The sequence below is a fragment of the Mugil cephalus genome, chromosome 16, assembly GCF_022458985.1.
Source record: "Mugil cephalus isolate CIBA_MC_2020 chromosome 16, CIBA_Mcephalus_1.1, whole genome shotgun sequence".
Lineage (NCBI taxonomy): Eukaryota > Metazoa > Chordata > Actinopteri > Mugiliformes > Mugilidae > Mugil > Mugil cephalus.
The window spans coordinates 22,498,327-22,629,922 of record NC_061785.1 but is presented as its reverse complement, the minus strand read 5'-3'; the positions used below and the strand labels follow the sequence as shown (position 1 = coordinate 22,629,922).

The following is a 131,596-nucleotide window of genomic DNA, read 5'->3' as shown; positions in this document are numbered from 1 at the left end:
TGGTCATTAATGAATGCATCAGCTATGGTGTTGAATGTTAAAGTGGTGTCAAGCGCCTGTCTTTTAGACCGTTTTGAATTTTTATTGGATCACCACTGGCAACAGCACTAACTTAGTATTTGTGAGAGGAGGCTGTTTCCACCAGGAAAAGCAGATGTAGGGAGGCTTATTTTTACGTTCCAAACACAGTAGCAGTGTAGTTAGGTTAGTGACAGGCATTGTGGCAGGTCTCCTACACTGGCTTATCATTTGGTCTGAATTCATTTGTCCACGGACTTTTGACCAGTGATGGTAATAATTGTGACAGAGGCGGCTCTTGGCATAGGCCATATAGACGGTTGCCTATGGTGCCACCTGCTGGAGGGGGAGCTGCTTCAAAAATAATTATTAAAGCAATAAATGAAATAAGGTAGGTAATAGCAATAATTTGCAGTACCAACTATCGTCCTTTCTTTATGATCTGTATTAAAAATAAAAATATGAAGAAATACAGAACAAATGAGCAGCCACCCACCTGTTTTATTCACTATTTGATTGACCTGGCACTGAGCATTGGGAAGAGGGTACCGTGTACTGCTCATCATGAAAAGGCCGTCCAAGGCTGTCAGATGCGGCTGTCAGAAAGAGAATTAATGAGGAGGGGGAAAAGAAGACCAAGTGTAGAATTATTTCACCTTTTCTAACATGAAAAACAGATATGACTTTTCATTTGTACTAACTAGAGGCTAACTGAGCTGAAATAAAGCAAAATTACAATGTAATAATCCTACTGTGGACACTGTAGCTACGGTGTAACTACATATTTGTAGTATAACCTTTTATTTTAGTAATACATATTCAGAACTAGATAACAACTTACAGTATGTTGATCACATCAAGTCTGTGCTGTTTGGTCTCCATGTATACATACACATCCAGATGCACTGCAGAGAGGAGCCTCTCCAAACTGAAGCTTATCAAAACGTACCTGAGATCCACAATGTCTCAGTGGACTTGCTTTAATAAGCATATATCATGAAGTTTCTAAGCAGGTGTCATTTGATTATACTATAGAGGCCTTTGCAGCAAAGAACTCCAGATGTGTACAATTTCAAATGAAAGCCATCAGAAAGTGAGGATGAATGCAATGCAAAGACAGCGTGGCTGCTCGGTTCGCTTCCCAGAAATTTCATTGATGTGAGCAGTTCTTCAGCTGAAGTAGATTTGTCTATCTAAACCTAAAAAACAATCATATCTCCTTTAGATTTCTAGTCTAGATAGTTCCTGTCTAGAAAGTTCCTCTTCAGAGATTTATTTCTGTTCATTGGAATTTGTTTTTAATGTTGTCACGTGAGAATGCATTTGTTCACCGCCCACTCAGTGTCATGCCAGTTATCACAGTCATATGTTCGTTCAGAATGTTGTCTCTTCAAGGAAGCCTTTTATCAAGCATGGATATGTAAGTTACATTGATGCTAGCCTTAGTTTCCTATCAGCTGACTGAACTGACACCTGGTGTGGTGCTCTGCAGCAGTGGCCGACCTGCAATTCTTCACACCTTGGTTAAGATATTTATAACATCTTGAACCAGTCCTGCCATTCTTCTCTGTCCTTTGCCATCAACTGTAGGTGTTTTCGCTCAGAGAACTGCCACCCATATTTCTGAGCAATCCCTGTACACGTTAGAGATGGTTGAAAACTCCAGTATATCAGCAACTTAAGAGCTTCTCAAAGATCCTTCTCAAAATAATATAAACCACCTTTCTCCTCTATTCAGGTAACTTGAGCCTCAGCAGATCTTGCATGTCTCTTATTTCACAGTATCTGGCATGTTATTATGCATAACATTATGACCAATGACCTAATATTGTGCATGTCTCCCTTGTGCCTCCAAAACAGCTGTGACTCATCAGAGAATGGACATGGACCTGAGGTGTCAGGTAACACAATGTTGTTAGTGGGGGCCTTTGGGTCCTGTGGTTTAGGGGAGGGGCCTCTGTGGATCATCCCACAGACACTTGATCATTTTGGGATCTAGTGAATTTTGAGGCCAGGTCAACACCTGGTGCTGTCCTTCATGTGAGTTGAGTTGTGTTTGAATTGTTCCTAAAGCGTTTTTGTGTGTGTCTGTATCAGGCTGCATCCTGCTGGAGATGGCTGCTGCCAATAAGGGGTATCATTGCTATAATGGGGTGGGGCTATGGCAGGTACAAAAAGTTTATATATATATATTTATATATATAAAAGCGCCATAACTGAAGCAGAGACAGGAGAATGTAGCAACTTCCTCCAAAAAAATCCTCCTTCCTCTTTTTCTTTTGGCATTTCCCTTCAGGGGTCGCCATAGTGAACCATCTGCTGCCGGATGTGCGCCAAGGAAAGCGACTCACCCTTTACTTACTGACATCATCAAGTCAGTGACTGAAATAATAGTAATAATAGTAAGTTTGTGTTGACATTAGCAGAATGGGCAAGTGCTGTGAAGGGGGATTTGGAGGATTTTGTAAAAACAGGCTCGACAGGTTCTGATTAGGTTTGTGAATGAATGCTATTTTTATGGTTGGTAGTAGCGGTCATGCATTTGAGTGAGTGGTTGAGTAAAGAGTTTTTTTTTTAAGTCAAGTCAAGAGGACAATGCATGCGTGCATGTGTGAGTGAGGGTGTGTCGATGTTCAAAGTGTCAGTTAGATAACAAGCGTGTTTAAGTCCCAGTAAAAGAAAACTGGGCCCTCTAATAGCTCGTTACATTACGTGATGAAGCGACATACTGCGACATGCTTTTTATGTTCCCACCCCCTAAACAGAATATAGATTTCTTGTCTCACTTGGCTTGCTCAAAAAAAATAAAAAATAATAATAATCCCTAGCCAATGAGAATACAGGAGCTGTGTAAACACTGCACTGTTTCACACAGGGTCCCACACTAGTTGAGACCTGTCAATGTAAGCCTCCTGTACACAGTAGGCCCCACCCCTATCGCTGCTGAGACAATCTCAAGGCCGCTGTCAGGTTCCCCGAAATTGGCCAAGAGCCTATTCAGTCCCCAGGTGAAATCCCAGAGGCGCCTTGCAATATTAGCAGAAGAGAAGCTAACAGTGCAGCTCACTCCTATAAACATCAATTCACACACACACACACACACACACACACACACACACACACACACACCAGTTGAGTATATTTACAAAAATTGCAAAACTGAGTGTTGAAATTTCAGGGTTAAACATGTTAGAATTGATTTCCACTCTCACAGTGTCATTTTAACACATTCTGATTCAAACAGTGTTCAGTGTTGGAGTTATATGACAGAGTTAGTCAAGCCCCCAGGTAAACTCGTGGATCAACTATTAGACTGCTCTGCTGCGCCGTTCTTCCATGTGTTTCTGCTGGTTTCACCACTGATCTATGGAGAGTTGTGCTAATGGAGAGTTTTACACAGATGGTAAGTGCAAGTCAAACTTACGGGAAGAATAATATTAAATGCAACGCGGTGTATAAAATTAAATATCTACCGAGAATATTTAGGCTACTTTTCTATGCTTTGTTGACGCTGGTACTGAACAGCTAATGTGTGGGATTATAAGGCTAGTTAACAATTAAGCATTAAGAAGCTAAAAAACGGTTTCCTAGGAATACATTTTGTGTTTGTATTTGCAGTTAGTTTCATTCTTGTGACTCTTGGTCCATAGCCTTGGACCAAGAGATGGCCTCCCTGTTGTTACTGTTCTACCTTCTTCCGCCACCACCAGGAAGACCAAAGCATCCAAAACTCAGCGCCTCTGATGCAGTTGAGAGACTTGTAGTCTTTCATAAGGTAATTTAATATTTAGATTTTTTATGATAATTTGTCATGTCACTGTTGTAGCCTCATATGCAAAAAGTGGTTGAAATAAATTACAGTTGAGTTTAGGATGTTTGAATAATCACTTCTGTAATGCTGTTTTCTCTGACTTGCTCCTGTGTCTAATGCTCAGTGTCTTTTTGTTAACCCCAGTCTTGCTGCAGTTTGGAAGAGCATCTTCAGAATCAGCAGAGTCAGCAGCTGTACCTCCTAGACCAGAGGTGTCAAACTCATGTTATTTCAGGGGTCACGTACAGAACCATTTGATCTCAAGGGTGCCAGACCTTCAAATAATGACAACTTCAAATGTTTCCATTTGTTTTAGCACAATGAAGTACATTCTGAAAGTGTTTACATTTAATGACCTGTACTATTACAAAATCTTTTATGAACAACCAGATGTTTCTTAAGAAAAAGAAGTGCAATTTCTCTGTGTCTCAATGTTGTGTTATGGCCACAACTCTTACTAAAATTGTGTGAAACCTAGGGAAAGTAGTTACTTTTATTGGAAAATTTCCAGTTAATATCTTCAATGTAATTTTTGCACTTTGCAAATTCATCCCGCGGGCCAGACCGTATCCTCTAGGGTGAGCCGCTTTTGGCCACGGGCTATAAGTTTGACACCTATGTCCTAGACGTTGGGCGCCTGAAGAGGAAGATCAACAGCTTCTGCATAGCTATGCACAAACGTCTCATCTCCTGCCAGGCCAACCGCTCTCTTGGGGCATTTGATGAGCGTTTTCAAGCTCATTTTGTGTTCAATGTGTCTTATGATGGCTTGTGAATTTATTTTATTATATCTTCATTTATTATGTTCTAATTGAACATAATAATAGACTTGTGAAAAAAGGCTAGCAATAAATTGTTGTTCTTGGAATTAATTCTCTCATAATTTTAATTATTATTGTATTATAAAGTTGTATTCAATTATTATCAACTTTGTGGGAGCTGGTTCAACACTCCAGTTTTTGCTGTGTGCATGGCCACCCTTCTGTTGCATATGTTTGAAATAAAAAAAATAATATTTAAACCTGTGTATTATTTGAAGAGCTTAATATTGAATGCAAAATGATAATATCAATTTATAAACAGCGCTAGACCGAGTTTAATATAGAACACATATGGTAGGTAGGGGGTCCCTACTTAGTGGGGGTTATTGGCCTGAAGTACATTGAAGACCCCTGCTGCGGGTCAACAGCACCAGTGGCAGTTATTGTTGTCGACCCTGGGCACCTACCGATCCAATATAGAAGTCAAGTTTGTGATTTTCATGTTTAATTTGTCAAAGATTTTACATCAGATGCCCTTCCTGACACAACCCTCTCGATTTATCCAGGTACGTGTTGTATCAGACACTGGTACAACACGTACACTGGCTTGTGGCTGGATTTTTTTATATGATATATCCTTTATTGTCCCACAGTGGAGAAATACCTAAGTATACGGTAGAGTCCAAAAGTTTAGGCAGCGGAACAAATAAATAAATTTTGTTCTTGAACAATAATATAAATAACAAGCACAATTGGTATCAAAATATATCACATGTGATTTATCAACAAATTTAGCCATTTTGACCATTTTGACTGATGCATGATCTGACCAGCATGGGCTGTGGAGCTACTATGGCCTATTAAAAGGTTGATGTTGAATGAAACAACGCCATCTACAAAGCTTTATCCACAGAAAATATATTTGTTGGGGTCAAAAAACACGCATAACATGTATCTGACGTGTGAGACGTCACTCAGGAAAATGGCAGTAGAAGTGCAACAGGTGGGTGCTTCTTCACCCAAGCAGATTGTGGTTTCTCCCCAGTGTTGGTCTGTTTAGCTTTCAGTTGAACAGATGAACACAAGACATAGAGCACACTTTACAGTATCTGACATGGTAACAGTTTTGCAGCATTAAGCAGACCTTGTAGGGCACCAAAGACAGAGTAGGCAAAATACATTCATCAGTGCAGTGGGACGTACTTCAAGTTTGCTGAAGTGTCCCAGAGACAAATCTAAGTGTCACAGCAATCACAGAACACACAACAAAGGCTTCTGTTACATTACGCTACATCATACGCTGTAGTTCAGCTCTTGGGGTTCACGTTGAGTGCCGCCATATAACCGTAAATACATTTTTAACTTTTTAAAGTTTTTAAAGTGGGTTGTCAATAAATAGTTGCAATAAATAAAACTAATGGATGCAGGTCACAGCCTTCAAGTCACACTGAGTCCATCCATCCCATTCAGGTATCTACTTTCACACCCTGAAGACAGGCCACTCTGTTTACAGTAGCTCACGTGGTGAAGTCAATCCTCTCCATGACAAACCATGACCACGCACCTTCTGCTGACAAAGGCTGTGAGATGTAATAGAAAGGTCCAGAGCAAATTTATATGTGAACCTAAATGGTTCTCAGATTATTTGGAATCATGATCCCTGAATGTAGAAGATATCCAGCTTTAAAGTAAAGTGTAGAGAAAGGTACCACAATTAATTATTTTGTTCTTTAGATGCTCTACATCTTTGAGTAGATGGGCAGAGAAGTTATCTTGCCCAGAAAAGCTGGTACTTGTCAGGAAATTAATACCTGTTTTTGCTGTATTCGAGTGTATGCTGAGTCTTTGTCTCCAGGATAACGGTAACGCCCAGAAGCTGATCAACATAATGCATTAGAACCATTTCACGTAATACCATTCTTAATAATGCACGCTTACTACTGGTCAATATTATCTCAATTGGTCAGCTGTCTTTGAGGCTCCTCTGTCCATCTCATCATCAGTAGATTTTAAGTGTGCCCTCTTGGTATCCAGTTTGTCTTATCAGTAGTCTTGTCACTCATAATGATGTCTCATTGTCCTCCTCCCCAATCTCCTTCACCATGTTCACATCTTCCTCCACTTTAACAGAACTGGCTTTTCCATTCTCTTTTGGCTCCTCTTCGCCTTCGCCGTTCTCATTGCCACGGTTGAGCATCTCCGTCTCTGCAGCAGTCACAGCCATCTCCATTTTTGCCTCTGGATCTCCCTGTTTCTTGCTAATGAAGAAGAAGTTTCCCAGGGCAATGATGAAGGCTGACAGCGTGACCTCGCAGCCAGCCAACAGGAAGACATACATATACTGCTTAGTGGCATCCAAGAGGAAACCTGGTGGTGAGAACAAGGATGTTAGTTTGACTGAAGTGACACCCTTCACCTCATCACGTTAAACAAGGGACATGTTGTAATACTGTACACAACAGAGGAAACACAGTCAGAGGTTGCAACATGACAGCAATGAATCATTTAAACCAACTGTTCATTTTGGGTTAGGGCACTTTTGTGTCTCTGTCTTTCTTTGTCATTAGCTACCGTATACAGGTGATTTGAGTGGCTATGTACTGTTATATACGATGCTCTCCACGCCATTGTATGAAATATTGAGTAACTTATATATCTTACATATCAGTTTTTATATATTTGTATAGTTTCATACATATTATACACTCATATACTGTCATTAAAAAGTAAGACTGTGGTCATGGATCACTGTGTACATATAATAGCTACCCTGGGACCTTCATTGCAAAAGACAATAAATTGGGAATGAGTTTAAAGTACCTCTTTTTTTGTTTTATAAATTCATCTTTTTTTCAGAATTGGTTAGGACGTAAAATACTGCACAGAGTCAGAAATGTGCCATTTGTTGCTGTAGAGACAGCACAGTCATTTCTTGCATGCTCTGACCTGCTCCAGGAGGTCCCACTAGCACGGCAATGGCTTCCATCAGAAGCACCAGGCCGATGGCGCTGGAGAACTTCTCTGTCCCTACGATCGCCATGAGGACCTCAAACTGGAGTGCTCCCACCATGCCATATGACAGACCGAAGAAGATACAGAAGATCACCAGACCTGTGTAAGTGTTTGCCTGAGACAGAAGAAAAATCACAAGATATATTTAAGAGTGGTTAAACAGGCCTTTCGAGTGGATATACACAAATCAGGCCTATCATACATCCATAGAACTACAGTCATCTGTCTGATTTATATTAGGGAACATACACCACTTTAGTACATTTGTGAGGCAACTACAAATCCTTCATAAAGGGGTAAGTGTCCGAATCATTCAAACAGTACACATTCCTCTCTAATTCTTATAAAATCGAACCCATTGCCACATGGTTACCTGTGATCCTACGAGATCGGTGACCCCATTGAAGATCATAGCAAAGCTGAACAGGTAGACTGATCTGGGCCGTACCCATTTCGTGCCTGCTACGAGTCCTGCCGCAGGCCGGGCAAACATATCGACAAATCCCAGAATGGTGAGCAGCAGAGCTGACTTGGTGTCCTCATTCCCCAGAATTTTAGCATAGTTGACCACAAACACAGGGGGCACAAACAAGCCCAGCACCATGACAGATGCTGCAATGGTATAGATGAGAAAACCTCTGTCCTTAAATACACTGAAGTCTAATAGTTTCTTCTTTGCTTGGGGCTTTTCTTCGACCACAGGAGCTTTTTCCTCCTCACCCTGGAGCTTCTTGGGAGGCAACAGGGGCCTCATGAGGGCACCACAGGCACAGCAGTTGAGCAGCATTCCTCCCAATATGAGGAACCCACCCCTCCAGCCATAGTGGCCCTGGAGAAACTGACCCAGTGGGGAGAGAGCGCACAGAGCCACGGGGCTGCCTGCTGCCGCCAGGCCGTTGGCTAGAGGACGTTTCTCACTGAAGTACCGATTCAGCATTATCAAAGATGGCTGGAAGTTCAATGCCAGACCAAGACCTGGGAGAGGAGGAGGAGACAGAAACACAATGCCAAAGCACTGTTAAACACTCACACTGACACACATAAACTTTATAACCACTCCTGGCTGAGATGGTTCTCATCTGAAACTCACATGAATAGGGCATGCCTGCAGCAACTGAATACCGTTATTTTATGTTTGATTGTGCCCCACCCATTACATAGCCCATAGGCAAATGTCTTGGCAATGATGTATAAAGCTGTCTTTAAGGCAAACAGTGGTAACTTTAATTTAGTAAAAATAAAGAAAAATCCTGGAAGGGGTTGGTGTGTCCAAACTTCTAAGAGGTACATTTGATATAGCTTATGTTATCTCACTTGGGAGGGGTCCATACCATTTGTTCACTTCATGACCAGAACCGCAAAGGATTCACTGCAAGATTCAAAACTTTGGTAACCCGAGACAGTAGGCTGCCATAGGGGCGGCTGTGGCTCAGTAAGTAGAACTGGTTGACCACAAACTAGAAAGTTAGCTGATGATCACTGACACATGGACCACTGAACCCTGCATAAATGTGTGTGTGTTTGTGTGAATGAGTGGCACTACATAAATACAACCTACAATCCTTACATGTGATTGCATATGTATACAGGGGCTTATCCTCATATGGTTGTAGCAAATGACCTTATCTGAACCCAGTTAAGTTGTAGATCACCTGCAGAAGACCAGACTAATGGCAGTGACCCCACTACAAAAACAACCCCTGATGGTGTTTGCAGTTAAGGCATGCTATCAACAGTGAATGTCTGAATACTTTTACCAGTTGTGTGTTTGTTCAATTAATTGTGGACTCCTAAATGCATTTCATAGGTTCTATCAGTTCTTTTTATGTTAAAATATCACATATTAAAGCTTCAATTATTTTATACAGTTTGAAATTGAGTGCACGCAAAATGTACAGATATTTAAAGTCTGGAATGGAGGTTTGGACTCTACCTGTGATAACTCCAGTGCAGATGTAGATGTGTAGGATACTTGTGGCAAAGGAAGCCAGAATCATCCCCAGGGAGGCAAAGAGCCCTCCAACCATCATCACAGGTCGACAGCCAAACCTGTTCACCAACACACTGCACAGGGGGCCTAAGAAAACATGGCTCATCAGTGAAAATACAAAATGTTTTAACAGTTTAATCCCTACATTATGAGTGTTATTCTACCTGTGCCATACAGCATGGCAAGCAGTATTGAAGAGATCCAGGCAGTGTCGCTGTAGCCAACATTGAACTCTCGGATCAGCTCCTTGAAGAAAACACTGACGGCCTTGGGAAAAGCGTAGGAGAAGCCCGTGATGACGAAGCACCCGGCCAACACCGCCCAACCCCAGCCGCCGTCTGGAGCCTTTACTCCAGTAGGCCCGTCGTCAACCACTGCTCCTCCCATTATACTCTCTGAGTGTCAGTCACTATAACACAGGTAAAAAAAAAATAACATCATTATTAGCAGCATGATACATATTTTATACCATACCCATGTCCTCAAGCACTCCATGCTTACAATAAACCAAGGCAGCCAAAAAAATACGATCACATTTGTACAAATACACAGATCAGCAACAATATTATGACTGCTTACAGGGGAAGTACTGTAAATAACAGGATCCAGCCTGACACACACACACATATACACACACACACACACGCTTTAGGAACAACGCAAAGAAACATGAAGAACAGCACAAGGTGTTGACCTGGCCTCCAAATTCACTAGATCCCAAAATGATCAAGTATCTGTGGGATGATCCACAGAGACCCCTCCCCTCAACCCAAAGACCCCCACTAACAACATTTTGTTACCAGACACCACAGGACACCCTCAGAAGGCCCATGTCTATTCTCTAGCTGTTTTGAAGACACAATGGAGACGTACACAATATTTAGCCAATGTTCAGCCTAATTAGTGTTTGTGTGTGCAGAAGCAGAAGTAAACGTACATAGGTTATAGAGTCCACTAAAAAATAAAATAAATCATATTCATTTGTTTATAATACATTCATCAGGGCAGGGCAATGCATTCTTTACTGGTCATCTTATTGTAGTATACTGTTGGCACTGGTTACTGTCGAAAATCAATGAGTTTGGTCAGACACCTTATTTACAGTACATCTTGCCTATTCAAAGACTGTGTGTGGGACATGGGCTGAATTACTGTTGACAACTCGTCAGTCCAGACTACACAAACATGGTGTATGTACTGTGTGTACATACAGACATATCCTTTTGTTCCTTTCACAGCTCGTAACCTCTGTGGTGCACCCTTACAGTACCACACTCTGACACACTGTCACGTAGTATTTCTACATTTCTGCTTTTACCATTTAGATATTCTAGCTTTGTGTAGCAATATGGCCTTTGATTCTTGTATGTGTTTAATATTAGTCGGAGAAAGATGGTTATTCAACTGGATGGCCATTTTGGAAGGAGTAGTATAGGCAGCCAAGTATTTGCAGTTGTTCAGTGACTAATTCAGTATAAAGTATGGAAAATAAACATTTAATGATTTGGCTGTTTGTGTAGTTTTTACACTTCTGCAGCTGTCTAGTAGTGGTACAGTTTATCTCTGCAGAACCTTTCCTTGTCACAAGAGGGAGCTCTCTGGTCAGGGTTTTTGAGCCACTACAGAAATTTACACAGAATTTTATCTTCAGCTTGATAAAGTAACTCGGCATTTCACTTCAGGAGGGTTATAACAAACTTTATTAAATCTAAAGGATGGACAAGGATAAAGTGTATACGTTTAATTCAACCTGGAACTGAGGTCGAGTTTAAAGGGTCATACTCAAGAAACACTATGGCTCTGGGAACAAGTGGAACAGATGTGAAAGCAACAAAATAAAAAAATACAAAACTGAACAATTACATACTCTTCGCAGCAACTATATTCATCTCATTTCATAATGGTGTAACTCCCAACTGGCTCTAGATCAACATTTAAGCATTTTATAGCCTCTGGCCCTAAACAACCACTCAAAGAACCATTTGTGTTCAAAAAGCAGAGGGGGTGGGAAATTGCATGAGATATTTGTAAAGTGCAAGACCGAGCATAGCTTTCATAAAAAGAAAAAAAAAGAAGTTACCCACAAGATATAAAGTATATATATAAAGATTCCTCGGAGTTTGACAGTCACCTGCCATCCTGCACATTTCCCTGGTTTACATCCTCACCCACACCTTTCACTTTTCCCTCTGTTAGATTACTAGTAATGCTTTGCCGACATTGTGTTTCAGGCATTTCCTCGTATTTCCTGTGTTCCTGTTCCCCGCATGTTTTTGTCCTGTCTCTACCTGCCTTCTGGAGTGAATGCCTAAAAGTTGCCAGTAGGCTTGTCCACTGAACACTGATTTGCTAAATCACATTAAATTCAACCCGAATGCGCTTGTGGTCTGAAATCTATGTTTAATGGAGTATACAACCAAAAGAAGAGGTGCTGCTATGTAAAACTAAACCAGTGTATAAACAGAATCCCCCTCCCACAGCAGCCCCCACACGATAAACACCATCAAACGTGGCCCACTTTGACCCATGCAACATTCTGTCAGGAGTCCCAAGCATCAGCACCAATACTAAAATAAGACCCTTACATTCCACATGCACACACAGGGATAGTTTTATAAGCCCTGATATGAAGATGAAAGGAACTTGGCTGTTATCCTGCATTGTGTATGTGTGTGTGAGAGACAGACCTAGTAAAACTGAAGAAGTAATCTACTCCTGCCTGAATATGTCATCATCTAATGGACAGGACCACACTAACATGTTTTTCAGTAGTTACTGTAACTTTGGTTTGGTGTTGTCTTCTTGAACCTGACAGGCCTTACAAGTGTGTAAGATCCCTCGGATGATGCCCTGAGGTCTCAGTGAACAAGAAACAGGGAGAAGTGACCTATAGCATGAGCTCTGTGGGAGAAAATAAATGTAAAATGCACTTCCAATGAAGCACAGGAGACACTTTTCCCCTAAGATGCCCTTACGGTGTAATCAACTGAACACCCTGATAGAAAATCCTGTATCATTTACACAGGCTGACGATTAGTAACAGAAACCATCTTGAAAAACTGTTTTCAAATCATTGCATCAGCTGGCTTTTTTTCCCCCCAGTCAGTATGACTAGTCTGCCTGTCTCTGAGTCACAGCTGCCTCTGACAAGGTGTTTGAATTCAACATTATTAAAGGTGCTTTTGATGAGTGGAGGTTGTGAATAGCTTGACTTACCACCTTCAGAAGATGAGCTAAAGGGATAGATGTAATATTTTGCAACATCCAAATTTCCCCGAGGCAGAGGCATGCCTTTTAAAACCTCCAGCGGCTGATGTTATAGGGAAGTTATAGGGATAGAAACGAGCTGTGAACACAACAGTAACACTGCGTGTTAGGGCATAGCTCCATGGTGTGGTGTTTCCCCCCACCTGATGTAGGATTTATTTGCGTTCAGAAAACACCTGGCTGTTAGATCTCTCGGTTTGAATGCTGCTCATAACCACACTGTGATTGTTTTGTAACTTTTTATTAGTCTATTATGTTATTGTTCCGCAGTGTGTACATAATTGGAGACCCACTGTGTAGGAAGTGTACGCATTCAACATATATAATGGTTGTTGTTTTTTTGCTGTTGTCCCTATTGTAATTAAGTTCAGAGTATCGTGTTACAATAAATGCCTACATAAAGGCATATGTCAGGGTACACGGCGACGCAGAGTTACGCTGATGCTCTGTCTCAGGATGCCACCGAGCGCACGTAGGCGCTCCAGCTTCCTCTGCGTCACACAGTCGAGCGCCAGTCAACAACTACATGGCGTCACACCGCCGTGGCTGTCAGATTCCCTCACACAATCCCGGAACACAGCGGTGAGCGCTCTGAGCGGCCAATTCCGCCGTAAGCTCCATTTTTGTTTACTTGTATAAGTTAATTGCTTTCCGTTTGAGTCAGGATGACGAGAGACTATTTGAGGGAACCGTTTCGTAACCATCTTACTGTGCAGCATCGAAAAGTTGATTATACTATGCTCCAAACTCAAATTGTACTAAGCATTTACTCCAACCTGGCAAACTCAGATAAAGTAGTCTGTTCTTTATTCTCAGTACCCACTTAACGGCCCCGACCCACAGAGTAAGTGAGTCAGACAGATGTGTGCCACAGTGAGGACAAACCCAGGTGGCGTACGTGAGGACCGGGGCGTCGATCTCTAATGTGCATCCCCGCATGGCAGATGTCTGAAGAGGACCAGCTGGACCGACACCGGTGACACCTTACTCTCACTAATACCCACGAAGTCTTAACCATCTTTCACACAATTACATTTTACACATCATATAACAATTTTCACCCATCCCTTTTACGCGTCCGCCCCATCTAACGCCAACCTGTTACTTCTGTACAAGGCTATGGAATATCACAAAATACATTCAAAGAGGAAGGCAACGTAGACACACACAGAACCCAGTGGGTAGAAATAAGCAAAACCAAATTCATTCTTTACCTGTCGGGATGCTGTCGCCTTCCTCCAAAGAGCGCTTCTTCGTACACGTCGAGAGCGCGCATCCGCGGCTTGTCTTAAATAAACGGCGGCGCGCAGACAGGAAACCCGTGCCATGGGTTTGCCAAACCCCGGCCACACCCCCGTATGAATGAAATAAGACGTCCTCATAATGGCATTTGTGCCGATTTTTCTCCGTGTTTCGCCACTAAAGTCTATAAAACTGCTCATATCAAACATATGAAGAGGAACAAGAACTATTCAAAGTCAACATTAGACCGGAGAAAATAAAAAAAGAATCATGTGTTATCAAGATGAAATCAAAAAAACTGGGAAATTTACGGTTTCATTTATTTTTGGCATATTTATTCATATTTAAACTGCTATGTCTGAAATGTCAATAGCAGTGCGATCGGCTACCGTAATCAAGGTAGAATGGGCGCAACATTCTGACTTCCCCTCCGGCTACCTTTGTAGAAGTCTGTAATAGCGTTCTTTTCTTATTCATAAAACGCTTAAATTGGGGACATTTTCTGGGACCGCTTCAGCAGCTCAGCCAAAACGGGGACTGTCCCCAGATATCATGGACGCCTGGTCACCCTACTCTACTATAAGCTTGGCACAAGGACATGCTATTTTACTTTCAATTTGGGGAAGTTTAGGACTTGTTAGTGTGGTATGATCAGGAACCATTCCTTATCTTTGTAGGCAGCCCGGGACCGATTTGACAGACGTACGATTTCCATGGAAACCACATTCCCATCGCAGTGTACCAAGCGAGGGAGTCAACAGTGAATGTTTTCACGAGTTGAGCGTTAAATGGTTACGTGTCCCGTTTGCAAAGCTGCTGTTTTATGGTAAGTTAACTAAGTTCATTGACGTCTATTTAAGTACTCGCGTTACTCTCGTTCTGGCGTAAATGAAAAACGGGAACACACTTTCAAGTCCACGAAGCGCAGATCATTCAACGAATGTCTCAAGGAAGACGTGATTGAAGGTTTGATTAAGTATGGCTGCGGTTGGTGTTAGGTTTAGACACCAGGTGTACGGGTTAGGGGTTGTTTACTGACGAGGTTTAATCATTACCAAGCCAGTGGCACGATGGTTAATAATACTTTGCACTGAATATTGGGGTTTTTGCTTGGTGCACGAATCGAATCACGTGGAATAAGAAGGCCTCGTGTGGTCAAAAAGGTTAGACAGGTCTTAGGCTGGAACAGAGAGAAATATACCAGTCAACAGACAAGTTCATATTATCCTTTATTTTTCAAAGTACATTCTATCTTATGATAACATAAACATACTATATTTTGCCAAGCTATTAATCCGAGGGCCCTATAAGGTGTAGCACAGAAATAACGTATTCATATAGGAAGTAAATGAACTATTAGAATGTGTATTGTGCATTGACTACATGATGATCTACTGTATGTTGTGGCTCCTAGGTGTTCTGTCGTTCCACCATGCATTCAGATGGGGACAGCGGACTGAGAGACCTGGAGGCCAAGCTGGCCAGTAAAGAAAGGGAACTGAAGGAGCTCCAGGCAGTGAAAATTCAACAGCTGGAAAGTTCCCTAAAAAAGACCCAGGAGGAGTGCTCCTCCCTCAGGTACCACGGCCTCCTCAGTATATGCACTTGCCAATGGATAGGAGATATTGACTTTTTACACATGCACTGCCTTTTATCAATTTGATATCGAACACCTCTCTGGCCATACCTTTTGTTCCAGACATCCCATGAATTCTGCTTATACTGTTGATGGGGTCGTTTATTTACTGTATTATTTTTATGTAAATCGGATTTAGCTCACTCGTTATTCAAGTTTCTAGGAAACCAAAATGATCCTGACACTGGTCTGAACTCTGTTAGGCCCGAGTCTAGTTACAAAAGAATATGTTTCATCACCCATCTATCTAGCCGCACAGTTAGTTATATTTGCACAGGTTTTGAAATGTGTCAGAGATATCAAAACAATGGAGGTCCGTGGGTTATCACAAGTAACCAGGACATCGTATCTAAAAAGACATGTTGCTGTTGAAATGTTTAAATGTCATTTTTAAATCCAACAAACTAAATTCTATCCACTTCTGCTCAGATATCTCGCAGCCTACAAATTAAAGCAAAAGTATTTGACGAGAACAATACCACCCCCAAAAAATGTCATAAGTAAATATGTGACAAAACAATGCGTGTCAAACCATATGTTTAAGAAATGTATGGTCTTCCACATTTAAGGAGTTTAAAAATTTTTCACATTTTTATGTCTCCCTCGTGCCTCTAAAACAGCTGTGACTCATCAGAGAATGGACATGGGAGAATGAACACGGGGCCTTTGGGCTTAGAGGAGGGGTCTCTGTGGATCATCCCAGAGATACTTGATCAGTTACTTGATTTAGTGATCTAGTGAGGTCAACACCTTGTGCTGATGTTTTTTTTTTAGTTGTTCCTAAAGTGTTTTTGTGTGTGTGTCTGTGTCAGGCTGCATCCTGCTGGGGATGTCTGCTGCCATCAAGGTGTGTCATTGCTATGGGGTGGGGGTGTCTGGTCTGGACTAGAGGGGTGCTACATGTCTAAGTGACATCCACACGAATTCTAGGTCCAAATGTTTCCCAGCAGAACATTGAATTATCACAAGATGGTCAATGTTAATATTGTGGCCGATTGGTGTGTGTGTGTGTGTGTTTGTGTTTATATATATATATATACACACACATATTGTTTACAAGTATATACATCTATTCAGGAGTGTTTCCAATCAATATAATGAGACGTGGTTATTGTTCAGTGCCATGTTTTGTTTTGAATACCGAACATCCATGGTGTGACAACAGAGTGACAAGGACAAAGGCACTGCTCTTCAAAAAAGAACATTTCTGCTCTTCCATAGTTTACTAAACATCACGTGTTTCATTCTACAAAAGACTGGTTAAAGTTGAACAAAATGAGTGTTTTAGAATGGCCAAGTCAAAGTCCTGACCTTAATCCAACAGAAATGTTGTGAAGGACCTGAAGCAAGTAGTTCATGTGAGGAAACCTGCCAACATCTCAAAACTAAAGCTGTTCTGTCCTAAGCCACCGTAGAGACTGAGCTGCAGTTACCGGCAAGGTTGTTTTGTTGTTTTTGCACAAAAGGATCACATCACATACTGAAAACAAAGGTTCACATACTTCCACAATGCACAGGTTTATACAAATGATTTCTTGACTAGATAAACACAGAAGTAAAATATTTCAATTTTATTTGTTTGATTGGGTTCTCTTCTAATAAAGTCAGGATGAGTGAAAATCTGCTGAGGTTGGGTTTAACTTGCTTTTGAAGCCTGTTTGAAGTGGCTGCTCAAGGGAGCACAGTTTTTTGGAACTGAGTGCTGACTTCATTCTTAAACCCTAGTTTGGCCAACACCAATTTTCAGATGGATGACAATAACAAACTTTTGAGAACACTAATATTAAATGCTTCATTTATCAGAGAACACTACCAGCAGCTGAGAGAGGATTTCCAGTTCAACCTGGCCATCCTGGATGAACGAGACAGAGAGCTGCAAAGATATGATGTTATGACTGCCAGGGCTCTGACCGAGAAACAGCACAGGTACAATCCATCTGACCGAGCATGTACAATAAATACAAAATGTTAAGAATATGCTTTGTGAAATAGTGTATAATATAGAGCAGCAGTAAATATATATTAATTGAAAAAATGGGAATGTGGTCTTGCTCTTATATAGCGCTTTTCTACCTACCCAAAGGTACTCAAAGCGCTTTTACAGTCAGAGACACATCCACCCATTCACTCACACAAGCACACACACATTCACACACCAGCGCCAGTTGCACTGGGAGCAACTTGGGGTTCAGTATCTTGCTCAAGGACACTTCGGCATATGGCACACTCAGGGGATCGTACCGCTAATCCTTCGGTTCATGGACAATCCGCTCTACCTACTGAGCCATAGCCGCCCATGTAAACGGTTGTATCTACATGTGAAAGGCACATCAGATAATGTGCGTACTATGAAAATATACAGAAAGACGAATCCATAGACTTTTTGAGCTTGTTAGGTATATTTTTCAATTTTGAAATTGAATGGTCTATCCCTAGTCTGTCCGTTGTGTCCTTGGTCGAGACGTTTAATCCTCCTTGTATGCTCCTTGGTGTATGACTGGGAGTGAGTGATTTGGTGTTGGTCAGAGAGGCCGCAGGTGCAGATTGGCAGCCATGTTTCAGTCAGTCTGCCCCAGGGCAGCTGTGACTACTGAGGTAGTTTACCACCACCAGGGTTTGACTGTGTGAGTGAATGAATAATGCATACAATTGTAAGCACGATATAAAGACCAATGCATTATTTATTAAAATACTTTGATGAAGAAAAATGTTACACAAGCACACACAATTTACACCAAGCGCAATAAAAAACATACAAGAGTCTTTCCATTGTTATTATTCTTTACCCATCCACCAAGGTTTCTGAAATGAAGGAAAGACACTATTTTAATCACATGTTGACTTTGCCTGAAGAAATCTTAAATGTATTAGATTAAATCAACATGTGCAAGAAAAACAATACTGGCCCAACAAAGACAATTTCTCAATCTGCTCTTATTTCCAGGCAGGCAGAGCTGAGACAGCTCCACATGCAGATCGCCAAGCTGGAGGAGCAGATAGCCAGAGGGGCTAGGGAGAGGCAGGAGGACCTCCAAAAGAATCACCACAATGCTTTTCAGCAGAGGCGTCAGCTGGATGAGCTAAAGAGGTGAGCCAAAAGAATATTTTATCTGCAATCAGACCAGTGAAGTCCATTGCCTTAATGCTCGAGGCCATTAAGTGGAGGCCTTTAAATGAAACGGGACTGATTTATCTGTGAGACTTCCTTGCTGATCGGCCCTTTTTGCCTTCTTTGAGCAAATTTGTTCTAGGAGAATGACCCAAATAAAATAAACACCACTTCGAGGGCAAACTATCTTGAACGACTGAGACAATGAAGTAAAATGTCATTTAAGTATAATGAATAAATTGAACAATTTCCTTTAAAGCTGGAATTCACCATACTTTTGACAAAATGCAAGGGTAACAAGGGACATACTTGGCGTGCTCTTCTAGATGGGAAATGAGAAGAGTATAAAGAGTTAGAAAACACTCAAGCTTGGGGGTTACATGTCCTCAGATCCAACCTATCAAGCACAACAAACTTGTCAACCACTGGATACAGTCAAAGGCCTTTTCAGCACCTGTTGACACCATATCTTCTAGAACGCATGAGCTGTCAGAGATGAGTATAAACTTACCAATAACTGAATGAATGGCTGCCTCTGTTAATGTCATTTTTAATGGATACAATCAAATAGTAAACATTATCCATTTGACTGGAAGCTAACTATTCATCTTTTCCTTAATGAGTTTTAGAAGCGAGAGAATGTGCAGTACATATGAACTGAAGGGAACATGTTCTTATTTATTATTCATTTCTTCTGTACTTTGCTGCTCTGAAGTGTTCTTATTTAGCAAAACCTCCTCCTGCTCCGTTTCCAGCTCCCAGTCATTGTAACTTCCCAAAATAAACCACTTACTGTACAACTGTGGAATAATAGACAGAGTACTTTAAAAAGTCACAGCTGTTGAGCAATACTCAATACCCCCACTGTTAATGATTTCTTGTGAGCATTGTTTATTCTACCAAGACTTGTTGGATTGTTCAACTCAGTGTGTTGTTTCAGCAGTACAAATTATAAACGTTATGTTTAAGGTTGAGGTTGTGTGTTTTAGATCTATGGCTGAAGAAATTCAATCCCAGATGGAGGAGTATGACCGGATGAAATTGGATTTGCAGTGCAGAATAAAAGACTTGGAAAGAGAACTGGCTCAACAGAGACAGGTGAAAAACACACATTTCCATTTCTGTAGGCGGTTCAAAAAGAATATGCAAATCTGACACGGTATAAAACGCAGCAGGTTACTGACACAAATCTATGCAGCAATGAGCTCTACGCTTTGAGTTACAACCCGTCACAGTTGGCTCAATACATTGGGGAGCCATGCAGTCTACACGACTGAAATAACTAATAGAGCAGCCAGACATTCAGCAAGGATCAGAAGCAGACCTTTAGGATGAACCCAGACAAAAGACACAATTTCTGAACGTCAATAGTGACTGTTACACTGAGGTAGCTGATTTATCCCAGCATCAGGTAAGATGAGCAGGTGCTAATACTGAGAGATAAATTGGGTGTTTTTGTAGGCTGGTGGTGGCTCTGGGGAGTGTACTTTCTGTTTACCTGACACTCAGATAACAACATAAAAGATTCATCATCATCCTCTCCTCACTTTATTCAAAAGTACAGTGGAGTACACACCTGTACTAGATTAGTCTAATGAAAATGACTCAGTGTCTCTAAATCCTTTGAACTGCGATGTATTCAAACATTTTTCTCATCTCATTCCAATGTCATGTTGTAGTCCATTGCCACATTGTCCACATGCCAAAACTGTGCCAGTTTACATTTTCACACTTGTTTTCAGTAAATTCAGTCATGGAGTCGTGGTTCATGAACTAAAAAGAAGAAATGAAGCTGTGTTAATGTAAAAAAGTAACATAATGGCACTGGCCACTTTACTTCCCACAAATATTGGCAACGAAAAATAATTTACTAGTGCAATCTAAACAAATGGAGATCCTGTAATACATTTTTGATGATTTCAGCATGGGTAGTTTTGGCAGATCCTTGTGCTTAGTCCTAATATAGTAATACAACTGAAGCTGTCTCAAAGGAATATATGGTATTATACATGTTATCCTTTCTTTTGTTCTCTTTACCTGGATCTCTTTACCAGGATATCTCTCTCAAGTGGCTAATGATGGCACCATTCCCCTGATAGTATCCTTAGGCACTCTAGGTAATGATCTGGCCAATGCAGATGCCTGTAGCATTATTTACCACAGTTGTTGCACAGCTACAGTCATTCCTGGATCCATGTGTATTGAGTTGGCATTGAGTTGTAGACTTTCTTGCTCTGCCTGGTCTTACAGTCTCAGGCGATTGCTTTGTCTACCAGTAGATAGTACTCCTACCAATATTGGAATGAGGAAATCTCTCTCTGTCCTGTATCCCGGCTCCCACTTCTTGTAGCATTTTTTTAATTATATTTATAAGATACTGCGCGTAGTCAAATATTCAGATTTCGTTTTATACTGTAGGACTTAAGTGTTATGGTTGAAGAGTCGGTTGTCTTTAGACAGTTACTCACAATGGTAGACAAGCACCTTGCATGGCAGTACGTAAGCCTCCTTATGTACTGTTTCCCTCCTGCAGGAACACTCGTATCTCTGCAGCACTGAGTATTATTTGAGCAGCAAAGTGATTTCAGTTTGCACTGTAAACTGTGAAATTGTATTTGTTTATACTGTAATGTACCACGCAATACAAAATGCAAGGTAGAGGCTTACATGATGGATAATGTTGTGTTTGGGTAAGGCAACTACAGTAACAATAATTGTAATAGTAGTAAAAAGTGTAAATAAAAAAATACCAATTACTCTCCTATGACTTTTTTTTGGGAAAACAGGAGATGACCTCCGCATTTGACAGTGAACTCATACAACGGGAACATGAATTCAACTTGAAAATGGATGAGATGCATGCGTTGGTGCTGTCTAATGATATCAAGGTGAGTAGAGTGTCTTTTAAATTAGTGTGTGTTTTATTCAAGTAATGAGTCTATTTATTTTGCTAATATTTTCCAGGTTTATGGGGTAAGGGGTAATAAAACTATATTTGTATAGTCCTGTAGTCTGTTCAAAAATCTAAATAATCAAAATAAACGAGCAGATGGTTTTAGCACATGATTTTATGGTTTGCATCTAATGCAACAATGGCTGGTCCTTCATACCTAATGCTGTTATAATTTGCCACTACATGTGTGCTTGTGTCCTTGTCCAGGTGGAGCTGCTGTCTAAAGAGTCTGAAGTTCACTGCCAAGCTCAGCTTCAGGCCACAGAGGCTCTCAATGAATCCAGGGAAGTCTGCAAGCAGATACAGGCTCAACTGCAACACAAAGACCAGGAGATCAAAAACGTCGTTGCTGTCAAGGACGAAAGGTACACTCCTGTAATGACGAGTGTGTAAGTGTTTGTGAATGAGTTTAACATGAGACTATCTTCTGCCCTAGGATAAAAGAGCTGGAGGACGAGCTGAAGCAGATAGAGACCCAACTAAAGGAGGAGAACGATGAGCACATTAAGAAGTGAGTCATTAATCATCATGTGTCAGAGTCAGCTGCTGTCACTGGTACTGTAGGAATATTCAAGTGAAAGAGAGAGAAAGAAAGAAAAATGTACAAATGAGGACTAGTAAGACATGTCAATGACTATCAATGTATAGACTACAGTATGTCATTTTTCTACTGTTTGTAGAGGATGTACATTTACTTTCTATCTTATCTATCGGCAATAGCAAGTTGAGAAAAAGACAAATAAATGGGTGTTGCTGTTTTTATGCATCCATACCAGCAACTGCTGTGTCCAGAGCATTAACCATGCGTAATGTCACCAATACGATTTCTGAAGAGTGGTTTTAAAGCTCAGTGTGAATGGCACCAGCTGCTGCCATCTTAGCAGCGCCTGACTCTGACTAACCTCTGTCTAATACACAAATGGTTGAAGAGGTGATGTGTGAGTGGAAATAAATAAATGCAAGGATGAATAAATTTACAGTGACCAGAATGTTTTACTCAAAACCAATTACCAAACAAAATGTCGTCACAACAGATTGACAACATAAAATATTCATATATTTGCAGAATGTTACACGAAGAGAACAGTTAACCAACACAAGTAATGGTGGTTGAAGGAAATGGAAAAATCATGCAGAGCAGATTCAGGTCCATGATATCAAGTGGGTTTAAACAAAACTAAAAGGCCTTTAATTTAATTAATAGTGGATTTAAGTTTTGCATAAAAGTTCATTGGATTAAATTGTTAAAAAGCTGCATGACAAGGTCTTTCAGTCTTTTAGCTTCCTGGTGCTGATTGTGTGCCAGAGTCTGTCATTGTCTGCCTGATGTCAGTAAAATGTGTTTCTGCATGTTTAAGATTTCCTGCTACGAGTTTTTCTTAAATTTGACTTATGTGACCTATTCATGACAAAGTATATACTTGCCGGTTTACGATACCATTTGAAGAGCTATCCGTGGTTCTGTCCAGTCAGCTCTGCCCTCAGGTTGAGCTGTCTGCTATGAACATGGAGCTGTGGTCTGGCACCTTCTGCTCTCTCACTGTACGTGTTTCTCTCCACCCTTGTAGCTTAAGGAAAAAAACTGTAGACTGTTGGTGACCATTTGTCCAGCAGACTCAAACACTAGGTGCAGTTTGTGGTGGCAGTGCCCATGCAGTCATCCACTTTCCATGGCTAATGTTGTCAGACCAGAGTTGGAAGCAGTCTGTCTGTTATGCCAGTGGATCTTCTGCACACGAGTGCACTCTGGTGCCGTCAACTTTAAAAGTATACCAGAAATCTCCAATTTCCCTCACAGTCGTCATTATTACCAGTTGGGGGCCCTTGATGTTAAAATCCAGCAGAGGCGTGTGCAGTCCTCTCAGTTGCAACTGTTGGCCACCAGTATCCACATGATCTCAACCAGAGAGGAAACATAGTAATGATTTCTTTTAATATGATCTCTGTTTAGCAAAGTGGATATATAAGTATATATACATATCTGTACCTTTTTTTATGCAGGCTTTCTCTTTCTCTCCACATAATCTTACAGGCCAGGCATTCCTCTGATGTGGCATGTTTGTGGGAGCCTTTGTTGGTTTCTGTGACTTGCTTTCACTCACTGAAGGCTGAGTGGGGAAGGCTGAGTGGGGAAGGCTCCCCTCTCTCAGTTCAGCAGCTAAACTCGCAGCAGTAGCAGAATGTCCTATCAGCTTTCACTCTGGTCAGGTCCTATTCTGGTACCAGGCAGTGAAGAAACATTTCTTCTTCCTTGCAAACAGGCTCATTAGGTAGCTGTGGTGCCTAACCTCTTTAGGTTGCATCTTCTATTTTATCTTAAATCATCACCAACAGCCAGTAAGCAGTGGCAGCCAGTGGCAGGTGCTGCTTTGCCTGTGATCTACAAGTTGCTGTTGTTGAGGGGGTGGACAAACACGTTTTTAGCAGGGAATTTTTAATGTGGACATATCTGAGGTTTGGCTCTCCTTTTCAGTCAACCTCAAGTGGCCATTCAAGGAATTGCAGTTGGTGCTACACACTGAGCTTCAAAACCACATTTCCGCATTGACCTCAAATTCAGTTTCCGGAGTATGTTTTCACACATGTAACAGTTTGGACTGTTTCATATTTACTAAAGAGGCATTTGGAAGTGTAACAGTAATAAGAAACTACTTATTTATACTTCTTATATGCCACTAAAGCCTCTGTGCCTCTTTCTATAATCTATTTATACTGATCATAACGTATAATATTTAACCATACGGCTGTTTTGGTCAAGATATGGGGATGTGGTCCGGGCTCTGAAAAAACGTGACGCTCAACTGGAGACTCAGCATCAGAGACACAAAGAGCAGCTGCAGAAGGCTGAGGAACACATTGTTAATCTACGAAGAAATATGGAAGATCAGCAGAAGGCGATGCAACGGAAAGATGAGACAATCCAAAGGTGACACAGATGACACTTCTGATACCCCAGTTATTTTGTCTTTTCATAGGGTACGTTCTTTCCCAGCATGACTTGCAAAGAAAAACTCTATACATTTATACCACAAGAGGGGGGGAGTTTTTAAAACTCCTCTTGTGATCACGGTAGACACACGCAGCATTTGGAGCCATCATAATGCAAATTGTTTGGTCTCAAAGACAAGAGAGTGATGACGCAAAGATGATAAATAAATAAATAATTCTCAGACATGCACATCAAACATTGGCAAACCTGATCAAATCTGTGGAGATGTGTTTCAGTGAAGACTCAATGTGTGGACACGGACAGCAGCAAGGATTATCACTGATGATATAGCCTTTTCTCCAGAGAAGCTGTGTTATATATAAACTGTGTGTGTGTGTGTTTCCAAAGGCTGCACACAGGTGCAGAAGCAATCCGGACTGACTGGGACAAGTTTATCAAACAGGCCTCCAGTGAGATGGTTGTCAAAGATACTGAAATCATCACCCTTCAGGAGCGGGAAACTAAACTCACGACCGAGCTGGAGAGGAGCAGGGAACAGATTGAAAGGTGAGGAGCCAGGAAAATGGGAGGATGTAGGGAGACATTCTGAGGAAAGGCATGGAACGGAGGAGACAAGGTAAAACAATAGTAATGATTTAGTACCAAGAAGAGAATCCTTTAACTGTAAGAGAATATAGAAGTTATAGAAAATACAGTAAGGTGATAAATGGATAAGCAAGATTATAAATATGACCAGTCTGGCCTTTTCTGGGTCGGTCTTATGACTTATTGTCTGTATGTGTTTATTGATAGGTATAAGCAGCAGGTGAGTGCTGGTTTAGAGAGAGAGAGAGCTTTAGAACAAAGAGGAGTCCAAATGGAGCTGGAATGTCAGAGGCGCTGTGAGGACATGAAGGCTGAACACTACCTTGCCAGTGAGCAGCTGATACAAGACCTGACTCAGGCCAGAGACCAGGTGAGCCTCACACATAACATCACCCCTGACACCACGCTCTATATGACATAGAGCATGCACATGACTTCACACACAACTGTTTACTGCTTTGTTTTGTTTTGTTTTGTTTTGTTTCGGGATAAAAATCAGGTTTGTTATATCTGTAGAACTGGTGAATCCAATATTGATGGATGCCTGCAACAAGTTATTTCTGTCTGAAGAGTCTATTTTCTAAGTCTCATTGTGGCTCTTCCATTTTATCCCGTTTATGCGTTGGCACAGTTTAAATGATGATCAAACGCTTGTCTGGCTGTGTCAAGAAAAAACAATATATTCCATGACTTTTTTGGCTCTTTTTTTTCACATTGTTCACATGACTGCACTTCCTCTTTTACAGTAGCTGTACAATCTGTCCCTATGTGTGTGCTACACTTAGTGGCGTGTTTGGTTAAATCTGTGTGATGGTAAGGAAACAGCAGCCTGTACTTGTGTATAGGGCATGATGCCACTTGTTTGAGCAGCGCATTGATCTTTATCAGTGTGCCCAGACAGAAATAGTAAAAGCACCTTCGTTTGTTTCCTGGTTTGAAAGCCCAGGCTGATGGTGCAGTCAATAATGGCACTAACACAGTTTTTCATCTCTGTCAGGCTAAAGCAGAGCTGAAGGAGAAAGAACAAGAACTGCGGGATGTGACTGTCTTACTACGATCTGTTAGAACTGAGAGAGATCAGGCAATACAGGTAAGAGGCCACACACCTTATACTATGCAGACAAGTTGAATGTTCTTCTAACCTTCTAACTAAAAATACACACACAAAAAACAGAATGAAAGTATAACTGTATGATGGCACAACACATGGGGGTATGGATTCTTTGTTTTTGCAACTCCATCTCTGAGTTTCCTGTCAGTGTTACCACACGTGGATGTTCTGAATTTGATGTTAGACAACAGAACAGCAGTGACGGCATCTGCATCTGTAGACCAGCTGGCAAATCTCACACAGTTATTGAGGTTTGTTTCAATGCCTTAAGTCACAATGAGTATTTATGTAACAGACACGCCTGCATAACTAAAGCCAGAAGTGGTCCATATACAGTATCTGGAAAAGGGCATAGTCCGAAACTGAAACCGGAGACTGGAGACTGTTTGTCCGTAAATAACACTGACCATCTTTTACATCCCATAGGATTAATCATTGCTTTGAAAAGTCAATCAAACATGGTGCATCTGCCTGCAAAAAAAAATGCTTAATTCTGTACTTATAGTTCTAAATTCAGAAAGCTCTAAAACACTGACTCCGGTTCAGTCAAGATTACTTCACTATTGATTTACCTGTTTGATAGAAGGGATAATTAATATTATCCCTTATATAGTTAAAACTGTGTTCTCACCAACAAATGTTGTATTACAAAGTTAGTCTCTCAGATGGAGCGTTTTCGAGGATAAAAATAACTTAAGGATTGAAGCTTTTTATAAGAGTTATAGTATACCTGTGGGATGTCACGATCATAATTTATAATTAAGTCTATATAATAATATTAATTACTGTGTGGAAATAGAGATCCTTAAATGACTGTACGGCAAATACAGTAACACACAAACAAGTTCACTTTGATCGCACATAGCGAACGCTACAATAAAATTGAGACAAGATACAAAAGAGAAAAGGTGAATACTATTCACCTTAAATATGTAGTGTTTTAAATCTGTTTGAGGACAGATTCAGGCATATTACAGTAATACAACAAATTGATGTATCGATAAATTGATCATGATTTATTTCTGATACAATTGTTATGTAATTATTTTACAATGTATGAAAGTTACATATCTGAATAGTTATGATGTTTTAGAATCATCCTGGTAGAGAGACAGTTTTAAGGTTCATCTGAATGTGCTGGTCAGCTGCATTTTAAAAAAAAAAAAGAAAAAAAAAAGAAGAACCTTCTTCTGCAGGAGACTGTAACATAAAGCTGATATTAATCAATATTAGAGCCATAGTCATTAAGAAATGACTGGGCTCATCACTCCAGGTTGCTATAAGTGGCCTATTTTGTTTCGCAGACAATTTAAATGAAGTGAAAGCAAACAGCGTGCTGGTCAGGTTACGGAGCATTCCTACAGAGAAGATTTTTTGTTCATCGAATGACACCTACAGAAAGCAAAATGTTCTTTCAGCCGGTGCAGTGCCACTGATATATCCAGCTGTCAAGTAATGTCACTCTAAAATTAAAGAACATACGTTGGACCTCTGAATAATTGATTAAGTCAAAGAATATTTCAAAATGAAATTCACAATGTTCTCACAATGTATTAGCAGAGGTTGTAAATGATCTCTCTTAGGTTTAACCACTGTGACCACACATGCACACACACTCAAGAAGTGAAAGTGTATCAGGAGTTGTCCTGTTTTTGGCCTTTGGCCTTTTCATAGTGTCCTGACAAGCATGCTGACCTTTTAGTCTGGCTCAGTGCCTCCCCTATATGCCACCCCTCTGAAATCCACAGGGAAAACGTACCAACGTCCTGTGACCTCTTAAGCTAAGAACTCGCATCTCCACATTGCAAAACAGGGTATATTTGTTAAAAAAATATTATTTAGTCACATTACAGTAGGTTAAATATTCTAACGTGTTGGGGCAAATGTCCCAACATGTGTCTGTCAAAAATAGACTGAATAGAAATACTTTCCATTTCACAACTTGCTATATGTTAGTGTGAGAGCAGTTCTTAAGAACCTGACAAATTGACAGAGGCATAATATCATATATAGTTAGTTTCACATCTGGCCATGCAAAGAAATGACAAAATACTTGAAAATGAGAATACACTGATTTAGTAATTTTTCATTTATGTGTCATGCGGACTGAACGTAAATCTATTGTTTTTAAATCACTCAAAAAGGATTGTTAACATCCTAGGATGGTCATGATTATTTCTTTCCTTCCTACTATTCACTGCAGTTATCATAGAGAGCAAGTAGATCATTCAGCATAGCAGCCTGTCAGAATGTCACGGTGACAAATGACACCCAGACATATTTCCAGCGCTGAAGCCTGGTGCTGAAGGTTACTATCATGTGTAGTTGCACTTGGTATTTTATCTATTCAAATGTGCTGATGCCTCGATGAAGTAATACAGTGGTATGAAAAAGTGTTGACCCTCTTCCTGACTTCTTATTTCTTAGCATGTTTGTCACACTTATTAATAATATTTCAGATCATCAAATAAATCCAAACCTACATGGCCCTGTGATTACCCCCTAAAACTAATACTTTGTTAGGCGACCCTTGCAATGAGTCTTTTACAGCGCTGTAGAGGAATTTTGGCATCTTTGCAGAATTGTTGTAATTGAGCCGCACTGGAGAGTTTTTGAGCGTGAACCACCTTTTTAAGGTCGTACCACAGCATCTTAGTAGGTTTCAGGTCAAAACTTTGACTAGGTCACTCCAAAACCTTTTTTTTTCTTGCTGGTGTTTTTGGATAACTGTCCTGCTGCAGAACCCAAGTTCACTTCAGCTTGAGATCATGAACAGATGGCTGGACATTCTCCTTCAGGATTTTTTGGTAGACAGCAGAATTCATGGTTCCATTTATCATAACAAGTCTTCCAGGTCCTGAAACAGCAAAACAGCCCCAGACCATCACACTATCACCAGACTGTAATGGGACACACACCTTCAAAAAAGTTCAACTTGTCTCATCAGTCCATAGAGTATTTTCCCAAACGTTTTGGGGATCTTCAAGGTATTTTCTGGCAAAACTGAGACGAGCCTTTATGTTCTTTTCGCTCAGCAGTGGTTTTCATCTTGGATCACCTCCATGCAGGCCATTTTAGCCCAGTCTCTTTCTGAACAGTCTGACCTTAACTGAGGCAAGTGAGGCCTGCAGTTCTTTGGATGTTGTTGTGGGGTCTTTTGTGACCTCTTGGATGAGTCGTTGCTGCTCTTGGGGCAATTTTGGCAAGCTGGCCACTACTAGGACGGTTTACTACTGTTCCATGTTTGCACTATTTGTGGATAATGTCTCTCACTGTGGTTCACTGAAGTCCCAAAGCTTTAGAAATGGATTTAGAACCTTTTTTCAGTCTGATAGATCTCAATGACATTTGTTCTTGAATTGAATTGAGGATATTTTGGTCTACTTCACTTTGTCAGGCAGGTCCTGTTGAAGTGATTTCTTGATGGAGAACAGGTGTGGCAATAATCAGGTCTGGGTGTGGCTGGATAAATTAAACTCAGGTGTGATAAACCACAGTTTAAAAAACTGCCTTTTTTTGTTTACCTTTGTCATCATTGTCTTATATTCAAATTAGTTTGATGATCTGACACATTTAATTGTGGCAAACATGCAAAAAATAAGAAATCAGTATGTGACAACCAGGTACCAGAGAATCAAAACTCATTGAAGAACTTGAAGTTATACATAGGAAATCCTCTAGCAGGCCTACTGTCTATTCCTAACTGTGGTGCTGGTTATTAAGGAAGTTATAATATCTAATCTATCTTGACTTTCATTTACAGCTGAGTACTGCTTTAGTGTCTTATTGCAGGTGTTCAGATAAGAAGCACTCAGCATAGTCATAATCTAGAATGGTATGAATGGCAGCTATCTCCTACAATCCCAATTTCACACAGTGTCTGTGCAGAGTCACATATAGGATTTAATAGCATGAAGTACACTGCTTTTTTCCAGATGAGTGTATCTTTATCAACCCACAGGGCCTCACACCAAAGGTAGATTCTCTGGCATCAGAAGAGATCCATCGTCTGCAGGAACAGAACCACACCCTGCGTGCTGTTGTTTCCCAGATGAGAAAGGAAATGGAGGGTCTCAGCCATAACCAGCTCCATCACCGGACTGGGACACAGGCCTCTTCTGCTCTGGCAGTTCAGCATCCGGGATCATCTCCCACCACCTCAATCACACCTTCAGCTCATGCTCAGATGGCTTCTGAACCACAGGCCCAATGCACTGACATCTCCAAAGTCAGCCCAGAAGGTGTGGTCAGCACTCCGAACACAGCAAAACATTTAGTTGAATGTAATAAGCAAATAAGCAAATGTGGGCCCATTAGTTTATACATTAAGGTAAAGATAGTTTTCTTGGGTAAACAAAACCACCACCAAACATTTCCACTACGTTCTTTGTCACGTAGCTTGGACACATTACTTTGTCAGGAAACCACATAAGCCACACACATTATTTTGTTGGCTGATGCAAATTACTAAACTGATTATTACCATGGAAACATCGATCTGAAGGCGGCATCAATAGTTGCCTTTGTACTTATAAGCCTGTGTGTGTATGTGGGTTAAATCGTTACAGTGTTAAACTACATTAAATAGTTAAATGTAGTTACATCTTATGACAGCATGACTTCTAACAGTGCAGGTCAGTCTAAAAATGAATCTGCTCCAGGCTACACTCCTTTGGAGCAGGAGGTGTCCCTGTTGCGCTGGGACCTTAATGGGTGTCTGGGATCTGTCACAGGACAGCCCAAGCTGGCTCCAGCCTCACACAAAACTGCAGAGGACCTGCCATATACAGACAACTCAAGTTTGGAGAGTCAGGGTCTTAAACAAGGTATTTTGAAGTCACCGTTTGTGTTTGTCTTGTGTTAAATTAAATTAAGTGTTAAGTAAATATTGCGTGGCGTCAAGGGCCTGTGGGGCAGAACATTCCCATCTTTGCCTTTCAATACACCCCTGAAATATACAACATATTCTGTAAATTATACATATGCATACAAACTTTGTTTTAATTTTAGTTTTAACTCATTTTTTCCCTATGGTATGGGTTATGGATCCTCAGGTGGCCTGTGTCAGGAGGTCAACACTTCTGCTTTGATAAAGCAGGTCAGAGGGACACAAACAGAACCTGTTCCTGCCAGCGTCACGGAACAGGTACTAAATAAAACCAATATGACTGAGGCTGGCCTGTCAGTTTAATTCCTACATTCAGATATCATCTGTACTGAAATGACTCATCCCACATTCAGGGGTGTAGCACTGATGAAATCTTTTCTCAACTTCCTGTTCCTCCCATTGCCTTTTTTTTTCTGTTACCAGTTGCTATGGTGGCTGCTCAGGCTGTGACACCTGACCAGTCAAGGCAAACTCTCTTGGTGTAGAGAGCAGTTTTCTTTGCTCTGTTTTTACAGGAAACTTGTAAATATGCACAAACAAATAGCACTTCATCAGCTGTGTCATAAGGAGTTTAAAGCTACTGATATCTTTAGTGCCAACATGTGACTATTGTAACACACAAAATCTCAAAATGTCCAAAAAACTAAGCTGAAACAAAGGCAGCTGGACTTGTTTTTTTTTTTTAATTTTTTTTTTTTAAGATAATACTTTATTGATCACCACTAGGGAAATGTACCATGAACAATGACCTGAATGACTGAGAACCTTCACAGACAAACGTCCAATCTCATCTACCTTCCAGAGTGCACTGGTGCGTCAACTCCTAGAGGAGAACCTCTTTTTGCAGCAGCGGGCCTCAGGTCTGATGTTGGGTGCTGTGCGTGAAAATATCCCTCGTGCTAAAAGTAACGCTCCTCTCCTGCACACAAGGCTGAAGAAGGCTGTGTCCTGTATTGCCCGTTTGAGCAGAGATAAGCAGCAGCTGATAGAGATGTGCAACTGCCTCCGTGCCCAAATCAGTACTGTTGGACCACAGGGTACAGTGACAGATGACACTCACCATTACACACACCACATGAGCGGACAGTGTTATTTAATACTATGTGTAAGTACAGGGGCAAGTTATCAAGCCACGCTTTTATTTGTTTACTGACCATTCTTCTGCTACATAACAAACCAGTGAAACTACACAATATGACGCTGGCTTGAAAGGTTTCATAACATGCAGTCAAATCCATTACTATGTAGGCCTAATCTGTCATCAGTTTCTCATGATGTTGTACCAGAGCTTTGGTGGTTGACATTTGTAGCCATCTGACCTGTCTGCTTTTCACATCACAGCTTTGCCAATAGGCTATTTGCAGTCCCTCCCTTTAGTTAACGAGTTTAGCTCCTCACTTCTCTCATGTTTTGCATCGTGGCTCCTCTCAGTGGGGATGCAGGAGATGTGAGTAAATGGCACTCCCTACATCATTATTAGGTCTTCTGTCAATTGTGTAGAATCATTACATAAAACATTACATAAAAAAATGAATCACTATTATTAATAAATATAGATCCAGGAGCATTCATAGCATCAATAGTGGCAGAGCTTGAAAACTCTGGGTTACCAGAGGATGGGGGAAGACAGGAGGGAGCATAATTGAAAGCACTCACAGTTTGTGTATTTAACAGAACCAGTGGAGCCAGTGAGGGACCCCTCCACAGAGAAACCAGAAGACCAGCATGACCGTCTCTCTGTTCTGGAACAGCTGCAGTACCAGCTTACCACACAGGTATTTACACCAACTCTGAGGTCCAAGTCTCTCACACTGTCCTTTCTCCTTTCAGTCACATCTTCTGTGACACACATCTGGTGCTTCAGGTCATCCAGTATATGTGTGTGTGTGTGTGTGTGTGTGTGTGTGTGTGTGTGTGTGTGTGTGTGTGTGTGTGTGTGTGTGTGTGTGTGTGTGTGTGTGTGTGTGTGTGTGTGTGTGTGTGTGTTCCCTTGATGTTGCCTCTCTGTCAATGACCCATAATGTAAAAAGTGGGGGGGGGGGGGAAATTCAGGTCTTTAATTCAGTTCAGTTTGGACTGTTCATTCAACAGCAGCTTCCATCTTCTAGTGGTTCTAGTGGTCCCAAACAAATTTAATGTTATTAGTCATCATTGACTCCATCAATATTTCTTTATAAATTCCATAATCTAATTTACAAGGCGTGTCTTTCTACAACAAATCAGTTCAGTTTGCCACTGGTTGATCAAGATGAACACAGTGAGGCTTCAGGAACATGTCTGAACAAATGAATTACTGAGAGACTAGTTTTGATGATGAAATTACTAAAAATTATATAACCTGCAGGTGTGTCAAAAGTGAAGGAGTCTTAACTCTTGATGAAGTGATTATATGTCTTACCTCAGGGGCGAACTACCCTTAAGGTCACAGAGGATGAATATGATGTATTTCTCTGTGACACCACCAGAGAGCACAGTGGGTCCACTAATGTATTTGTGCCGTCAGGAGTTGCAGTATGCTCTGAAGCAGAGGGCAGGACCTGTTTCTACACAGCCCGTCCCAGGAACCAGCAACCAAGGCCCTTCCACAAAAGGATCTGTCAACACTCCCCGTGGACACAAAGCCATAAGCAGTTCTGAGGTAACCGCAGAGTGTCAAATATTGCAGTAACTGATAATTGTAAAGTAAATTAATAAAAATGAAAATGTGTAGCAGGTGTTGTGGTGTCTCAGTTTCCAGACCTGTAGTGAGTGAAATGATTGCTTTTTTCTTCTTTAGAGCTCCAGTTACAAAGAGAACACTCGTCCTCTCAGCCAGACACAGACACAACCCCTCTCAGCTCTGTCCCTGCCTCGGCTGTCATCAGAGGAATCACTGCGGTCCTTGAAGGAGCTGTGGGAGATTCTGGACAATGGACTCAGTCAGTCTATTTTCTCAGAAGGTACCTACACCAATACAACTGATACAAGCACACTGAAATCATGGTTCAGCATAATTAACAAATATAAAATACGGAAAAACATTGATTTATTAAAGCGGGTAGCATATGATTTTAAACCAAATAGGTACAATAACGGATAGTGAATGGAGTGATCCAAGGCATAGTCAATACATACAAGGAAACCAAAGTTAGAATAAACCAAAGTTAAGCTTTATAATAATTGATATCAAATAGATACATAAAAGAAAAATCCAAGATAAAAATCACTGATGAAGATTGGTTAAACATGTGGAGAATATGTCACACATCCACTAATTCACAGGTCTGGAGGGAGATCTCTTGGAAAAATCTGATACGGTTTTTATTTCACCCAAGATCAAGAATAAACAATTAAACTAAAATATGCCCTGTTGGAAAAGATGTGGAGTAATCACTCACATGTTTTTTGGAAATGTGATTAAGTAACACAATTTTGGAAAATGTTATATAATTTGCTACTGTAGCTGCTTAGTTATAAGATGCCTATGACTTGTATAGTACTATATCTATGTAACTCATGTGAAGAGAATATACAATATTTTACTACTTTGTTAAGATAAATAATAATAATAAAAATTTCCAATAAAGACTATACTCAATAAAAAGTGGCAAAAAGTTCAAATTTCAATCTATGCTACACACTATGTTCTAGTTGTTTGAAGAGATAGAACCCAAAACATTCACCAGTGTTCCTGCTGTTACTCTAACAAATACTGACACAGTAATGAAATAGTAGTCTGCCTCCAAGACCAGCGGCTCCTAATCTGTTCCAAACCAGTTCCACTTGGCTCTGTCGATATAATGTTACAATGCTAGCCTAACGTTCAGAAAAAGAAAAAGTTCAAATGTGTATGTCAGCTGTTATCACCTTCCACATGTCACACTGCATAAATGACTAGTATTAGTAGTGGGCCACACTCTGCATTAGAAATCTTAGATGATTTCCACTGTCTCTGTGGATGTAGACAGTCACAGATTCTTTACCCAGCCTTTCTTTACATGACCTTACTGTTGTCTAATAGACACTATCTCACTAGTTGAGGACAGTACATCCATAGAATGTCTGTTTATCAAAATATGCAACCTCTCTGTTCAGTAGAAGTCAAGGACAGATAGACAGAAGCGTTCTTACTCAATGTGCGGCTCTGTCAGCTTTCCAGGGGACAGTTTCTCAACCCAGAGCAGCAGCCATATCAGGCCGAGACGGTGTGATCAGCATCACACGTTTTATAATTGTGAAACCAGAAAAACCTGGCACAAGGTTTAAATACACTTGATGACTGATGATAATGGAACTAAATAGGTCAAAGAGTTTATTACAGGTAGAAGCAGCAACGTGACCACTGATTCATTTAAATGTGAGCAAGAGGGTAATGTACAAAAATATGCAGTTAAGAAAAATGTATCTACAGATTTTAGCTTTATCTTTGACTCTGTGTGCATTTCAATTTAAGATTTACTAGCAGCATTTACTATGCTTCACTTTAACTGTTATAAGTAGTGCAAGGAAGCAAATGACCTCCTTTTGTTAACAGGAACTTAAACTGCTTTAACTGTGTATATAGGGAGAAAAGTATGTGACTTTGGATGTTTCAAGTGTACTTGAAGATAAATAGTACTATTATTTAGTTTAGTGACTCCCATTGACATACTTCATGGGTTTTATTCAACTTTTTAGAATACAAAATTGTGACAGCAGTAGTTGTGAAGCACACTGCCCCATAAGTGACTCTTTGAGAATCACACTAGCAATATGCAAGTAAGGGTAATGTTTATTTAAATTGAAATTCAAATGTATTTTTTGCCTCTGATGATCACCCAGTGTAACACCAATTTTCCTCAGACACCCCAAAGTCAGTCACTGAAATTCCACCTCTCTCATGTGTCCTAAAGGTGAAGGTGAGCTCAGCAGGAAGGAGTTGGCTGCGTCTGGTGGTTCAGGAGTCCAGATGATGGTGTGTGGTAGCGGTTTTACTCACAACCAACCATCTACTGAGGTCCAGCAGAGGAGTAACAACTCTAAAACACCATCAAGCTCTACCAAGACCAGCAGACCTGCAGTCCGTGGCAGAATGAACAAGATCAGAAACTACAATGTGAAAGACTGACATAGGACAATCTGACAGTGATACAAAGAGATCATGATCACTCTCATACCTATCTGTGAAAGCAGATTTTTTTTTCAATTCTTCTCAGACTCTGCAGTAGCTTTCACATGTCTACACTAACCCTGATTATGTGATGTCCCTGGAGTTAAATTAAAAAGAGAGAACTTGACAAAGGGACGGTACATTTCACTGGGGTTAAATGAAAATATCACAACTACTCTGCAGTCTCAGTCTCTGATGGTTGATTAGTGCCATTAATTCATTTATTTTAGATTTTCTTGAGATACCACACTGCTGATCTGAAGGATAGCTGGCCCTTCATCTAAAAGAGGCCCAAAGAACTGTTAAATATCTTTACCTTGTCTGTACCAAGTGTCTGGTAAGATGGAGGGTTTGGAGAGATGAATGTCACTTTAAAACATTTTTTCCCCACTTTCATTTTGTATCATTTGAATCCATTTAATATAAAGATGAAGATAAGTGTACATGTTGTCTTTATTTGTAATTACCATAGTTTTTGCCCACTGCTTGGGTGTGTTAATGGTCACCAGTGTTGTTGAGTTTTTATGTTTTGATGAGGTTAGGCTAAATTACTTTACTTGTTGCTGTTGTGTTTAACTTAAGTCTCGATAGTCTTTGTGCTTCCATAGGGACCTGATAATTAGGTTCTTTAGGGACAGACTGGCCCCTGAGAAGCAAAGTAGGATGTCTGGAGCTCTCTGCCACTTAAACACTTATTTATCATGGAGGGTTACCCAAACCCCCTGCACTGACCTCTCGTGCCACACTGCACCCCAACCATGAGTTTGGGTAACTCTTGGGTATCTTGCTGTGACTGAGAGGAGCACCTTGCAGCAGTGTATTGTAGTTCCACGGATGGAGGTAAGCAAGACACCTGTTAGTCTATCTAAATCTGACTATCTTGTGCCTCAGAGTCCACGAGACATAACTGCCACTCTACCACTGTCGACACATGCACGTGACAAGTGTGGCACTGAATCCAAAAATAACCCTTAGGTCAACGCATGTCTGCGACTTTGTTTGTCTAAGACCGTTTCAGAAATCAGGTTTAACAAACTGTGATTGCAAAGCTGGACTCTGAGTTGGTTCAGTCAACTTTGAGTATGCTGATTATAAATTAAGTCATCATCAATGGAGCTTCAATACAGTGATTAAACACAGCTAAACAAACAGTGGATTCCATCAAGTGGCAATCCAACTGTATATTACATCAACTTTTTAAATATGTAATATATGTATAAATAAATGCAGGTGACAGCAAATGAAACAAATAAAACTTCAATTCTGAACAGATGCTTGTAGCATAATTTGTTTCACCTGCATTTAACAGTTAAATGTCAAGATATACCTTCTAACCCTTTGGGTTAGTAACCCTAGTGTCCAAATAAACTGTGTCAAAATAGTCAAGTTTGACAGTCCTGAAGGCTGCTCAGCTGCACCGTAATCATCCTCACTCAGGTAATCTCCAACGTGATATGCTGGCTATGATGAAATGTTCAGTCAATGCAACCAGTCACAGCGTGACAAGTGAATGATCATTGATCATTCCCTTATGTGCCTGGAACTTCACACAGATTTGATTTATTTAAATAGTTATTACCCAAGTAATGTTAAAGTGCAGGGGAAATGTTTGACAGCTTATATGGTGCCACAGTGTTATAAAGGACAATAGTGTGCAAAACTATGACAAGGTTGAGCAATACTTGGCATGTTCTGTGAAGGTGAGATTTTCAGACCGGAGAAAAAAAAACTTATCTCAGTGTGGAACTAAATTCATACTCAGTGACAATGATGGTGTTCTTGATAATTGTGTGCACTGTCTCCCTTGCGGTGTGAGCTCATATTCATTATTTGAGCAACAAGTCACTGTGTAAAGCACAATGCAGCTCAAACTAATCCGAGCAGCAGCGTAGCATCACACATCACAAATTCTAATTAATCTACACCAATGCTGATTCTATCTCATTGTTAAACTAATCATCATGAGACATACTTATTCCCAGTGTGCTTCATGATAATGAGGCGCACTGGTACACCTGTGCTGACAGGCCCACACATCAGGTTTAGCTACAAATACAGCAGCAGTACAGTGGAACCTCTGCAACTGATGCAAGAAACAACAGGTTTTCTGCTAGAATTTAACTACACAGAGACCACCAGGGTAAAGAACTCTGCTCAGAAAGTTAGCTACAGTTGTGAATGCAATCTTGAGTAAAGATAGGGCATCCTGGCAGTTCATGTTTAAAGAACTGACCACAAATGGAAACGTCACGGATTTACATCTGGCTGGGAGCTGTGTTGAAATTAATCCTTGACTCCTCTCTCCGCTCATTTCCTCCTCTTGCTTCTTAAACTATCTGAAAAGATGTAATATATATATATATCTACTATTGCCATCAGAGATGATACTTGCTTACATACACTAATACATAAATCAATAAATGCAATTTATTATGCCATCTTTCTTATTATACAATTCTATTTTTCTTCACTGTGTGACACTCCTCCTATAAAAATGTTGCAGTGCACAATCCTCCAATTTCAGCCAGAGGAACCTGTCTGTCTGTCTGTTCCACTGTTGATCTCAGGTGCAAGGTGTGCTTTCAAAGCCTGTTATCACAATGCTGTTACAGTAGGTCAATAGAGAGGGGGGGCTCTTTCTTTAAACTGTTTCCTCACAACATCATGCCATCTGAAATGATGAACTCTCATAACCCCTGGACGAGCTTTTCCGGGCTGCGTCACCGCTCGGCCCCGCCTTTTAATCACCCTATCTCACAACAGTACCCGCCCACCTGTTGCGATTGGACCAGCCCTCACACCCCCGCACCGTGAATGGTGCATTCACATGTCATCCAGAGTGCTTCCTGGTTTGAGCCCTCGTGTCTCGACGCCGGGCTGTACCTTCACGTTAAAGAAAAGTTACGTAATGTTCAACTTGAACAAGAAAAGCATTCTCAAACTTCTATTTACGTATAAGATCAATAGGCGGACGAGTTTTTATGTATTTATTTATTTTTTTTAAATAAATGTTGTGGTCCTAACATTGAAATGATCAATTAAATTAAGAAATTATTCACATTTCATTTTTAAGAAAACCAAGACATGTTCACTTTTTCGTATTTAGCAAATAACTAAATATTCACAAAATAAAATGTATTTATTGACTCGCTGTCGAGTCAAACTAGGGGCACAAGGTCTTGTTTTTAGCCATGTTAACAATGAAACTCTGTAAGCCAGTCTGGATGGGAATTGGGAACAGATAATTATTCTCCCACAGTTTATTCTCATGACCCTTTGTCGTCGAATAGGTCGTCATTCCAGAAACATAATAGCAACATTATCTATTATGTATCACAGCAGAGTATTAAAAAAACGGAAATCTTTCAGCTGGTGCCGGTGGCTTTTTGTTGAGTCACGCAGGTGCATGGCTTTCAAATATGTCTGTGTTGCTTACTGTATTGTAAGCTGTTAGCCGGCGACTGTCATGTTGTATTCTAGGCGAGACTCAGTTTGAACTGCAGTAACCCCGTTTTAACATTTTATTTTAGTTTTTTATTTTTTTTCCTCGGGGGCGTCCAACGAATTACTCCATCGCTGGCTGCATCACAGAGCCCTGCCTCTTCTCTCATTGGACTGCGCGGCCAAGCGGCTGTCAGCCCATGTGGCGTGGCCAGGCAGAATGTGAGACACTTAAATTCATCAGGGAGGAAAAAAGACTTTCAAAGAAGCACGGAGGGTAACCCTCACAGAAAGGAAAGGAAAAGTCTTCCTCCACCGTGCACCAACCGAAGCTAGATAGGTGAAACCGCTCGAGACAACGCCAGCGTTTTAACAAGTGATTTGAGTTCATCATTTGTTTTGTGGGTGGGGGACATTTGAACGCGACACAGGTAAGCTCTCTAACGGTTCCACCTGATAACATTTAGTCACCGGCTTCATCTCTTCTGCTGAGACAGAACAATGGTGTGCTGTCCCAAATGGAACGCTCGAATATATGCGTCTTTGTATCGACTCGTGACTTAAATTACAAAGAAAACACTGCGACGTGACTTGCCATTCTTGGCTAACACTTCTCCTCTTGAACTTCTCTAGTGGCCGTGTATTCTGCGTACATGCTGTAATGTGTGCAGCTTTTGTTTCCAGTCCAACGCTTAGAAGTGTCGATGGAGCCGCGTTTGTTCTCACGTTTCTGCTTCTATAAAGCGTTGCATTGTGGAATTGGTCGGTTTAAATTGAGAGGGAGAGTTAAAGATGGGGGGGGGGGGGGGGGGTGTTTGCAGACAGTCAGATCGTACATTACCGGTCAGCTACAGTTTTACTGCTCCAAACTCTGGCTCCAGACAGTGTCTAAAACGCCAGCATCAGCTCGGTTGAATGTTGAATGCAGGCTGTCTGAGAGGGAGGAACCAATGCTGCCACTGCAGCGTCATATCAGGAACATTTCCACAAGTTGTCGTGCTTGTCCGTCTGCTCAGATCCCGGCAGTTCATTCATCAGAGGTGCCTTCATTTTCATTCCTGCTGGGATGCTGCAGCAGTCCCCTCTCTGGCACAGTGTCACCAGAGAGATGCTGGTGATTGGCCACCTTTGTCCCCACGGTGCAGGCCTGTACAAAGTGTGCCAGGTTGGCTGGAGGATGAATGACGCTCATTCTTCATCCCATGTTGCAGACTCATCATTTCCTGCACGGATTGGAGGGTGGCTTCTGTTCAGTTCAGTTTTATTTATATGGCGTCAGTAACAATACAAATTGTCTCAAGACGCTTTACAAAACCCAGCCTGAAACCTTGAGCTCACATGGAGGGACTCGTCTACCTAAGGCCAGTCAGGTAGAGGCAGAAAAGAGAGAGAACAGCAGGAGAAACTAGATAAACAGACATCAGTCGTATGCTGAGTTTCCACTATGCCTAGAATGCAATAGGAAAACTGGTAATAGACACGCCTACATTCCAGAAAACCTCTCAAATATTGCTAAAACACTTTCACACTGTTGGTTTTTCCTCATCACCAGCATCACCGGAGATGACACAGAGGGTCATGACCACTTCACTTGAAGTCCATTTCCTCAAAGTGAAGTCTTGCGTGATGAGAATTTAAGGGAATTATGGGATATCGCAAGACGAGACTTCATGAGAGTTACAGCTCATTTGCAAAACACCTTTCAATGGTACAAAGTGTACTTCACCTGAATTTCCTAAATATTGCTTTTATTTTGCGAAAAAACTATGTTGGAAACGCAGCCGTACATATATGTGACTGAAGCAAACATGTAGAATCTGGTGATGATACAAAATGTAGCTGATGATGTTACATGACGGTTTGAGAGTATAAGAGGTGGACAGGTTGGAGAATTGTTCATGGCAGCTGGATGACGATCTGAAATGTCCTCTTGTCTTTGTGACTGACTGGCACAGTGTCTGGCTTCTTGTATGGCTGAGTTAAACATTCAAATATTAATGGTGGCCTGAAGTAGCTGCACTAAATTCCACGATCTAATGTAGTTTGCTCATTTTGACATGTGGTTGAGGAATTTCTCTCTCTCTGTCTGTCTCTGTGTGGTCATCATTCTTTCTTTTCTACCACGGTACCGGCTTTCCTATGGCTGGTCAAAGATGAATGTACAACTGCCAGCTAAATAGAAAGTACTAGTCACCAAACAACGGCCAAAAGAATCACAACTGATGAATCCAGCATTAGCAGAAGACATACAGTAGAAGTATTACAGAACTTGTTTCTATACAAGAAGAAGGAGTCCTGCAGGGGGTCATATGGCAGACGGTGTGATTTCAACATCATGGAGTGCGTCTAGGATTACATGAAGAGGGAGAAAGTTCACAGACAGACTAAATTGGCAGACATGTTGTGGACAGATGCTTGGAAGAACCTATGCAAATGCATCCAGGCCATCTGGTGCTGATTGTACAACTGTAGGTTTGTAAGACAGAATAACTGATCTGAACTCTGCATATGCGCTGAACTGGTTCCTGTAATCTAGGGACAGTTTGTTCCTCTTCCACTCCGTGATGATACTGTAGCCTGCAGAGTAATAATAGAGTTGTCGTCACTGGGTTTCAGCCCTCAGGTCTTTTTAACAAAATGGTGACAAGTCAGTTCTTGTTGTGGTGTTCTGTTGGCTGAGCTGCGCAGGCTATGAGGAGAAGGTGAGGGATGGGTTTAGATGATACCCTTGTTGACATCACTGTGCCTGCTGTCATGAGCAGGGTGTTAGTGTGTGATCTGGGTCAGGTAAGGCTAGTTACTGCACCGGCGGTGCTGCATCAGATCTAATCCGAGGCCAGTGTTTAGTCCAAATCCTTTCAGACAGTGAGCCTCTCAAAGCATGACTGACCAGGTGTTCACCAGTCTGATCCTCCTCACTATTACTTGTTGTGTGGATCTTTCTCTTCATTATACTGTCAAATTCTTCTGATCATCACTGGTGCGTAGTGAGATGTTGCCCCTTCTGAACTAGCATTCAACCAATGAAAAAGCAATTTATTAATTTCTTGATCAACCAAAGCTGATCAGTGATAAAAAATAATAGTTTAAAGATCGATAACTGCTTCTAACTAGTAAGAAAGCAGAGCAGATTGATGGGGTACACTTGTTTTAGTTGGCATGAAGGACTTTGTAATTTGGAAACCTTTTAAAGTAGGGTACTGCCTATAAACAGATGAGGCTTGTGAATACAACATTACTGCTAGATTTTTGTTTTGGAAACAGCTGGCAATTAGATAATCGTAGTAGCATGTGTGGAGAAAGATGAATGGAAAATGCAAAAATCTGCATAAGCTGAACACGCTACCTATGATTTAACCTTCTATTCATCTTTGAAATATTGGATTTTGCTCATCTCTATGAACTGCTTCCCTCTTTAATTACATGACAGCTAGTAACGGTCAACAAATCAGAAGAGCAGACTAAAATCCTCTACTGTTATTTTGGAAAACCTGTTTTTTCGTTTACGTTCTTCTTTTAAATGCCAAGTCATTGTTTGCATCCACTTGCTCCCTTGGTGGAAGTGTCTCTGTGAAGCAGTGCAGAGTTATTTTGCCCGCTCACCTTTCCCCTGGTTGAACAGGGCCGGTATGGAATGAATGTCAGCCGTGATTGCCATATGAACAACAGTGCAGCTGTTCTAGAGGTTAGTGGTAGGGTAACACCTTACTGAATGTCAACAGACGTGGACAGCTGATGTCAAACCAATGCTGTTGTGATGTAAAGATGCGTATGTGACAGCAGTGCATGCCACGTGCAGGTGAGATACTTACTATTGCTAACGTGGGCAGATTATAAAATTAATTTAATGGTTATGACGCGACCTTCTGAGCCCAGTGGTCACAAGGCATAATTTGAGTTGTTAGAGAAGCATGTTATGCCTCTATTTTGGGATAACCTATTCTCATTTGTAATAATTTGATGCTTCTGTTTGTCTAGACCAATTTATCTCTCTTGATATTACAACAACCATCATAGAAATGTGTTTTCTCAGGCAGTGTACTGTGTACTCTCAGTGGAGTTATGGTTTGTGTACAGTAGCTCTGTCCCCAGCTGCTAGCTCATCGGCGTCTGCGCCTGCCGACACAAAAAGGCCTGACCTAGAAAGAGGGAACAAAGACCAAGACAGACACACACATACACAGTACAACATGGATGCGCCCATGGACACGGTAGTCAGTCGGCAGACCCCATTGTCTGCTCTAAGTGCTCTTTCATGCGTAACCACAGGGACTCATTTCCAAAGCTGCCATTCAACAATTACATATGCTCCAATACGGAGGAATTTTAGTGTGAATTAATATTTTTAAATAATTGACACGGGTGCGTCATTGAAGTGTTTTACACGGCAGTGATGAAAAATCAGAAGGCATTCAGTGATTCAGCATATACTCGTCTCTAGATGGCTGTTATTTGTACAGTTTATCAGTGACTGTTGCACTGATGGGATGTGGCAGCACAGCTCTCACTAAACCAGTTATCCGCACAATCAGCTGAGCAGGAAGCCACGTAAGCATTCGGGAATTTGAATTCTGTTTCTACCGGATCTTTCAATTCCAAGAGAAGGTTTTTTTAATGCAGGTCTAGATGGAGATAAAAAAAAAGTAATAAAAAAAACTGTAGTGCGTTGTTGTTATTATTAAAATGAATGTGTTGCAGACAGAAGACAATTGTAGCGATTCATGACTTTACTGGTATTGTTGGGGTTATTATGTCTCAAATTGCAACTAAATTTGATTCCTGCAGGATAGTCAAAGTGTGTCCTTTATCTTTGTAAATGTTTTTTTTGTTGTTTTTTTTTTTTGTTGAAAAAGGAGCCAACAAGCATTGTGGTAATTTCAAATTGGTCCATCAATTAATCCATGATGACCTTTTTTTAAACTTTGAGTGGTGATTGATGAAATAATGTACACTAATACACTATGCTAATATACACATCCATGCCTGGTTGAATGGAGGATTTCCACTTAATTGAATCGACAAATATACTATCGGCCACATACTTTACAATGTGTACAATAATGAGACTTAACATTATGACCCCTTCCTAATGTTGTGCAGGTTTCCCTTGTGCCTCTAAGTCCCGTGGTGTCTGGTAACAGAATACTGTTAGTGGGAGCCTTTGGGTGCAATGGGTTGAGGGAGGGGCCTCTGCAGGTCATCAAAGAGTGTCATTGCTGTGGGGTGGGGGTGGGTGGTACGTGTCCAAATGACAGCCACATGAATACCAGGTCCAAAAGTTTTCCAGCAGAACATTGCGTTGTCACAAGGTTTTCAATGTTAGTTACTTGTCCTGTCAGTGGTTTTAATGTTGTGGCTGATCGGTGTATAATGTGTATTTAAAATAAAGAATGTAAGCCAGTGATGGCTAACACTACCCCTCTCTGTGTTCGCAGTGATTCACCATGGATGAGATAGTCATAACCGGGATATCCGGCCGTTTGCCGGAATCTGACAACCTGGAGGAATTCTGGGAGAACCTCATCAATGGTGTGGACATGGTGACAGAAGACAACCGGCGGTGGACACCAGGTGAAACCTCCCATAAAGCTTTATACCTTTCTGTGCTGTGTGTAACCAATAGAAGGTTGATTATTTGATCTGACGGAATTATTTTTAAATTATCCCATAGCTGTGGTGTCAGCTGTCACAGTTATTGAGGATGAAAATGCAATAATGAATAAAACTTTATGTGATCTTCTTAGACACTGGTCAAATCCTTGACTACTTAGTGTATTTTAGATTGGGATGCATTTTGCTCCCATTTTATTCCCATGATAGATAACCATATGGAGCTTACAGCAAGTCAGAGGGTAGAGAGATAGGGGAGACTGGCAACAACTGCTGTATTCCTGAAAGTAGGTGAAATGAAGACTCTGAATTTGTTCATCCTGAGATTAGGAAAGGTCTGCTTTTCCATTGCAGGAACAGAGGTCACTGTAACCCTTATGCAGATTGGTAGGAGACTCTGTGTCTCTATGTCTAGCTCCCTCCCGCCTCATCTGGCAATCTGAAGCTACGACAGTTTATGTTTTTGTAAATATCAAGTAGAATGTTAAACTCAGTTTAACCTAGATGCACTTTCCACTGTAGATCTGCTTCAGGCTGCAATTCAAATCTGTCCTGTCTCTGTTTCCAGTTTCCATCTGAATACAAGAATTTAAATATATGTCGGATCTACTGTCAGATTCTTAACATGGCTTTGGTCACCATCACATTGGGCAATACACTTGTTGGACATTCTCTAAAAGCAAGACCCTTCGTTATAAACTTTCTGCCAGTGATTTTACACTATTTAACTGAATACAGAATACATTATTCTGTCTTAAGCTCAGTACCTTAACCAACACTGCTGACTCATTTAAACAAGTGGTCCTCTTTATTTAACCAACAGAAACACTTCTCTATTAAAAAAATAATTTTGCCAGTTTAATTTGGTTCGATACTATATACTTTATTCCTTGATTTTAACAAACAACAACAAAAAACTCTAGTACAACATAGGCCTGCTACTTCTGTGTGACTGTGCGTAACATGGCTTTGACACAGTTGTAATGACCCTCCACTGATAAGATAAACCTCTCTTTCTCAATTCATAAGTCTTCGCTATAAGGTTATCTTAGGAAGTCGAGCTGTAAACATTTTGTTATCTCCATCATTTAGTTTATGAGCTAATCTGCTTGTCTGTGTTCTCTTGGTACAGACACATCCAGTGGTGTGTCCCTGGGTGTCTCGTCATTACAGAAAGCTTACCATAGACATCATTTAACACTACGTTGGGAAAACAGTACAATAATCTGCTCTTGCACATATCTGCCTGACCAATGGGCAGCTCCTTCTTGGAACATGGCAGCAAAAAGTTCCGCTGTTCCTTGGAGCCCCTTGAATTGAAACCCCCACTTTATTGCCTGAGTGGCCTTATTCAGGAAGCAGTGTTTCTTTTTGTTCGCTGTGCCTGACTTGACTGCCTAACAGTGGTCCAAGAAATCGGTATCTCTCCACCCTGCTTTTATTTTTTTATTTTGCTGTTGTAATTTCCATTTTCATTCGGTAAAACTTGAGCTTTTCCTCTCTCTGCTGTGCTGTCCCTCTGTTTCAAATCCTTGGTCTCCTCTTTTTCGGCTTTTCCTTTCCTGGAATAAAAGGCCCGTTTGTCAGTGCCTGGCAACCATGTCAACCTTACATTCATGTGCTGAAAGGGTTGGATTGGGCCTGCTGATGCAGAGACCACACACTGCTCATCATGGGAGAATGGGTAGAGTTGGAAGAAAAGAAAGTTTAAAAGAGAAAGTAGCCGAGGGTTCCTGAACTTGGGTAGTCCTTGGAAAATGTGTGAATGAGAATTAACATGTCTTCTTTAAGAGGAATAATGTACATCAAGCTAGTTATGTCCAACTAGAAGTAAAATGGATCTTGCTCAGAGTAACAAGTAGTCGTCTTTTTTTTGCATGTTAAACAAGAAACCAGCTGAAAGTTCCCTTGTCCACAAAATATTAGTGGTAAAATTTTAGTTGGTTGCTCCATTTGAATTCATTATGCTCGGCAAAGATCTGCCATGCCATAGTTTTGACTGGCTTTATGCACTGAAGATTATCAGCGACATAGTCATGTGAGCGCTGTAGATTTAGTTACTGTGACTGGTTGCATTACTATCAACTAACCCTAAGGCACCCCATAATGAAATCCAAATGCTGTGTCATTAGTCTGTCTACCCAGCTTATGTTAAACCTTCAATGCGGAACTGCTGTCTCCCCCTTCTGGTAGTCACAGTAATTACACAACACATCCTGGTGTATTCCTACTAACTTTGGAAAGTCTTCTGTACAGAAATAATAAAAAAAAAAAAAAAAAACCCAACTCCAGGTGAATAATCCTAATAACCCATCACTAATAATCCTAGGGTGCACTAGACTCTTACCTGCAGTATCCTACTCCTTCTCCATGGCTGCTGTTTCTGCCATCTTCAGCTCTGACAACACTTACTTCTGGTTAAAATAAAATGGATCACAACCAGCGAGCAAGCACAGGACTTTCATTACAAAAAATAGGTTTAAAATTCTTGTGCATTCTAGTACAAAATAGAGAAACATTTACCTGGTGCTCATTGGTTTAAACAGAACTATGTTACCTGGCTTTTATTGATATGGAAACGTCCAGCCGCTCTTGGTTTGAAGATTCTATATATACCGTGACATCGACCGTCAAAGAAATCCCTCACCATCTTTATCTCCTAGCTCACCATAACCCTTGTAAATCTCAAGAACTTGTGTTTAATGATATTTTCATGTTTTCATGCTTGGTCAGAACTGACGTCCACGTTTCTCTCTGCATTTCTGAAGTGTGTGTCCACTCTTTTTCAAGGTCTGTATGGGCTCCCAAAGAGAAACGGTAAACTGAAAGACATCAGCCACTTCGATGCGGCCTTCTTTGGAGTCCACCCCAAACAGGCCAATACCATGGACCCCCAGCTCCGTCTCATGCTGGAGATCGCCTATGAGGCTATCATAGATGGAGGTAAGGAAACAGGGTGAAATCTTCTCTTCTAAACCTTTTTTAAAAAAAGGTATCTGAGACCTATCTGAGTGAGGCTGTGTGATGAAATAGTTGATGAGTTTTAAAACAATTTAAAATGCTGTGATCCAGGACTGAATCCAGCCTCGTTGCGTGGCAGTAAGACGGGCGTCTACATCGGGGTGAGTGGCTCGGAGGCTGGCGAGGCGTTCAGCAGAGATCCAGAGGAACTCCTGGGCTACAGCATGACTGGCTGCCAGCGCGCCATGTTGGCCAACAGGCTCTCCTACTTCTTTGACTTCAGCGGTATGTGCATAGTTATGACACATCCCATACTACAGAATGAGTCATCCTGACTCATCTACTTCGATGTTGTTGATGAATCTAATTCATTTATAGATACAGATTTATAGATTCACTTGCTCTAATCCTCCTTCCGTCTTCTCTTCTGCAGGCCCCAGCACTGCCATAGACACAGCCTGCTCTTCCAGCTTGCTGGCTTTAGAAAATGCCTTCCATGCCATTCGCCAGGGCCACTGTGATGCCGCTCTAGTGGGCGGAGTCAACCTGCTACTCAAGCCAAACACCTCAGTGCAGTTCATGAAACTGGGCATGCTCAGTCCTGAGGGCACCTGCAAGTCCTTCGACTCATCAGGTCTCAAAGCATACATACTGATCTTTTGACATTTATTATAGTGAAATAAAAATCAGTATGTAAATTAATATGTGATTAAATAATTTTTTTTTACATTATTATACATTTACGTTATGTAACATTATGTATACATTATTTTTGGACAGGAAATGGATACTGCCGCTCTGAAGCAGCAGTAGCAGTGCTGCTCACCAAGAGATCTATGGCTAAAAGGGTCTATGCAACAGTCCTCAATGCAGGCAACAACACGGATGGATACAAAGAGCAAGGTGAGGATACACACTAAGCCTGAAGGCTCTAAGCTCATGCTGTTTGATGCAAAAGATTTCAGTACCAATAGACTGTCAAACGTGACGAGATGACAACTTGATTGTTTATGTTTTGGTTTAGGTTTTGCTTAAACACAATCTGAAAATTGTCATTGTAGGTGTGTGGAGTTGTTGCCATTTTGTCTGTGTGCCGATTTGGTTACTGTGTCAAGTTGGACACCTTCTTGATCCTATTTTGTTCAGATTTTCTATGAAACAATCATCTAAAATGAGTATTGACATGTGAAAGTCTGTGATGTAAATGTGTGAATGAAGGAGCAGTTGTGATTTTGTTTAACATCACACATTCGTCTTGGTTCCTCAGGTGTAACATTTCCTTCTGGTGACATGCAGCAGAGGCTGGTTCGCTCCCTCTACCAGGAGGCCAACGTAACACCTGAGCAGGTGGAGTACGTCGAAGCACACGGCACGGGAACAAAGGTCAGTGCAGATAGCAGTCTAGTCTCCAGATCAAGTTCACACAAACATCTGATTTATTTATCAATCAGGATAAATGGAATCTAAATGAAATCAAATCTTTTATCTCTGCATGCAGGTTGGGGACCCACAGGAGGTCAATGGTATCGTCAGTGTTTTCTGTGAAGCAAAGAGAGAACCTTTGCTTATTGGCTCCACCAAGTCTAACATGGGCCACCCAGAACCGGCCTCTGGTCTCGCTGCCCTGGCAAAGGTGAGGATAACACAGCCGTTATTCACTGAAGATTAATATTAAGGTCAGACCAAGTGTTTTCTGAACAATAACGGTGGTGTGAGAAACTTCTTGGTTGTAGCCCGCTGTATTTCTGATCTCTGTTTTTCTGTCTTTAGTGTGTCTTTGTAGTGACCCAAAGAACAGTACGACAGGGTAACAATAGAGACTTTCATGTAGTTTCTCCTTGAAGAAAAGTATTGTGTTCATGTGACAACAGTAGCAGGGCTTAAAGTATTCTGGCACCATGTGGGGGGAAAAAAGATCAAAATTAGGAAAAAAAAACCTGTTGATACGTGATGTTGTCAGGTTTGAGCAGTCAGTTGAGTTTGTCTATGGTGTGAGAGTAACACAGCTTTCCCTCTTAACCAAACTAACATCACTAGGCAATCAGAAGTGGTGTGAGTCTTGGAAAACTTGGCTGAGATCCACCTGATGCTGCATAGCAATATACCAAATATATTTTGTGTCCTTTGAGTTAAGTATGAACGGTATGATATCAGAAGTCTGACATTTCCGAGTTGGAATATAGAATTTAATTTCCGAGTTTTCCTAAATGCATCACCCAATTTTTTTTCACCAAAGTCACTGTTGTTGGAAAACTGGAGAGTAAATTTATGAAGCCATGAGAAGATAACTACAGACAAATGACTTAAAAATAAGTGGCTAGTCATTATTTCTCATTTCTTACTCAGACCCTAGATCATAGTTGTATTGTTTTTGTTTGTGATACAGGTGTTGCTGTCTATGGAGAGAGGAGTCTGGGCTCCCAACCTCCACTTCAACAATCCTAACCCTGACATCCCCGCTCTCACCGATGGTCGGGTTCAAGTTGTCGATCGGCCTATTCCCATCCGAGGAGGCATCGTTGGGATCAACTCCTTTGGATTTGGAGGTTCAAATGTTCATGTCATCCTTCGTCCAGCTGACAAGGCAGCTGGCTCCACTTTGCCCCGGACTGTTCCCAGGGTGCTCCAGGCCTGTGGTCGTACGGAGTCTGCGGTGAACGCCATGCTCCAGAAGGGGAAGGAACACTCAACAGACGACCACTTCCTGTCTTTGCTGAATGAAGTTTCAGGAGTCCCTGCTGCCGGCATGCCATACCGAGGTTACTCTCTGATCGGCTCTCAGAGTGATGTCATGGAGGTGCAGCAGGTCCAAGCCAGTGGCAGGCCACTCTGGTACATCTGTTCAGGTGAGTGATCCTGCAGGTAGATGAAACAACGCTTTGTAAACACTGTCATTTGAAAATATTTTGACACATATAAAATATAGAATATATAATAGACTCTAAGTAACTGTTACTGGATTGAGGTGTGTGACTGTAGATTGTATTGACAGGTATGGGAACACAGTGGGCTGGTATGGGCCGCAGTCTCATGCAGCTGCCACACTTCAGAGACTCCATCCTGCGGTCAGACAAAGCCCTGAAGGACACCGGCCTGGTTGTCTCTCGCCTGCTCATGGAGGCTGATGAGAGCACATTTGAGGACACCGTCCATGCCTTTGTTGGACTGGCTGCCATACAGGTAGAGCAGAGAGACTTTTCATGTGCTGCTTTAGAAATGTTGTTTACAGCAGGATTATTGGGATCAGTAATATTTTATATTGATAATTTCATTTTTGAGCACATTAATGTCATGAAGAATAGTTTTCTGTGTTCTCATTAGTTTTCAGTCACTACCCAATAATGACATTTATTAGAAGTAGTATTCAGACTGGAGCCAAGTAAATAGTTGTCAGGTTTATTCTAATTGCTTGCAGAGTTTTGCCCCATTACATGAATAACTGAGCTACCCATACTAAAAGGTAGACAATTTGACATGTGTCCGGATGTTTTGATTCATTCAGGCTAGTTTAAAATTCAGCTGGAGTTGTTGTCAAAGCAATAATTGAGAGTCGACTGCTGTAAAATAAAATATTGTCAATAATGAAATAAGATAAAAGATTAAACACAAATCATCATGTCCATATTTCCTCTCTGTCTTTACAGATAGCTCAGATCGACCTGCTCACCAAGATGGGTCTGCAGCCCGACGGCATCGTAGGACACTCGGTGGGAGAGCTGGCGTGCGGCTACGCTGACGGCTCCCTCAGCCACTCCGAGGCCATCCTCGCTGCCTACTGGAGAGGCCGCTGCATCAAGGAGGCCAACCTCCCCCCAGGAGGCATGGCTGCAGTTGGTAAGAGAGAGTTATCCTTTACGATATTTCATCATCTAATTTAAAAAAAGATTTAGAAGTTAGTGTAGTAGTTTAGTTTAGTTTGAAGTTGAGTTTCTGTCTTGATATTTAATAACTGACATGTCTCACCTTTGTGCTTGCTGTCTGTTCCAGGGTTGACCTGGAAGGAGTGCATTGCTCAGTGTCCTCAAGGAGTGGTTCCAGCTTGCCACAATTCCGAGGACACAGTCACCGTCTCCGGTCCTCAGGTCAAACAATCTATTTGTTACTTGTTTATATATATTCAGAATCAGAATCAACCCGCTGTATAGCTAATTAGCTCATGCTTCTGTTGCATGTAACTTCGTAACTTGTCAAATTACTAAGCCAGTATTAAATCATTGTTTGTAAAGTGTACATGACTCAACATCTTGAGTGAGCTTTAATTTGGTTCACTTAGTGAGGTTTAATTACAGCAACCTTAAAGAAACATTGCAGGTTAACACAGACCAAACTATTCAGAAGTGTCAATATAGAGTCCTACATCCTTGCGTTGTTATGGACAGTGAAGCTGCAGCATAATAAAGATCATTGACCTTTGGAAGTATATTTAAGTTAGCTGCCCTCCACTGGGTCGGCACAGGGATTGAAGTAGAAGAGGAAAATTTAGTTACAGCATTATCAGATGAACACAATGTTTTTTCCTGAAGGCCGTGGTCCATTATGTTTTGTCAATTCAAATGTTATAAAAATAAAAATAAATAATGGGAACAGGAAAGGAAGAAGTAGTAGGCTGGTATATTGGTAACAAGTATAGCAAAGTAATAGAAAAGTGCTAGAATACTTTAAAGTATGTTTAAAAAAAAAAAGCGACAGTGTGAAGTATGTTGACAGATGTGTTGTGTGTGATTCTCCAGGAGGCGATCAGTGCATTTGTGTCTGTGCTGAAAGACCAGGGTGTGTTTGCAAAGGAGGTTCGTAGCGCTGGCGTTGCTTTTCATTCCTACTACATGGCCTCCATCGCTCCAACCCTGCTGGCTGCTCTGAAAAGGGTACGTTGTTGTTTTACTGGGAAACACATTCCCTTTTAAATTGCCCTAATGCAGATCAGTTGTCTGGTTTTGGCATATATTATGAATATTGCTAAATGTAATAAAAACGATATGTCATCTTACGTGTAGGTGATCAAGGAGCCCCGACAGCGCTCATCCCGCTGGGTGAGCACCAGCATCCCTCAATCTGAGTGGGACTCTCCTCTGGCTCTGTACAGCTCAGCTGACTACCACGTCAACAACCTGGTGAGCCCTGTGCTGTTCCAGGAGGCTCTCCAACTGGTGCCTGAAAACGCTGTAGTGGTGGAGATAGCACCCCACGCTCTGCTGCAGGTATGCTCAGCATGTTGTTGATAAACTATTGCAGCTCCTTGACTTCTTTCTGTGTATCAGATTTGAACTGCAGGGGAAATTGAGACACTGTATCATAGGTGAAACACATAACTATTCATGCACTCATTGAATGTGTGCTTGTAAAGCATTAGGATGGAAAGAAACTACGTCCTAATGCAGTTAGCCTAAAACCTCTGATTTTCTCATTTGTTTTCTGTGCAGGCCATCCTGAAACGTAGCCTAAAACACACGTGTTGCATCCTCCCACTGATGAAGAGAGGTCACGCCAACAACCTTGAGTTCTTCCTCTCAAACATTGGCAAAGTCTACATGAACGGGTCAGTAGCTGAGTCACTTGTTTAGTAGCTATCCTGCACCAGTTTTCTGTAGGGGCTTTTCTCTTTTCACCCCTTCCTTGTTAATATAAGAATTCTTTTTACTGCACCTCTTTAGCGTCAACGTGGATAGTAATGGCCTCTGCCCAACTGTGAAGTACCCTGTGCCGGTTGGTACCCCTCAGATCTCCCCCATAGTGCAGTGGGACCATGCCCAGACCTGGGATATCCCCAAGGCAGAAGATTTTCTTTCTGGCTCAGGAGGGTCCAATTCTTCCACCGTCTATAACATCGGTGAGAAATGCACGTCTGGATTGCACTTCTTTCCTCTTTTAATTTTAAAAGAAGACGTTTAACCCTGCTTTCACATTTTATTTGACAGACACAAACCCAGAGTCTGCAGACAACTATCTCATCGGACACTGCATTGACGGACGTGTCCTCTACCCAGCGACGGGTTACCTGGTGCTGGCCTGGCGTACCTTGGTTAGAAGTCTGGGGGTTGTCATGGAAGCCACCCCTATAACGTTTGAGGACGTGACCATCCACAGGGCTACCATCCTGCCCAAGACTGGTGAGAAGATCAGAAGAGCAGTGGGGCTTTGAGAGATCTTTAATGATGGTGCACTGATTTGTTGCTGGTTTTTGCTTTAACTCATCTTCATCTTTTCATTTCTCTCAGGCTCTGTCCAGTTAGAAGTACATCTCATGCCTGCCACCAAGAAGTTTGAGGTGTCAGAGAATGGAAACCTGACTGTCAGTGGTGAGTTGCACAAACAGTGTTCAACATTGGTAAAAAAAAAAAAAATAAAGATCATTCTCTGAGGGGGCTGATACTATGGTCCTAATGAATACAATATCTCCGAAGCACACTGTGGGAAATTCTTCAAATGTGTCACAAACCTCACTTGTCTTCAGAGATGAACTGATGAGAATGTTGTGTTCAAAGTTCTGGAACAATGTAACCCTTCCAAACAACTATTTTAATGATAACCCAAGAAATGTTATGTGTTCATATTACGACACATATCTAAATGGATGCAAAAGATCAAGTGGTTAAAATCTTTTTACATCCAAACATTGGACTTGAAAAGTGCATTTTCTCCACATTAACCTCCAGTATGCCTTTGAGTCTCTGCCTTCTCTCATTCTTGTTATTTGGTTTTCAGGTAAGGTGAGCTTTCTGGAGGATGCGACCCTTGATGCATTCCATAGTCAGATAAGTCGTCTAGCCTCCAATGACAGTGACCCCAAAACGAATCTCAGTACACATGATGTCTACAAAGAGCTGCGACTGCGTGGCTATGATTATAAGAAGGCCTTTCAAGGCATCCTGGAGTCCAACAATGCAGGTAACAGTGACTTCTGTTTCTTGCATTTCTTTGCAGTTTTCAGATCTTGTTTCGATTTTCCACAGACAATATGTTACTGTGTTAAAGGTGCTTTTTTTCCTCTCTCTTCTTTCTACCTACTCTGTTAAGTACTCTGGTACTATACATTGTCTGATCAGCACATGTAATGTGATGTTGTGTTTCCAGGAGACAGTGGGAAGCTGCAGTGGACAGGAAACTGGGTGACCTTCCTGGACACCATGCTGCAGATGATCGTGGTTGGACTGCCTGGTCGAAGCTTGCGTTTGCCAACCAGAATCCGCTCAGTGTGCATTGACCCGGCTGTCCATGTGGAGAAAGTCTGCGAGTACGCTGATGGAAAACAAGGTGAGTGTCGTCTTTGTCCTTTCTCTGACACAGATTATGATACAGCGTTTGGACTGGCTATATGCAAATAATTTCTGTATGCAGATGGAAACACTACTGTTACTATCTGTTACCGTATTTACACAAGGGTACTGATCTGTTGAAGTGTTGAACTCCTCTTAGAACGTTCTCCTCTCATTCGCACAGCCGTGGATGTCCATGTAAACCGCAGCCTTGACAACATTGTTGCTGGTGGAGTCCAGATCTCTGGTCTGCATGCCACAGTGGCCCCCCGTCGTCAGCAGCAGCAGAGCCCCCCCACCCTGGAGGAGTTTGTGTTTGCACCCTACGTGGACACGGAGTGCCTCACAGCCAATGGGAAACTGGCCGAGCAGCTGAGGCTCTGCAGAGGTACAGATAAACCTGTCATCTCTGTCATCATCGACTTTAAATTTGGATCATATTGTTAAATAGTTTACATCACGTAATACACATATTTGCGGTATAAACATCTAATAGTACAGTGATTAAAACATAGCTAGGAAGGTTAGTTAGTCATTAGGCAGTTGTTAATTTCCTTGTAATGTTTTTGATAAGGACAAAATAAATTAACTGTTTAACATATTTTTAGTTTTTTCCTAAGTTAACTTTAAGATATGTTGATTCCACCTTTTCTCCATCGTGTCACATGTGTTGCTGCATCTTTGAATTATATTATTTTAACTTTGGAATCTCCACTTTTTGTAATGGATCTGTCCATTTCCACAGTAGCTGAGAGCAAAACAAGAAATCGTGTCAAATAGCTCTAAAAAAAACTTTAATACATTCAGTAATAGGCATATAGACAGCATTTTCAATAATGCTATAATCATGATAAATGTGTCCCAAAAGAATTTATTAATATTTTAATTACTTAAATTATCTTGTACCAATAATTTTATTATCGTCAGTTTCAGTTTTTCCCCGTTCTCTTTTCATCCAGGTTTAATGCTCAGATTGCAGCGAAAGTTGGCCCCACATGGTGTGAAGCTCTCCATCCCTGGGCTACAAGGGGTGAGCGCTGACCCTCTTCCCAGCGCTGAGCCCTCTGAGCCTGGCCTGGTGAAGCTACTGACCCTGCTTTGTGACCTGGAGCTGAACGGGAACCTTCACTCCGAGTTGGAGCAGGTGGTGGAGAAGGAGCGTGCGTGTCTGCTGCAGGATAGCCTGCTGCAGGGTCTGCTAGAAAACCCGGCCCTCAGACACTGTCTGGACATCACCATGGAAAACAGTACCCCCGGCAAGATCAAAGTGTTTGAGGTAAGATACAAAAAAAGTACATAACATAGGTTAAAGTCATCCCAATGCAAAGTGGCTGAATTATGTGAATTGTTCTTCACCTCTCTGACCCCTCCCAGGCTCTCTCAGACGATGGCCAGCTCTTCTCACGTGTGGTGCCCCTCCTCAACATCCAGCCCATGATGCATGTGGACTACACTGCCACAGCAACCAACCTGGACCTTCTGTCCTCCCACCAGACCACCCTGGAGGAGCTGGGTGTCACTGCGGGTCAGTGGGACCCTCTGATGGGCCCAGCTCCTGGAGGCATGGCATCAGGGGCAGACCTGGTAGTGTGTAACCACACATGGAGTTCTCTGGCGACAGACCCTGCTCTACTGGTGGAAAATCTGGCATCTGGAGCCAAACAACATGGGTTCATTCTCCTCCACACCCTGCTGAAGGGAGAGACTCTGGGGGAGACGGTTGCCTTCCTCTCCAGCACTGCTCAGAACGGCAGCCAGCAACAACTGCTCACACAGGTGAGTGGAAGCAATATTCAGATCACACAGTGGGGAGATTTTCAATTTTGTGCATGCTTAATTGCTTTCATGTCTTATATACCAGACACTGATGTGGACTCCTTACTTAAGATTACTCTGTCAAAATCTATAAATATTTCTTCCTCAAGTTGGTTCAGACACATAATTATTATAAAATGTCTGGTCTTATTTTAGCAAATGAGCTGGTCAGTAAAATCATCTTATTAGTTGAGGGGATGGTTTTCTGATGTTACCTTGTTTTTGTTGTCAGGCTGAGTGGGAGAAGGTGTTCGCTGAGGCCTCCCTCAGCCTGTTGGCTGTCAAGAAGTCCTTCTATGGCTCTGCCCTCTTCCTGTGTCGCCGTCACTCTCCGGGCAAGCAGCCTGTTTTCCTGCCCGTGGACAGCACCGATTATAAGTGGGTGGAAACACTCAAGGTGGGTTTCTCGTCCCGTTTAGTTTTCTTTTTCACATCATAACTTCTACATTGTAATTAAAAACTGTATCCAGTCCCCATTACTCTTTTGGCACTTGATCAGTTTGTCCTGTGACTTGATAGATGTGACAACACTGTGTTATTGTGTGGATGTGTGCAGAAGGAGCTGATGGCAGAATCAGCAGACACCCCGGTGTGGCTGACTGCTTCCAAAGCCCACTGTGGCATTGTGGGAATGGTCAACTGTCTGCGGCAGGAGCCAGGCGGCAACCGAATACGGTGAGACATGTTCTCAGTCACATATATTCCCACTATTGTAGTAGGATTCCTGCGTTCTTAGTGTAACATGTAAAAAAGGTTAGGGGCATGAATAGGTTCCACACAGTGTTCCACAGAGCATCTAACTCATGAGTAAAAGCTAATGTGGCATGTTTGATAGATTTATGATTTTCATGTGTTCTTTCTGGTTTCTGTCACTAGCTGCTTATTTGTGTCCAACCTCAACGAGTCTTCAGCTGCTCCAAGCCTCCAGCCAGGCCATAAGTCCATAAAGTCAGTGATGGAGAAGGATCTGGTTATGAATGTGTTCAGAGACGGATGCTGGGGCACCTTCAGACACCAGCTCATCACTCACGGTAGGAAAATATTACTTATTTTGATACCTGCTAGACTAGACACCCCGCTCAAGTCAGACTACACTACAGTAAATTATTTCCTTGTAAAGAAGTTAATGATGCAGTGGAGTTATAGTTCACATCAGCAAAAGCTTCTTGTGAATAGACAACTAATACGTTTTTTGACGATCATCTTCAATAGGGAGGTTCTCAAAATACTTCCATTGAATCATTCGTCTGTGTTTTGTTGTTGTCAGATCTAAATGAAGAGTTGACAGAGGCTGCCTACGTCAACGTGCTCACCCGAGGTGACCTGTCATCTCTGCGCTGGATTGCTTCTCCACTCCGTCACTTTGTGCCCACCAACCCCAACGTGCAACTGTGCCGTGTCTACTACAGCTCACTCAACTTCAGAGATATCATGCTGGCCACCGGCAAACTGCCACCAGATGCTATTCCAGGTACAGACGCCCAATAAGAAATCTTTTATTTCCTTTAATAGCCTCCCACAGCATCTGGCTTGTGACAGTCTTAGAACATTGAAGCAACTATGGTCATGAGGTCCACATAATAGGATAACTTCTTGATTTTTTTTGTCATACATTAGGGGACCTAGCCCTGCAGCAGTGCATGTTGGGTATGGAGTTTTCTGGTCGGAACCCTGCCGGACAGCGTGTGATGGGGCTGCTCCCTGCTAAAGGCCTGGCGACAACTGTAGATGCTGACAAGCGGTTCCTTTGGGAAGTTCCCCTCAGCTGGTCAGTGTCAGATTTTTTAAATATGCTAGCCTAGCTTAGCTATTAGCCTTATAAGAGTTATATGACTGTAAACTATGACAAACAAAATGCAGTTGTTCTTTCACATTCTCACCACTGAATGTTTGAAACAGTGGACAGAAATCACAAGGAACAACAGGGATTTATCAAGATTTTTTTATAGCTCATGTGTGAGAGAATTAAAACTGTTGTCACAGAATTATTATATCTAAAATCCAACATTGTCCCAAGTTTTATTTCATGGAAATATGATAGAAACTGTAAATACAAATCATGAATAAATCAGGACATTTTTTTCAGTGTGCCTTACTTTATTTTGAATGAATTCATCAGAAATTCCATGAGTAAACATTTTGACCACATTTAAGAAGGTGGTGGGTTTTAGCTTTTGAATGGTCCTTTTCATAGAGAGATTGCACAGAGCAGCACAGTGCCATGTAGAAACCCCCTTCATTCTGCTGCCTTTAGCGTGTACTTTCTGGTGCTGTGAGACTGTGTGTAAGTCTGTCTGTGAAGGTTCTCAGTCATCCAGGTCACAGTAAATCCAAAAGTCCAGTTGCCTTTATTCAACGCCTTTTTGAGCTGTGTGTAAGGGCAGTGAGGACTTGAGCAGTGTGTGTATTCAAGGTGGGAGACATGCTGCTGTGTTTTTGTTGGAAACTGATGCGAGGATAGTATCTCTATGTACACTACATCTGTGTCTAAAGGAGCACATAATGATGCCTGTGTGTGTGTGTGCTTTTGTGCAGGACGCTGGAGCAAGCAGCCTCTGTGCCAGTAGTCTACGCCACAGCCTATTACTCTCTGGTGGTGCGAGGCAGACTCCGCCCCGGAGAGACTGTCCTCATCCACTCGGGGTCAGGAGGGGTCGGCCAGGCTGCCATCGCCATAGCACTCAGCATGAAATGCAGAGTCTTCACTACAGTCGGTTAGTGTTCAACAGTCCTATCCTCTCTGTCACAGTCACAGCTTGATATGTTATGATGTGTAATTTAACATACTTTATTCTCTATGGAAAAGGAATATTCTACCAAATCCAGCACTTTTTAAAATGTTTTTTTTTTCTTAGTAATTATGTCTGTATGAGATTGTATCAGTTACTGAGCCATAATTATTAGACATAAACTTGTGAAAGGCTTTTTAACCCAGACTCTTTTATGTGTGCTGTCACTAGGTTCAGCAGAGAAGCGGGCCTACCTACAGCAGAGGTTCCCTCAGCTGTCAGCAGAGTCTTTTGCCAACTCCAGAGACACTTCTTTTGAACAACACGTTCTGCTCCACACACAGGGCAAAGGTCAGGACCTTCCAACTGTACTCAATACACCGTTCCTCACGCAATTTCTGTGTACTCTGTCTGCATCTGCTTCATATCGCTTGACGGGTTCAGGGAGACCACTTGATGAGTTATTCAAAGATAGACAAAAATATGCTTTCATTATTAAATGGCTAATTTAGTTTAAGATGCACTTTCACATTGAGACCTTGCATTCTTTAAAGAGACCTTCACTTTCAAATGGATTATCCCTGCACCAAGTAGACTATATGTGACATATGTCATGTGTGTGTGTTTCAGGTGTGGATGTGGTGCTAAACTCTCTGGCTGAGGAGAAGCTACAGGCTAGTATTCGCTGCCTAGCCAGACATGGACGATTCCTGGAGATTGGCAAATACGACCTTTCCAACAACTCCCCACTGGGTAGGAACCCTTCTGAATATCAAAATATCATCTTCAGACTTCTGAATATCATAAGAATGTGAATATCCACACAATGCAGTGTAGAGGAAGAGAAATCAGACAAAGCGCTGTCATTAAACCTGGAATGTATTCATTATTCTGACAAGAACACAATACAAACTAAAAGTAACACTGACGTTATGTTGTTGTGGTCAATGCAGGCATGGCTCTGTTCCTGAAGAACGTGGCATTCCACGGTATCCTGCTGGACGCCCTCTTTGAAGAGGGCAACCGGGAGTGGGAGGATGTGTCCCAGCTACTGAAGGAGGGCATTAAGGGAGGTGTAGTTCAGCCTCTCAAGACCACAGTGTTTGAGAGGGACCAAGTGGAGCAGGCATTCAGATACATGGCTCAGGGCAAGCACATCGGCAAGGTCCTCTTACAGGTCAGTTTCGACTTCAGCTTTCAGACTTTGACAGTACTTTAAGGGAACTAGTTTTAAATACTGTAAACTATGACACTATGCTGGTACTTAGCCACTTTTTTTCTCTTCACACAGGTCCGGGATGAGGAAAAGGGTGCAGCTGTCAAGCCTGCTACCCCTTTGTCTCTTACAGCAATCTGTCGTACCTTCTGCCCCTCAACCCACTCCTACATTATCACCGGTGGTCTTGGGGGTTTCGGTCTGGAGCTGGGTCAGTGGCTGATGGAGAGAGGAGCCCGCAAACTGGTGCTGACTTCTAGATCAGGCATTAGGAATGGTAAGGCACAAATAAGAATTAGTCAACATTTTTGAGAGTGCTGTGTCATTTGAGGCATTTCTTTTTCACATTTTTGTATGAGACACCACTATGGTGGGTATTTTGATGTTTTATTTTTACGACAGACTCTTTTTACTTACATCCACAAGACAGTTCATTTCCTTTAGATGTTGAACAGACACAATTATGTCTGAATATCTATCAGGATGGATACATATTGTAAGTAGTTTTAACACGGTTTTACTGTGTTACCGTTACTAGGTTACCAGGCGAAACGGGTGCGTGAATGGCAGAGTCAAGGTGTGGAGGTGGTGGTCTCGACCCGTGATGTCAGCACGCTGGAGGGAGCACAGCGACTCATTGCTGAGGCCAGTGCACTGGGCCCAGTGGGTGGCGTCTTCCACCTGGCCATGGTAACATTTAACATTTATTCCTTGTATAAATAGTCGTCAGACCCATAGAAATGCATAGATTGCTATGACATTTTGTGGAGACATTCATGTTCTTCTGATATTGAACTGACTTTTAGTTTGATATTTTTGGCTATTAATTTTGAACTTACAGAAACATAATGCATCCTTGAGGGTGACTTGGTAAAATAATCCTGACTGTGCAGTCCTGTTTTAATACATAGATGTCAAAGGCTGCTCTTGTTGACCTTATTTCTCCACCTTATTTCTCCAAAACTGTCTCCTTTAAATTCGCAATTTCATTTCTGCTTTAGTCTAAACTTCAGTATTATGTTGGGTGTGTTGTTCTCAGGTGTTGAAAGATGGCATGTTGGAGAATTTGACTCCTCAACTCTTCATTGATGTTAACAAACCTAAATATGATGGCACCATAAACCTGGACAAGTAAGACGCCCATTGACTCCTCATTCTGTTTAAACCGTGCACCTTTAACCAAAAACTGCTGTACCACTCTCTCTGGATCTTGATGCACCTGTTTCCATTCTTCACCCAGAGTAACAAGAAAGCTGTGCCCAGACCTCAGTTACTTCGTGGCCTTCTCCTCGGTCAGCTGTGGCCGTGGCAATGCCGGCCAAAGTAACTACGGTTACGCCAACTCGTCCATGGAGCGCGTGTGTGAAAAGCGGCGCTATGACGGCCTACCAGGACTAGCGGTGAGGGTGGGGTGCCATTGGAGATGTAGGCGTGGTGCTGGAGACCATGGGTGGTAATGACGCAGTCATCGGTGGCACCCTACCACAGCGTATCGCATCCTGCCTGGAGGTGCTCGACACCTTCCTGTGCCGGCAACATCCAGTGATGTCGAGCTTTGTACTGGCCGAGAGGACGGTGGTAAAGAGCGAGGCAGGAAGCCAGAGAGACTTGGTGGAGGCTGTTGCTCATATTCTCGGTAAGACACTGTTCACTGGAAAAAGGAAATGAATCCGTGAGCTGCGGTAGTTAAAAGTGCAGTTGGATTTTTACAACACATTTATCAAGAGATATTATGTCAGTTAAGAGGCTTTTTTTTCACATCTCATTTGTGTTGATTTGAAATGAACATGATGAAGCCAAGCCAACAGAACTCTGCCTCTTCACCCTTAGGTGTGCGGGATGTGAACAGCCTGAACGCTGATGCCTCATTGGCTGACTTGGGCCTGGACTCTTTGATGGGAGTGGAGGTTCGCCAGACTCTGGAGCGTGACTACGACATCGTCATGGCCATGAGGGAGATCCGCCAGCTCACCATTAACAAGCTGCGAGAGCTGGCCAGTAGCAAGTCAAACGGACCAAATGGTATTTCTTTAACGACATATACTTGGATCTAATGTTACAGCACTCATTTGTTATATCTTTGTTAAGTCTTTTACAGCCTGCGCTGAAAAGAAGGAATTTATTTCTCTTTGCTACTTCCAACTATCTAGGATCTCACCATGCTGCAGGGAGGAGGGATGGTGTTCGCTCTGTGTTGGATTCTGATCTGGCCCAACTGTTAGTCGACCCCAGTGATTCCACTGTGACGCCTCTCAACAATGTTCAGAGCCAGGAGAGACCACTGTTCCTCGTACATCCCATTGAGGGCTCCATTGGCGCTTTTAAGATGCTTGCCTCCAAGCTTAGCGTGCCTTGCTATGGCCTGCAGTGCACAAAAGGTATTCTGCATTTATCTGTTTAGGTTCACAAAGCTAAGAAAAGAAGTAACTCCATATATTTCCAGTTTTGTGTTTTCATTGTGTATTCCACGCTCACACTCAGTTTATCCTCTCTCCTCTCTCCAGCTGCTCCTCTGGACAGCATCCAGTCTCTGTCGGCCTACTATGTGAACTGTATCAGACAGGTGCAGCCAGACGGGCCGTATAGAATTGCTGGCTACTCCTTCGGTGCCTGCGTAGCCTTTGAAATGTGCTCTCAGCTGCAGACCCAGAATCGGACTGTGGAGAGCCTGTTTCTGTTTGACGGATCACACTCCTACGTGGCAGCGTATACGCAGGTTAGAGAAGGCACATCACACACACATTCAGTGAAAAGGGAGGCTTCACTTTACTACAATTACTCATATCAACTAATCATATATTTACAATACACAAAAGAAATGAAGAGGTTAACATTTGCTTTTGGTGATGAGGATCATATTGTGTTAACACTGTATTTGGTTTTCAGAGTTACAGGGCCAAGCTGACACCAGGCAAAGAGTCTGAGGCTGAGACTGAAGCCCTATGTGCCTTCATCCAGCAGTTCACCGGCATCGAATACAACAAGGTACACAACCTGTGACACACGAACACAAACAGGTGCTCACCAGAGAGTTCCAGGTTTGATCTGTGGCCTTTGGCCTTAGAAAAGTGTCATAATAAATGAATGAGTCCGTTTTAAGAAGGGCAATACAGCAGACAGTATTATGAGATGACAGACAGTATGTAAGTCTGTGATCTGCTCTTCATGAGTGAATTGAGCCTTTGTAGTCCTTCTGATTGATTTGCTGACAACCATAGCTATTACATTTTGATTTATTCAAGTGTCACTTAAAACAAACCTTTTAATGTAGGTAGGTGAGAGCAGCAAGACACCAGAAATCATACATTAGCAGTGCTGAACTACCAGAGCGAAAAGCGATGATACAATGCAAGATGAGGATGTTATTTATTCCTATAAGCGTATTAGAATATTGTTTTGCTACTAACTCAGCAGTAAACAGGCAGTGTTTCACTCTTTATCAATGGTTACTTCCTTTTATTGTACCCGCACTTTTTTAGGGTATCACAAGTTTTAATGCTATCTTAGTGTTCCCCGTGGGAATGATCTCCATCCCTAACTCTTCTGATTCCTTCCTCTTCTCCTGCAGCTTTTGGAAAGTCTACTCCCACTGTCGGACCTGGAGGCCCGAGTCAACGTGGCGGTGGATCTCATCACCTCCAGTCACAGCAACATCAGCCGAGACTCGCTGCGCTTCGCAGCCACCACCTTCTACTACAAACTGAAGGCCGCTGATGGATATGTGCCTGCCACAAAATACCATGGCAACGTGACGCTACTGCGCGCCAAAACCAACAGCGAGTACGAACAAAACCTGGGAGCTGACTATAAACTCGGCGAGGTAACCAGCATTTGCACTAGCTTCACAAAGTGTTTTTGAAAGTGTGAATCCTTCTTTTTAGTTCTAATTCTAATTATTACTTTTTGAGTATACCAGCCTACATCCAACTGTACTAACTGAAAATAAGTGACTCTCCATTGTCATGCTGAATCATTTCCGTGTGTTTGTTCAGGTCTGTGACGGCAAGGTGTCAGTCCACGTCATCGAGGGAGACCACCGCACTTTCCTACAAGGAGAGGGGGTGGAATCCATCAGCAGCATCATCCACAACTCACTGGCTGAGCCTCGGGTCACAGCAAGAGAGGGTTAAACATGCCCATTCAAGCCACACCCACCCACCTCATACCACCCCACCTCCACCTTTACAATGATTCCACAACATTCCCAGCATGGTCCACTTTCCTCCTATTAGTTCAGTACCTAGAAATTCTTCTTTTTCCTTTTTTTTGTTGTTCTAATGTTCCCAACTTGACTCATGGTGGTTCTCATTTCAGTCGTCAGGTAGTAAACGCCCCTAACCTGTCTGGAATATAACTGGCATCCTCCCATGGGGTGAACAAAACATGCTGCGAGTTTGTACACATTTAGTGAAAAGTTCATTATGTTACAGTTCTAATGTTATTGTGTTTTTCTCTCACAAATCATGAATGACAAATAGCTGTTCATCTACACCAAGTAAATGATGTATTAGACAAAAATATAACAAGAACATTAATGATGAAGTAGTTACACTGTAGCAGCCTCCATGCTCTCTGATGGGGTTTGTAGTTTTACATTAGCGATAGGATGGCTAGCAAATCTGAGATAGGTCAACTCTCTTTGTTACAGCGTTGACACCCTTTAAACTGAAAAGAACATAATGCGCTAAAACGTCTCTTGTTACAAAGTCCATGCAGGAATGTGCAGCCTCTGGTTCCTGATAGGTTACTTTGATTGAACTAGATACTGCCTATGACTTTTTTTAATCTACAACTCATTATTATCATGTGTTGATGGTAGTAGAATGTTCTAGACTTCCTGGTCCACCTGGAGCTCTGACATCAACTGGAAATTAAACTAGCCTAGTGCTGCATGAAAAGCTGGCCCTGGAAATGTGGTGAACAAAGTAACACCAAGTAAGCTGCCTTGTAGCGTTTGTCACATGAAGTAGATGTAGGGTTTCTCTCTCACTGTGTATGCGCACAAACACTGGGGCAAAGCTTCTGCTGACTATTCATTACTGCTAGTGAATAATATATTAATAATGGTTTATCTGTTTGTACTTTCTTTAGTGTTTTTACGTTTGTGTCTTGAACGTAGTGTTTTTTATTTTGTATTTCCATGATGTCATTCCATTGAAACAACCAGCAGCTGTTTAGATTGTTAAACAGTTAACAAACCAAAACTCACTTTAACTATTGAAGAGCTTCAAATCATTGTTATTAATGCTGCAGAAAGAGGAAAAGGATCATTAAGAACAGGAATACTCTACAGTGATGGATTGTGTAAGTGATCTGTGCTAATTTAGAAGACAGATGGTTTTGACAGAATGTGGCGAGTACTTCTAGTTTTATAATGTGTTCCCAAGTTGTTGTTTTGTTTGTTGTTGTTTTATAATTTAATGTGTAAAGAAACCGGTCCTTGTTCTTTCATGGTAATGAACTATAATTATGATTTTTCTATCAACTTGTAGCACTTGAAACATGTTCGTTGTTAAAAATGACTAACACTGTGCAACTTGGGTTGTGTGCAAATGAACTGTATCGCTGTAATGTACTGCCTCTAAAATGTAGTCTTAACTCGCCGTCACCATGGTGACCAAACAGGTTGTTATGTTTATCCTGTCTGTGGAGTACATGTTAGGAAACTAACAGAATAAGTTCACACTTCCAGGACAACTAGAACCTAGATCCAGCTGATGTGTTTATTGGTTGCTGTGCTCCAAAACATAAGTTCTGCTGTGTAAACCAAGGTCAGTTATGTTCTAAGGGCCAAACCTGGTGACACGTTATTCTGATAGAGCCATAGAGAGTACCAAACGCCTCACAGACCTTAAGACACCTTCTGTGTGTGAGTAGTGGGATCCTCCGTGTCTCCTTGGATCTTTGCTGAAACTGTTTCCAGAGAGGCTGTCTCTGACTCCAGGGACCTCACGTGGTTTCATGACCCCCAGCGACTCGTTCAGTCAGGCTGACCTCTGAGACCTCCTATCTGGTCAGTGAAGGGTCCGCCGACTAGAGACCAACGTGGTGAATGATTGCAGTGAGAGGGAGAAGGAAGTGACAGCATATGCTCCTCTTTTTTTTTAAATGTAATATTTCCCGTATGTATTTTATCACTAATAAAAGCCTCTCATTAATGACTTATGACTGTTTTGTCTTTTTCCATAAACCCAGTAAATGAAACATGACGTGAGGATTTCTGTCTGAGCAAAATTAATAAGGGAGCACACAGTTTCTACTGATACATGCAGAGGACAGAATGACACTTAACAATAGTTACATATTAGACTATCTTTTGGGGAGTGGATTGCATGTGAGATTTCTATAAACACATCTTGAGTTGTTACAAGAAAAGAAAAAAAACATAGTTTTACCCTACCAGAAAAGACGTTTTTAACAGGAGAGATTGTTTGGAAGTGTCCTGGCATTCATGTTGATGTTAGCAACACAACACAAGAACATGAAAAGTGTTTGGGCAGAACAAAAGAACCACGTGGCCAATTACAATACAGAAGATCTTTTTTATTTTCATTTCAGAAATACAGAGTATGCGACAAGGGTAAAATACTTAGTTTTTGTGAAATGGTTTTATGGCGAACCAGCGTTAAAACTCTAAGGTCATAGCTACATGTTTCAGTCACAAGAGCGTCCGAAGAATTTAGTTTTATTAATCAACTTCTTAATGAGAAAAGTGATTCTATTTGCAGCACTGTGTCGACCAGCTTCAATCGTACACTGCTACACTTCACTGTGTCACTATGTGATGCTGCAAAGAGTGAGAGGAACACTAGCATAGTGTTTTGACTTGATTAAAGCAGAAAGAAAACGAGCATGTGTGGGTGAAAGGGTTTTCATCCAACATCCTACCAGCTAACCTCAGCACTTCTTTCTATGTCTTTATACATGTGTAGGTGTGGGTGTACATGTATTTACCCACACCAACTGCTCTTTACAAATAAAAGGTCCAAATAAAGTTAAATAAAGCAGTGTCTTTCTCATTTTTTTTCCCACAAGCGTTGGCTAGGGATACGCAGCCAACACACAGAGTATGTTTAGCCTTAATAAAAATGTTCACCGCTCGTGAACAAGCATTTGTGCACGAAAACAAACCGCTGGAGGACTGACAGACAAAGAAACGAAACGTTTGAATACGCCGACCCTGATATTATCAGGGCCCCTAGAAGAAGGACGTGTCTGAGGAGAAGGCCCCCGCCAGTCTGAACTCATCTCTCATCAACACGCAGAAGAGCCGCTGAGGCAGAGCTTTGGAATACGGCGCCGGCCGCGGGACACACGTCCGCAGCAGGATCTCCCGGCCCGCCGGGGGCGGGAAGTCGGGTACTTTGCTGCTCGATCCAGTCGGCTTCCTGTCAAACACCAGCTCATCGTCCACTGGAGCCAGGAGGGCAGCCTGAGGGTGGAGACAAGATGACACGTTACTAACAAGATATAGATTCTGATCAAGATCTGCTGTGTAACGTAAAAAACTGTAACCTGATGCACCAGCTATAAATGGAAAAGACACATTGTTCTTTTAAATAATACATTTAAATAACTTTTTATAAAATATACCAAATAAATGTTTTTCTTTAAGTGTCATCCGAAGAAATAAGAAACAAACAGTTTTAGCTTTGGCTGAGCTTCCCATGCCCTCATGCGTAGTTTACGTTTGACTAGTGCAGCAGGATTCAGAATTATACCAATACTCCATCCTGGAGTGATCCTGAGACTGAGAAAAAGGGATTTACTGGAGACACAGGGTCATACAGGGTGAGTGTGGTTATATGGATACTAGACTCACTCTAAGGAGACATCCTACGACGTCCACAAGCAACTAATGGAGAACAGAATTTCTAGCCTGACAATGCTGCAGTAACACCAGTGGCTCTAGTCTAGGCTCGAGTGTGCTAGACAGACGAGTAGGATCTTCCCTGCTGCTGCAGACATCTCTATATGTCCCCTTTATTACTGATTCTCAAGACCAGAGGCCAATTACAACAGTTTTTATGTTCCAACAATGCAGGACTATAAGACAGGCACAGCAATCAACCACAACATTATGAACACTAACAAATAAAGTATGTTGTTGACGTGGTACCTGTTGGAAGGTGAGTAATGGGCAAGAATAAGGATTAGACAGACTCTGATAATGGTCAAATTGTGATGACTAGACAGCTGGGTCAGAGCGTCTCTTCTTTGGTGTTCTTGTTCTGCAGTGGTAAGTACTTGGATCCAAGAAAGGAAAGTGGTCAACCACTTAATGGATCACTGATGCAAGTAGGAAGCAAGGGCAGTGTGATGTTTTGGGCAAGACCCTGGGATCTGCCATTTAAGTGGACGGTACTCTGACATGACCAACTACCTTCGGCATTGTTACAGACCATGGACGCCCTTTTATGGTAACGGTATTCCCTGATGGCCACTTTCAGAGGGATAAACCTGTTCTGCCACAAAAGCATCAGTGATTCAGGAATGGTTTGAAGAGAGTGAAAATGAATTTAAGGTGGAGACTTGGCCTTTAAAGTCCACAGATCTAAATCCAATTCAGCACCTGCGGGATGTCCTGGATGGTCAATGGAGACACTAGCTTCCAAATCTGATGTAAACATTTCGGTGCCAGATTCCACAGCCTCGTACCTCGAAGATTCAGGCGACAAAATGGGGACCTTCACAATATTAGGCAGGTCATGATGTTATGGCTGATGTAGGAGAGGCAATTCAGAGCCACTGGACAACCCAGACTGCACGTTTTTCAGACAGTGGGAGATGTCTGGAGCGGTCACAGAAAAGAACAGTCTACCGAGAGCAGAGCTAGCAAACAGGTTCAACCCTGAACCTTCTCAGTGCGACTCCAGACATACCGTACATCTAACGTTCTCTGGATCCACTCAGATCAGGTCACTTTGGTAAATTCCTTTATACAAGTCTGCTTTGGGTAATTTAAAATGTATTTGAGACTAGATGTTTAATTTCAAATTGTCAATCATATTCAATCATACTATATAATCATTTATTAACCTGCCATTTCTCTACATAGGTGAACCAAAAGAAGATCAGGACCAAGGTCACATTGATGAAATTAAATACATAGAAACTAAGAATAAAATTTCATTGAATCATGTTTCTATGCCATGGACATGTAATTTACATGTAAACACATACTGCACATACAAAGAACCCGCAAATACATGACTGCAGTAAAGATAGGGTAAAATAGACAAAACACACAGTGTCTAAGTCAGACTAAAGCTAAGGAAGACGCTGTTCCTCCGTCACTACTAAAAGAGAAAGGAAAAATGCTTCTACTCGCGTCCTGGATTAATGTATCCATCTGTGGTAGGTTTGAGTTCACCAAAACACACAGGCTATCTAACTATAGCTCACTATGTGCATCACAGAGGAAATAAGGCTAAAACTACCACACACAATATTTCGTAGTGCAAACCTCCATGTCACCAAAAATCCCATGCTGTCAAAGCAGGTCACAGCAGAGAATTGTGGGACAAAATGGAGACACAATATAAAACACTCCAGTGTAGTTGACTGTAAAGAGACATTTTGTGCTTCATGAAGCTTTTTTTTGTACTTTTAGTGTTGTCATCTGTGGAGCTCTGGAATGAAATGTGGTTGACTGTGTGTGAAAATGAGTGATGATCGATGGACTCGCAAGTTACTTGAGATTTTTGGAGTAAATATAAGTGGCTAGTTCAGATCTTTACTGGGACACGGACTAAAACGAGGCTGTCAAAATAATAGAAACATGTGTTGTTACAACACATTTCACACATTAGTCTTACAAACCTCAGCTTCTACGATACAAACACGGTTAAATCAACAGTTCTGTCAGTTCTTTGAAACCAACTCACTAGTGTACCTAATGAACTGGCAAGTGACTGTATTTGCTGTATATATGTGCATTCAATGAACAGTAGTGTTCCTAAGCCCTGAGTTCAATATTGTTCATTTAATGCTTTCATATTGTCTATATGAACTTTAAAATTACATGAACTCTGTGAGATTTCAAATATGTTCCATAAAGATGGGATAAATGACAAACAATTTTCACATTGGCTCAACAAAGCAGAACGAGTGATTTGTTCAATCTCTCCTTGATGCTAAAAAAACAGTTTATCCAACTACACTGTATTTATTTATTTGTACCACTGTCACAATGTAATTGTTGCTCATTTTAATTTTAAGAGGTCTTCATTCAGTGAGACTACCTAAATGAAATGTACCAGCAACTGTAATCTTTTTATTATGGTACATATATATATATTCGCGTTTATGTGTGTGTGTGGGTATGAATTTGTTTTTCACTGAGGGGAACAGCAGTAGTTGAGAGGAAAAGTCTTGTGGCTTATGGTTACCTCGTCAGTGGTGAAGTCAGCCAGCTTGACGCAAGCAGCAAGGAGAAAAACAACACAAAAACACAGTCGAATGGAGGAAATGTACAATGAAAAAGAAAAAGCACATACTGTATTTGCACAAAGAGGGTCTGATACACCGTCATGCAATTTATATCTGATCCTCTACATGCAGGAGGAGCAGAGTTTGATCAAAGAAATCTTCAAATAAAAAAATATCTGAACTTCATCAACACTCCATGCTCCAATTCCCTACGGTCTGTGCCACCCAGATATTCTATAAATATAAAATATTTGGTTTCAAGGAATTAATACGAATTTTAATCAATAAACAAAACAGAATAGCGTTTTGCTTATTGAGTTAGGTGTGCTAGTTTCTCTGATTAAACCTTAGACTGTAAAAAAAAAAAGTGGACGCCATGACATCTCCTCAAAAGTGAAGCCAAAGCAAGTAGAGCTCCCCCTGGTGTCTGGCTGCAGTATAGGTTGTAAGCTCCACCTCCTCCAAGTTAGTAGATGCGATTTGGGCCAAACTAAGATACTAAAGGACAGGTTAAATACAAATCTTTCAGGGATGATTTCTGTCATTTTAAGTAATATAATGTTGATGCATGTTCAAGTGTCCATTTCTCTGAGAAGTTTTGTTTTAGTAATAGAAACACGATATGACATCATGAGGACTAACAGTTACCACTGACAACAGCATTGTAAAGCTGTTCAATAGGGCCATGCCAGTAGGAAAAGTAAAACATAAAATAATAGTACAGGGCATTATCCAACTTTCTGTTGTAACTGGTGGAGGTAGAGCACTGCACAGTATTAATAAAACAAAAACACCAGTTTGTGAAGACTTGTCGTCCATTTTTTGTTTTTTTTACATTCTATAGTTTCAACCACAGAACTTCAAATGGAACTCTATGATAGGGTTTGGTGGCTGTACAGAGTTACATGCAGTACAAACAACCTTATCTAGATCTAAAATTTTTGGTAGACAAGAATCAACTTGATCCCAAAAATAACATCCCAAATACTAGAGCTGTGTTTTTGAAGTTATAATTCATTTGTATGTACAATTGCGACCTACTATTTAACTTGTTAGAGGTCAGATATGTTCTGGGTCTGAAAGGTTCTGGTCAATTTGGCACATTTCATTGGACATTCGACGTTATGTACATTTTAAACATCCATAGCTCTGCAAGTATACAAGCATTAAAGATGTTTCAGTAAAATGTCTCTGGTGTGAAAATGGCCACCTTCCTGCCAGATTAAACAACTAGGAACTGCATAGATTCCCACAAATGTTTGTTGTTAATATTTTTAATATATTTGCTTGTTTAAAATGTTGACAAAGATGTCAATGACAATTTTTTTACCCTCTTCAGTGTGTATAGTTGGTGTAGTCAGTGTGTATAGTTGGTGTGTGTGTGTGTATGTATATATATATATATATATATATATACATACACACACACAGTATTTTTTATCTTCTATAATTTAAGTGAAAATGAGTTTTGGGGGGTTATTACATAGTATCATACTTTCAATAGGAACAAAATGATTAAAACAAAGTATTATAGTTGGGGACTGATGGTTGACTTGACATGGCTTTAAATTAAACATGGAAATGATGATGTATTGTAATTTTTAAACCTTAAATTTGCTTCTTGGTCTGTGAACTGCTACGGTTTGACGCCACTCCTTCACCTGCCTAATTCTATACTGCACTATTGAAGGTGAAAACACCCCCAAAACACTAAAACACTTAAACATAGGAAGCTATACTTTGTTAATACATTCTGGTGAGGAAGGACAAGATGTATACCTCAAATACCTCAGATAATAAGTGAACTCTAACTTAAAATTATAGCTAATTAAAATAGCTCCTTCAGTTCTAAACTAGTTTTATTAGAGTTATATTAGAAACAGTGTGGGTGGTGTCCACCTGAAACTCACATGACCAGATACTCACCTGGATGTGGAAACCATACACCATGATCTGGATGCCTGAGAACCTCCACAGACATACAACCCTGAATGACAATTTTTGTCAAGATGCCTGGATAATCTTTTGCTGTTAAGTAACGAACATTCTGTCGGCATGCTGTTGCATATTCGTCAGTGCAACAATGCACTCTGTTTGATATATGGGTTGTGGGTTATGTCATATTAAGTTCTGTGAGGTCCACAGCTATTAGTAATGATAGCCCACATTACTGACAGTAATGTATTAAACCAGCATTGACCACAAGAACAGAATCAGTCAGCTGCAGCTTGTAGATGCTTAGAGGGTTGAGAAACTGGAAAAAACAAAAAACAAAACTCAATCCGGACAAGACAAAGGGGAGTGGTGCATATGACCAAACAATCCAGTCTTAATTATAGACTGGTGTCAAAATTAAACTGTGACATACACGACATGCAGCAACAACAGTGCAGTGTTTGCGTCAATGCGGAAATCTTCATCATTTCTCTGCTTCAGACAGTGGACGCCACAACTGCTTATCAGAAGTGAAACTCAAAAGCAAATAGAGCTCCCCCTGGTGTCTGGCTGCAGTATAGGTCATAAGCTCCACTCCTCCATGTTAGTGGATGGGACGGGGGTCGAAGTCAAGCACTAAAATACAAATGATTTTTAAAGGATGGTTTCTGTCTTTTTTAAGAAGTTAATGTACTCCAATCTTGCAAGATGAAGTAGCTCATATCTCTGGACTCTACCATCAGTTTGACCAACAGAAGGAAGTGGGGATGTATTTTTTCTGCAGTCTATGGGATTACTACTGATACACCAACATCATATAATTCAGTTTGTGCTTCAAAGTGGTTGCAAGACACCAGGTGCATGTAGCTACATCCTTTAGCATAAAGAGCAAGATGCTTGATGCAGGAGGGGGAGAGAGTGTGAGGCTGCTTACCCTCTGAGCGTTAATAAATAGTTTATGGATGATACTGCCGGCTGGCCCCTGGCCAGCTCCCATCACCACCACCTCTGGTTCTTCCAGCAGCGAGCTCACAAATCTGGGGAGAAAACAAACAAACTTTTAAACCAAACATGATGATGAATCCTGATTTGTGCAGTCTCCTTCAAACAGCTGATGTCTGATACTGTAACTACTGGATCTTCTAAAGTAGATGGAACTCTCTGCCGTTCTTGTCTTCAGTTTTCCTTGTTAGGAGCCAGTTGCCTCACAGCATTTCAAGCATTCGTTTCCAGACCTTCATGTCCTGATGGAGTCTTGTTTAACCTTACTTGGTTGAGCAGTTCATGCCATGTTATGCATTACTATTGTGGGTGAAGTGACTTAATTGCTGTAAACGGCAAAAAATTCCAGGCGAACACTTCATAATGATGGTTATGTTGCCAGTTGCGTCATAGTGTCATAATGCTACTTTGAGCAACCTAAAATATGAAACATAGTTTGCTCTGTGCACTTTTTCTTCTCACTACATGTCCATTTGTGTTATATTATAGATGGTAAATCTGTTTTGTTTTATCCTGTAGAAAACCATTAAATGAGACAGTGTGTCGGAACTGTAAACTGCAACTTCCTCCAGCCTCAAACAGCAGAGCGTATTTTTGTCAAACTGTGTGAGCCACCTGAAATTAAATTGTACATTTTAAGGATTTAAAAGCTGGTCATATTAATAATGTGTTACATACTTCTCCAGCTCGTCTGTGCTTTCTCCCTTCTCGTCCTCACCGATGGCGAACTTGGCCTTCAGTGACCGGGCCTGGGTAATGACCGTCTCTGTGGTCATTAACTGGTTAATAAAGTCCTACACACAGAGATGCATGCTGTCAGAACGGGAGCTGAACAAGTACAATACAGCTGGTGTGAAGAACCTTGTGGGTTTGCTGCAGGTGTTCAACATTTCTCAAATATGCATCACAGGTAAATGATGAAATGCTGTCTATGGTTTGGAAAAACAGGGGTGACGCTGAAAAGTCGGAGACCGCAACAAAAATCACATTTCCCCTGTAAACCTGGAAATAATCACATATCACAATAATAATTCAAACTGCTATTCTCTGAGGGGGTTTGTTTTGTGTCAAATAAAGGTTGAACTGAAAGCTTGGTGGTTGACATTGTAAAGTGCTTTGTATCATATAATTATGTTCACTGAGGTGGAAAAGAAATGTCATCTTCATGACAGAACACAGCATACAAGAATCAAAGCAGCAGAAATCCTGTGACATCAAGAACAACTATAAGAGCCTGAGGACACGCAACGTCTCTAAAACACATGAGCTAAACAATGTTTTATGGTATATCACAAGTTCACCACAGTGGATGACTGGAAAAAAAAATATATTAACTGATGAATCTGTGGTAACATATGTTTAGAAGGCAGACACTGCACTGAAACACTGTGGAGGGACCACTCAGCTCTGGGGGCATTTTGCTTCTTTCATTTATGTACATTTAAAGAGTTCTGGTTCTTAAAAGTTAAGAAAGTAAAGTCTATATAAGCCTTGGTGTGCCAATCACCTGATACATACTGTACGTCCAGTTAAAACATTCACAAAGATAAGAAAGTGAAACAAGAATAAACCACTGAAAGCTGGACTGTTTATCTCCTTTTACAACCAGTCTGCTAGTGGAGATCCCAGTCCATCAGCCACTGACCTCTAACTTCTTGTAGTCATGGTTGGGGGGGTGCAGCAGCTTGCTGGCTTGAGACGTGGCTTGCTGAATGTTTTTCTTGACTGATGGAATGTCTTCTACTAACTCTGTTAGAGAGGGAATGAAGAGGAGACATAAAAAATGTTAGGACAAAAATGGTGGCAGTAATATAAATTTTGATTAGTGGCTTCACATGCTACATGAGTGGACCGTAAGAAGGGAAAGATGCTTTAAGGAGCAACAGGAAAAACAACGCAAGTACAACGTTGTTTGAAACATGCAAAGTTATTTCCGATTCGTTGTGAGACCATGGTGGAGTAAATTAGACCCTGGGGGCTGCCACAGTATTAACACTGTATGGAAAACACTTCCTCCAGTCAATCAGAGACATTTAGTCGTAAACAAATTCAACTCCACAGGGCTCATGACTGCGTTGCTACTACTATTGTATCCATAAAACCCATCAAACATTTTGACTGGCTGAGCTTCAGAGACATTTTCCACCACAAAAACATGAAAGTTGTTTGAATGAACTGTGTCAGCCATGTTGAAGGTTCAATTTATCTCTGCATTCCTTTCTTATCAGACCACAAACAAAACAAGGAGACTGTTTTACTGTCTGTATGCTGACCCACCTTCCTCCTTCAACTTCAGAATAGCAGCATGGATTATACAGGGCAGGAGATGACGGGCCAGCTCGGCAGGTTTCTGCATTGCCAAATAGTGCAGAACCTAAACGGAAAGAAAACCCTAATTAAGTTCCCACAGTTCATGACTATCACAAACAAACAAATACAAAACAGTGGCGTTTACATCCTTCCCTTAGCCGATAAGGAAACACCATTGACGAGAAACATGATCCATGCTGCTGTTGCTATGCAACTGACCAAACAACCTCAGACACTGTATTGCCAACTATTTTTGTATATTTTTTCATAATTCTAATTCTGTAAATTTTTTGATTACACTTTTTATTTTTACTTTAATCTAATCTCATTTCATTTGATCTTTTTTGAGTTTACTTTTATATGAAACGAAGCTATGGTGACAAAGTCATTTCCCTTGTGGATCATTAAAGTCTGTCTAAGTCTAAGTTTAATGTTTCAGCTCACATTCTAAGTCTATCCATAGCATATTGTTCATCTTGTAAAGTTTGTATCTATTTATGCATATGGCGGCTTTCACATGACATTTTCCAATGTGTTCTTTTAAAAAAACAAAAACACACAAAAAAAACATGTAAAAGTTTATACTGATTTCATTAAAAAGGTAGCGTAATCATCACCCTATATGCTGTATATGCTTTAACCTAATAATGTGTTACACACATTTAAGTTACAGTAAGAAGAGTCTTTTACAAAACTAAAATCGGACTGATTAAATGTAATTTAATTTACAATCGTAAAGAACACCTTGTCCAGTGACCAGAGTACTCATGTCCAAGCCTCATGATTTAAAGCAATCCCCTTCACATAATTCAGACAGATCTTTCCAGTCCGGTGATGACTGCCAGCTGCATCATATCCGTGTGTACTGAACATTACCTTCTCCGCCTCCTTAGTGTCATCAAACAGTCTCTTCTGGCGCCGTGCCGGTGTAATTCTGGCCGTCTCCCAAGCCTCCACCCACATGTTGCCTGGGATCTTCATCCTGGCACTGAGCTCTCCTCTCACCACCGTGTTGCCCTTCTCGTCGACCACCTCCTCCTCCACATAATCTCGAGGAGAGTACCAGCGCACAAAGTCCTCCAGAACGCAGCCTGGGTTGGCTGCCTGTGGAGACAGAGGAGAGATTAATTTCAGCTTGTGGTGACTTTATGTGGATATATAACTGAATTGTAATTCCATCTGCATTTCTCTGTTAGTGACTGTCAGGTAGCACCATCAGCTTGTGTCCTGACATGCGTCTTAAAATCAAGTTCTCAGTCTCATACCAATGTGTGTCATATATCATGGTACTGTCACATACGTTGTCATAAGTCATAATTTTGTGGTATTGTATGGTAATAATGTGGCGCGTCTAGTAAAGTAACTATAGAAATCCTGGAGATCAGTGTCATCTAAAGGGTTAAAGCAACATGATGCAGGACAGATGCTGCTTGTTGTGAATAATGATTGAAAGACACCAATATTTATCATTTAACCACTCACCTGAAATAAAGGGAGAAATGATGAAGAGAGAAAAACAAACGAACATAGTGAAATAATAAAGGCACAGATGGTCGACCTTATGACATGAGGAAGAACTCAAAAAATGGCTTCCATGTGTGTCCGTCACATGTAGCTGTATACTGTCTCTGTAACAGTTTTAAATTCTTCATCACCAGATAAGAACAGCACAGATGTGGATCTTATAAGTTATTAGTGACTGAGTGTCTCTAATAAAGCCCATGTCATGTTTTATGAGGCTGCTCTTTATTCTATCACAATACACAGCTGGCCTACAGTATAAAGTTAGAGTTGTGCTGTGTACATAGTCTTTTTATTCTAGCCTGTGTTTCCATCTTTTATACACAGAGACAGGAACAAGAACAGACTGCAACTTTAAAGGGTGAAGCATTGAAGCAGCTTAACTATAAATGATGACATGACCAGGAAAAGTGAATTTACCGACTTGTGTTTTTTTTGGTGCTCTAAAAGTGTCTGAAATATATTCAATCCAAATGTCAATTAAGTTTCATTTATATAGCATTCGAAACAATCCAAATCAACCCAGAGCTTCAAATCACCAGAGGCATCACTAAGGCAGTAAAGAAACCTTGAGCTAAGCCCAGGTCATGTGGAGGGACCCTTCTGACTGAGACTGGCCAGGTAGAGACAGAACAATGGAGGAAGGAAAATCTGAACTGTTGTACTGTACAGGTGAACAACAGGAGTGTGTATCAGTGTGTCTCACCTTGAAGGACTCCATGTCAGAGAGCAGACATGCACTCTGCATGCGAGCCCGCAGGTGTGTGCCTTCGGCTGATGTGCCCAGTTTGGCCAGAACTTCAGACTGCTCCTCTAGCAGGTCCTCTGTCATGGGAGCAGGCTCCTGGTGAAGAAATGCACACACAGCAACACTGATGTCATCACTCAGTCTTTTGTGTTCTGTGGTTTAGCAGAAGATGATGAGTGTGAGGACTGCACAGAGAAAGCTAGTTTCTTTGACACTAAACAGAGCGTTTCCTTCCTGTCCTTGCCTCCACACGCTAAAACCTCATATTAGATTGTCAGGCAACAATTTTGACTGCCTTAACAATAAAAATTTCAAAAATCTTTTCCATTTTTACCCGCAATCCAGTTACTAATATGTTTATCAATGTCATTCCCATCATCAAACGTTATGTTTGAGTAACACCAATAACAGCAGGTCTATGATTATATTGACCTTTATATATGCTACATTTAGAATAAATGGAAATAATAAAGTGCACAAAATGTTTTTGTTACTGTACATACATCGATCAGGGATAACATTATGACCACCTTCCTAATATTGTGCATGTCTCCCTTGTGCCTTCAAAATAGTTGTGACTCATCAGAGAATGGACATGGGTCTTCTGAGGGTGTCCTGTGGTGTCTGGTAACAGAATGTTGGTAGTGGGGGGCTTTGGGTCCTATGGGTTGAGGGGAGGGGTCTCTGTGTATCATGTTTTTTTTTGAGTTGTTCCTAAACTGTTTTTGTGTGTGTGTCTGTGTCAGGCTGCATCCTGCTGGGGATGGCTGCAGCCATCAGGGAGTGTCATTGCTATGGGGTGGGGGTGTCTGGTCTGGTCTAGTTGTAGTGATACATGTCTAAGTAACATCCACATGAATACCAGGTCCAAAAAGGTTCAGTGGTTTTAATGTTGTTTTAATGATGAGTGTAGAATAACTTATTTTACAGATGATACATTAATAATATCAGACTTCATGAGGGAGTCAGAGAGATCCTGACCTGTGTGACAGGAACATAGAGGGGTTCTGTAGAGTTGAGTAGAGTCATGTTGTTGTAGGGGTGTAGTCGTCCCTCTGCTTTGTTTTTACTGCTGTCCTTTCCTCCCTCACCATGTGGAGCCTCTATCTCCCCCTGGTCACTCAGGCACTCAAAGAACTCATCCTCGCTGTCGCTCCAAGAGTCCCAGGACTTTCCTTGAGAAGCGGATGCAGATGCTGCTGAAGCAGACTCTGGTGCTGGACGATTGTTGTGCGTGCCACCAGACACCCTGCGCTCTCTCTCTTTGTTTCCATCCGACGCCTTGCGGGCCTCATCTCTGGCCCTTTTCCTCTCTATGCAGCAGTTCAGCATCTATCCAAGAAGAAATGGGCAGGGAAAACTTAACATGACGGTCTTCACCTCTGTTTCAGTGATGGTCAGTCAGTCATTAATGTTCCTGACATTGCAAGCAATTACAAAACATTCAAAACTAGTTTTTGTTACGGAATGAGAGCACAGAAATGTGGATGGTAAAAGGTCCTTGCAGTGATATCAATGATTGTTACACTTATAGAAAAGTTAGTCCGGGAGCTCCTCAGGGTTCTGTGCTAGGGCTAATACTTTGGACATGTGTCCGAAAAGCAATATTTTAGGAAACACCATAACTTTCCAATGTTACGTCCAGCTATATATATCCTTGGAGCTAGATGAAACAGCTGGTCAAACTCCAGTATGCCCTCAACACACAGAAGCTTAAACGACCGGTATCATTTCTATATCTAAACTCAGGCAAATGTATTTAGCCTTAAATAAATATTAATTAATCAAATAACTTCTCTGGAGAGCATTACCTTTTCCTCCAGTACAGTCTACTGACCTGAATATGTTTTTATTATTTAGCATTTTTTATAGGCTGGCCTCATAAGTACATAAATAATTTTAATGAATTTGTTTCATGGCTATACTTCTTTCTTTTTAACATATTGTCTGAAAATGTATGGAAATGCAGAATATCTTCTGGGGATTAAAAATATGTGGTTCTCCCAGAGGTGGTTACAGCCATAAACCATGTAGGCATTTGATTTATCCAAACACTCAAATGACTACCTGTAGCTTCTGATGCAAAAGACAACAGCGAAGATCAGGAGGACCCTCAGTCAATCTGTAGATTAGGAAGCATAGAGACGGGACAGACGTGTATGAACAGGACTGTGTAACACAGTGATTAAATATATCAAGTACAACTTATATAACACAAACTCCTGTTTGTATCTTGATGTCTGTATTTCTTGACAAAGTGCTTGTAAAATCCAACATGATGAAAACATGCAAATGAAAACTACATGTGAGCACAAACAAAAACAAGACCTTTTCTTGGAATAAGGTACACGGCCATAGTGTATGTTCTAATCACAGACTGAATAAAGATGGACAATGGAACCGCTCCTCAAAAATGAAGCTGAAACTAGCATAGCTCCCCCTGGTGTATGGCTATAGTACAGGCCATTAGCTCCGCCCCCTCCATGTTAGTGGATGGGACAAAGTAAAACATTAAAGTTCACATCAATTTTTATTTTTTTTAAGGATGGGCCACTCTCAAAATCACACTGCGCAAACTATGGCTCCAAATTCACAAGATGGTATGACCCATATGCCATGGAAAACATTGTCAATTTGGCCAATGTGAGGAGGTGGGGAAGCACTGTCCATATTTATATACAGTCGATGGTTGTAACATGCACGGCCCAAAATGTCACCATGCATATGATACTGTGTACACATCTTTTAAATTAAGAGAAGAGGAAGTGTGCCTTGGACTCACCCATAGATGAGGTGGTTGTTTTCCCAGCGGAAGCGCAACTCTAGGACAAACTCCTGCCAAAGGTGGGCAACAGCTCGCAGACCGCCATAGTTGTAGTTTACCAGACACACACATAACGCCAACCGGTACGTTAAACTGTCACTGGGTGCTGACTTCAGCTGGAGGAAAAGGTTCTGGAGGGAGGGGAGAGAAGGAGGAGTATAAATTCAGTTCATGGAAAAGTTAAACAATATTATTAGGTGTTTACTTATTCTGGAGTCTCATTTTCTAACTTTCCTCACAGCATATTAGTTTGGTAAAGCAGAATATTGATAATGGTGCATTATACATATTAGCATACTGTGTGTACACTAATAGTGTATACTGCCTGTGTAAATAAGTGTATTTGTGAAACTATTTTTTCTATCCATTTCTAAAGGTTGCAGTTTCTGGTACGGTTCTCAGTCAGTCATTTATGTTTGTTAATTTTGATACTGTAAAACAACGTACGTTTTCAGAGTTACATTTCACCTGAATGCAATCCCAGTCAAACTGTCACTGTGTGTAAATTATGAAATGGCAAACTTACATAATCAGAGTTTTTATCCTGCTTGGTGGTCCCAAAGGAGTTTGACTGGGGAGTTTTGTTCTTAATATTGTCTGGTGATTTCTCCACAGCGGCATCTGGGAAGAGATACTGAGACAAGGAACAACAAGAGATAGTGAGACAAAAAAACGGACAATGAGACAAAAAACCTGAGATACTAAGACAAGAAAAAAAAACAGATGATGAGACAAGTACAAAATGACATACTGAGACAAATAAACAACTCAGATACTGATACAACATGCCCCCCACGGCCCTCAGAGGACAAGCGGTTACCGAAAATGAATGACTTATGACATGTGGGAGTCTCTCTAATTAGAGCTGGGAGAAATATACGCAGCCGTCAGACACAGGCCTTAAATGTCCTTGTTAGCCATAACAATGAAGAAGCAGCACCAGCTCTGAACAACTGATATCAACTAAAGTCTGTAACACAGAGTCAGGGTTTCTGTACAACTCAAAACACAACAGTCTTTGATAGAGGTGAGAGAAACACCGATAGAAACACTGTCGGCACAGAGGGGAAACAGTAGGGAAGCAGTATCGTGCACCATCCCGGCTCTACGAGTCTCTGAAGAAAACTGATGACAAAAGCAACCTCTGTTGCAGTTGAGTTGTGAGTTGAGTTATTCTGCAGAAATAATGTTTATTTTCGGGTTCAGCAAGGTGTTACGACCGTACTCCATGAGTTTTAGACCAACACTTCAGCACACTGCTCTGAAAAAAAGCTGCTGCCACAGTGTCTCCAAACCAGGGACTCACGTGGCCCCTTGTTGACCCCATATCAACAAGTCCTCAAGCTGCCATATTATGCAATGTGTAATATGTGACACAGTACAGGACAGTTTAATGCCGGCATGTTTCCATTTCAGTAAGAGTTTGCTCCAGCTAGGATCGGAACTTTGTTATCAGGCCACTGTCCTCATCTTTACTCCATCTGCTGCTTTAAACTAACACCAAACACACAGATAATAATCCCACCCCGCTTCCAGTCACTGTTGTTGCCTTGGCCACATAAAATGAAAAGCGACAATATTCATGTATCGCTGCTACTTTTCAGTCTTCTCACATTTTCGCTACAATAAATTGAGGCATGGTCTCAAATATGCATGTCATGATTGTATCCTACAAAATACAGTATATTTGTTTCATTCGGTCACATTTCATGCGGCGACAACATCCACATAAACAGTACGCCCGAGTAACCCGTACCAGGAGGACAGAATTGAGCACATCAGTGTTGAGTGGTGACTCATCGATGCGTCTGTGGCGGCGGATGTGCTTTCGGGCTGTGTGCACCATATTGGAGACAGACAGCTTGGTAATTGGCACAGCGGCTGCTGGCTCGGTCAGTTTGGATAAAGCAGAGCTAATGTCGTTGTTTTCTGCAGGGAAGAAATGCGGCAGTTATTACCAGTCACATTCTACACAGCAGAACATACTGTATGTACAGGATTTCCATACAGTACCAATCAAAGAACTAATGTAGTTTGCAAAAAACGAACAACAGAGCTTCTTCTCCAAAAGGCTTTGACAATGTCGTTGTCTCAACGGCTGCCACAAGTCTGTACAACTCCTCATCTGTGTGTGATAGATGACTCTGGACTGATAGTAACTGACACATTTTGCACATGGTAGCTTTTGGTTAGTGTATTGTGTTTATATATTTCTGTCTTTATACATGATGTGTGGTATCATGCTGCTGTGACAGTGAAATCTCCCTTGTTGCTCCCTCTGGATAAATAAAGTATCTATCTAATCTAATCTAATTTCAAAAAAGTATACCCCACCATGGGCTGTTTTCCCTTCTAGCCTCTGGGAAGAGGCTTCATTATTACACAACAAGATTGTGTAAGAGCTTTATCCCGGATGCCCTCAGTTTCAGATGTGCAATAAGTGTGCAGGACATGTAAAACTTGTTTGTCTCTGCGTTAGCCCGTAGACAAACTGGAGACCTGTCCAGGGTGGACCCCGCCTCTGCCAGGAGCCTATCCCATACAGGATTGGCTCACCACTGCTCAAGTTGTGCGGCACAGTAGTATAGTCTGTCTTTTTAATCAGAGGCTGCAGGTAGTCATTTGAGTGTTTGGATGAATCAAATGCCTACATGTCTTGTTGTAGTCACCTCTGGGAGAACCACAATATTTATTTTAATCCTCGGAAGGAATTCTGCATTCCCATACATTAGGACCTCAGGTTCTCCCTGTGCTGTTTTCTCAGAGCACTCCAGATTCTTCCCACATCCAGTTAACTGGTGATTCTAAACTGACTCTACAGGATAAGGTAACAGATAATGGACCATGACAGCCAGATCCATGTAGTCTCTTCTGAATTGGTGGTGTTGATGTGTCTAATACTTGAACTCAGGGCTTTAATCTAAAGTACTCTTTATTAATAATATCAAAAGCGATAAAGGTGATAAATCCTCTCTTGGTCTTTCTTTCTTAAGACAGTCCTCATGAACAGAACAGTTTCCACATAGCATTTGAAAGTCTATCCTCATGTTGTACTGGTAATAAAAGGTCTGATGCAAATATTTCACAGTCAGCGAGTCTGATGCTTAGAACGCAGTGTATATAGTGTTCAGCCAGTGACCTGACCTTTTCCCTCCTCTTCAGTCAGTCCTCTTCCCAGAACCTCTTCTGTGGACTCCTTCCTACAGCACAGCTTAAAGAACTCTGTCAGGAAGTCACCTACACAGGAAGAGAAGAACATGTCAAACCCACCCAACATTTGCCACACAGCAGAGGGCTTCATATTTTGTCTAGCTGAAGTACACACTCTAGACCAGCGGTGCCCAATACACTGACTGAGATCAATCAGTAGAACGCTAAGGTATTGCGGGTAGATTGTGCGTCATTGAAAAAATAGTTTAGATGTTTGTCTTTCATTTATTAGTCTTTTATTGTAGCATGCCCTCAGTTCAGAGCCATACATCTGCAGCCATGCACAAAATCAACAGCAACTCAACGACTGCCTTTCTGAAAGGGACAGCACAGCTTAAGGTGCAGTGCATCAATTGTTCCTAATCGACACAAAAACAAGATGGATAGAACTTTTGAACACTGTAGCAACAGTTATTATGATGTAGGTAGGTCCCTTTAACTTGGTTGATTTATAAGTAGCACCAGCACCCCTGGTCTAGATATTCTGATTCTCATTCAGAGACTCTGCCTGATAACATCTGCTATTGGAACGTTTCTGAAACAGAATGAGAATTATATTGGAGACAGGCTAAACAATACAGACCTGACTGTAATGAATTGTGATTCAACTCACCCAGGAGACACTGAGGGTTTTCAGCAGCCCTGACTCGGACTGACCAGTGAGGAGCTTGGAGAGGGTCAAGGTCGCTGGTAGACACGAAACAGAGAACATATAGCGTTTTAGCAAAATCATGATACAGACACACATACATCATACAGATAAGACCCATGTCTGTGAGTGTGATCAGGTTTTGAGGATGAAAATATTTTAAGAATAAATATTTTAAGAACCTTCTTTGTACTCTTTCCAAGAGAGAACAAAAGTTCTCTACCTTTTAAGTTCAAGAAATAAAACGCAACACTTTCTGTGGTGTATATAACAAAAGTCATTTACTCATATGTTTTAGATTTAGTCAGGCTGATAATCAGTTCTCAATTTAGGACACTTTTATATTTGGTTTCCTCCATATATATTTTAGGAGTTATTTGTGGGATTTTTTCTAGCAAACAGGATGAAATCTTTAAAAGAAGAATATGACCGTAGGACTGTGTTACAGTAGGAGTCAGACACAGTGCAGGACACACCGGAGGACCTAGAAGCCTCTCACCTGTAGACATCATTGTCCACGACTATGCCTTCTGTCAGGTGAGGCCAGGTGGTTGCAAGATGAAGTTCACTGCAGCACACAGAATAAATGGTTTGTTTTTCTCTTGTAGGTAAATATCCCACAGAATCATACAGAGAAATATAATTACAGACAACACACATAAAGTTTCCATATCTACTGCACACATGTTCAACTGAGATATACACAGAGCATCAGTATTGTTTGCACTTCACTGTAGAGAATCCAGGTCTTTACCTGATCGGTTCCTCGCAGGCTCCAAACGGAAGCTTCCCGAACTCCACCCCTCCTACCTCACCTCCAAGAAGCGTGTCAAAGTCTGCAAGAGGCCCCACAGCCCAAAAAATACACAGCAAATAGCATTAAAAAAAACTGCTGAACTACACAGCAGGATATTTGCTTAACATTTATATGTGACAGGCAAATGTCACTGATGCCACAGAGAGCTAAGGTAACTGTGACATTCAGACACTCAAGAAAGTTCATTAAGTTCATTGTGTTTGGAAACTTTTACCTCATTATCTTAATATTATACATTTCAAAGGAACACTAGGGACTCAATACATGTATGTAATGATTAAATATTAAAACTATTCGACATTGTTACAGATTTATGGCCCCAACATTGCGTTATTGTATTTGTGTAACAACCACATCCTCTGTTCTATGTGTACATACCGGGAGGCTGCTGTGGCCATGAATGCTGCTGCCAGTCTTGGAGAATATAGGTAAACCGGATGGCAATGTTGACTGGAAGTGAAGGGAACATGGTACAACCCTGATGGAAAAAATGGAAGAAGAATGTGCATAAGAAACAAAATAAGAGAAAAAGACAGATCAGGATCTATTGAAATTTAAAAAAATAAATAATTTAAAAGGCATTTCACGGATGGTATTAAAACGTATTTCAATGGACATTCTAAACTCTATATGTGATATTTAAATACCTCCCTCCATCAGACTTACTATCTTAGACTTGAAGATGTCCAGCAGCCCAGACAGGTGGTTGTACTGGCTCGGCACCTTGCGGAGTTGGACCATCTCAAAGTCGGTGCGCACTCCGGGTCCCTGGCATTCTCCAGAATACATCCGCCTCCACTTCTGCTGGATCTGCACGAATATGGGCACCTGGCTGAATGCATGAGAAAAAAGGTTTACTACAAAGACAAAGTCCACTCCACCTCTCATATACCAACGTGCAGCAGGTTGTCTCAATCACCTGGATCCCACCCATACGTGTCCATAGGAGCTGTTTTTATCTCAGTGTGCTTCCAAAAGGCTCTGGTTGTTGCCATCTGCCTCCTTCTAATTCTTGACTAATCTTGAGTTCTAATAAATGTGCTGTATACATTTCCATCCTTTAGTTCACATGCAATACTTGACTAGAATGGTTATCATGTAACCCAGCAAAAAGTGCCTATCCTTTCCCAAACATTTTGTTGTTATCCAAGAATATCCAACATATCAGATTGTACTGTGGAACAAACCATCTGGACCAACATTAGAGGTTGGTTGAAGCTCAGTAGTTTGTCTTTTTTGACGGAGACACTGGATCACCTACACTTTTATGACTTCCTGCTTCCTTTCCAACTTGTACTTTAACTAAAGTAGAGCTTGTGGTTTGATTTGTATCATCAGTTTCATTACCATATTTTATCACAGTTCAAACACAGTTTGAAAAAGTTCATATTCAAGAGCTAGGGAGTGAAACACTAACTATACTGGTCCTACAATGGAGATAAAACTTATATCAAATAATTTCATGCATGTGAGTTGATCATAGCTGTTTCATGTAATGAGGAGGATGTAATGAGGGACAGCCTGCTGAAAAATGAATGTGACTGCTTCAAAGGAGTAAGTGACTGAAAGAGTGTCAGTAGTGAGGACTCTTCTTGCATTAACGGCATCTCACTGAAACTTTTTCAGCAAAATGAGTGTCAACGTGTTTATTATGGCCAAATAATACTTTTCTATGCGCATGGCACGGCTGTTGTCAGAGTGATATGACAAGTGATGTGACTACCTGAGAACATATTAAGTGATAGTCACATCCTCTTATTTACAAACCACTTATCATATCTCTATCACACTGCGTTCATGAACCCAAACAGCAGGGGGGCTTGGAGAGACCAACAGAGTCTGGCTCCTTTGTACTTCCATGATTAAACAAGAGCAGTATAGTGCATGTATGAATGTCGAGCTCTCTAGGGACTTCAGAAAAATGAGTGTGGACACCTATGAGGCTGACAGGGATTTTTAAAACAAATAATTATTGACATTATTCCACTGTAAGAAAAATGTCTCCAAATGCTGCACGTTTCACAAGTTGTCCAGGACAGCCTCCTGTGAATTTAATATTAAAGAATGTATATGAATATATATAAGAATATATATGTGAGGCCCCCTGTCTGAAAGCTGATGCTGACCCAGATGAGGCCCTTTAAAGTGAAAACCACCAAAGAATGACCAAGACGAAATGAAGAACAATAGCCTAGTCAAAGCACAGATGGAATTTTGCATGCAGATTAGAAGAAATTCATGCAAAACGCCTACAACAAGTTAAATCTGATAACAATGGACGTAGGATCAAATGTTTGCTTGTCGTAATACACCACGCATTTTCTCACAGTAGTGCTCCAACTTGAGCAACACAGACAAAACATTGATGAGGAAGCTGTCCATAGAAAAGGGACTGACCAGCCACTGTTAGCCAGAGAGATGGAGATGGAGCTGAGGAGGAGGTTGCATTTGGACTCGCTGATAATGGCCTCGCAGTTCGCTCCAGGGCTGATGACCACAAACTCTCGCAGGCCATACCTGTGACCAGATATACGGTTAAAGCAGAATATTCACGCTAGTGTCATACATTTCAACACTGTATTCACAGTAACGTAGAAGACGTTAGCTTAATACAATATTCTAACCAGCAGTTTTCACTATTTTCACTACTTTGAAAATGTAGTGACTGACTGAACTCACCATCTGACCAGGCAGTGGGCTCGAGGTGGGAAATCATTGTTCATACACAGAAGGTCCTGCATTGCCATGGGTAAGGCATCTTGGCACAAAAATAAATGCTGTGTTAAACATATATCTTACAGACAAGTTATTGGCGAAAAGCAGCTAACAGGTTTTACAATGTAGAAAACAGGTTAAATAAAGACAAACTCTTGGGTTAGGGAACGTATCTAAACCTCTGACTTGTATTGTATATATGCCGGAAGGTTCAGACATGACTGTACCTTCCTCGAGCTTGTCCTTTCCATCGTCTCCCTCACAGTCTTGTTTCAGAAAGTAATGTGTTATGAAGAACTTAAAGTCAGCAAAATGAATATCCTGAGAGTGCTCCCCCCAGGTGCCGCTGGTGTATTCACCCTGTGTTCAAACAGTAAAGCATCACAATGAATAAATACAGGCAGTGCTGTCCTCTCTGACAGTACTCAGGCAAACATCAAAGGGTTCATGAGAGCAGAATACCTTTTCTGGAGACAACTTTACTGCAGAGTTTCCCGTTAGCTTCCAGTCATTTAACACTTCCTCAACTCGTGACACAAACCTTCAGGGAGAGAAAGGTATTGTGACAGTGGTAATGGGAATCGGCTGAGCATACAGAACGAGATATGGCATGCGCCGATAACTGACTTTTGTTAGGCACCACCTCTTGGACTTGGCTGCTTGTCAGAAAATGAATCAAGTAATAACTGGAGTCATTAATCAAACAAAAATAACCAACACTCTGTCACTGGTTTCTGTGCTGTGAAAATCTGTTGATTTCCAGTTTAAATAATTGTGGAATGGGTCTGTTGGTGGGTATCATACGCACCAGCGTTTCCATTCACAATAACAAGTAAAAAAGTAACAACAAAAAGTACAAAGCACCCATCTGTCACCTTTCAAAATGGATACATCTTCAATTATGCATACATTTTGACCTTTTTCAAAAATGTAACCAGATGAGTCCTCTGTACACTAGTCAAGAACAGAGAATTTAGCTTAAGAACCCAAACCTTAACTCTTTTAGTCAATATTTTTTTGCCATATTTTTTGTGGTAAAATATGGGGAAAAATAATGCAGGAGCCTGTTAGACCTGCAGCATAATGACCTATAAGCAATGACAACTCCATATTTTTTCTATTTGTTTGGTGCAAAGCAGAACAACTAAATTAGGAGAATGTTTACTTAACAAACTATACTTCAAAGAAATAAAATTTCTTAAGAAAAGTAAGTGTAGTTTGGGCATGTTGCTGTCTGCTGTTTAGACCTGGGTCTCTGTGTTGTGTTCTGTCCACTTCTCTTACTAAAACAGTGCACACATTAAGAATAGAAGTTGTTATCACTTAAAATTTGCTTCTATCTTCTGTGTAATTTTCGTACTTTGCAAATTCATGCTGCGGCCCAGATTAGACCCTCTGGTGGGCCGCTTTTACCCCACGGACCGTATGTTAGACACCTGTGTTGCAGGGAATGCACAGTACCGTGTAAAGTAGACAAAAACACTGGTTGAAGTATCTTTTTTTACCCACATTAAGTGATCGTTAATTGTCGCAGTTTGTATGTGAATCAGCAACAAAAAAGGAAACAGATCCAACGTGTCCGTAAGACAACAGTGTTTTTCTTTAGTAGCACCTACTGTAAAAAGAACTAAAGATTAGTCGAGCGATAGGTATGGTTGGCTTAAGTCTCCAGTAAATAAGTGATAATTGTCATCGACGGAAAAAACGATTCCAGCCGAGTGTGTAATAGGTGTAACCTGGACATGTCAGTGACCAGAGCGATGATGACAGTTCCTACCGTTCCCACTCTGAGGCGGTGGTGAAATCCGTGATCTCAAAAACCTCTGACTCGGGCTGGAAGAGAAAAGCACGTTAAGATAGGACATAAACGCAGCTGTGCTGTCAAAACACTTCCTACACTTGGTTGTTTTGCTAAGCAAACTCACATCGTTGTCAGCAGCCATGTTGATGCCCAGCTGTTTCTCTTCTTCTGAGACTATTATTTCCTCTTTCCGGTAGTCTGATACTGTGTGTGTATTGCTGCCCCCTTCAGGTTCAAAGATGCGACAACTGACACTAATAATATCACAAAAGACTTGAAGGAAGGGTTTCTTGAACATGTTTCAGACGCTTCTTCAGCTCTAAAAGGCTGGTGGGGAGTATGGGTTTAAACATATTTGTGGTGACCACCTTGAACTCACATTACTTGGGAATCTCTCAGGAGACATTAAATATTAATCTTAATTGGACTCGGACAATTCATTGCATTTAGGCATGTAGAGGTGATCAAGACAACTTGCTGAAGTTAAAACAGCATCGGACTGGGGAAGAAAGGGGATTTAAGTGACTTTGAACGTGGTATGGTTGTTGGTGCCAGATGGACTGGTCTGAGTATTTCAGAAACTGCTGATCTACTGGGATTTTTACACACAACCATTTCTAGGGTTTACAGAGAATGGTGAAAAAGAGAAAAGGAGAAAATATCCAGTTAGCGGCATTTGTGTGGACGAAAATGCCTTGTTGATGTGAGAGGTCAGAGGAGAATGGGCAGACTGGTTGGAGATGATAGAAAGGCAACAGTTACTCAAATAACCGCTTGTTACAACCAAGGAATGTAGAATACCATCTCTGAACGCACAACACGTCCAACCTTGAAGAAGATGAGCTACAGCAGCAGAAGACCACACCAACATCATCGGTTCATGCTGGTGGTGGTGATGTAATGGTGTGGAGGATGCTTTCTTGCCACACTTTGGGCCCCTTAGTACAAACTGAGCATGGTTTAAATGCCACAGTCTACCTGAGTATTGTTGCTGACCATGTCCATCCCTTTATGACCACAGTGTACCATCTTCTGACGGCTACTTCCAGCAGGATAATGCACCATGTCACAAAACTCATATCATCTCAAACTGGTTTCTTGAACATGACAGTGAGTTCACTGTACTCCAATGGCCTCCACAGTCGCCAGATCTCAATCCAATAGAGCACCTTTGGGATGTGGTGGAACGGGAGATTCTTGACTACATTTGACTGAAAAACTAGTGTGAATGTTGAAAATATGCAAATGGTCGTGGTTTAAATTTGTTATTACTAGGCTACTTTAATACTTGCATGAATCACATACATACCAACCATATCATTCATGGATTTGAATGACCATCCAACTTTATTATGCACCATTTTCATACAGTAATCTTTAAGTAGTCTAATTTATCAAATTACCTTAAAAAAAAATGTCATGAGTCAAACCTTGTCACCATGGAATTCAGGTACTTAGCACTAATGTGAATGTGAATGACTGTGCTTAAATGGATGAATGGGTAGATGTGTCATGTCACTGGAAAGCACTTTAAGTACCAAGAGAGAGAAAAGCCTGATATAAATAGAAACACATGTATTCTCAAATACACCTTTATAAAATTGAAAATCAGAAATTAAAGGTAAAATTGCAACTAATAGAGATAGCAAATACATTTCCACCTGATGCCTCACATGAAAACTCGTTTTGTATGAAACAATTTCAGAAATTTTAGCTTGACTATTAATTAATGCGAATTAATTAGTGTGAATTGAAAAAATAAAAACATGTACCACCATGGACCTGGAACAGCATGTGCATGTTTCTGACTATACTTTCTGCCCTTCAGTTTTGGCTGGAAATGTAAGTCAGTCGAATGGGTATTAAAAGACCATAAGAAACTCCAATCATGTTGAGGACTGAACAACCACACAACTTTCAATTCAAAAGAGATTTTTAATGCGAACTCATGCTGCACTATACATTGTTGATGTTAGAGGGTGGAAATACTACTCCCATAATTCAGTGACAACACATTTCAGCCTCCTTCATCCAGTCACAGCTGGTGAACGTGAGCGCTACCATCAGATACAGCAGTAGTTGGCTCGAGGACAGTCTAAGAAATGGAGCACCAGAGCACTGAAAAGACACCGTTCTAATGTAAGACTTGATTAGAAGTTAAAGAGGAGAAAATGGAAAGATCTGCATGAGAAGAGCACGATGAAATAATGAGGGCTGATGTGTCCATCACTGTCCACTCAGATCTAACTGTGTCATTCACAGACAATGACATTATCAGGTACCTTGACTTCTTCCCTGTGCACTATGATTCTTCTGCTGCATTGTGCTGTTTATGACACTGACAAATATAATGCAATTATAGTAGAAACAACCAAGTAGAACAGAAATATTGTGAATGTGCAGTGTCCCTTGGATAACTTGGATCATATAATAATGATAACATGATCCTTGTTTTTAATTCAGGCTTTTCATGGTAAGTTTAAGTAATCAGTTAGTTTAATGAAGACAAATCATTCCCAATAACACATTCCTGCAGCCCAGCACAAGAAACTGAATTACTGTACCTTCACCTGTTAAATAAATATTCATCTGCTGTAGTGACTGAGAGGATTTCTGGATCCTGAGGTGAACATGACTTCGCTCCCTCCTTCAACTGAACACAGAGGGAGGATGAAGTCTTAACATTACAATCCTGTGGGGGCCAGTAAACGTGTTCCATTTGATCAGTGTGGGTCGGTGGCTGCCATCAGATGGCTTCAGGAAGACATGCGACTTCTCTTGTGGGCTTTCCTCAGCAGGTAGACCACGCCCTGAGCAACAAACGGCCACAGCAGGAACAAGAGGACGGTCTGACCCGACAAGTCGAACGGCCACCACTTCTCTTCCTAAGAAGAAAATCACACATCTCGGTATTACCATAAAAAAACGTGACACACAAGAGCCGCCGTACCAGCTTCCTCCCAGGCTGTCACTATGCTCCAAGAGTGATAGACTACTTTATATACCACATAAAAGGGCATTTGGTACCTTGCCAGTGTAATAACAGTAACCAAACAGATGAGGGGTCCCATGTAGGTGGGGTGAGGGGCCTTTTACGTGTCTAAGCTTAAGAACAAAAGTATTTTAATTTTCACTGTATTTTCTCAGTGACTAGGGTCTTCATTTCATTAATATAGCAATTATATATATAATATAGCAATTACTAGTCAAATAAAATAGTCTGAACAGCATTTAGCGTACGTACATTCAGACACAAAGCATCTTACCTGTTGTTGTGAATCTGCACACTGCAGGCATGGTCTCCACTCTGAACCCTGAGCCTGTCACACAGAAAACCAAAATCACACGACCGAGGTACGAGCAAAAATGAGAAACAAATCACTGACGTTCTCAGCAAGTCATCAACTCAGCAGGTACCGTCATCCCAGACGAGCTTACATGTGTGGCAGCGAGCCTCTCCACCACCTCCAGCCTGTCCATCACACTCCTCATGTCCTCTCTGAGCCTCCGTAGAGCCAGGATGATCTGCTGCTGCAGGTGGGCATCATGCAGCCTCTCAGCTCCCCCCTCTGACCCGTCCCCTCCTCCTCGTCCAGACTCACCACCACCACCTGGGGCCCCCCGCCTCGGACTTCCTTGTGGAACACCACCTATGGACCATAACATATTATCCGAAACGGATGGATAGATTGTACTGTTTATAGCAATTGATCATTTATATCATGATGAGTTTATTTGTTTAATATTAAACACTTTTTTATACTGGGTTGTGATACTGCTGCAGCTTACGTTCTCTCCAGTTGTGGTAGGAACCTTCTCGCCCGGTGTCCCGGCTCCTCCTGATGGGACCCTGACCTTTCCCGTCCTCTGCCCCTTCTCCACCTTGGCCTGCTCCCACCTTTCTTCCCTCCAGACGGCCTTCCAGCTGATGACTCTGAACTGGAGAGGACTCCAGGGACACATGGTCGTTGTGAAAGCCGTTGGACTTGAAAACTGGGATCTAGAAGCAGTACACAGTGTTGGAGAGTTTCTTCCACATTTCTCTCATTTCTCATCGCATAGAAAACATCTTCACACTCATTTGTTTCCCAATAGAGTAGTTATCTGTACGATGCTGTTGCTGGAGGACGAGCAGGTGGGACATACCTTGATGTTGCTCAGCTGCTCTACTGAATCCACCGAGTCACAGAAGATTTCACTCTCCGAGTCACTGGTCAAGACCAAACCCTCAGACACGCCAGAGTCTGCAGCAGCACACAATCATAACCTGGTTGGTTAGGTTTACAGTGTGCGGCGTTACTAGAAACACAACTATGTCAGACAAATAATCCACAGATATCATTGATTAAAACTCTGGATGATTATGGGAATTTAAAAGTTTCAAGCAGAAAAAATAGAGGGAAAAAATCCAAAAGTTGCAGATTCTCAAATGTAATTATTTTCTGGGTTCTTACTTGTCAATAAAAGTAAATGGAATATTAGGAGGTTTTTACACTGTTGGTGGGACAAAACTACCCTGAAATCACTTTGCCCACACACACATTTTTTACAGTGTAAGGTAAAATATATGAAGTGTATTTTGTCATACACATCATGTCAGAACAACTGAAACTCATACCACTCTGATATGACTTCATTTATTTATAAATAATAACATATTTGGCTGCAGCAAACAGATTTCTGTTCTTTGTGTATTCTCAGGTGTTTGGGATTCTTTTACACAGGGATCTTGATGCACACGACTATAAGTGTGGATTCCAGTTGTTTTCACATGAAAAGTGTTCAGTACCATTAGGGATGCTGTTGGCAGTGAGGTCGATAACTTCAGAAAGGTTGAAATCCTGATCTAGACCTGGACCTTGTGGAAGCAGGATGCCTTCCTCAGGCTCCCCCCGCCGTTTATCCTCATCCTCCATCTCTGCTAGTCTGTCAGCATGCTTGCTGTCTTTAATACCTTTAATAACACACAAAGACATACATACAAATTCATCAAAAGCATTAATCTTCTGTAAGTTGCATTACTTGAGTTTAGACTCAACATCATTGACTCTTGGGCTTTCACAATGACAGAATTTAGAATATAGAGCTCAGCAGCAGACTCAGCTGCCATTAGATGAGATACATCAGATAACATGTTCAACTTGAGATTTTGTTTGGGTGTTTTATATACGTTAAATAATCACCACGGTTGGTTTCTCTTGTTATGGATTTGTAGTGCTGAGAGCTGTTTTAAAAGCTTCCAACACACAATTTTGTCCCCCCTTTTAGGAGTGACAGTAATTACACAAACCCATTTGAGGTGCGTGGATAAAACACCTACACATCCTTACAGCAACATGACAACTATGGTACCTGCTGAACACAGGGATCACTTTGCCCACATACAACTGAGTGAACATTTGAGTGACATCTGGGCCTTCTTCTCACAATGACACATATATCACAAAAAAGCTGTTTAAAGCTTGCCTTATACTCTGGCATCCAATGCACACAGAGCCTACACCACAGGAGACAAGGCCTGGTGAAATGCGCGCTGGTGAGTCAGCATTGTTCTGTAATTACAACATTTGATCTGCTATGCAAACCTTGGGTCAGCTGTGTTGAGTTTCACTCTGTACCTCACTAGATGGTGAGGGGGTGTGAGAGGGTCAATTTGGAGTTAAAATCTATAAATGTTGATCAACATTTACTATTACTGAAATCAGTAAAGCTTAGCTACATTTCTGGGGACATGCACATCAGGTTAGACTAGAGTGTATAGAGTGTATACATGTACAAACTAAACTTTGCAGCACAATTTGAGACACTCAGATTCCAAGTGTCTGGTAATGGTCTGATTAGTATGTACCTACTCACCCTCTCTGAGCGTGATCAGTGACTCTGGAGGCCGTGGCATGTCATCAATGACCAGGTAGAGAGGCTCAAAGTGGTGGAAGAGTGAGGCCGTCTTCTCATTCATGGGCATGGTGTCAATGACCTGGAGACAGTGGAAAGCTTCACTGAACAGTGGACTGTTAATTCCAATACAAGCTCCTGTATTTATCTGACCAGACTGCATGCTGTTGAGACTCAATCATGCAATCATGTTTTTATTTGATGACTCGCTTCACATTCACAGTGTCAGAGTGAACTAATGTGAAAGCAATGGAACAAATGCAGATCTTGTTCTTATTGACATTTCTAATTATTTCCCCATTCAGAGTCTTAGATTTGTTGCACTTGTGAACAATTAAGATGTTTTTATAATAACAATGTATATAATATGTTCTTTGCCATGATGCAACATACAATGTTGAGACACCATGAAACATTAGGGAATGGTAGCATAGCTGTCCACCTTAAGGGCATTCACTGCCATGTTTTTGATGTTCTGGTGTGGTTCTAAGGCTAATATTTTCAATCAGAGACTAGGGACTAATCATTTCAATACATTTGTTTGTAGAATCTCGATGATTTTTCTTTATAAATTTTTAATAAACCAACTATGGATCTTTTTGATCATACATATTTCCCTCACAATGGACAGAATAGGTTCTAGGCCTTAACTAAGACAGTTTCATCTTATGCATTCTTGTTCTGCGTTTAAATTCTCTGAATTGTGAATGGTTACACCACCGCTGTTAAGACAAATGCTTTAAAAGTGAATATTTAAGTTAAATGAGTAACATAGTCTGGGTGACTAAAGACCAGAGATGTGCATTTAAGAATGGTGAAAGATTGACGTGTGTAAGGCCCTGACAATCAGTCAAGAAAAACACATTGAACTGAGGTTTCAGATGACGATATTCACATTCAGTTATTTATTCATTAACAAGCACATTGCCTTATATGTAACTGTAGCATAGACTGACTAACTTTTATCTCAAATGCGTAACTGAAATATAACTGTACCTCCTGTGCTACTTTCTTCATCTCGTCCACGTATGCTGCCATGGCGTTCTCCTTGCTCATCTCTCCTAGGCGACTCCATGCATCCCTAGCACATAACACAAATCCAATAAAGGTTAAGCCCAAGAGTGTTGGTTTTTCAGAAGACAGTCTAAAGGTATCAAGCTTGAAGAACACAAAAAGCAGATTTGATCTGTTATGACCATTTGCTATCATTATTAAATGTCATTGGATGATGCTCTGATATGCTGATTTTAGACTAAATGTCTAAATGTCTTCAAGGGGAGGTTTTCAAATGCCTTGTTTAGTTTGGCCAACAGTTCAATTTACAATAACATATAATGGAACAAAGAAGCAAATCTCACATTTGTCCAGATGGATCAGACAAGGTTGGAATTTCTACTTAAGTTGTTCTATTTCATTTCTATTTTTTGGGGGAAAAAAGGTGTTTCAAGAGTCATTTATGGTCAAATACAAACACAAGTGAGTAGCGTTGGGCACCGAGTACCGGTTTCAAATAGGAACCGTTTCCTAATGTCCAGTTCCGGAACCGTTAGGAAGACATTTGAATTTCAATTCTTTTTTTCGGTTCCTGAATGCCCAGACTAGTATGTTTCCAGGGTTTGTATTACTCTGCCCAGCATGCTCCGCTAGTAAGAAGCGCATCACTCCTCTGAACATGGACTGTAAAAAACACAGCTCGAAAGTCTGGCTTCATTTTAATTTGAAAAAGTATTGGCACAGTGCAACACCTGTGAAAAACTTATAAATACTGCCAAAGGAGGATTCACAACATACAGTGGGGGAAATAAGTATTTGATCCCCTGCTGAATTTGTAAGTCTGCCCACTTCCATAGAAATGATCAGACTCTGGTTTTTATGGTTGTTTACTGGTTATGGGTATAGACAGAATATCAATCGAAAATGCATAAAAAACACACAATCTAAAAGTTATAAATTGTTATGTATTTTGTTAAGGGAAATAAGTATTTGATCCCCAACAATTCACTTAGAATTCAGGCTCCTACAGATTGGCTGGTGCGCATGTGGCACACAGCTGTGCTCAGTCAACTAATTACCAATACTCCTGATCTTAACTCGTCATGTATATAAAGCACACCTGCTCTAAGAATCAGTTTCTTACATTCCAACTTCTACAGCACCATGGGCAAGACCAAAGAGCTGTCAAAAGATGTCAGGGACAAGATTGTAGACCTGCACAAGGCTGGTATAGGTTACAAAACCATCAGCAAAAGGCTTGGTGAGAAGGTGACAACTATTGGTGCCATCCACTTGCGAATAGCAAGTGGAAGACCCATAAAAGGACCATCAACTGTCCTCGGTCTGGAGCTCCCCGCAAAATCTCGCCTCATGGAGTGAGGATGATGATGAGAAAGGTGAGGGAGCAGCCTAAAACAACACGGCAGGAGCTTGTTAATGATCTGGAAGCAGTTGGGACCTCCGTCACCAAGAAAACAGTTGGCAACACACTGCGCCGTTATGGATTGAACTCTTGCAGTGCCCGCAAGGTCCCCCTGCTCAAGAAGGCACATGTACAGGCCCGCCTTAAGTTTGCCAGTGAACATCTAAATGACTCAGAGAAGGCTTGGGAGAAAGTGCTGTGGTCTGACGAAACCAAAGTTGAGCTATTTGGCATTAACTCGACCCGCCGTGTTTGGAGGATGAAAAAACGTGAGTATGACCCAAAGAACACCATACCCACGGTTAAGCATGGAGGTGGAAACATCATGTTTTGGGGCTGTTTTTCAGCAAAGGGTACAGGGCAACTTCACCGCATTATGGGGCCAATGAATGCAGCCATGTACTGTAACATCTTGGACAAAAACCTTCTTTCCTCAGCAAGAACACTGAAGATGCCTCGTGGGTGGGTTTTCCAACATGACAATGACCCAAAACATACTGCCAGGACAACAAAGGAGTGGCTCAAGAAGAAGCATATTAAGGTCATGGAGTGGCCTAGTCAGTCTCCAGACCTTAACCCGATCGAAAACCTGTGGAGGGAGCTGAAGCTCCGAGTTTCCAAGAGGCAGCCAAGAAACTTGAAGGATTTAGAGACTGTCTGTAAAGATGAATGGGCCAAAATCCCTCCTGCGCTGTGTGCAAACCTGGTGACCAACTACAAGAAACGTCTCATCGCTGTGCTTGCCAACAAAGGTTTCTCTACAAAGTACTGACTTGTGTTGTGCTTGGGGATCAAATACTTATTTCCCTTAATAAAATACATAACAATTTATAACTTTTAGATTGTGTGTTTTTTATGCATTTTCGATTGATATTCTGTCTATACCCATAACCAGTAAACAACCATAAAAACCAGAGTCTGATCATTTCTATGGAAGTGGGCAAACTTACAAATTCAGCAGGGGATCAAATACTTATTTCCCCCACTGTACATGATAAAACACCTTCGTCTGCATGCTATAATAATCAACGGGTCCATTCTTCAGGTTATCAACACACTGCAACTTTGTCTGTAATGTACCCGATGACGTATGAGGGAGGAAAAAACAGGCACGCAGCTCTCACAGCGGGAGGTCCGACCTCGGACTTTTGCCGATGTGAAAGCACCCAAGGCGAGTTGAGCCGGGTCTGAAAATGCCGTGTCAACCCGCTGTGAGAGCTACGTCGTCACGCAGATAACACTGCAGTTTGTTGATGACCTGAAGAATGGATCGGTCAAACCCCAGCTCCTTCTAAAGGCTGCTGATATTAGAATAAATCAGTGTCCTGCACAGGACAGGGCATATCTGCCGCAAAATGTCGTGTTTTCCTCGGATGCAGAGCGCTGCCATGACCGTTAAAAAAGTGTGGGAGTTCACTATACAAGCTGTATATAATCAGTCGCCATTCACCTATGCACTTCCATTAACAATCCTGTAACAACACATTTGATTTGTTTGATTGAAAAAAAAAAGGGGCAAAAATCCCTGGCCTTCAGAGATCAGTCTTCATGGGAGTAGACCAAAACTTGTTTTTGAGCTGAAACTTCTACAGTGATACAGTCTGTCAGGCCGTCGAGTCAGAATGTAACAGATACGTCAACATCAGCGAGGAAAAAACGATAAAAATATGATAAAATCCCGAGTCGACTGCCGAGTCGTTGACCCGGGTTTGACCTTATGGAGCGTCAAAGGGCTGTATACACCCACCTGGGATGCAGCTCTTCGTTTTTTAGACTGCTGCCAACTTGTAGTGTTATTTCAGCAAGTTTCAGATTTACAGTTACAGTTAGGGACCCTCCCTTGTAATTGAAAACCCTAGTTACAGTACAGCAACCAAATTAAACTGTATTAAGTTAACTGGCAATGTGGAAAAATAAAAATGGCCCGTTTAAAGGCTTTTTCAAATGAAAAAAATTCTCTTGTGAAGTATTTGTTACCTGTTGACCTACACCTCAAAGAATCGGAATCGAGAATCGTTTAGAACAGGAATCGAAACCAAGAATCGGAATCGTTAAATTCCAAACGATGCCCAATCCTACCTGTCATTCTGTCTTACAAGTTCAAACCCCACATGAGCCTCAAGTCAGGCAAGTCTTTAAGCAAGTCACTGATAATCTCTCTAATTATTGTGCAACATAATCCCTGATGACTTCAGTGTAAGTCTGCATGTATCTGTATCTCCAGCTGGAAATGTAAATGAATGATAAAACATTCACTCTAAACAGCTATAGGTACTGTAATTACAATGACACAACAGAAGGTAAACACACAAACACACCATTTGTAGCGACCCACAGGGTCCCAGAAGCCAGGTCGAGCTGCTGTACAGGGTCCAAACACTGCCTGCTTGTAAAGACTGTAGAAACGCAGCATCACCTCATAGGAGGGCCGGTAAGAGCCTGCAAGTTAACACAGACATTTATTAGGTTAACTTATGTGGCTTCTTATTTCTGCTTTTATCTGGACTGAAGTGAAGTGAAAATGACAGCAGATCACATAGACAGCATTACCACAAACTGAACAGTTCAGAGAGCAGCAATAAACACGCTGAATAAAAGGTCCTCGTCACAATTGCTTGGATAACAAGTTACCCAGGAGACAGAAGACACCTGGAAATGTCTTACGATGTGGCGAAAAATACAGGTAGCAACATTACATCAGTAGGTTTTTAAGTGAATTTTGTTTCTACACTCTCCATGAAGAGTGACCAGGCTCAGGCTTATGTTCTGGAGACAGATTCAGCCCTCAAAGAATAAAGATCTGCTTTCATAAACCACATGTACTGTCAATGGCACTCTGTCACATGAGTTCTAGTAAAGTAATCTGATGAATCTGAAACAGACCATTTTTGGGGAGGTTGTGGATGACATCCACAGCAGCCTGAAATCGTTTCTGGTGATCAACCACAGGTTCTGCCATAGCTAGGACTGGCATGACACTTTGACTTGTTCAGTCAGACGGGAGGGTCAGAGTGCAGGTGGAGCTGAGGGAGATCACAAACACAGACGTAGAGAGAAAACAGATGAGGAGAAATTACATCACTCTTAACACCAAACAAAATTCACTGCAAATGTGCGGCCATCTTTAGGTCTTTGTGGGAGTTTCAGTATGTGCAACACACACAAACTTCTCTAAGCGCAGAGCATATTAAATGCATTGCCTTCTGTATCACCTGTCCAGGTGTGTGAGGGTAAGTAGGGACACCTGCATGGATATTTGCATGCAGCCCAAAATATCTGAGGATGCTGACTGTACATGTAGAAGGAGAACAGCAACTTCTTGTGGATGAAGCAGATTCACAACAGTGTTATATTTCATACAATTTAGACTTAGACAGACTTTAATGATCCACGAGGATCTAATTGTAATGTAAGGAAGGAATGTTCTGTGTCACTGGAAGTTTTAATGTCCTTCTTATTTGACGCTTTCTGAGTAAACCCTTCTCTGTGTTCATTTTTATTTTAATGCACAAAATTGTCACCATGATGCAGACATTGCAGACTTTTGGTTAGTTACTTAAACTGGATGCAACATGTAAATAGTTTTTGTGCAATAACACATTTCCTTTTTTATATATATATATATAGCTCTCAATCTTTCATCTACCTTTGCTACTCTTTATATCTTTTTGGATTTTGCACTGTTGTTCCCTGTTGTTACACCATTTTCCCACAGGGATAAATAAAATCCTTTTTTTTTTTTTAAATTGACATACACATATAAACATAAAACAAACAAACACAGAGGGGAAGTATAATACATACAGTTACACTTCAGTTACGCTCCATATTAATATAAGTCTTTTTGGATTTAGTTATGTACTAGATCTTTGTAATTACCAATAAGTGTTCTTATACATGTCCAACATATTTCCCTCATAAACTTGACCTGCCTTCAACATTAGCATCTTAATAATGACCATCTTTTAACAAACAGGTTTACCCTGTCTATCCATTGAGTTATGCTGGAGGCTGTGGCTTTAACTACAAAGTTGTTATTGTCCTTTTTTGCTAGTATAGGCAGGATTCTCAGTAAAAATTTTGAATTTTTATCTGTCATACTGGAATTATAAGAATTATACCCAGGATGAAAAATGTTGGCTCCAAAGGGAAATTAATACTCTGCTTAATATCCTTTTGAACATTCTTAAAGAAATCCTGTATTTGTGTTAAGTCCTGCAATATATGAGTGAAGTGAAAATAAAATAAAATAGCGCATTTTCACCTTCCAGTCGAATCCTCTCCATGCTGGGCTACTAGTTAGTTGATGTCCTTCTTTGAATGTTTCCTTCCATTCTCCCCTGATATTTACTTCCAGCTCCCATTTTCTTTGATATCCATATTGTTATCATTAGAATCGTGTTATAGTGCTTCATAGATTTTTGATAAGACACTTTTTTTTAACTCATCCTCTGAGAATGACAGTAACACTTCCTATAGTTTAGATGGCGTTTTATCCTCCCATTCCTGGTGCTTCTGCAGATTATCTCTGCAAGAATTTATAAAAGAAATGGGCTTGTAAGTTAAATTCTTTTTGAAGTTGAATTCATACTTTGTCCCTTTATCATTTGATCAGTCTAATACATTTCTTCTTCCACGTTTAAAACAAATACAGAAGAGCAGCACTTAACATTTCGACACACTGTTATGTTGCGTCCAAGGCGTTCAGCCACTATGGCGTATGGCGTTTCACCGATCATACAGCTGTTTCAAATGTTAATAGAATCGTGTGTATACGGAGAAACATTGTGCTGCTAAAACCTGTTTGGTTTGGCGAGACAAAAAATAAGCACGTAGCTGAGTTAGCTCGGCGCTCCCTGCGGTAGCATTAGTTAGCTTGTAACTTGTCTTACCTCACTGTCGTTTGGTCCTGTCACTTTCCATGACACACACCATGAGAATTGGCGATTTGGTATTAGTCGGACGGACCACAAAGATGCGAACACATTCACCGAGGTGACTACAGACCGCGGTCTGGGCTATTCATAGGTGTAGGTATACGTCAAAGTTTGTTTGCCGAGACTGGTCATTAACCCACCTGAGCCAGGACTGACCTGCCGTTGTTTCTGGGTTTCTACACAGGCAACTTCCGTGTCGGGTCACATGACAAGGATTTAACCACGCCCTTTCGGATTTAACCCTTTGTGGGGCACTAAATGAAGTAAATTATTTATATAATTCAAAGATAATTCATTACGTAATTCATGCATAAAATGTGACATCGCGTGCTGAATGGAAAAGACACTCGAGGCATTTGTTAGAAATACAAACAAGATCAAAACATGTATATAAAATCTCATCTCATCTTCTACTACCACTTATCCTCAGTATGGTCGCGGGGGATGCTGGAGCCTATCCCATCTGTCATCGGGTAGATGGGGTACACCCTGGACAGGCTGCCATAGAACAAGTAAAAAATAGCAAGTAACAAATAAAAGCATGAATAATAAAATGCCTAATGAAAAAAAAACAAGTAAAATAAAAGCATGAATAGTTACAAAAAGCAATGGTAAAAAAGAGTGCAAAGCAATGGTAAAAAGGTATGTCTTAAGAGTTCGTCTGAAGGTTTCAACAGGTTTAGAACTCTTAAGAGTGTATCCTCAGGTTGACTGTTCCAGAGTTTGGTTGAAACCTTTAAAACCATCACGAAATTTGAGCATTAGAATCTTGGGATCTTGAAAGTACATACATTTTGAGAATGTCAAACGGATAAGGTGAGGCAAGGCTATTTAGAGCCTTAAAAAACAATAACATCGTTTTAAAATCTATTCTTTGACTGACAGGTAATCAATGTAGTGATTTTAAAACTGGAGTTTTTTTTTTCTTTTCTTTTTGTCAGAACATGTGCTGCTGTATTTTGCACAAACTGTAAATTAGAAATTGCTTTCTTGGATACACCAGACAGATAATAGTCTAGTCGACTGGAGATAAACTCGTGAATTCATTTTTCTGTATCTGTCTGGGAGAGAAACGGTCTGACTTCAGCAATTGGTGATTAAATGATACTTTAGTTACATTCTTAATTTATCAGTCAAATTTATGGTCAGTATCATCAAATACTTGGAAATCCTAAATTGTTTCCTTAGATTTTTATCATGCATAGGGCATAAGAAGACTGGTTTACTGTTGGGATTTTTTTTTTTTTTTTAACTTTAATTTTAGTCACTTCATCAGGAGAATATTAATGAATCTAACATATATGGCTGCTTGTCCTTAAGTGGTAAAGAAATGTAAACATGTATTTAGACCATTAGGACGTAAGTCTACACTTTATTTCTCTTTGCTGGAAAGATGTCAAGTGCCCTTCAGTTGGTCACTGGCTGAAAGAACTATCAGCATGCCTTGTCCTTTAAAGTTAACATACACAATGAAAAAGAAATGTCTATCTATCTATCTATCTATCTATCTATCTATCTATCTATCTATCTATCTATCTATCTATCTATCTATCTATCTATCTATCTATCTATCTATCTATCTATCTATCTATCTATCTATCTATCAAATATACACACACACAAGTCATGAAGACAGACAGAGACAACCCAGTCAAACAAATGAAACAGTAATACTTTTGCATATACAGTAACTATTCAAGGAAATTAATAAACTATTTCAGAAACTGCTGAGGATTTTCACACACAACCATCTCTAGGGTTTACAGAGAATGGTCCGAAAAAGAGAAAATATCCAGTGAGCAGCATTTGTGTGGACGAAAATGTCTGGTTGATGTGAGAGGTCAGAGGAGAATAGACGGACTGGTTCGAGATAATAGAAAGGCAACAATCAAATCAAATCAAATCAAATCAAATCAAATCAAATCAAATCAAATCAAATCAAATCAAATCAAATCAATTTATTTATAAAGCACATTTAAAAACAACCAGGGTTGACCAAAATGCTGTACAATTCAGAAATCACAAATTACAAACAGGTGCAGAGCAAGATAACTGAGGCTGGCACAGCCTGGAAAATCAAGCCACTCCTGTCAGCTAAGAACAGGAAACTGAGACTACAGTTCACACAAAATTGACCAAAATTAGACAATAGAAGATTGGAAAAACGTTGCCTGACCTAACGAGTCTCAATTTCAGCTGTGACATTTGGATGGCAGGATCAGAATTTGGCGTAAACCACACAAAATGCTACAGCCTCCCTAAGTATTGCTGCTGGCCATGTCCATCCCAAACTGGTTTCTTGAACATGACAATGAGTTCACTGTACTCCAATGGCCTCCACAGTCACCAGATCACAATCCAATAGAGCACTTTTGGGATGTGGTGGAACGGGAGATTCTCATCATAGATGTGCAGCTGACAAATCTGCAGCAACTGTGTAATGCTGTCATGTCAGTATGAACCAAAATCTCTGAGGAATGTTTCCAACATTTTATGCCACGAAGAATTAAGGCAGTTGTGAAGGGTGGGGATCCAATCTTTTACTAGCAAGGTGTACCTAATAAAGTGGCCGATGAGTGTATATTCATCTGGCTTGTCCACATGATGCTGTTTGCTCTATAAATCTGACTTGACTTGACTTGCCACTCTGCCATTATGGATATTGGGTGTTCTCTTCTTTGTGTATGTGTATCAATAAACCATTGTGAGAGTGGCCTTTAGTTGCTTAGAAATTACCATGGCTACCTTTATGAATTTGTGGCCATTTTTAATCCAGCCTAGATGCGCCCTAGAATAAGTTATGTTTCAGCAAACAACCCTGTTTACCCTCTGCAATCTAGAAAATAGTCCAACTGGAGCCATCATTTCAATACATACGGCACAGTAAGGCAGCCAGGGCCATAATAGGCTGATTTATGCATAAATCATTATGCAGCACAATTGTCCTAATTACAACGGGCGGTATGAGGAGTTATCTATTTTCAGCTAATCAATCGGTCCACCACTTTGGTTGTGATTTGGTTCAAATTGGAGATTAGCAGACCGGACAGAGGAAGGCTTTATCACGTTTGGACACATGAGCGTCTCCTCGGTCAATAATCCGTTTAAATTGCAGTCAAGCTGACGGAGAGAATCAGGAAATGTCAAGTGCATGCCTTCAAAACAAAAGCATTGCAAATTAACGTCCATTTGCATAAAAAAAAATAAAAAACAGTTCTCAGACTATGGCGTGATTGAGAAATTTGAATTATTGCTACTTCCATGATCACTTGAGATCTTCCCGGTAGATAGCTGTAAAGAATTTTATTCAATGCGTCTGCCCAGCGTCTCATTCAGTAAAGTCACACCCCATTAAGAACAGCATATATATGACATACAGTAACCTTAAGTAATGGACATCATTCACATGTCATTTACATTTTTTTTTTTTTTTTTTTTTTTTTTACAACATCATGTTTTCGCTGGGAAATAGCACAGTGGAGTCAGGGTGCTGACAAGGTGTTGGAAAATAGAAAATACCAACATCCTGTCTGTGTAATAATATTGTCTATATGGGAAATTTCACATCTTATCTGTATCTGTTTAACTGCATAAATGCTGAGCAAATAAAACAAAACCTCAAAGAATGGCTGGAGATTTACTATAAATGATAAATAAAAAAAAATAAAATAATTAAAACATTAATATATACGCGTATCTCCAATTTCTACGTGTACTTGACATTGACGCGCAAACAACTTTTACCGTGACAATCCCTTTAGGAAGCTGACATTTTGTGCCGGTCGTTTAACACACACACAGCCTCGGCTTTATAACTCCCATCTCAGTGACATCAGCAGGTTGAAGGTTTGGCCAAGCTCTCGTCTTCGCCAGCAGGATAAAAAGCATGAGGAGCAGCCGGCGGAACAGAGCGCGTCTGATTTAGACTGCTGATCCCCTGGATCCGATCAGGGCCGCACAGGGACGGTGAAGGGGAGAAGCAGGGAGATCCTCCGCATCATGTTGGGCAACAAAAAGAAAGCAGCAGCGCAGGTGAAGAACGGAGCCGGGACGTCCCAGTCGAAGGCCATCGATCCTCTGAGGAATCTGGGTGAGTGTTTGTGTTGTGTTTGTGTGTAGCCCCTAGGACCAGCATGTATTCCCTGGTCGAGGCTCTGAGACTGTATTTCCGATGCACTGTCCCATAACTGAAGGAGACCCGTTATCTAGCCCGCCCACCCTCACTGGTAGCTGGGAAGAGATTCCGCTTTTCCTTTAGCCGGCCATTTATTAAATCACAGCGATGAAGTGTAAATTTCACCTCAGTAACAATAACAAAACTCTGCTGACACATTAACACATCAGTAATAATCAGCAATAATAGACACACCAGCTACATTTATTTCATTTAATTTCTTCTCTTAGGAAAGTATGTGGGACCATTGGTGACCGTGTTTCTTTCACTTCACTTCTCGTATGCATTATTTGTCGAGAAACTCACTTTCAGTTGCAAATATGCAAATGATGCTGAGATTTAGATAGATAGACAGACAAATAGATAGATAGATAGATAGATAGATAGATAGATAGATAGATAGATAGATAGATAGATAGATAGATAGATAGATAGATACTTTATTCATCTCAATGAGAAGTTCACATTTCCAGCAGTTTGTCAAGAGTGAGACACAAGGGGCATGCAGGTTCGGAGAAAACAAAAGCAAGTTATATAAAATATAAAAATACAAAAAATAAAAATAAAAATACAGCAAATACAAAATGTACAAAAGGCGTGTGTATGTGCTTTTATGTGTGATAAGGTGCGTGTGTATTTGCCACACACAACAATACACTGTCTGTATTTGATATATTTATTTAATCGCCTCCCCGAGTAAACAGTTAAACAGTCGCATGGCGTGGGGGGAAATTCAGACCTGCTCTCTTGTGTTGACTGGATTTCTGTGCAGGGAGCTGTTGACTTAAAAAAAAAAACAAAAAACAAAAATGACCTGTCAATCTTCAGTCATTGTACTAAATGATTTCACAAATAAGAATGTTTCTATCTGCAATAAACGGCTGATCCACACAAGGAAAGTTTTAGCATCCTTGCACTGGTTGTTTGTATGTCTTACAATAGATTTTAAAATTATAGGATTACTTTTGCAGCACATTTGGCCTCTTATAACATTTTGGGCATGTTCATCCCTGATCAACCTGAACACAGTGAGAGATCCTCTGGCATACATGTTTTAAAAATTGTAGTCTTTCTGTTAAGGTACTTGTTTAACATGTTTTTCATTATTATTATTATTATTATTATTATTATTATTATTATTATTATTATTATTATTATCATTATTATTATTGCATTTAAAAACCCAGTCAGTATTTGTATGAGAATGTGGCAGATTTCTAGATTCATGATGGAGCACACCTAACATACAGAAACAGTCAAATGATGTCAGATATTACAAAATTAAATGAATGAATCGATGGATCTAAATGTTATATATTCATCTATAAAATGTCCGGAAATGATTTTGCACATTTTGACATTTTTGTTTGACCACCAGTCCAAAGTCAGTTGCAGTTCTGTTTTAAAATGATTTAAAACACATATGTGTAGACAGTCCTCCCAGTGGGGAAAACTGATATCAGAAAGTTTTTAGTTTGATATGTTACTTTAATAACCACTAGACGTCATAAATTAAGCATTAAAACTCATAAAGTCGGGACATGATGGATTTTTATGTGAGTTAGAGCTTCGACAAATGACCAGAATTCTTACAGAGCGGTGAGAAGGGTGCAGCTAAATTACAGCCCTCACGACCTAACAGCTGATTTCTCTCATTAGTTCAGGAGAATGTAAGCAGATGACTAAAATGATAAACTTTCCCTAATGAAGGTAAGAGCAGAGCTGTGTCCCATTCTGGGTCTCACAGTGCTGTCGAGCAGATGGGATGCTAACAGTGACTAGTTTAGTTGGTCCAGAGGAAATATTTAACCACAAAAGGGTTCCAGGTCCACCAGTAAGAACAAGTTAACACACTTTGGACTCATCTAAACAGCCCTGGACTGCACCGTTGTTGCTATCCTTCAGTTTTGTGGAGTTTGATCAGTGGAACGTGGTCAGAAGGTTAGCAGATGAGATTTTAGGTCATCACAGGAGTCTGCTGCTTTACACCCATCTCACCATATGAAGTACACACAGTAAGAGCTAGCTAAGAGCTAGCTGTGTCATGTCACTCATGTAATCCAAGGTAAAGAGAGCACCAAAAAAGACAATGTCTTCTAATTTATTAATATTTTGTTCCATCAAAAAACAAATTAAGGCCCAGAATTAATAGTGCTTAATATGACAAAGTAGAAGCAGCATGGGAGCTGTTGATGATGGGGCTGACATGCTGTAAGCCAGTTCAGTAACGTCAGAGATTTTATTAAGGAATGTTTAATATGACAGAAACATGTCTTGGAGGTGAACTTGTTTGATATTGTTCAAGTCACATCCACCAACATAGAGAGAGAGAGCACATCTGTCATTACGTAGAACCAGCCACTGGGAGGGAATGGAAATATTTAGGTTTTACTCTGATGCTGTGCATCTTTTAAACACGCTTGTGGTAAATCATGTAGTTAGACTGTGCTTTCACATTAAATGGTCAAGTAAACCCTAAATGTTTTGGAAATATTTTCTGACAAAGAAATTCCTGATGTTCGTATGGACACTGAATTTAGAGATAATTTTTTCTTTTTTTCTTTTTTGTAATACAAACTAGAAATGACTTAATAATTGGTGAACTGTTTATAAGTAACTCCTGAAGTGTGAATTGGGGGACTTTTGGAGTTATGATGAGTTATTAGCGATATGTAGTTTTAGTGTATCATTTGGAGTTGATCGGTTTATAAGTAAGAATCACTTGTTCTATGTAAGTCGCTGCTTAACGAGGTGGACCAGTACTGACTAATTCTTTAATAATTACATATCATTAGTTACTCTGTTTAGGTTGTTACTGGGAATTCATTGTAAAATTGTTAAATTAATGTCTGTGCTTTTCCTTAAGAGCACGATAGAAGCATCAGAATTAATATGTTTTCTATTTATCAGCACTAGTGACCTTTATCGAGGAAGTGATTGGCGCTAGGAGTAATTATGTCGGAGTGAGTCTGGCTGGGGCTGCCTTTACTGCTGCCTCTGTGCAGGGGTGTGCGACTCCTCATGGTGCTCATGTGTAAATAAGAAAAAAGAAATCAATCAGAAGAAATAACACATAAACATGTAAAGTGCAAGCTTAACTTCAAATTTAATTCCATTTTTGTCTTCTCAGTTTAAACCCCGTATAATAACAAGCTTCCAGCCTGCTGAAGTTCTTTATCCAGGCTCACAGAGGACCCTGACCTCTGACCTCCCTGTAGCAGAATGGATAGAGTCATTAGCAGCTTCTTTCTGCTACAGATCCAGGTCCTGAACAAGTACATTTCCATTATACCCGGAGAAAAATTTGTACCTTCAACAGTTCCAACAAAACATTTCTCCACATTAATATGGCCCTGTCATTCTTCTTTCATCCAGCTATTTAAACAAAGTAACTTGACATTGTCCAACAGGAGAACGGAACGCTTCTTATTTATGATGTTGCTTGCAAATCAGTGTAAACAGTCTCTCACATGGAACAGAGGTTGCAGGACAGGCCAGATATTTGCAAGCCAGCATTGCCAGCTTGTCCTTGTCTTTGTCCAAGCTGGGTGACACGTTGGCTTGAGTACTAGCAGAATCCCAGACTAATGTATGTTTGGCGTTAATGTGGTATTTTAAGTTAGAAGTGCTTCAGTGAAAAGAAAACTCCTTGCTGCAGAGTGTGCACAATACTTTGTTGGTCGACTGTGTTGTCCTGTTTTTTTTTGTTTGTTTGTTTCCCATTGACATTGACAATGTGCTCTTTAACTTCTTCCATCTTTATCCGTTGGTTCACTACTGGATCAACTGTCCATTTGTGCATGCATGACAAAAACTTTAACTGCCCAAAATGCGTTGCCACAGATGTTCAGAGTCATTTTGCCCTGCAAATGATTGGTTGCGTTCACATCAGATTAATCATGATGATGTCATGGTTCTGTATTGTGTCGTTTCCTGTCATATTTTCAGTTTCCTGTTTTATTTTGTTAAGTTCCTTGCTTTCCTGTGTTGTGCTGCTCCGTGTTCTTCCCCTGATTTCTTATTGGTTTCTCCTTGTGTACTCCGCCCTTATTAGTTTCGCTTGTGTCTCATCATCCTCATCAGACCTCTTGCATATATACAGCCCTGCCTTCCCCTTTGTTCTTTGTCACGTTGTTTTAGTCACATTATTTTCCCTCCCATGATGAAGTCATTTTGTCTTGTCTGCTTTGTTTAGTCATTATGTCACCTTCTCATACCTTTTGTCACCCTGGCAGCACCTTCAGTTTCCATTTGTTATGATTAAATACTTTTTGTTGAAGTCCTGCCTCATCTCTTGCCATCCTGCGCTTGAGTACCACATATCCTCCAAACCCTGATAGAATGACGCAACCAATCCAGAGCTGTACGCTTACCTTTTTAGGTGGTAGCATTGGTGTTAGCAAATTAAAACTTTAAGTAGCGCCAAGAAACAAAAAAACAATGTTTTTTTTTTCTAGGGGCCCGAGGGTGAAGTGTGTTTCAAGATAATGTATTATTATGTTAATCTAATAAAGGACAAATTCCTTTAAACCAAATAAATCATTTGATTTACATCTTTCAGGCCCAACATAAGACAACTAGAAAAGGGGCCAAAAGGGGCTCCTTGAACAGCACTGGTAATTTAGCTGCATTCATTAGCTCCTGTGTTTCAAGGGCAGGGGTCTTCAACGTTTTTCAGGCCAAGGACATTTACTATCCCCTTCTGATGATTCACTGAACACAAGCACCTCGGGGTGATGTAGGAGGAGATACTGTCCAGTCAAAGAAAGGGGCCTTTTCCTATTTTTGTGTGACATGTTGACAGTAATGTGGTGGGATGTACAGTTATGGTCATCTTCATGAGCTCTTATGCCAAGTGTATTCTTCTATTTTCTGTCTTTGTAAACACTATAAGAGATGAATGCTTCTCTGTTGTATTTTTTAGATCCTCCTTGGAACTTTGTGTTTTGAGGTGCAATGGTCTCCTATTATAATTACAATATACTGTAAAGCCTTAACCTTTCACTATTGTGTGATTATTATGTGTCCAGAGTGCTATGTTTCACACAATTTCCACCACACCCTTTGTTCTTTGTCGCATCGCTTTAGTCACCTTGTCTTCCTCCCATGTTTTAGTCATTTTGTCTCACTGCTTTGTGTAGTTGTCATGTCACCTTGCCATACCTTTTTGTCACCCTGCTTTTGCTGCAGCGCCTTCAGTTTCCTTTTGTTATCATTAAATACTCTTTGTTGAACTCCTGCTGTCCTGCTCTCTCCCCTGCCAACCCTGACAGATGATGGATTAATCCACATTAACACGTTCATTTTGACAGCACTAATAAAAATATTTGTCGTGCCAATGAAAGGCAAACAAACCACGGGCGTAAAAAAACTTCTGCCCAATACATATTCAGCTTTCGTCAGGTTTAGTGGGAATCTCCAGAAAGTGTAGCAACCATATCACTGTTTTTCTTGTGTATTTGTACAGCCCAGGCTTTTATATTTGACCTTTGTCTCACCTCTCTCTCTCTAGAGTAAACATCAGTGCACTGCAGATTTGATCACAGGCAGCAGCCGGGATCATTACTCATGGTTTTATCACACTGGCTGAGAAATGCTCTGGTGTTGTGGCTGCCTGTAATATTTAGGTTTGCTGGAGTAAAGAGGTTGACTAGGCCACACTAAAATGATTTGGCTCTCTCCCTCCTCACACACTCATCCAGCTGAGCTTCTCGCTATGCTGCAAAGCCGCCCTCCTCAGCTGTACAGTAGCCCGCTGCTGCACGCACACAGGGGAGTGTGAGTGCCTGCGTGTTTGCCTGTGTGTGCTTTTCCAGTATCAAGACGCCTTTGTGAGTGTAGTGACCAAGCCCATTCCCAACCACAGTGACACTTCTGTTTTCAGAGTCCTGCTTATTCATCCTGGGAGTCAGCAGAATTTGCAAAGGAGATATCAAGGCAACAAATGATAGAAATTTGTCATTCACATATATTACTTACCAGTCCTTTCATGTCTTCCAACGAAAGCAAGCTGTCCCTCTTGAGGTTGTTTTAAGCCTTTACTCATCCCTCTGAGATAACTTACATTCCACACATTATCTGTTGGTTGCTTCAGTACTGGATGCTCTTTGGACAGACTGATTGAAGAGAAACACAGCTGTGGAAAGACAACCAAACGGAACTGTTGTTCTGGATTTTGGTTGTCTTTCTGCTGTCTTGGGTCCAGTTTGGAGGAAACAGTTTTGCTGCCAGTGACAGCTCAAGCGAAGTTCACTCATAACTGGTCAATTTGAGTGTGACATCACAGCTGCAGCAACATAGCAATGATCTGCATTTACTACTTTTGAAACTTTTCATAATGGACAAAAGCATTAAAGTGAGTGCACCTGTCCTACCGTGGCCTTTTTAAATAACTAAATGACATTCATTCCCAGTTTGGAACACACGCGAAAAAGAACGGCCCTTGGCCCTGTAAAAAGGGTCAGAAAATGGGAAAATCCACGCTGCAGTTCTTAAAGTTCCTGCTGAAGAAGAGCGGTATTTATGGAATTGTTAACCACTTAACCAACAGCACAGAATAAACACAAGACACCGTCGCCTCATAAAGTTGCACTGATGAAGGTATAAGCAGACAGCTGACATACTGCTGATACGTAAACCATAGGAACTTCTAGATTCGCTGTGTTATGTTTCTCTCCATATTGACTCTTCTTTTCACTCCAGTTTGGTCTCCATCAACTCCTACGAGAAATATTAGACCCTTTATCTGCTCCACAATGGTCAGTAGCTATCAGCTTCCTGCAGCTGTAGAGGTGTTAACAGACATACATTCTCTAAGCTAGGGTTAGGGCTAGGCTTTATGAGGCCCCTGAACTAAAATGAATTTGACACCCCTACTCTCTGTCTGGAACAGCGTCTATGTACTCATTCACTTGTGCAGTGACCCAGTTATTTGGTAGCAATGCAACCCTCAAATCCCTGCAGACAGAGGTGAGGAGCTCCAGTAAATATTTACATCAAACATCAGAATCCATGTGATATCAGTGGTGTTGGCTGTGTCGTGATTGCTGGTGACAGACGGGCTGGTCTGATTGTTTCTGAAATAGCTGAGTCTCTAGAGATTACACGGAGAGATCAAAATCCAAAAGGATCCAGGGAGGTTTGACCTGTTGATCACCTTAAAACCAATCATCCATGGTTAGATGGTTGTAGGCTACAGAGTATTGTAGGAATCTCTGCGATACAAAATTAAAGTTATGACATTCATAAGCAACATGTCTTCAAAAAATAAGTCTAAGAAACAAGTGAGCAGCCTCACTGTTAATTATGTAGAGTTTGAACAGCCGAGTTATAAACAGTAGTCATAAAATGGTAAATTAGCAATAGAGACTAAAACAGATATTTGTATCAGTCTGTAAACTTTTCATATTTCGTGTCAATTTGGGACTTTTACCATGGAGGTCTATGAGATTGACTCACTTGGTCATTACGGGCACTTCACTTTTTGGCACGTGTAGCCTACAATTTGCTTGTTTCTTGCAGGTAAAATCAAATGACGACCAGTCTTCCTGGCACTTGTGTACGTGCTTTAACAGAGAATTGGTCTGTGGTCGTGTCTTCCTTCCTCCTTGTTAAAATCGTTCTCTGGAGAATGTGTGCAGTAGACCTAGAAGATAATTGCTTTTCAGAGAAAAAAAAGGGTAAGTTATCTGTGATTGTATGGTCTCTCCAGACACAAGGGCTAAACAGACTGGCTAGCTGGCTCTACTGCCAGCAGAAGACAGCATATTAAATCTAAAGATGGGAATAATAAATATGGCGAATATGGGGAGTAATTGAGAGATTCAGAGTTGATCTGTCTATACTGATTTCTTGATCCTTGGTGTGCACTCATTCTTCTGAGTTTATTTCTGCTAATCCATTTAAGGCAGCCAGTGTACTGATAAACCCAGCAGTGACACATGCACTACTCAAGGAGAGACAGATGTTGGAGGTGGTGCAGCTGATGTCACTGAAACACTGATGAGGATGTTGTGCTACTAATGTCATGGAGCTTCAATGGCAGCAGTATTATGGTATATTGACATAAGAGTGGGAAATTACTTTTTCAGGATAACTGTCCACCATTTCCTCATGTAAATATTTGTCTCATACAAACCATTGACTGTCTCTTAATATAGGAGGTTGGGGAGACGTTTTAACACATGCTTGTTGCTTAGGGAATTTCCATGAGGAAACAAAACAAATGCATCCAGGGGAACTGGGAAATTTGTTTAATAACAGACCAAAAGCATCTCTCCTCTGCAACCAGTCCTCCCTGTCCCACTTTGACACCTTTTTCTCTCCACCATTCATTCCTCCTCCTCCTCCTGTCTTTCTCCACATTACGCTGACATCTCTGTCCACACCGAGCTGCTGGTTCAGGACCAAAATATCAGAATTACAGAGCTGCTGTATGAGCTACTGTGGGGCAACAGATGTGTATATATACCAACTTCTAATTCTGACTATGCCCTACTCTTTTCTTCCTCCCTTTCCCCACCACACACCCACCCTTTTCTCAGTGGCACTGACTTCAGATAAAATCAAGATTCTGTATGTACGTAGTGCATTTCTTCAACCATCTTTTTGTTTGTGTTTTAGGAGTGCAGGAAGATGAAGATGTCAAGAGGATGCTGCAGGGCTCCAGTATGGTGAAGGTATTACTGGTTAACTAGTAGTTGCTGTTTCTTGTGTTTTGTAAGGTAGCATACAAAAAGTATAATGGATGGATAATAATGGATTCATCTACCACGTGTAGGTCCGCTCGCCTCGCTGGCAGAAGCGAAGGACTCTGAAGCTACTGGAAGATGGCGTCACAGTCTGGTGTCAGTCACAAAAAACGTCCAGCCGGGCCAAGGAGCAACAATCCTGTAAGTTTGTGGATGCTTTTCTATGCATCAGACTCTAGTTATTAATCCCTCCCAATTAATTTGTCATGGCAGCCATAGCAGAATTAATTCAACTAAAACCACCTGACAGGAGGTCATGCGGGGTACAAGCTTAAGTCATTACAGATTCATGACAACCACAGACTGAAAGATGAAAACAATTCACATACACAAGGAAGAAAGGTATCTGTGGAAGACGCAGCAATCAGCCACAACATCATGACCCCTGAAAGGTGAAGTAAATAACATTAACCATCTTGTGACAAGTGTTCTGTTGTGAAACCTCCAGACCTGACCAGTCATGTAGATGTTACTTAGACATCTCAACTAAAAGTGTCCAAGTTCTTCTTGGACAAACGTGCCTCTCTTTGTGCAGCAGGTTTTTGAATTGTTGCTCTTCAGAACAGCTGAAAAACACCTGCCTTTAGCCGTGGTCAAATGACATTTAGTATGGACATGTTTCAATCATACCGCATCCTTTGATTTACTAACTCACTGCCCGCTAAAAAAATCTTCAAACCATTCCACCAGGTGGCTGTTTCTCTGGCTGCGCCCTTGAACAAGATCCTAAACCCGGAGTTGCTCTAGAAGTGCTGTGTGAATGTGTGCGAACAAATGTGACATTGTGACACTTCCAGTACCAACAAGTAGGGAAGCAAATGGTATTTATGCGCCATCTGAGTTGGAGCCGTAAAGCCCTCTAACACACAGGCTAAGCACTTTCAGCCACTTCTGTGAACCTTCAGTCCTCAAAGGGTCTCCACCCAGACATTACAGACCAACTCCTTATGATAACTGGTCACAGGCCTCTTTTCCTGTAGAGCTCAGTGCTGACTGGGCGTTTAAGGTGAAACATGGACATACTATATCTATTTTTATTATATTTAAATGCTACCTACTACTTTGTATGGAGCCTCTCCCTCTATTCCTCTATCTGAGGGTCACACACGCTGCCTTGATTACAGAGCTCATCTATTTTTAACGGCAAGATGGCAGCTGATTCTGCTTGACTTCAAACAGTGAGATTATAGGACATTATATGGTGGTGGGAGTCAGCCAGTGTCTGTGGTTTTGGTGCTATATAGTTAACATACGACTCAACCACTAAGTTAGCTTCCCAAGTACAGTAAAGGCCTTTAATTGCCGCAAGACTAGATTTGCCTGTGATGTGGCACAGTGTATGTGTGTGTATGTTGTAGGATCTCTATTCTAATCTCCAGTAAGCGGGTGTGTCTCTTGCATCTCTTGCCTTCACGACACCCTAGATCATTACAGATACTGTATGTGCCCCCGGTTTATTAACCCTCCTGTTGTCCTCCAATATTACTAACAAACTTTACCCTCCACAAAATGATTTACATAACGTTGTTGACCAAGTTTTTGTGTCAGGCACTTTCAATACTCACAAAAGAATTAGACTTATTTCCATGTCCAACCACAGTTAAAAACACAGATTGAATTCTAGTTTGCATATTTTTAGCCTATGTGTTCCAAGCTCTCCTGGTGATCTGTATCTGCTGCTGAAAATACAAGGCAAGGCAAATGTAGAAAGTAGAAAGTGTAAGGTTGAGATCCACACCCAGTAATTTATTCGTCTAGTTTTAGACCAAATGTTTTTTTTTTTTCCATAGCCTGACTGGGTGGTCTTGTGGTTACCAACCTTTCTGACCCATGGGCCTTTTAAAAAAAATAAGCTGGGCGAATCCCTCTAATAGACTTCTGAGACTTTTTGTTTGGTATTACCTCCACGCTGGACAACACTAGTCTTCTGTTCTTTTATTTGCTGTTTTGCATTACATATACAGTATACACCAATCAGGCATAGCATCCCATGCACATGTAGTGGCCGTCCCAAAATGTGGATGTTACTTGTAGTGAACAAGTAACATCCACATGAATGCCAGGTCCAAAAGTTTCCCAGCAGAACACTAAATTGTCACAAGATGGTAAATGATATTCACTTCTCCTGACAGTGGTAATAAACCTTTACAAATTTTTGCTTTTGCTGACATCTATTAAAGCGTTATCAAAACACGAGTATATAATTTGAGCAGAATAACCCCACTTTGTTGTCGGCAGAGAGCTCACATAACACCTTAAACAAGCTTTGCACAGGGTTGAGTGAAGCCACGGGCAAATAGAGATGAGCAAAAACATGCTGATGTTGGATAAAATGAATGTTTCATTTACTTTATTCAGGTCTAACAGACAGTTCGATGTGATTGCCAAACAGGGAAATAAGCAGCAGCGCCCGTTGGATGAATAGATATGTTGTTAGGGAAAACATTGAATGATTTGCAAATGTGTTTGTTTTGTGGAGACAGGACAACTACCTTCCCCACTAAAGCTGTGTTAAATTTAGGAGGCGTGCGAATCAACAGTGCAGCAGTGTCATCTGTGTAATTAGTTGCCAAGCCGCTGTCTCCATCACTCTCATCAACCAGATTACGAGAACACCTATACCTGTCTCTGAGCTTGTTCCTGTCTTTGGCCAAGGCACATTTCTGGTAAACCTTGATTTGCTGTTGACACAGAAGAAGAGCTGTGTGTGGACACTACACAACATGCAAATTTACTGAAAATATGGTATATTATAAAACAGTGTTAGTATGACAAATATTAGCAGTAGACAAACCCAGAAAACCAGTATTAATGAATAAATAGAGGCACCACAGCTGCTGTATTTTAATGCCTTCGTGTATGCTGCTATGTGTGTGCATGTGCAAATACAAATTTTAGAGCTCAAGAGCATGAGTCCAAATGAAACTGCCACATACCATGCAGAGGCCTAAATAAAGAATAGTGGCATGGAAAAGAACGAGAGTTCTGCCCTTGTTGCCCCACATGGCACTGGGCAGGAGACAGGTAGACCCAGGACAGGTCACCAGTCTATGACCGGGCTGACACAAAAATTAAAACAGCTACGGTCAGTTTGGAATCACGAGTCAACCTAACAAGCATGTTTTTAGAATGTGCCGTAGCATCTTAACAGACAGAAACGTGTGGGGTTAGTTGTTGAGACTGGAGTCTTTGGCCATTAAAGTTTTCCTAGTATTCATTGAAGAAGGAAAACAGGATCAAAACAAATTCTTCCAATCACAGGTAACTATCAGGTTGTTACTGACCCTAGACTTCAGGTGGACACTATGCACAGATGTTCATATTTAAACGCCAACACCCCACCAGTTGTTTAGAAATTAATGCAGTATTGTCTTCAAGAAACCCTACACGTACAGTTGCCATTTTATCATTTTTTTTTTTTGTTTTTTGGCTTAGTAAATAGGCAGTGCTTGTTATTTTCTCAGTTGTTTCTTCTTTTTTCCATCTTTCAGTCTCTGTCTTGGAGGTGGAGTGCATCCGTGAAGGTTGCCAATCGGAGATGTTGCGTCAGCTGGCTGGCTCAATACCCGAGGGCCGGTGTCTAACAGTGGTCTTCAAAGGGTCCCGCAAGAGCCTAGATCTCCTCTGCCAGAGCCACGAGGAGGCCCAGCACTGGGTGCGTGGTATCCGAACCCTGCAGGGGAGAGTGCAAAACATGACACAGAAGGAGAAACTTGACCAATATCCTTTCATGTTTGAGGAACTGTTTACACTGTAAGTTGGGTGGCTCTTAAACCCTGCAAAGGTCAAAACTAAAAGGCCAATTGTGTAACAACTATGACAAAAATAGAGTTTCGTCATCTTCTACTTTTTTGATTAAAACAAATGATCCCAACAATGAGCAAACAAAAACTATATAGGCAGTAGTAACATTAGTACTGTGATTTACAACTCTGATAGCAACTCTGACTGCAACACAAATGTTCCCTTGGCCCTCTTGCTTGTTCCTTGACCATGGTTCTGTGTTACCTGGATTCATGCTTATCTGAGTCGGGCCGACCAGAACCACGATGATAAGATGAGCTATGACGAGGTGCAGACGTTGCTCCAGATGATCAATATTGACCTGAGTGATCAGTATGCCCGCAGCCTCTTCCAGGTAACAAAACACACACATACACACTCCATTTATTTGCCTAGTAATTACATTTATTTTTTGAATAACAGTCCCTCATTAACTGTGTATCTGTGTCTTACTCATAGAAATGTGACCGGTCTGCTGACGGTCGGCTGGACCACGGAGAGATTGAGGTTTTCTGCAGGGAATTGTTACGGAGACCAGAATTGGATGCAGTGTTCACCCGCTACTCTGCAAATGGCTGTGTACTTTCCACCGTGGACCTGAGGGATTTCCTGAAAGACCAGGGGGAGGATGCTTCACTCACCCATGCCCAAAGCCTCATACTCACCTATGAACTTAATGAATGGGGTATGGTTCAACTCAACAAGAAATTGCAACAAAAGTTATATCCGCTTGGAGATTTAGAAAATTTTAGAAAGACATGTTACAGGTCTAAGTAACATCCACAAGAATACCAGGACCAAAAGTTTCACAGCAAAATTTTACAAACTGCTCTTTGGCTATCAGCACCGCTATTTAATAATTCCTGTTTTTCTCTGTCTGTGCCTTTTGTGCAGCCCAGAAGAACCAATTCATGACGGCCAATGGTTTCACTATGTACATGCTGTCAAAGCAGAACTGTGTGTTTAACCCGGAACATGCTATGGTTTACCAAGACATGAACCACCCATTGTCGCACTATTTCATCTCCTCCTCCCACAACACCTACCTCACCAAGGACCAGTTGACTGGGGACAGCAGCACTGAGCCGTACATACGGTAGGACAGCAGATACTGCACACACATACTTATTGTGTAATTAAGCATTTTGTAAGAGATTTTTAAACTGTGATCATTTTGTGTTGTTACCATTATTAACAAGTGCAGGATTGTGCTACAGTATTGCTCTTACCATTAAATCCTATCACTTAAAGACCTGAGAAACTACAGGTAGATCCCAGGGATTCCCTGAATCAGCAGACAAGTAAATTGAGCATCATGAGCAGCTGTGAGATCTCAGTTGACCTATTGTTGGCCACGAAAGACTGTCCAATAGCTCAAGAAATAGAAGCATTTTCCAGGAGCAACAATTTGGTATTGTTATTAATCTCAGCAAAACGGAGCTTTAGTAGTAACACTTTGAAACACTCCCACTCACAGCTGACATATGTCTCTGCGGAGAAGGTAGGGGAATACATACCTGCGATTTCTGAAGCAGTTGAAATAATTTGCAGTGGGGAGAGGGTATTGATGAACTGGCACCATTCAGGGATGTTCAATCCACTGCATGGAAAATTACAAGGAAAAAAGAGAAGAATCAGAAGAAGCTGTGTGCTGCTCTGGAAAGAGGGCAGGATTGGCAACTAAAGACTAATAGTTAGATTTTGGGCAACACCAAGAATGTACTGCATGGATCCCTGAGGATGAATGGGATTGAGGGTCATTGCAAAGCCTGATGAAGCATGACACAGATCCAGGTTGGCGTGCTAGTTTGAAAGGATGGATGGATCCCATTTAGTCACATGATATTTCCATATTTGCAGCATGGAATTTTCAACTTAATTTGCAGGTTTACTACAACAAGATGATGAAGACTAACCAAACCTATCATTAGTTATGGCAGCTCTCAGGCTAGAATACCACATTTAGGGGAAGAGGTGCAGGTTCTGGGTCCAGTCTGAGAGACATGAATGGAAACATAACTAGTCTCTGTTGGTTGTGTAATGGAATTTTACTTATACTCTAGACGGGTTATATCTGGCACTGGGATGGTAACCATGCACATGCCATAACTGTCAGGACAGAATGGATTAAAGGACTTGATTAACAGCTAGTAGAGATACTGAATGCATCCAGTCTCTTAGTTTCTCACCTGAATCAATCTCTATACTGTAGGAATCTGAAGACTTTCCGCGACATTTGTCAAAATAAAGAGAGAGAGTGTATTTTTTTATCCCAAATTACACCTCTACTAAAAAATACTTTGTTTTAAAAGTTCTGACTGTTGGACTTACTTCTAGAGCTCTGAGTCATGGCTGTCGCTGTGTGGAACTGGACTGTTGGGATGGAGATAAAGGGGAACCAGTCATCTACCATGGACACACACTCACCTCCAAAGTGCCATTTGTTGAAGTCATTGAGACTATCAATGAGTATGCTTTTAAAGTGAGTACTTTACTGTAGTCAGAAATACAGTGATAGGGAATGTTGCCTTGATGACATTAACGCAGAGATATAGAGTACAGATGGATATTATACATTTAAACAAGTACCATTTCTAAATGGATGAATTCTACAAACTTGTATGGAAAAGATAATATACTTTAGTTACCTAACTCCAGCAACAATTCTCAGACATGCTATGGCATTCAAATGACTCAAACCAGCACATCTGCAACAACAACCACACCACAGTTATAGTGATTTTTCTTCATCCTGGTGGTGGATGTGAATATTAATTGAATCATTGTATTGCTACCAATATATTAGATAACTGCAATTACGAGCAGATGTGCAGGTGTTACTAATAAAGGACATGAGGATTGTTTAGGGTTAGGTATACATTATATGTAGAGTCACATAAACTGGGTTAAGTTGTCGTCTGGTATATGGTTTGTGGTGAAAATAATTTTCTCCCTCACTTTCCCCGACTATCCCTCCCTCCTAGGCTTCACCCTACCCTTTAATCCTGTCCCTGGAAAACCACTGCTCTGTGGAGCAGCAGACACTATTGGCTCGACACCTGCGATCCATCCTGGGGAACAAGTTGCTCACCAAGCCCCTCGATTGCCAGGATTCTCGTTACTTGCCCTCTCCAGAGGTAAGGAGTCTAGTTTCTCAAGCACTGTCAAATTTTGCAGGTGCTTGAAATAAATAATACTAATATGAAATAAAAAAAAGAGAACATAACTTGTGCTTGCTGCTTTTCAATCTCCCACACGTCTCTCTCCACTAAACAATCCCATTGTCTGCCAGAATACTACATGTTCTTAAACAGTATTTCTGTCTCCTGACTACTTTGTTAGGATTACACGTGCAGTAGAGAGCAGACTGTCTTACACAGGAACTCTGTGGCCATCTGCTACTCTTTGTCTCAATGAGTCTGTGCCATCCCACGTAATCACAACAGCCGCGCGAGCGTCGGTTCACATGATCTGTGCCCCAGTAATCACACTCCCTCGGGGCACCTTTGAAATATGTGTCGTTGCCTTGTAGCCTCCTTTATGTGTGTGCTTTTAATCACATTGAGGATTTCACACTCATGTTCAGTTTAAATGTTGTTTTTCCTTACCACGTACGTACATTATACTATTAGCTGTTGCGATAAAAAATAGTAGTAGGCAGAAGATTTGTTACAGTTTTTAAAACTTCAAGCATATTGCATTGACAAACTATACTGTTGCAGAGTCATTGCTGGAATGAATGATTTTGTATTTTTTTTAGTGCCTTTCTACTTATTAGCAATCAAACATGTCTACCCACTCCTTCACACAAACACACATCATGCTTCAGGACATCATGCACATTGAATTGCTACCCTTTGGTTTGTGGACAACTCGCAACATCGCCACAGCCTCCCCCATGTTGCTGAAGTGCTGATTGATCTTGTTACATCATTTAAAATTGAGCAAGTGTTGAGGAGAGTGTTGAGCAGTGGTTAGAGATACAACTTGGAAGGGGCATTGAGCAAACACATAAGGGTCAGGCATCAGTTTGTAGCAGTCTGTAGAATATCTCCAGCTTTTATTCCTTTTTCGCTCGGTGATCGGGACACACCATTAGAATCAGTTCATGGCAATCCAAAAGGTTCTAAAACCTTGCAATAACTGTAGCTCCAGTAGTCTTGCTAGAATGTAAAAGTAGGTTTACTATCATACTAGTATAATTTCTAGACTCATTGTTATTGTCTGTGCAATTGTCGATTGGTTGAGCAGGATCTTAAGGGCAAAATCCTGGTAAAGGGGAAGAAGGAGAAGACAGAGGTGGACCAATGTTCATCCAGCTCATCAGACCTCAGCTCTTCAGATGAGGAGGCCAGACGGAGCGAATGCAAACCCACGAGAAAACAGGAAAGCAAGGTTGGTACAACACCACCAACTCATATTTGTCTTAGAAGCAGTGAGTTTGTATTTTCCCTTGTGGAACCGCTACATGCTAAAAATAACAGTAATATAGTATATCAATTGAGAGTAAACTGACAATGAGCATTTGTAATAACTGAATGGTTTTTGTGTGTGTGATCTCAGTCAGGTGTTTCTAAGCTGAGTCCAGCGCTGTCAGAGCTGGTGGTGTACACTCGCAGTGTTCCCTTCAAAAGCTTTGAGCAGGCTGCCAGAAGTCCAGCAGCAGACATGTCGTCTTTCTCTGAAAGTGAAGCCCTCAGACATATTAAAGACTCAGGTATGATGTGTGTATGTGTCAAAACTTACATTAAAGATTACAACAAAGAATGGATTGGAGGCAGTTACTTGTACTTATTATGTTTTATTCAGACAGCAGAAGTACAACTGTATAAATAACCGAACTAATTGAACCTTTGTCCTCCCCCTCCAGGGATGTATTTTGTCCGTCACAACAGCCACCAGCTCAGTAGGATCTACCCCTCAGGTCAACGCCTCCAGTCCTCCAACTATAATCCTCAGGAGATGTGGAACGGAGGCTGTCAAATTGGTGAGTACTTGTTTTCTTTGTTATTCTACCCTCAAGAGATGCAGATAGACCAATAAAGATTGTCGCTCATTCAACCACATATAGGAGCATAGTTCTTACCCTTTTTTTTATCTTATTATGTACTTCACCCTTCAGTCTATGGCATAAATGACAGAAAGACAAGCACTCTGCTAACACTACCGCGTTGTCTATTCTCCAGTTGCTCTGAATTTCCAGACACCTGGTGAGCAGATGGACCTAAACCGAGGCAGGTTCTTGCAAAATGGCCAATGTGGGTACATCCTTAAGCCTCCCTTCATGTGCCAGCCTGATACCACCTTTAACCCAGAGAATGTTGGAGGAGGTCCTGGCCACAGTCCTGTCCTGCTGAGTGTTCAGGTAACATGGTGCCAAAGCAGCCCTATTTTCTTTCATTATTTTTTTTTTCATGACCCATGAATGAAATCTGAACCACATATTGCTACTAAGATGGATTGGTACTTTCATGCAATGAGATGAACTTTCTTTCTGTATTATTTTTCAAGATTATTTCAGCTCAGCAGCTGCCCAAACCAGAGTGGGAGAAGCCTAGTTCCATTGTGGACCCACAAGTGTGGGTGGAGATCCATGGTGTTCCCATTGATAACAATAAGAAGAAAACACATCATGTCGACAACAATGGTATTTACCTACCCAAATGCATTAGACCTAGACCAAACCTAATTACATATATACTTAAAATACACTGATCAGCCACAACATTAAAACCAATGACAGGTGGAGGGATTAATGTTAATGATCTCAATGCCATGCAATGTTCGACTGAGAAATCTGGTCCTGATATTCATGTAGATGTTATGTCTAGACACGGAGCCACAGCCTACCTAAACATTGTTGCTGACCAAGCACCTCCACCCCTTAGCAACGACACTCCCTAATGGCAGCAGCCATCCACAGCAGGACAGTTTGGCCTTAAACCACAGCTCAAAAAATATTAAAAATTGTCCAGGCTGTTGTCCCGGCTTCCAAACTCCCCATACCTGATCAAGTATCTGTGGGAACCAAACCTGATTAACCAATATTAGGCAGGTGGTTTTAATGTTATTTGATGAATGTATATACACTAATTAATAGTGCATCCAGGTTTAAATATATTTTCAAGTGGCCCCATTTGGAATTTGTTAAAGGGTTAATTGAGGATGGGAATCACATACTGCATGAACCTGAGAAGTGAGCCAACATATTTGAGTGTAAATGAGTGTGTTAGTAAGTGTTCTTCGTTTCAGGCTTTAACCCACGCTGGGACTGTACCTTTAACTTTACCGTCCATGTACCTGACTTGGCCCTTGTCCGCTTCATGGTGGAAGACCATGATTATACGTCAAGCAATGACTTTCTGGGACAGTACACCCTGCCTTTCACCAGTCTACGTACAGGTGCGTGTGGGGACATTGAGCCTGGAATCGGGGGCTATACCAAAGCTTTTTAGGGTTACCAACCCAGTATGTATACCTGCTCTCCTAACTTCCTATCCCTTCCCTTTTCAGGTTATCGTCATGTCCGACTTCTCAAGCTGGATGGTTCTAGCCTTTCACCCTCTTCTCTCTTTATCCATGTAAAGATCACCCCCTGTGAAAGAAGTCCCTCCAAATCATCGGCAAAATCACCAGTCAAGTGTACAACCAAGAGACCCTAATGCCATCTCTACCCATGCAACATGAACATCCCATGGTGGCCTATTGGACATTTCTGCCTTGATCCAAATACAGGATCTAGGCCTTAAATTGTAGAAGTCGGACTTTATGACCCTCTCTTGCAGGTCTTGCAGCAGTAACATTGTCCCGTTTACAATTTACGGAACAAGAGGAGAAATAGTCCAATTGATCAGTATTTAAAAGTTATTAAGAAAGAAAGCAGCTAGGTTTGTGATGACTGTCAGAGACATGTCATTTCTAGGATGTCTAGACAAAGGCCAGGGCAATAGACTAAATCTTGGTTGGTGAGTTTAAGAGCACTCCAAGAAAAACCTACAGACCACCCATTAAAGCAGCATTCTGGAAACTACATTTATTGTTATACTACACAAGACCACGACCATGGTGCTAAATTTTGGAATTTCTGACTTACATTTAACAAATGTAGTGTCATGACTTCTTCAGAAAAGATGTTTTTTTTTAGACATCTATTTTTTGAACTATTTTATCTGACTTTTCTGGCAACTATTACTGAAACCAAAAGGCCTAAATCCTCATTGGAGATCCTTGAAGAGGACATCGGCCATAAAATGATAAAAGATATTTTCTGAGCATTTTGCCACCGTGTTTGGAAGCAAAATGTACTCCATGTAGAAGGAACTGTTGGTCCTAATGCTTGGTAATAACTCCAGCCATACTGGTCATGAAGGGGTTCTCTCCCCACTGTTCTAAAAAACTGGAGATAAAGTCTGCTGTGAAAATACATTCTAAAGTTCAACTGAAGCTCAGAAGTTGTATAAGGTGGACTCATTAATATACTTAGCTCACTGGTCTGAGTGGTAAATCAATGAGGTAAAAGTTTTTATATTGACAATCATGTAGCCCTGCATGTTAGTTATCAACTTCTTAGTGAGTAAAGCTTTGCACTTAAATTAGAGAATGAGACATTTTATTGGATGAAAATGTTAGAGTTCGTTCCTGACAAATCAAACTAACAAAAAAAATAATTGTAAGTTTCTGGTTATTACAGAAACAAGTCAAGCAAGTTTTCCTATTTAAACCTCAACTTCCCACAGTCTCTCAGAACCGTCTTCAAGACAATTCCGGTTGCCTTTCTTCAGTTTTTAAATACCATGACCTGGATGACTGAGAACCCTCACAGACATATTCCTCTAACACAGACTGTGGTTGGTTGTCTCCATCAGCCTCTCTTGATTGGGTAGTTGTGGGGTAGACCTGTCTGCTGTGGGTCCCTCTGTAGTGGAGTATACTGTATAACTTCATTATCAGCAGGACAAATAATTACATAAACTAATAATACATCTATCAATATATGCACGGCATTTGAATACAGTTTTACAGACATTTGTGATAAAAAAAATTCTAGTTTTAAGGTTTAGTTGTTTCAGTTTTTCCAAAGGCTTTGTGTAGTATGAGACCAACAGATTTGGGATGAATTGTGAACAAAGCTTTTAATATCTATATGACCTACCTTCGAATCATCTAGGATGATGCAATCTGAGCATTGACCAAAAAAAAAAAATAAGATTGCCAAAAGAACAAACCATTACAACACATTTTTAGAAACACTGTAGTGATGGGGTTACTAAAAATCTGTGTATATTTACAACTTACCGTCGACTACATCATTAAGGTCTGAAGTCTTATGTATTGCACTTGTGTGCTGATTACAATTTAAAATTTTTTATCTACCTGTATACTTGGATGAAAGATACCTGGGAAAACAGATTTTACTAATCTCCTATTCTAGGAATTTTGTTTCTTGTTTACATCAAAGTGGAGACTGCGCAGAATAAGGACTGTAGCCAGATAGATTAAGTGTATGTGAAAGCATGGATTGTCTTCTCCTTTACAGTTACTTTGCCGCATGTTACCACATGACTGAAGTTTAGAAGGTTGCATTGTTGATTAAAGCTATGTACAGTTAAAAAAAAAAAAAAAAAACACATTTAAAGTAAAATGATGATACAGTATTTCCCCAGGTATGTATGCTAAGGTCCCACATTAATGCTTTATACCTCAAGATAGAAAAATCCAAACCCTTTCTTTTATGTCACATACTAAAACAGCTCTTAGTGTACATGTGCTACCAGTCTCAAACCGAGCAACCACGTATAATATATCAATTGCCATGTGAAAAATAGACTTTATTTTATAGATAACAGAAGACTGAATCTCTATAATGAAGAACAGCTTATGTTTCTGCTTGTCTAATGAGCTGTGAAAACAAGGGGTCATTCAGCATTTAAACCTCATCCCAGTACAATATGTTGTAGCTTAGTTTTGATTACATTCATACATTTGTTGTTTCTTTTTATCTGTGCTTGACTAAAACCAAACTATTGTAGCTAGACATTTTTTTTTTTACATTGATGATGATGTGCACTAGATAGATCTGCTGCCTTATTGTTAGCCTGTTAGATGGCATATACTGTACAGTACATTAATATGCTTCATAGTTGCAGTTTTGTTATATCCATATTGTCATTGTTTATTATGTGTTTATTGTGTCAGTTTGATTGATGATCCTGGCCACTGTGACAGAAAGACTTTATTTTTGTCTGGTCAAATAAGATTTCATTTTTATGTTAGACGTCAGTCTGTTAAATCACATACTAAATGTCTAAGATGTCTAGAGTAGTAAACATATTTCTAAATTAATATATTCAGCTGATCTCACAGAGAACTTTTGACTTTAAAGAGGTTTTCATTCAGGGCTGGGCACTGGAAAATACATTTAATATTACTCTTCAACAACTGTAAAGTATGGCATTGTATGTCAAACAATATTTTTCATCACAGAAAGCCTGTTGAAGGAACATTGTTGCTGTCAAATGTTTTGGAACTATCAATTTAAAAGACAACCCAGCCCTTTTTTTTAAAAGAAGTCGGGAACACTAACATTTACATACTGTATGTGGTTGAGAAAAATACCAAAGTTTCTTTTTTTTTCTACTATAGCTGTGATTAAAAAAAGCTGTAAAACAAAAGCATTGTCATTTATTTATTGTATCTGAAGCATTAAACACTTTTTGTGTTGACAAGCTGTGCTGACAAGATGAGTCATTACTTGTTTGAACCAGTCTGAATATACACCATAGATATAGACCACCACGTAGAAATTGTTTTATCTGGGACAGTAAGTCAGTTGGGTAACACTTTCTATGAAGGTTGTATTTATAATGCCCTATGAATGCACTCATAATGCTTTATAAGGTGTCTATAAAGCATTATAATGGTCATTATTACATCTATACATATTCACAAGTCGTCATAACCAACTTCATGATGCATTATGACAACTGGTTATGAATGATTATAATTTTAATCTGAATAGTGCATTATAAATACGTCAATATCTGCCTAGTCACTTGTTAATTTTATGATGCATCATAACTACTTTGCTTTGCTAAATGTGTATAGTGATGCATAATGAGTTTTGACTTCGCCTATAGTGCTTTATAGCTGTAGCTATAAATATATGTAATAAAGTTATAATAATGTATACATC

At 41.0% G+C, this 131,596-nt stretch overlaps 6 protein-coding genes across 14 annotated transcripts; 3 read left to right on the top strand and 3 right to left on the bottom strand.

Annotated features, from left to right (window-relative positions):
- Positions 1-5,484: 5,484 nt before the first annotated feature.
- Positions 5,485-14,223, bottom strand: slc16a3b (solute carrier family 16 member 3b). The gene is made up of 6 exons (XM_047608848.1): positions 14,074-14,223; positions 9,757-10,001; positions 9,536-9,679; positions 7,976-8,577; positions 7,537-7,717; positions 5,485-6,957 (listed from the first exon to the last, which is right to left on the bottom strand). Exons 2-6 carry the CDS (start codon positions 9,977-9,979, stop codon positions 6,650-6,652), a joined length of 1,458 nt encoding a protein of 485 aa, XP_047464804.1. The 5' UTR covers positions 9,980-10,001; positions 14,074-14,223; the 3' UTR covers positions 5,485-6,649.
- ccdc57 (coiled-coil domain containing 57) lies at positions 10,463-36,904 on the top strand. Of its 6 annotated transcripts, none has more exons than XM_047608842.1 (22): positions 10,463-13,469; positions 13,676-13,835; positions 14,779-14,927; positions 15,516-15,679; positions 17,541-17,663; positions 18,682-18,825; positions 19,836-19,944; positions 21,633-21,734; positions 22,007-22,164; positions 22,236-22,310; positions 24,558-24,725; positions 25,137-25,295; positions 25,542-25,704; positions 26,332-26,424; positions 30,407-30,686; positions 31,107-31,271; positions 31,500-31,591; positions 32,136-32,370; positions 33,008-33,108; positions 33,837-33,971; positions 34,110-34,272; positions 36,205-36,904. In XM_047608842.1, the coding sequence occupies exons 3-22, from the start codon at positions 14,925-14,927 to the stop codon at positions 36,417-36,419; spliced, it is 2,847 nt and encodes a 948-aa protein (XP_047464798.1). In that variant the 5' UTR covers positions 10,463-13,469; positions 13,676-13,835; positions 14,779-14,924; the 3' UTR covers positions 36,420-36,904. The 6 variants fall into 6 exon arrangements, with proteins under 6 accessions (XP_047464798.1, XP_047464801.1, XP_047464802.1 ...); XM_047608845.1 differs by having other exon boundaries at positions 10,464-13,469; positions 31,179-31,271; XM_047608846.1 differs by lacking the exon at positions 31,107-31,271 and having other exon boundaries at positions 10,465-13,469.
- A 3,193-nt stretch (positions 36,905-40,097) lies between these two features.
- On the top strand, positions 40,098-67,647 carry fasn (fatty acid synthase). Its single transcript, XM_047609458.1, is given in 43 exon segments — positions 40,098-40,333; positions 45,338-45,473; positions 48,303-48,455; positions 48,585-48,758; positions 48,907-49,107; positions 49,254-49,376; positions 49,741-49,856; positions 49,972-50,106; positions 50,860-51,319; positions 51,466-51,653; positions 52,118-52,307; positions 52,461-52,555; positions 53,204-53,338; positions 53,468-53,671; positions 53,894-54,009; positions 54,125-54,300; positions 54,389-54,580; positions 54,689-54,769; positions 55,176-55,358; positions 55,545-55,724; positions 55,911-56,114; positions 56,686-57,002; positions 57,101-57,502; positions 57,774-57,938; positions 58,098-58,216; positions 58,418-58,572; positions 58,809-59,012; positions 59,159-59,309; positions 60,077-60,255; positions 60,502-60,621; positions 60,901-61,023; positions 61,224-61,447; positions 61,562-61,763; positions 62,025-62,176; positions 62,526-62,617; positions 62,727-62,892; positions 62,894-63,122; positions 63,317-63,508; positions 63,637-63,864; positions 63,991-64,202; positions 64,373-64,471; positions 65,055-65,306; positions 65,479-67,647. Coding segments are annotated over 42 exon segments (7,554 nt in total). The 5' UTR covers positions 40,098-40,333; positions 45,338-45,346; the 3' UTR covers positions 65,617-67,647.
- A 361-nt stretch (positions 67,648-68,008) lies between these two features.
- Positions 68,009-91,639, bottom strand: rab3gap1 (RAB3 GTPase activating protein subunit 1). Of its 2 annotated transcripts, XM_047609459.1 has the most exons (25): positions 91,574-91,639; positions 91,426-91,481; positions 90,111-90,189; positions 89,876-90,008; positions 89,613-89,691; positions 89,331-89,450; positions 87,600-87,765; positions 87,312-87,411; positions 86,871-86,952; positions 86,616-86,684; positions 86,081-86,154; positions 85,402-85,494; positions 84,014-84,186; positions 82,784-82,891; positions 82,216-82,388; positions 81,501-81,555; positions 80,415-80,765; positions 79,392-79,529; positions 78,041-78,268; positions 77,132-77,228; positions 76,500-76,603; positions 75,533-75,648; positions 74,787-74,889; positions 71,878-71,901; positions 68,009-68,918 (listed from the first exon to the last, which is right to left on the bottom strand). In XM_047609459.1, exons 1-25 carry the CDS (start codon positions 91,589-91,591, stop codon positions 68,685-68,687), a joined length of 2,973 nt encoding a protein of 990 aa, XP_047465415.1. In that variant the 5' UTR covers positions 91,592-91,639; the 3' UTR covers positions 68,009-68,684. The 2 variants fall into 2 exon arrangements, with proteins under 2 accessions (XP_047465415.1, XP_047465417.1); XM_047609461.1 differs by lacking the exon at positions 71,878-71,901 and having other exon boundaries at positions 91,574-91,602.
- Positions 91,640-93,009: 1,370 nt separating this feature from the next.
- acbd4 (acyl-CoA binding domain containing 4) lies at positions 93,010-104,890 on the bottom strand. Of its 3 annotated transcripts, none has more exons than XM_047609858.1 (11): positions 104,653-104,890; positions 102,644-102,783; positions 102,079-102,199; positions 98,341-98,425; positions 97,306-97,426; positions 96,239-96,403; positions 95,596-95,693; positions 95,239-95,449; positions 94,888-95,099; positions 94,716-94,769; positions 93,010-94,334 (listed from the first exon to the last, which is right to left on the bottom strand). In XM_047609858.1, the coding sequence occupies exons 2-11, from the start codon at positions 102,732-102,734 to the stop codon at positions 94,206-94,208; spliced, it is 1,287 nt and encodes a 428-aa protein (XP_047465814.1). In that variant the 5' UTR covers positions 102,735-102,783; positions 104,653-104,890; the 3' UTR covers positions 93,010-94,205. The 3 variants fall into 3 exon arrangements, with proteins under 3 accessions (XP_047465814.1, XP_047465816.1, XP_047465815.1); XM_047609860.1 differs by having other exon boundaries at positions 96,308-96,403; XM_047609859.1 differs by lacking the exon at positions 93,010-94,334 and adding an exon at positions 94,383-94,554.
- A 3,621-nt stretch (positions 104,891-108,511) lies between these two features.
- LOC125022998 (1-phosphatidylinositol 4,5-bisphosphate phosphodiesterase delta-3-A-like) lies at positions 108,512-131,077 on the top strand. Its single transcript, XM_047610043.1, has 16 exons — positions 108,512-108,787; positions 117,494-117,549; positions 117,651-117,762; positions 121,113-121,341; positions 121,630-121,759; positions 121,864-122,089; positions 122,299-122,500; positions 123,742-123,886; positions 124,389-124,541; positions 125,656-125,799; positions 125,968-126,121; positions 126,275-126,391; positions 126,591-126,769; positions 126,916-127,051; positions 127,657-127,806; positions 127,918-131,077. The coding sequence occupies exons 1-16, from the start codon at positions 108,697-108,699 to the stop codon at positions 128,064-128,066; spliced, it is 2,373 nt and encodes a 790-aa protein (XP_047465999.1). The 5' UTR covers positions 108,512-108,696; the 3' UTR covers positions 128,067-131,077.
- The last annotated feature ends 519 nt before the right edge of the window (positions 131,078-131,596 follow it).

Bases quoted from the DNA above. Each gene is read 5' to 3' on its own strand.
- ccdc57 (XM_047608842.1), top strand. The intron at 21,735-22,006 runs GTGAGTAGAGTG...GTCCTTGTCCAG, and splicing joins TGCTGTCTAATGATATCAAG to GTGGAGCTGCTGTCTAAAGA. The intron at 31,272-31,499 runs GTATTTTGAAGT...ATGGATCCTCAG, and splicing joins GAGTCAGGGTCTTAAACAAG to GTGGCCTGTGTCAGGAGGTC.
- slc16a3b (XM_047608848.1), bottom strand. From the start codon at position 9,979: ATGGGAGGAGCAGTGGTTGACGACGGGCCTACTGGAGTAAAGGCTCCA. The intron at 8,578-9,535 runs GTAGAGTCCAAA...CTCCTCTCCCAG, and splicing joins CTGCACTGGAGTTATCACAG to GTCTTGGTCTGGCATTGAAC. The intron at 7,718-7,975 runs GTAACCATGTGG...CTTCTGTCTCAG, and splicing joins CCGATCTCGTAGGATCACAG to GCAAACACTTACACAGGTCT.
- acbd4 (XM_047609858.1), bottom strand. From the start codon at position 102,734: ATGCCAGTCCTAGCTATGGCAGAACCTGTGGTTGATCACCAGAAACGA. The intron at 95,694-96,238 runs GTACTGAACACT...GTGCTGCTGCAG, and splicing joins TGCCAACAGCATCCCTAATG to ACTCTGGCGTGTCTGAGGGT. The intron at 94,335-94,715 runs GTAAGATGCTTT...TTTTCTTCTTAG, and splicing joins GTGCAGATTCACAACAACAG to GAAGAGAAGTGGTGGCCGTT.
- rab3gap1 (XM_047609459.1), bottom strand. The intron at 89,451-89,612 runs GTGAGTTCAGTC...ATCTGGTCACAG, and splicing joins GCCCACTGCCTGGTCAGATG to GTATGGCCTGCGAGAGTTTG. The intron at 84,187-85,401 runs GTCAGGTCACTG...TCTTCCCTGCAG, and splicing joins GACTGAAGAGGAGGGAAAAG to AAAACAACGACATTAGCTCT.
- LOC125022998 (XM_047610043.1), top strand. From the start codon at position 108,697: ATGTTGGGCAACAAAAAGAAAGCAGCAGCGCAGGTGAAGAACGGAGCC. The intron at 122,501-123,741 runs GTAGGACAGCAG...ACTTACTTCTAG, and splicing joins AGCACTGAGCCGTACATACG to AGCTCTGAGTCATGGCTGTC. The intron at 125,800-125,967 runs GTTGGTACAACA...GTGTGATCTCAG, and splicing joins CGAGAAAACAGGAAAGCAAG to TCAGGTGTTTCTAAGCTGAG.